General features: G+C 39.0%; 10 protein-coding genes across 25 annotated transcripts in view; 2 read left to right on the forward strand and 8 right to left on the reverse strand.

Annotated features, from left to right (window-relative positions):
• Positions 1-9838: 9838 nt before the first annotated feature.
• Positions 9839-25630, reverse strand: gpt (glutamic--pyruvic transaminase). 4 transcript variants are annotated; one of them, XM_020635189.3, is made up of 12 exons: positions 25481-25630; positions 21726-21912; positions 17429-17518; positions 17111-17219; positions 16812-16945; positions 16135-16378; positions 15384-15463; positions 15151-15287; positions 14882-15056; positions 13936-14091; positions 12474-12586; positions 9839-10829 (listed from the first exon to the last, which is right to left on the reverse strand). In XM_020635189.3, the coding sequence occupies exons 1-12, from the start codon at positions 25513-25515 to the stop codon at positions 10739-10741; spliced, it is 1551 nt and encodes a 516-aa protein (XP_020490845.1). In that variant the 5' UTR covers positions 25516-25630; the 3' UTR covers positions 9839-10738. The 4 variants fall into 4 exon arrangements, with proteins under 4 accessions (XP_020490845.1, XP_020490847.1, XP_020490844.1 ...); XM_020635191.3 differs by lacking the exon at positions 25481-25630 and adding an exon at positions 25292-25459; XM_020635188.3 differs by lacking the exon at positions 25481-25630 and having other exon boundaries at positions 21726-22961.
• A 610-nt stretch (positions 25631-26240) lies between these two features.
• Positions 26241-28638, reverse strand: gng5 (guanine nucleotide binding protein (G protein), gamma 5). Its single transcript, XM_020635238.3, has 3 exons — positions 28481-28638; positions 27340-27483; positions 26241-26519 (listed from the first exon to the last, which is right to left on the reverse strand). The coding sequence occupies exons 1-2, from the start codon at positions 28559-28561 to the stop codon at positions 27358-27360; spliced, it is 207 nt and encodes a 68-aa protein (XP_020490894.1). The 5' UTR covers positions 28562-28638; the 3' UTR covers positions 26241-26519; positions 27340-27357.
• Positions 28639-28742: 104 nt separating this feature from the next.
• Positions 28743-35715, reverse strand: ssx2ipa (synovial sarcoma, X breakpoint 2 interacting protein a). Of its 4 annotated transcripts, none has more exons than XM_020635236.3 (14): positions 35593-35715; positions 34296-34452; positions 33956-34125; positions 33556-33765; positions 32910-33020; positions 32657-32792; positions 32472-32547; positions 32213-32393; positions 31285-31438; positions 30928-31064; positions 30653-30826; positions 30428-30542; positions 29548-29701; positions 28743-29292 (listed from the first exon to the last, which is right to left on the reverse strand). In XM_020635236.3, exons 2-14 carry the CDS (start codon positions 34336-34338, stop codon positions 29148-29150), a joined length of 1806 nt encoding a protein of 601 aa, XP_020490892.1. In that variant the 5' UTR covers positions 34339-34452; positions 35593-35715; the 3' UTR covers positions 28743-29147. The 4 variants fall into 4 exon arrangements, with proteins under 4 accessions (XP_020490892.1, XP_029133448.1, XP_020490891.1 ...); XM_029277615.2 differs by having other exon boundaries at positions 34296-34378; positions 35436-35695; XM_020635235.3 differs by having other exon boundaries at positions 35436-35695.
• A 592-nt stretch (positions 35716-36307) lies between these two features.
• Positions 36308-41045, reverse strand: mcoln3a (mucolipin TRP cation channel 3a). Of its 2 annotated transcripts, none has more exons than XM_020635153.3 (13): positions 40917-41045; positions 40171-40406; positions 39922-40089; positions 39664-39817; positions 39329-39410; positions 39155-39251; positions 38956-39055; positions 38461-38573; positions 37737-37886; positions 37509-37610; positions 37287-37409; positions 36946-37152; positions 36308-36817 (listed from the first exon to the last, which is right to left on the reverse strand). In XM_020635153.3, the coding sequence occupies exons 2-13, from the start codon at positions 40390-40392 to the stop codon at positions 36686-36688; spliced, it is 1650 nt and encodes a 549-aa protein (XP_020490809.2). In that variant the 5' UTR covers positions 40393-40406; positions 40917-41045; the 3' UTR covers positions 36308-36685. The 2 variants fall into 2 exon arrangements, with proteins under 2 accessions (XP_020490809.2, XP_065810283.1); XM_065954211.1 differs by lacking the exon at positions 38461-38573 and adding an exon at positions 38629-38744.
• bcl10 (BCL10 immune signaling adaptor) lies at positions 40804-44982 on the reverse strand. Of its 2 annotated transcripts, none has more exons than XM_065954212.1 (3): positions 44498-44982; positions 43003-43291; positions 40804-42906 (listed from the first exon to the last, which is right to left on the reverse strand). In XM_065954212.1, the coding sequence occupies exons 1-3, from the start codon at positions 44546-44548 to the stop codon at positions 42494-42496; spliced, it is 753 nt and encodes a 250-aa protein (XP_065810284.1). In that variant the 5' UTR covers positions 44549-44982; the 3' UTR covers positions 40804-42493. The 2 variants fall into 2 exon arrangements, with proteins under 2 accessions (XP_065810284.1, XP_020490810.1); XM_020635154.3 differs by having other exon boundaries at positions 40804-42909; positions 44498-44975.
• A 4184-nt stretch (positions 44983-49166) lies between these two features.
• On the forward strand, positions 49167-52407 carry LOC109985043 (CCN family member 1-like). The gene is made up of 5 exons (XM_020635271.3): positions 49167-49415; positions 49522-49735; positions 49833-50183; positions 50363-50568; positions 50708-52407. Exons 1-5 carry the CDS (start codon positions 49341-49343, stop codon positions 50978-50980), a joined length of 1119 nt encoding a protein of 372 aa, XP_020490927.2. The 5' UTR covers positions 49167-49340; the 3' UTR covers positions 50981-52407.
• Positions 52408-52755: 348 nt separating this feature from the next.
• Positions 52756-61392, reverse strand: LOC109984997 (outer dense fiber protein 2-like). 8 transcript variants are annotated; one of them, XM_065954214.1, is made up of 18 exons: positions 61321-61392; positions 60799-60974; positions 60554-60680; positions 60261-60392; positions 59998-60072; positions 59626-59697; positions 59422-59538; positions 58165-58350; positions 57968-58077; positions 57735-57870; positions 57118-57228; positions 56591-56695; positions 55953-56111; positions 55452-55552; positions 55192-55354; positions 54429-54554; positions 54151-54320; positions 52756-53047 (listed from the first exon to the last, which is right to left on the reverse strand). In XM_065954214.1, the coding sequence occupies exons 2-18, from the start codon at positions 60960-60962 to the stop codon at positions 52987-52989; spliced, it is 2115 nt and encodes a 704-aa protein (XP_065810286.1). In that variant the 5' UTR covers positions 60963-60974; positions 61321-61392; the 3' UTR covers positions 52756-52986. The 8 variants fall into 8 exon arrangements, with proteins under 8 accessions (XP_065810286.1, XP_065810289.1, XP_065810290.1 ...); XM_065954217.1 differs by having other exon boundaries at positions 60799-60977; positions 61321-61371; XM_065954218.1 differs by lacking the exon at positions 61321-61392 and adding an exon at positions 61123-61293.
• Positions 61393-61523: 131 nt separating this feature from the next.
• ift22 (intraflagellar transport 22 homolog (Chlamydomonas)) lies at positions 61524-64543 on the forward strand. Its single transcript, XM_065954221.1, has 5 exons — positions 61524-61780; positions 63303-63385; positions 63573-63659; positions 63815-64017; positions 64107-64543. The coding sequence occupies exons 1-5, from the start codon at positions 61742-61744 to the stop codon at positions 64253-64255; spliced, it is 561 nt and encodes a 186-aa protein (XP_065810293.1). The 5' UTR covers positions 61524-61741; the 3' UTR covers positions 64256-64543.
• Positions 64544-64563: 20 nt separating this feature from the next.
• Positions 64564-66372, reverse strand: LOC109984990 (ATP synthase subunit g, mitochondrial). The gene is made up of 3 exons (XM_020635179.3): positions 66213-66372; positions 65733-65893; positions 64564-64763 (listed from the first exon to the last, which is right to left on the reverse strand). Exons 1-3 carry the CDS (start codon positions 66262-66264, stop codon positions 64665-64667), a joined length of 312 nt encoding a protein of 103 aa, XP_020490835.1. The 5' UTR covers positions 66265-66372; the 3' UTR covers positions 64564-64664.
• Positions 66373-136013: 69641 nt separating this feature from the next.
• kiss1ra (KISS1 receptor a) overlaps positions 136014-142646 on the reverse strand; it is an 18114-nt gene continuing 11481 nt past the window's right edge. The window contains exons 3-5 of the mRNA XM_020635277.2: positions 140169-140304; positions 139845-140083; positions 136014-138487 (exon numbers count right to left, since the gene is read on the reverse strand). Coding sequence (XP_020490933.1) covers positions 138110-138487; positions 139845-140083; positions 140169-140304 — 753 coding nt within the window. The 3' untranslated portion in view covers positions 136014-138109. The remainder of the gene's footprint in view (positions 138488-139844; positions 140084-140168; positions 140305-142646) is intronic.

Below are 142646 nucleotides of genomic sequence, written 5' to 3' on the forward strand. Positions count from 1 at the left end.
TCTTCCAAGCCGAGGACACAACATGGCCTCTTACATAAGAGGGAGGACAGGAAGCTTTTCAAGCTAAAAAATTCAGATTATATAAAGCAATGTGAAATGCTTTTGAAGGTACATCGCCAAATATAACGATGAATTGATTCAAGTCTGTTTGTTTATAGTGAACGCAGATGAAGACACCCGCTCATTAGCTCAAACATATCAATAAAATATACTGCGCTTGATTTTCACTCAGCACAGAATTCTTGAAAGGTCTGTTTTTTCTGTAAACTACACAGCAAGTTATATTATTTCTCTTATATTTACACAACAAAAAACCTCCAAAAGGCACCGATAAACAAACATGTAGGAGATGTTAAGTTCAGTGACTGAATGAGCTGAGGTGACACTTAACGGACATTCTGCAGCGTCAACCTGTAACCCAAAGCGACCAAATCCCTCATTTTGCAAAACGTTAAGCCTTAATTTTATTTATTCGTAAAAAATACATCGTCCAAACAGTTGTCAGAACTATTAGAAAACTAGCTTTAATGACCAGAATCATTTTTATACCAGGCATTTAAATGTGTTAACATATTTCTACTGTAAAGTTTGGCGTTGTAATACTGGGCTTAATGGGAATTTACTCATTTCTGGAGCCAGACTCAAGAGGCCACCTAGGGAACTGCTGGGTTTTTTTCTGGGCAGTTAAAGCTCCTGTAATGAGGTACAGAATATCACAGAGATTTTTGATTATTCCTATAATATGTTGTAACCACAGCCAGGGTATTTGCCAAACAAACTGAGATACAGCACACCGCAGAAACCGCCTGTGATTAGATTTCTTAAGTAAACATTCACCATGACTGATACGAGACTGACCGTGCATATTTCAGCAGAAATTATATTTTAAATTATTGTACAGCACTTTGAATGAAAGCGCTTTATAAATAAATGTATTATTATTAAGAGATATTATGATGTAAGTGTACTGCTTTGGCTGGTTGGTTGGTTGGTTGGTTGGTTGGTTGGTTGGCAGGTTAAGCATCAAGCTGAAAGCATTGCTGTGTCTTTGTATTGTCTTACAGAAATGCTGGCATGGCAGTATGAGTTTTGAGGCTAATAAACTCAAGAGACTGTTACAGACTCAATGGTTATTCAGAGAAAAGAACAGCTAGAATTTGAAAATCCTTAAAAGCAGAATAATAGAGATCTTAATAGATTTACAATGACATTCTGACAGATTTTAACATGACTTGAAATAATGTTTGCCCATAATTGAGACATGATTTTTTCAGGGTAATATTTCTCTTACAATTACCTCTATGGAGGAAAAGACTAAATGGTTAATTTTCTTTAACGTTGACTGTTGGTTTATTTCATTCATGCTTCTCTGTAACTGATGACAGTTGCTTGGGTGGGCAATGTGTATGATCTAAAATACATGATCTTTTCTAAAAGATCACACATTTTCTGTGGGATGGGTGCAAAGTGGTAAATAGACCAGTATATAATAGATAGTATATTAAGACACACATAGACACTCACACTCACACACAGTAACAGTGGGACATACTGTGGCGGCTATGAGTCAGTGAGCACTTGTTAGCGGTCAGGCTCTTTCCCTCCAGTTGGCACGAGCCTCCGGTGACTCAGGGAGACTTGTCGACCGGGAGCCAGAGTGAACAGCCGTGTCAAAATCCACCAAAAGCTGTGAGAAGAAGAAACAACTTGTAATAGAAAGACTCTCACAGTATTACACCGACTGAATCAAAAATGCACCTTCTTTTCTGTTCTGATTTAAACCACCTCACACGTGTCAAAAGTTGACTTTCATCACTCTTTTTCAAGCACAGGATCTTAGCTACACAGCTCACCTCCGCGGCCATACTGAAAGATTCTTCCGGTGGTGCCGAGAGCTGACAGGTTGTTTTGAGTCTGGACTGTTGGAGTTCATTTACAAGCAGTCAGGCAGGAGTCCTGGGGGAGCCTGATGATTTTTGACACCCGGACAAGCAGATGTTCAGAGGACATGAATAAAACATCCCTCCCATCTGACCGCAGACTGCAAGCTTTTGCAAGTATCTAATGAAAATATGAGGCGTGATATCAATTCGCAAAGACAAAAAAAAAAAACGGTCTTTGTCAGATATCTGAGATGCAACATGAAATATGTATGACACCTAAGTAGCCTGAGCTGATTGGCTAAGCAGGATTCAGCTGTGGTTATGACAATCAAAGCTGAGACAGGTTCATCAAAGAATCCATGAGGTGAATGGACAGGAAGCTGAATGGATCTCTCATTATCAGCCAGGAATATTTAAACAGAAATATTATATGACCATTGACACTCAAGTGTTTATCCACTGATTGAAGAGCTCGGCAGCCATGAGATGCATGTACCTCAGTGCTTTTCATGCCTTCTGCTCTTTTAGAATTTGAGTGCTTATTTCTTGCTTCCAGCGAAAAGGCTGGGCTAAACAGTTCAGCTCAGCAGGGGGGCAGAGGGAGGGATAACAGAATGCGTGACCACACCACCCACGCAAAGCTGCTCCAGTGGGCCTACTGCATTTAAGACGGAGAAGCAATCACAATCACGCAGGGTGGGGACTTTGGTTTCATGCTGGAGAACATTTCTTTTCATTCAAGTGGAACTCAAGGTGTGATTAGGGATTGTTTTGTTTGATTTCATCTTTTACTTCCAGTTTATGAGGAACCAATTTTTGAAAAGCTTCGTTTTTAGTTTGTGTGCAAGTCCTTGTGTCAGTGTTGCGGTTCTTTTCAAGAGTTCTCAATGTTTATTGTATACGTGAAGCTCTGAAAGAAGACTTTTAAAAAAAAAAAATAAACTTAAAGCAATGAGTAAGAGGCTCTTAAAATACAATTATGATTCGCACTTCTTCCCACATAAAGGGAAAGAATAGGATAAGAGAAATTCAACGTTAACACAGATTATTCAGAGCTACTAACATATTCTTGGTTATTGAAATAAAAAAATCCCAGTTCCTGGATTTAAATTCAAAAACTCTAAGCATATGGAGCAGAAACACTTCAGTCTGCAGATATTGTAGACTAGCACTGCTAACATGGGAGACTATGAAATCCCTTAAAATAGACCATAAACTATCCCAAACAAGGCACAGCCTGATCAACTGCCTCACACAAAGGAGTGACAACAATATATTTTCTTGGATGCTCTAATCACATTACCTGAAAAATGTCCTTCTGTCAAATCATTAACATCTGTAAAATGTGCCGTCATACTCTCATTTCCTTGGAACAAAAGCGGAAGCCACCCAAATGTAAAAAATGTATTTTACAGAATCAAAGTTCACATTTTGTGCATCATCAACCTTACTGTTTATTTCATGTTTCAGCAGACACTTCAGGAAACAATCTGACTGCAGTTTCTGTTTGCAGCACCTTTAAATACACTTCAATTTTGTTTCAAATATTAAGCTTTAAGTATTCAGTTAAATGCAAAGTATGGGTTATACTTTATACTTTTGGAAGTAAGACAAATAAAGGTTTTTTTTATTTGTACCTCAATCCAGCCAAATCACACAATAAAACTTTAAATCACTTTAACCACCATTTATATCACCGTTGATCTAGCTTTTGTGCACAACCTTTATGTTTTCCTGTAGCACACACACATCCAACACGCAGTGAAAGAACAAATCATTTAAAATTCTACCTTTTTCAATAAGCTGTTTTTCACTTGCTACTAGGCTGTGGTTTGAACAATGCTGCCATTCCCGGTACTTATCATATCAGCATGTATAACCAGAAGCACAGCGCGTTACCAATTCAGTTAAAATATCACGTGTACCTCTCTGCGGCCTCCTCCTGTCCTCCAGCAGAAGCTGAGAGCCGAACGTGTCATCGCTGCACATACAGCCTGTTATTAAGACATTGAGTCATGAGTAACATCCTGTGAAAGGTTCAGGAACAATATAGAAGGTCGTACAGATAGAAGGAGTATGAGGATATGCAACGCACATTATTAAAATGATGCTCATATTCAAACAGTTAGGGTGCTATTATGATTGTATGTATTCATTATATTATCATGATTCTCATCAACATATCACCAGAGAGGGTTCATTCAGCATACTGAGATGAAAAGCCTTGGAAGAGGAGAGCTTCTTACTTGTAATTATTCAAAAAGCATGGTGCTGTTTGGTGGAGGGCATGAGCAAGTCTTGAAAAAAGACAGAGAGAAACCCTCGGAAGGCTGTCGTCTTTAGAAGAAAGGTAAACATACCTTTAATAAACTGGTGAGTTGTGCTTCCTAAAGAAGGCTGGACGCTGAAACACGTCGGAGAAACTTGTTTTTTGTTTCTACTAGATCTTGCCAATTTAATATAAGCATTTGAACCTTTCTTCTAAAGACGAGTGTCTTTGTTTTTTGACTGTCTTTTTTTTGAGTCCCACCAGCTGTACTGTTGTCTGAGTCGTGTTTACATCATGTTTACATGGACGGGACGGTCTTGCGTATAAAGCTGTTTCAGTCAAGGACTAGAGAAAAGAAGAATAACATACTCACTGCTTATTTGGAGGTCACATAGGTGTGTTTAGAGCTTTGTCATTCTTTGTCAATTTCTGTGCAATATGTAGTTTATGAGTTAACCAAAGTGTGCTAACATTAGCCTGCTAACACAACAATGCAGGCCACATGCAACTGCAGCTCGAGCAAAGGACAGTTTTGTCCGCCACTTGGGCTTAATGGTTCTTCATTATGGTGCGTTCTAATTCTTAACTCCTTCGTGCAACCATGACTGGAGAGGAGTTTTCGGGTTATGGGTTTAAGAAATCTGTATATTTGCATGTTTATGTTGGTATCTTTTTCCTCTCACTCTTGTAGTCATACTGGTGTAGATTTTAAGTTAAACAACTGACTGAAATTAAAAGATGATGTACACCTGCAACCTAAAATACAGCCAAAATAATTTAAAAGTTGCTACCAAAGAATTATTACTTGTATAATTTGTTGCTTCAACTTCAAAGTCTTAACACAATAAAGTGTCTCTTTAATGTATGTAACATTTTAGTGAGAAACTTATAAGGGAAACTATGTTAGTAACACAGTTTCAGGAAATGCATTCTAGGACTGTTTTGATTGCAAGTGTACACTGGATATTGCAACCAAGAATTAGGATTACAGCAAAGGATTATGACAAAACCAAATCCCCTATGCACCAACAAAATAAATAAATAAACATATAAGTAGATTGATTTTCAACAAGATGTCAATCGATGCAGCGTTTCGTTGATGGCATCAGAGGGTGGAGTGTCACATTTTCTGCCGATGAGATTGAGCGGCAGCAAGAGGCTTAGTGGCAAATACAATCGAGGAGTGTAAACATACCAAGGGTCGCGGAAGGCCGATCAATTCCCCCAGTCTGGGATTGATTAATTACCTCAAGAAAGAGACTGAGGTGTGAGGGCACAAGAGAAACCTGATCAGAACAAGATTTATCACCCAATCTCTGTATCATCACTCCCCCCCTCCTTCTGTTTTCTCTTGTCTTATTTTTCTTTTTCAACAAATCTGCCCCTCTCCATTTACTGACTATAGTGTCATGTAAGTGAGTGAATGACCTCTGAACATGTTGTATGTAAGAAGAAAATGCACAAATGGGAACCTTAACCTTCATATTAGAAGGAAAAAAGCCTCTTCAAAACCCCAGTGATTGAATTGAATTAGAAATTGAACTGGTAATATACTGTTTTCAACATCAAGGTATATTCTTTGTGCCTCGTTGTGTTCTGTCAGAGAGTGAGAATGGATGATTACCACCAATTATTTTTGTCCTTTTGATACAAGTAAATTATGTAATGGCCAAAATTACACACATTTCGGCTAATGTATTCAAAAATAGCTGACTTCCTGTCAGGTTCCATTATGGTGGTAAGACACTTTTTTTTAAAGTCGTTGGAGTGTTTAATGGGTTCATCAAATTGAGGAAATTTGATGAGCATGGCTGTATTATTTAAACCTGTAGCTATGAAAATTACCTTGAGGAAGAAATACTGGTAACAATGGGAAACACAGCCTGACGGTAACTAGCAAACCATCAACTCTAATCACAAATTTATCTTGTGTATGTGTAATGTCATTTTTTAGCTTAATCATGTGCCAGACGACTACTTTTTTTTGGAACCTTTTTGGAGTTAGCTTGACATGTAGCCTACATTGTTTGCTCCATGTGGGATTGTGTCTCAATATGAAGTAATCTTAAGAGGTCGTGTCTTTGCAGACTGTGTCTGAGGTCTGAGAGTCTGGTCTTCAAAGGATTTAGTATTCATTAGCTGTTCCTACCTTTACCCTAGCATCACAATTGTAGTAGATAAGGGTCAGCTAAAGGTAGCTGGAGGAATCCCCACTGGTGCCAACGATATGTTTCTCAAGAGGGCAACATCGGCGGGCAAAGTCAATTTGTTCAAGCTCTGTTCTTTAAGCCAACAGTTATGTTTAAGTAAGCTAGCTAACAATATATTTAGTACATATGGCAAATTTCAAATGGAGATTGCACACGGGCCTTGTTTGCTTTACCTTAAAGCTATGCTGGCTGACATTTTGCTCCAATGAAGAGCTGCTTGTTCCCCTCTCAGTTTCATTAAACAAGTAGTAGCCTATGCTGCTTGCACCCTAAAACAAAAGAAAATGTTAAAGAGTCAGTTTTGCTTCACAAACACCAAACAAAGCAGTTTTAGCACCAAGTTTAGGTTGGTAATCAAAATTATATTTAAAAAAGAAATATTTATCTCTCAAAAAATAAGCATTGTTACAAACTTACATGTGTTACCCCTTAAATTTGGTCATGAAGTACATCGTCTATAACTCAGTTAATTAAGTAATACAACCTCTGAATGTGAGAACATAAACTTCTAGTAAGCTAATGTTAGCTTACTCCTCTCCCAGTGTCCAGTTAGCTTGCTAGAAACAGAATACAGTTACACTTAGTTTATCTGGCCTATTATTTTAGATAGAAATTAAGGTGTATTGACCCCTTTATTGTGAATAATTGTATTGATAGAAACGCAGTTAAGTTGATACCCAAAATGTACATTTAAAAGTGCACTGGTTGCCTGCTGGTCTGTTTGCTTGCCTGCTCTGTTGTAGTTTCACCTGGAAAAAATCATAATGAAACAAACGTATCTTTGCTAAATGGTAAATGGACTTGAGCTTGTACAGCGCTTTTCTCATCTTCTGACTGCTCAAAGCGCTTTTACACCACAGTGCACCCATTCACACCCTGGTGGCAGAGGCTGCTATATAAAGTGTCCATCAGTATTAACTTATCCCATTCATACACATTTATACGCCACCGCCAAAGCAGCGGGAGTAAGTTGGGGTTAAGTGTCTTGCCAAGGGACACATCAGATAATGTGGCCACAGGAGCTGGGAATCGAACGCCCAACCTTCCAACTGAGAGACCACCACTGATCCACAGCGTTTTGATTAGCAATATGACCCACCCACTAGTCGTTTGGCTCCTATATTTCCAAACACTGAGGTGACCGTAGTTTTCAAGGTTTTCACTGCGTTTCAAACATTAAACACACAGAGAAAGAAATTAGGATGATGTGGTAAGATCTAATCTTACATGAACACAAATCAGGCTCACATTCAGGAACAACAAATCAACTGATCGGGGTAGCAGATTTCTTCTTCTTTTCACTGATCTACACACAACAACTGACTTCAAATTGCTGAGGTGAACTCAGAGTGACTACAACAATGGCAGAACGCTCTACCTGAAGTATAATCATATGTCACCCTCGGGAAAACAATACAGCTGATGATTGGGAATGCTTGGGGGGTTTCGTCTGACTCATGTCCCCTTCCCTTAATGCATCAGTTCCATTTACAACACTGTTGTGTTGCAGAATTATGATAACATGTGGGACAAAGTAAGGAACAGAGCATGTTTTTGTACACTTTCATGTTGCCAAATCCATGAGGTTGTCCTTTCAGACAACAGTGTGAGTATCATAAGACACTAAAAGAATATTTTACAATGATGTGATGATTGTGATGCATTTTGGTTATCATTTCCTGTTTTCATTTAGATAATGCAGAAAAGAGTAAGCTATCTACACCTTTGGTGAGTCTTTTGTGACATTGATCTGTGGAGCCAGCTTTTATTCTCAAGCTAAATGCTAGCCAAAGTCTAGGCGTGTACCTGATAAAACACATAAATGGTCAACTCTCTCCACATTGGCAGATCAAAAACATGGGAATGTTGTAAATTCATGGAATCCACAGTATAAAAGTAAACTGTTCTGGTCAGTCGTAAGAATGTCCTCATATAAGACTGCACACAGAGAATAAACTGGTCACTGTCAGAACCAGAACAGCCACATGACAGCACAGCTGTCTGATGCATGACTGTCTCTCTGTCGCCCTACACCCTCACCCAAACTAATGATGACCTTTGATTCCCAAAAGATGTCACAAGATGAGTGAAAAAAATGCAAACGCACCCAATTAATTTGGGGTGAGTAGGACTGGAACGTGTGAGCCCGTCATGCCGCCAGAGTGAACGGTGAGGGGCTCCAGGAAAGACAGAGCTCGGAATAATTAGGATTCAAGAGGCCCATTGTCGAAGATAATTAAAGCTGACAGCCACAGTGGAGAGGAGAGGAAGAGAACAGAAAACACCTTCAGACTACATGCTTCACTTTAACACACTTCCTTACAGTCTTTCAATCTATATAGCTCACACACACACCTCAGCCTGATGTACAATCCATCACCCAAGCGTGGCCCTGAACTGCACACGAGGCAATAAAGAAGATGACAGATTAATAGAGATAAAAAGGAAGTTATAGCGTCTACAGTGCACGGCACTTTGAGCCTGAAATCAAGCTAAACCAAATCATTATTAGAGGTGACGGATTAAGCAGTCTGAAGACAACCGTCAGTCTCAATGTTAATGTGAGATCAGAAGAGAAAGTTATCTACTAACTACTATACAGGTGAAAAAATAGCTCTTTACAGGTTTAACGTCTCTACAAATGAATTCTCAAAATATTTTTGGAAATCCTAACGCTTTTCTTAGATAAGTTATTGTCTTTTTTTCCCCCTGTGAAATTGTAACTACACTGCAGCAATGGATGTCAAAAGTCATCTCAAAAGGATAAAAGCACCTTCAAATGCATTACTTTCTCTAGTCAGTTTCTTTTAAACTGTTGCTGCTGTGTCGTTTGAAACAAGCCCTTTCACAGTACACACAGCACTATCTAAGAACTGGTTTTGGTTAAACAACTTGCAGCTGAAGTGTTCAGATGCACTTTAACACCTCTATTCGACCTTGCGTAAAAAAAAAAAAAATTAAAAAAAAAAAAAAAAGAGAAATAAAATAGTAATAGAAACACTTGGTAGTTGCAGGAGACCAAAACAGGAAAAAGATGGGGGAAAAAATATTTATAGTCATCAAAAGAAAATTCCACATGGGTGGAATTGCTTTGCCGTATCTATCTATCTTCTGGAAAAGTAAATACACAATATTTTGCTATATGTTTGCTAAAACCATATGATGATTAGAGGAATACGAGAGTTTTTTTTTTACACTGTTTTTTTAAAGGTTCATTTCTGGGCCTTAATGACCCTTTTCAGAGACAGGACAGTGGATAGAGCCAGAAATCGGGGCGAGAGAGCGAGGAACACATTCAGGAAAGGAGCCACAGGTAGGACTTGAACCAGGTCCGCCAATCAGGAGAACTATAATCTCCGCCCACACCAACCACAAGGTGCCCCCAATTTTTTTGCATAATCTTTAATATTTTCAAGAAGTACTCAAGTATAAAACTATGTCATGGTTTGAAGTCAATAACGAGAGGGAAACATTCCTTGTTTTTAAACAGTTTAATGATTACAGTGATGTAAATGACTGACCACTGTCTGAGTATGTTGCTATTTAGAATGAAAACTGAGGTTAAAGAAAATTGACTAAATATCAGTTTCTATACAAAATCAGAAAAAAAAACAACTAATGACTTTTTACTTCCTTTATAAAAGTATGGCAGCTCAAGAAATGATGTTAATGACTTTGTACCTTCACTAGAAGAATTAAGTATAAAGAAGAAGAATCATAATAGTTTCCCATTAATACTTACGGTCAAAGGAGGCTGACCTTTTAAGTCTTAATATGAACTCTAAGTCCAACTGACAGCTCGTTCCAAAATAACGAGACATAACAAACACCGTTACATTTATTTTGATTCTACCAGATCACGTCTGAATCATCATGCAGATGCCTGCCCTGTATATTCTCCCTGTCGAGGACTGCCTGCAGGAATGGAATATTTTAACTGTTGTACAAGTATGCAAGATTTTAAGCAGCATCAATTTTCTTCAGTCTTTACCTTCTTTCACATCATATTATTCACATTAGCTATTTTTCATATTCACAAAAACACACACCTAGAGTACATACTATACATCCTTCATAAAATGACTGTATGAAACCAGATTTTTCTTACCAAACCGATATGTTTATGAGTGACTTCCTTCTTCCATTTCTTCCTTTTCCAGTTTTGTTTTGTCTTCTGACAGAAGACAGTGCCTTGTATCCAGTCTCTGAATGTCAAAATGAGACAGCTGTAGAGGCCAGAGTGTGTCGTCATAGAGACCACCAGAGCCACCGTAGAAAAGGCACTTATTCGTGACAGACAAATTGTGTGATCGGCTAAGTTCTTTTGGTTATGGTTGATGAGCTCCTCCCTTTATGTATGGAGGAGAAATGGGAAATTAGGAGTACTGCTGTGTGAATTTCTGGTGGAACTCCTTGACTTTGCTCAGCAGGATCTTCAGCTTGTCTGTCGGTGGCAAAATGGTCATTCTGAAGGGGGAATAAATCACATAAGAATGCATTTAGGAAGGTCACCAGGCAAAGTACAAAATACACAAACTTACATATTTACAGTACAATGAAGAACCTTTCAGACATGAAACACAACATATGGTGTCATCTCTCTGAGATGGATTTTTGACACTCAAACCAGACTTGATAAAACATAGTTTTCACCCATTGGTTTCTGAGAAAGTGTTATGAAGCCCTATGTAGTAAAAGGCAAAGAAGACGGGCCTTTAACCTCCTAGCAAGCAGCTACAACATGCCCATCTGTAAGTCAAATCAGCTACAACCCTAACTATGCTAAACGCTAAGCCTGAATATAATGAAAAGAGATAACCCTGCTTTTTGAACCAGGTAGTAAACATGTGTCTACTGTAAAAAGGGACAAATGACACTCACAAGAACTGTAGTTTTTTGCACTTCCACCCACATTGGTTTCATTTTAAACACTGGAAGTTTCAGCTTCACTCCAATGTGATAACAACATCACAAAACACTCTGTGAACATTATGGGTATTGAGGAGACCAGTTTCTGTCATCTTGAAAGTGGAATGTTTTACCATCTTTTCAGGATTTCAGCTATTGAACAGTTCAGGGTCTCCTTGTTCTAATTGTATGCTTCATAACACTGAAAATATGTTAAATGAAATGAGACTGCATCATCCAGACTGTTTTAAAATAGAGCCATGCTGATGTAATACATGCAGAATGTGGTTTAGCATGGTCTTGCTTTGTCCACTACAAATCGTCTGTTTTTAATGCAGCGCCCGAAGAGCAACAGCTTTTCATGGTTTTTGGCCTTGTCCTCTGTTTACAGAGATTTCTTCAGTTTCTCTGAATCTTTTGATGGTATTAAGCATATGCAGTGTAGATGATGTCATCTCAAATTATTTGCAATTTTATGTTAAAAAAAACACAATTCTCAATGTGTTGTACTATTTTCCAGTGCAGTCTTTCAGAGAATGGGGAACCCCTCCCCATCCTCACTTCATGAACACTCCCGCCTGGGTTGTTCTTTTTATACCCAGTCATGCTGTTAACCTGTTGACCTTATTAACTGTGAGATGTTCCATCAGGTGTCGTTTAACTGTTTTTTTGTGTTTTGTAGCCACCTTCCCCAACTCTTTTGAACCATGGTGTCGGTATGAAATTCAAAATGGGCTTATCATTTTCTGAAAAATAACAACATTTATCAGCTTAAACATTTGATACGTTTTCTTTCATGTGTTTTTAATTAAATGTGGGGTTTCAAGGTTTTTCAAATCATCACATTAACATCCCAATTGTTTTGAATTTGAGGTTGTCTTTATGAAGCAGCCTTTAATGTCAAAGTAACAATTATTATAATTTACTGAAAGTAATCATCAAAAATCATTAAAAAAATATTAAGAAAAATGTTAAGAAGAAAAGCCCCATTCTTCTGAATATTGTTTTGGTTTTTGACTGTTGATCATCTTCAACACAAGAAAAATGAATGAAGCAGTTTTGACAAGCTCGTCAAGTATAAGCTCATCAGATAATAAAATGTTCTGATAAAAAAAACTTTTACTGATTAAAGCAGACAACAATGGTTAGTTGCCGCTCTAAACCCCGAGATCTACTACCGTCTTTATCACTAAGTGTTTGTACCTGAAGTGGTAGGTTCCAGCCTTCTGGCCAAAGCCACTACCAGGCACGAGACAGATCCCCGTCTCCTCCAGCATCTTCATGCAGTAGAACATATCCGGCTGCTGACCCATGTCCTATCAGAGAGAGGAAAGAAACATCAAAGACTTGAGTCTGATACTTAAAGGTATTTCCCTTTTTTTGTGTTTTGATGAGTGCAAGCACTCGTTGTAGCCTATTAGATGTACTAGATCTCCTTTTTAGCTGCACCCCCACTGGGCTGCTGCCCAGGAACATTTGAGTTTTTTGTCTTGTATTAAACTATAACGATTTTTAATTTGTAAGATATCAAATCCAAGATAAGCACAGAATTGGAATAACAATGAGCAGGAACAGCTTATCATACATCCGTTCTTGTAATTCTTAAGAAGAAAATGCTCAATCAAAGTAAATTATTAAGTTTTATATTTCTGGAGAAACTCCTCAAAGCTCTTCAAGATATTTGATTTTTTTCTTACTGTATTAATAATTGTTATCTACAATTTTAAGGCCTACATTATTTGCATTCCATTATTGTGTGATTCATGAGTCATTTGAGTCCACCAGAGTTGTACATGGCGTGGATCAAGCACAATATATTTCTTTAAGCAAAATAAAGATAACTCAAAGAATTACACTTTTGTACGCTTTTGAAGTAATATCTTACTTCCTGGGAATGAAAAAAGCTAGATTAGATTAGAAGAATCTGTCATTCTTAGAAGTGGCTGAGCTAAAAATTGTTCAGTGGGGTTGTTTGGCAGCTCTTCATAAACTGTAAAAGGTGATATTAACTTGTTTGTTTGTACATTTTATTTAATTCAAACAAACAATAAAGTTAAGAAAACTAGAAAGTTAACTAGAGTGTCGTTGCAGAGGCTCCGTCTTTGCGTCCTGTTTATGGTTGTGAAGAGTCACTGGGATTGATCAGGTGTCAGTGGGTCAGCTTTCCTCTGACCTTATCCTCTGTAAGGCTAATCAGATTCTCAGTTCTGCTCATCGGCCCTCCCTGAAATTACTACTGAGCAGTCAACCTTGGGGGACACAAATGAATCAGCCAGCTATTGGAAATCATTTGTTCCCTTAAGCAGATAGAGAGGTGGATGTAGAGTGAACTGAACCAGGTTAGAGACGAGTGTGCAGTGTTGCTCTTGCTCTTACACTATATGTTTTTCGGCTAATGTAATGCCAGCTATTAAGAGATAACTATTGTGGATGAAGGTCTGTTAAGTAGGGGGAAAAAAATGAGTGAAATAATAAAATGCAGTTGTTCAATGAGAGTAATGCAGGAAAAGGTCTTGCACAACTGTATCACTCCCCCCCCCCCCTCCTCCCCCCCCCCCCCCCCCCCACCGCTTCCATTCTGTTCCTGATTAACGCCATTTACCTGAAGGTACAAAAGAGCCACTTGAATGACTGAAACGTTTATGAGAAAGCGGGAAGCACTGACCGTGGCCTCTTTGACGGCCTTTTCAGGGATGGTTATGGAGGGGAAGGAGTACATGGCACCCTGCACAGGATTGCAGCTGATTCCTCGCACTGTGTTGAGCACCTGCTCTGTGAGCTTGGCCTTATCCGCTAAGGCACTCAAAGTGGCTGTGCGCTCCTTGATTTGGGAGAGAGGAGACAAAAATATAAGACAAGAGATAAAGAAGTAAGTCATTGAGATAGATTACTAGTTTCAGGAAACACACCACAACAGTTTTCATGCCTGTGATTGACTTTATGAGAATAATTATCTCTTGATGTGGCAATCTCCTGTTTTGTCAAGTTCAAGGAGGTCTGAAGAAAATCCACATGAAACAGTCTTTGTTTATCCCTTTAAAATGTTTTAGCACCTTTAAGGCGTCCCCTGTCTTATCTTTTTTTTTTTTTTTAAGTGAAACAGAGGACCGCCGTCTCTCTGGACCTTGAATTTCTGCAGACTTTTGTGGGCTCCGTGGGACAGACGGAGATCATGTCAGGCAGTGTAAGGAAAGCAAGCAATAACTGTAAGGTTTTCAAATTAAATCTTTTAAAATGAAGTGCAGGAATTATACTTTTTTATCGTACAGAAGGAGCTGTTCTGAACTTGTCTTTATTTCATTAAGTATGATTTCTAGAGGGAATAAAGTTCTGGCTATTCTTCCACAGCAACATGTAGCCTTTATGTATCGAACATTATTCCTAGAAAATCAATCAGCTATGAGTTAGCAACAGAGTTCTACAGCTCTTAAGTCTTACCTTGGGTATATTCAATAGCACAACATATATATAGGCTCAGTGAATGGTACATCTTTCATTGTGTTGATAAGTATAACAATGGATCATGTCATAGTATAGTGATGTATTGATTGATTCGTCCTATCCCTCCTATAAATACAGTCACTGAGAGCTGTGTGGCACAGGCGATGTACCTTGATGAAATTGACATATGAAGGCTCTCCAGGCTGCGGAGGGTTGACCACCAGGTCCATCAGAGCCTGTCCAGGAACAGGAGGACACAGACGGACAGACACCAGCTTGGTCAGCTGTGCCTTGACTTCGTCATCCATGTTGATGATCTCCATGTAGCCTCCACGGAAGCCACACCTAAGAGGGTGAAGTAGCACACAGAAATAATGTGAGGTAGAAATCAAAAATAAAGACAGAAAGGCAGCAAGCGGTGACGGTAAACACAACTCACTCTCCCATGTAACATTTGGAAGTGGAGTGGAAAGATGCCAGCTCCACTGTATTTGAGTACTCCGGCCCCATGTCAAAGAGAACCTTCTTAAAGGAGTGGAACTGGCAACCATCAGCATACACGTTATCCTGGTACACCTTGGAGATAAAAAAACAAAACAACATATTGACAGGTTACAGATTTACAGAACACAGACGAGCGGCTGGATGTTAAAAGTGATGCAGAAACAGTACCTCATCAGCCATGAGGAAGAGACGTTCCTTTGCTGCAAATCGGATAACATCTTCGATGCAGTCTCGGTTCTGAACCTGACCTGTGAATGAGAGGGAGGCTCATTATAGAGACAGGTACTGAGAGAAGGCAGCTATGACTTTTTGCTGCCATCTAGTGGCTCTTCTTTTCTTTTTCTTTTTGGAAGTAAGTGCATGGAATGAAATACTTAAGGGAGACAAAATGATGTGGACATCTCAAGTAGAAAGGAATTTCATTGGATCACGTAGATTCCTGGGGATGCTTGAGGGGGGCCTATTAGATTTGATTGTGTACCATACAGCCTTTTCCAAATAGATTCCAGCCAATGAAATTCTTGGATTTTTTGTTTGATTTATCCATCCAAAAACAGCAAGAAACACATTGCATGTTAACTTGGTTTTTCTGGGGCTTTCAACTGTCTGTCTTGTAGTCTACCTCAGCAGATAGAGGTAGCTATATATTCTCATGTAATAACAACTATCCATCCGTTTTAAGGTCCCCTGATGAAAACATAGTTTCCTCCATGGCATCTGAGCAAACTTTACACAGTGAGGAAGTCAACGAGATGCCGGAACAAAGTTAGGAAGTTGACCCTGAGATAAGACTATTAGAAACTTCTGTTTTTAAAGGGAAATGGAAAAGCTGACATATATCAACTAGAGTGCTGAACAAGAGCATTTCATTTGTGAAAACACACGTTCACTTCTACCAAAACCCAAAAGGAAACTATACCGGTTGGGTTTCCAGGGTTAATGATGCACAGGGCTCGGGGGTTGCAGTGTTGCCGGGCCTCATCCAGGGCGCGCTGCAGCTCGCTGATGTCCATACTCCAGCATTTTTCCTCGTTAAGGTAATAGTTGATCTGCACAGCGCCCAGTTCAGCCAGTGCAGCAGAGTAAAGGGGATACTGAGGTATTGAGATCATTACGCCTGTGCGGTCGGCACCCTCGCCGCACACAAGTAGCTTCAGCATTGTCTGTAAGAGCAGGGTGGAGAGGTCAAGAGAAAGGTCTGTCCACTCAGCAGTTTTATCTTCATACAAGTAACCACATTTCAGAATTCTGCATTCTAACAGTAGGAGTGAAGGGAATTTAACTTGGGCACTTTTTTACACTTTGCAAAAACAAGAACTAGGAAAGATTAAAGATCAAACATTCATTTCCCTGCAAGTTTCAGCTTTGATTTTCTCATTTATGTCTTCAAAAGAGAACTCACTGATGAATACCCATTTTTTTTGTCAGTTCAATTTTCTACATAAATACATCGTCAAAGATGACAACATCAAGTCATTTTAAACTTGTGACTACAGAAGTGTTGCATTGTATCTCAGTTTTGTGGGAGTACAAACACACACGTTCAAAAGAGGAGCAGAGACAAAGTCAGTGTAACAAATGAGAGGTGATTTGTACCACAATGCCGTCGCTGGCCCCTGTAGTGAGGTAAATGTTGTCTGGGTCGCAGGGCACCCCGCCATCCCTTCGCTCAATGTAGCGGGCAACATCCTGACGCACGGAGTCGATGCCCTGACTGGCACTGTAGGAACCTGAGGGAGGATCATGTGGAGAGAAACTGTAACACAAGCTGCTATGACAACTTAAAGCAAGAGTTACCATGAGAAAGCAAACTGTAACAGACATAATGAATCTTAACGTTATTATTAGAAACTTTGGTTACACAAGGCATATTGTGTTAGCACAGAAATACACACCCATACTGTACCCTCCACAGGACTGCAGAATGCGGCGTGCTCTACTTTTAGCATCCTCCGGGAACGTGCTGTCATTCAGCAGTTCAGGGTAGGAGCAGAGCGCCAAGACCTTGAGACAAAGAGAGGTGTGAGTATAATAAAGAGAGCGAGGGAAATTATGCAAACCCCTGCACGGATTACGGCACAGGGCAGGAAGGACATGATTGACACCAATTTAATTAAGGAGGAAGAAATCGGTACCATGGACATTGACAGGTCAGAGGGGAGGTGTTAAATTTAGATGAGAAGTGAGGGGGGGAGGGTGTTTTAGGAGCAGACCTGTCTGAAGAAAGTGATTGGCTGCTGGCCCATAGCATGCGCATCACCAATGTTGGCCTTGATGACCTCAGCAAAGGGCTTCTTCATTCCCTGCAGGACAGAGGAACAAGATATAGAAATGTTAAAGGAATGTGTGAGACCATTGAGCTTATAAACAAGAAATAAACGAGATATTTTTCTAAAATGTACAGTCCAATTACAAGTGTGACTGACATGATAAAAGAGAATCCGGGATGAGAATGACTACTGCATGTACAGTATACACCCTTGACACTGTGCCTACACACATTCATAACTTACTGCCATAAATATGCATGCCAAGAGGCTGAGAGAGCAACACCTGCTAATATCACAGCGGCTTCAGAGGGTCACACACAACCACATCCAGGAATGAGTTATATCGGTTGTTTGTTTGACTGAACGTGTGACTTTCCTGCACTAAGATGCACATTAGTGCCGTCACGATATCAAGTTTTTCAATTTTGATAACATTTTAGCTTAATGATATTGATACTTGTCTCGATACTACGGCAAGAACAATACAACTTGAAGTTTTTTTGTATTCATTTGTGGGTTAGGGGTTAAGACAGTGCTCTCTCTCCCTCTTTCGCTCGCTGAAGCTTTTGGTTAAAAATATGACAGACGATCCGAAGTCAAAATCTCAACGCTTTGATACTGCTCCATACTTTAGACATAAAACAGAAATAATAGAGACAGGATCATTTAAGACATTAGGTATAAAAAGATTTGAAGTGTTAGAAAATTGTTGACATACTGCACTGCGGTAGAAAATAAAGCTGCATTACTCGACTATAAGCTCTAACCCTTCTGCACTTGTCCAGATTTAGAGCCTTTCTGGACTTAATTTAGCAGAACAATATAAGGACTGTAAATCCAGGACTACATAAAACCCTTATGTTAAGTTGCTCCCAACAGGCAGGTTTGTTATTGGATGTTACCGATGAAAACAGCTAGACTCTACACAGCTCAATCAACCAACCATGAACCTACACAGAAAAAACAAATCACTGCAGAGGTAGATTAAAAAATATACTACTCTGGTTTACTTTATATCTGTGTTAAATTTAGTCAGGCAGTACTTGTAACTTTCTTTATAAGAAGTGTGATACGCCTCTATCACAGTGATAAGAGCAATTTAGATACAAGGACACATGGACCAATGCATTAGCAATGAAAGAAACAACAAGACTACAAAAAAAAAGAAGCAAGTAAGTGAAAACTATTGGGTGTGTTTGCAAAAGCCTTAATACACAGTTCATGCAAACATCTGAAGTTTCATCTTGTGCAAACTACCTCATAGTGCTGATATGATTAACCTCCTGACACAGAAACATACATCACACAAAGGTTTTTCACTGCCTTGGTGGAGCCTGGATGAGAACTGGATATGTAAGCAAAGCTGCAGGAAACTCGCTTCTCACTACGACATTGGTTTACCAAAATGAAAAGGTATCCACTGTCATGTAAAAATGAACATTTCTGAGAGAAAACTCTTTCAGCAGATGAGTCCACTGGCAGAGGACAAATAGTGATGCAGGCAGACACAAGCACGCACACACACACGCTGTTAACACCAGATGTTAGAACAGCGTGACACCGCAGAGAGGCCGCAACTTGAACCTCACACTGCCATCCTGCTGTAATCACAACAGCCTGCTTGTTTGAATTTTCCAATCCAGTTCACTTTTTAAGAAGCTCTCTCTGGCGCTCTCATTGGTCACATATAAGAGGCGTATCTCGGTCTGGACCAATAGCGTGACAATGGGGCAATAACACCCCCAGGTCAAAGTAACTGCCCATTTATGATGAGGGGTCTTTTAGAAACAAACTGACCTCTGCTCCAGAGAACCAACTGGAAAGGTCTGTGCCGTTTTGTCCTTCATCGCTGATAAACAACAGCAAACAATGCTGACGTTCTGAGAAGATAAAACTAACACAACGTCCCTTCATATTATTGGTTTCTCTCCCAAGGCTTGCAAAGGGAACATTTCAGTCATGATCAGCTTGATGTTGTGTCTGAAGCAGTAACAGGGTAAGAGCTCAGTGTAAAGTTCACACATTAAAAGGAGATAAAAAAAAAAAGTTTCATAAATCCACTTGAAACACAAACATCTTAATAGGTTGGCGTGTTGTTTCCAGGCAGACTATGCTGAAAGAATGTCAAAAACTGACTTTGATTGCCTCTTGTCTGTCCCCATAGCGACACTAAAAAATGCCACCCATTCACCATCAGCTAGCTGCTCATTAGGACAAACAAAGACCAGAGTAACAGCGTGGAAAGCCTTTTCATCTGTGCGCTTGTTGACTGGTACAGCCAGTTGGCTTAATGTGAGTCTTGTTTCTATTCCCTGTTTGCAAAAGTTATGAACTCACAACTTCAGCATATGGGGAGAATAAAAGGAACAAGGCTTTTCTTACACTTCATTAAAGTGCAAAGATATCAGTTCCAAAATGACATGGTGTGTAGGAAACTGAAGTCTCTGTGTGCGCTCAGGTTGTTTTGTTTTATTAATGGAGTAAAGTGAGAACACCACTGTGACCCGTTTCCCAAAGTAATCCAACCCTGATTCGAAAGGCAGCTTCAAAAGGGCGGTGTACAAAAAATAAAGGGGAGTGTGTTTTGAGAAAGAAACAAAGTTTGGAGAACGACACATGATTGCTCGGGTACATTTTTGCTTTCTTGGCAAACTGCAGCGTTTCCCCTGCAGACAGCGAAAATGTGCTGAATTAAGAGTTCATTAGCAGTTGGAAAATGTTGGGCAATTGTCTTTTTTCTCAATAGGAAACATTCATATTCCTCAATATCTTGATTGGGTTTAACCAGCTGAGTTTAAGTGCAATTTCTTCTGCTTGAACACCTAAATATAAATTTGACTACACCTGATAAACTCTTCACAGTCAGTAAGAAAATACCTTTCTTGTAGAGAGAGGGGGGGGGGGGGGGGGGGTTCAGCATTAGAGAAGCAACACAAACAGTGCATAAAATCTATGATGCCAGTTAGCCATCTGGTTAAAAAGGTCACCACTGTCATTACAGTCCCTGCAGGCCTGTGTTGCCTTGCTTTTCACCTGTGTAAGAACCTTTTCACAAACTCATCTCCCTTCCTGAGCAAAGCACTCAAGAGAGGACACTTTTCACACCAGACTGCACTTGTTACACTAACAGCTGGTTGCCACATCATCATAAACTGTTCAAGAGGAAGGGATTAAACAGAACTCTATAAAAAAGAATTAGAGGGAAATACACAACTACTTTGTTTTTATAATGCAATAGGCTGAAGATGATTGTATTCATCGTTTTTGTAAAAACATTGTATTCTATGGGTTAAAAGAGAGGAATGATACAGGCATTTAAAGACCAGTAGTTATTCTCACATAGATAACAGTCTGTGCTTATCAGCTGCCAAAAAGAATGGTATGAGAAGTTGGACATTGGGGAGCAATGAAGATAAAGACACGTGCATCGATACTAGGTCAGACAGTGAGAAACAGGTATGAACAGCCTAGGACCGAATAGTGCAGTCTCAGGTTTACACTTTCACCCCTCGCTGAGGATCTTTCATTCATTCAGTGAAGGCCTTCAAAACAGGTTAGACATTAACAATAATGACAAAGATATCTTGATCATAAGAGACGACAGACTTTCTAGCATGATAAACAACCTCCGGATTTACTGTTTAACTGATGGACTTTGATAGGAGGGTGTGTATACAGCACGGAGAGTGATAATAATAACCCACTTTTCTTTTGGGATAATCTTTACATGATGTTAGTGAGGCTATAACCCGGACCAGAGGATTGCTGATTGGCATAGTGTAAAATGAAAGACACTGACTGAGGAACTCCTTTGGCCAAAAAGCTCACAAGTATTAAACAGCTGCAGCTGCAGCATGCAGAATAATTTATATGCCGATTAAATTCAAAGTTTAAGAGATTGGAATGAGTGGAACTGATCTTCCATGGCAAAATGTGACTTTCTTTCTTCCTTTTTTTTTTTTTTTTAAAAGAGTTTTGTGTTTTTAAATCAAGGGACCATTAAATGGCTCCACGGTGGAGTATTAAATGTGTCTGATATCAGGTTTGTTGTCTTATCAAAGATGCACAGCCATTAGCCAAAGTCTGGCCAATAAAACAAACACATGTAATAAAAGACTTAACATGCACAGATGAGAAGTATGGGGCTTTCATGTAATGCAAAGCAGACACATAGTATGGTCCATGGAGGATGCAGGGGATGGGAAACACAGTGCAGAGATCATACAGCCTGTCGTTGTACCTCTAAGAGCTCCCTCTCCAGCTCCACAGCCCGCGCCACGATGGGCCCCCGCACAGCGTACTCCACCTTCTTCACCGTGGGGTTCATGGTGTCGATGGTCAATATCTTGGCCCGGGACGTCACTCCATTCTCGGACATTTTCTCTTGGGGCAGCCCACGCCGCGTCGCACTCACACTTGATAAAGCTCTGTCGGGAGAGGAGGAGGAGGAGGACAGAGGGGGAGAAGAGGTCAGTGAGCGGACCCTGGTAGCGGCACCGGCGCCGGGCCGCTGCGCTCCACTGCAGCCGGCGAACAACTCGCTTCGCCCCCGGCTGAAAAGTCTGGGTGACAGCAGCTGCATCCGAGTGGCTGACATTTTTTTACACGGCCTTGTCTCTCTCGCTCGCTCTCTCTGAACAAGTTAACTTTGAAAGCCTCCGCGGGGCACTGCGACCTGCAATACACCGGTTGCTTCAGTCGTCGGGAGTCAAATTGAAGTTGTGCAAGTGGAGCAACCTAAATATGACTAAGCACTCAGACCTTTGGACCTTATAAGGTTGAAGTACAAAACTTGGCTTCGACTAAATTGTGATCCAATCCCAGGATGTTTCTTTTAGATCCTGGCGGCATCAACATGCACTGATTCCGCTTCTCACTCTGGCATTAGTTGAGGGTTTGATCCCTGCACACATGGCAACGCTACAGCAAGAGAGCGTATCCCACCCCCTTTGTGTGGCTTCATTTATCCCACCCCCCACTATCCTCAGTTACTCCCAACGCACCGTGGGGGCTGTCAGTCCAGCTCGGTTCTCCGGTTACTATCTGAGTCCAAACAGCCTTGGGGAGAGTGACGTGGCTCGGACGTGGATAATGTAACCGAACCGCAAAGCAAGCTGAGCACTGAGTCCCACTTTCTGATTTGAATACTCCATGCTGTTAGGCAGGAGAGTTTGAATTCTTCATGGTGAACACAACAATAACTGACTGCTCCTCCTATCTTAACGTGAGCCCAGATTAAAATTCTTCTGACAAAAATCTGTATTTAGATTCAGTACATATCTGAAAATTATTTGGAAAATGTCTCATATAGCTTTTTGGGTCCTTTCTCAGGAGTGTTAAGTCATCTTAAGAAGACTGAGGTAGTCCTTAAATGTGTGTATGTGTTTTCAACATTCACTGTCACTGTTATTATAGTAATGTGCAGTGTGAAATACAGTTTTGTTAACTCACCAAAAGCCATGGTTGTTTTTGGCTTATGTAAGTGATAGTTATGGAAGAGAACTCAAGATGCTTTCAGTTGTTCTTCTTCTGAAAGTTAAAAACATTTTAGTATCAACTGTTTGTGCCTCACAGCTGTCAACAACTGTCCAAGACACAACAAAAATATTAATTTGTTACTAGCTTTCATTAGCAATGAGTTTAATGTCATTTATTAAGAATAAAACTAGTGAGCACTTTATTCGCCTTTTGTCGTATTTGTGAAGTGGTTGATAGGTTTTTCATTAACTGTAACAATGCGCAATCGACGTATATACTGCAATCACAGAGGAGAACGTAAACTTGTAAACATCACAATCAATGACACAAACACACACAGCCAGCTATATTTAGAATTTAAATAAATGAAACAGTATATAGTTTTGAAACCAAATGATTCAACATGTCATGTCAACAAACAGCAGGCACTCATTTTCACAGTGTAACAAAATTTCACATGATTCTCAGTGAAACACAGTGATAAGGTTAGTGTTCAGTAAGTCCAACCTACATTACTGCTACATGGACAGCCTTGAAGCCTGTGAAGTTAGACACAACGGAGACTTCTCTATTAAATGCAAACAAAAGCTCATGTAGTTCACTTTGGAAGGACATTTTCTGATGTTTTCCTCTCATCATCACTGTTAGATTCCCTACTGATGTTTAATGCCTCTAAATCTCTTAATAGAGAGGTTTGTTTGCAGTCCTCAATAAGGATATGAGGAAATGTAAATATCAGCAGCTAATTCAGTGTGCAGGTTTATATTTATTGACCTGTTATTATAAATGATTAGGTCAAGAAAATGACTTCACTGGAAATTTAATTCTTATAACAAAGTAAATAATTTCATTAAAGCCCAGTGGCTGAAACAATAGCAGAGAGTGTCTGTGTGGCCACCGTACGTATTGCAAAGGTGGGCACTGACAGAGGGACAAGTAGGAAGAGCTGGTGTTGCGGGGTCTGAAGTCCAAAGCTTTTGCACTCTTCTGTAACTAGAAAACACTGTTGTGGTTGATGAGTGAAACCAAGGACAAAGTCCTCAGTGTTGTCCCTCTGAGCTTTCGCCTCTGGGGGGACAATTAAAGTCTCCTCCTGGGTGAAGTAGCGTGTGGTGCTGAAAATGTAGAAGACTTTCAAAAGCTCCCAGCAGCGGGACTTTGAGGGTAATTGTGGGTCCCCAGGTGGTAGATTAGTGGGAGTACGAACACAGCAGACTGAACGGCGTGTTTCGCGGTTGATGAGAAGAAGTGCCAGCACATCTGGGCGCAGGGACACTGATCCTGGTAAGCAGCGCTCTCCAACAGCAAGGCAATCTCTCAAGGTCTCCACCAGGGGTGTCCAGAAACGACCCACAAGTCCACTCTCGGCTCTGTGCAGAGAAGGGGTTGGACCGCACAAAACGCACACGTCCACCCCGTGGAGCAGCTGGAAGCGAAGCAGACGGTGAGCCACCGTGGGGCTGCCCTGAGGAAGGAAAACTGGGTAATCACAAGAGGCTGAACCAGAGGCCGAGAGGGAGCGCATCAAAGCAGACAGGAGCACAACCTCCTGCGGTGCTAGGCGCCACCACTTCTCAGTTGCCGCAGCTATCCTCCCGTGAACAATTAGGCAGCCAAATTCGCTGTCTGCAGCCTGGGCGAAGCCGTCCACTGCCTCTTGAAGAAGAGCTGGGTTTGGGGGCAGCAGTGAATCAGCACAGTGTGTTAGATTACCTAGGATGCCCTCTTGCTTCTCCTCCAACAGCTGATCGATGAGGCAAAAGCAGGATCGCAAATCCCTCTTCAGCCTCTCAACATTCCTGACATTGACCAACTCGTCCTGCCCCAACACCAGCACCAAGCAGTTCCAGACATTCTCCAGGAGGCGGTGAAGACGGACCTCCTCCACTTTGCTGCCCCCTCGTCCACCTGCATTCACAGCAATGAGCATCACACTGTCCCTGAAGACCCTCCACACCACCATAGCCCCTCCTTCAGTCTCACAGCTGGACAGGGTAACTCCCTGGCCGCCGCCGAACATGTGGACGCCGTTCAGCGAGCCAATGACGGAAAACGGGAGTTGTTTGGAGGCTCCTCTAGTAAACAGAGGAACCCCACTGCTGGCTGTGAGGCAGAGGAGCTGCGTTGAACCATCCTGAAGCATCATCGTGGAGTTCAGCTAGCGCTAGCCTCCTGTGGGCACAGTCAACACACTCGCTTTTTTTTTTTCAGCTGCAGGAGTCTATTCTCGGGAACTATTTCTACAACTACAACCATTATAGTTTCCACTGACTAGCTAACGGTGAACGTAATCACTAGTGTTGCATCAGTGACGGCGTGCAGCGTTACCTTAGTGAGCTGTTAGCATCACGTAGCGTCAACCCGTGTTCTTGCAGGCGGATAAACCGGGCTCGAACAACCACAAGACAAGATGTACCATGCAGCAAACCTTTCCTTTAAAGTAAGACTTAGCACACATAAACGCGTCTAACTTAAGCTTACAGTATTTAACGTGCTAGGTTAAACAAGATAGGTTACCGTCGTTTCCACAGTAACGATGTCCCATGGTTCATTCTTCAAACTAGTGGCATTCAGCTGGTCGAGCAGCAGTTGTGATTTACGAGCTCCGCGGAAAGCGCTGAAGTAGCGGAGCAACAAAACCGACCTGAGGTCAGTTCCCGGAGTACCACGGAGGCGCTGTTCGCTAGGTTCTCGCGAGAGCTGATCCCAATAGCTTTACGGTGATCACGCTCACGTGGGCCCCCCCCCCCCCAACCCCCACTTCTGGCGTGGGCGCCGTTTCTATGGCATTTTTCGGTGTGATTTACTTATCAGTGAGCCATTATATATTTGTATTACTACTTTCCTCACCTAAGTGCTGTGAAAATCAGTTCCCTGTTCAATTGTAAATCAATAAAACAGAACATAATTCCAATAGAAAACGGGCATAAAACATAAAAGTTTAAACGCATTTGTCTATTTTATTAGACGTTTTTCAATTCCCCTTCCCAAATCTTTTAAATTAATGTCATTTTCTAATTAAATCCGTATACAATTTCATGTCCCATTTGAACTGAGATCAACTATTTTCTACTTATTCTATTATATGCTTCAGCACTTCACAGTACAGCTCAGTCTAGACTTTATAAATTGTGGTTTTTCTATTTATACTCCCAAGTAGAAGTACTTACTTCCCTCATTGCTGGTTTTGATCTCTGACAACCCCATATATTAAGTTATGTTAGTCTAGTTGTTATACTGAATAGTAAGAAAAATATACATCAATTAGACACTGAGGTAGTAAAGAATGCTGTTTATTTATTAAATACAAAAAAGTCCAGAATAGTGATGGCTAAAATACAACAATAGAAAAGGCACAATAATTCCTGCGAAAATCATACTGTGCCATGAAAAATAAAACTGTCTCCTTTCTTCTACTGTGGCTGAAAATAGATGGTCATCTTCCTGACATGTTTGACAATGTGTTCTACACTCAAGAGATCCCGTGGCAGTATAATGGCTTGGCATGAGGAGCAGTGTTGAGGTCATCTTTTCCCTGTAGCATCAAAATGAAGGCCTGGGAAAAAGAAATCACAGATTGAAATTAAGGCACCGAACCTAATTTCACCAAATTAAAGTGGTTTTTGTTGTAAAACAAAATCTTATTAGGTTTCAGATCAGTTGTAACATTTATAATTCAACTTTGTACAATTTTTGCATCATTTAACTGAACATTTTAATCAATTAATAGTAGTGTATCTGTATTTTACCTGTATAATTTGATATCATTATTAGTATAAGTACCATTACAGAGCACTAGGACACATCCTTATTGTTGAAAAATGATAGCAACTAACAGTGTATGTGGATTCTTAAGGGAACATACTAATCAACTAAGAGTTTAGTACATACTGTGCATTCATCTAGATAGTATCAAACAAGTGAACTAGTCAGGGACCTCTCTAGGGGCTTTTAGATAGGATTAGGTGGGCGCTGTGTGCCGCTTTCAAACCCACTGGTTGTCTATGTGTAGCACGAAAGAGCACTGAAACTCAGAGCGAGGTCCCACTTGCTGTCTGTGCACACTGCGCAGAAGTTGAGCATTTTTCAACTTGGGCGCAGCGCTCTGTGATGACAACTCAACATGTTGCATAGAAGGGAAGATCAGATCCCAACAATCCACTACTTGACCTCTTTATTAACAGACATCGCCAAGAAAGCTCTAGCCCCTTAAGAAGCTTCATTACATGTATTTTGCCCCTTAAACCTTGGATACCTTTTAACAGCAAAAAATTAGGCAACTAGAGTCGCTGGTTTACAGAAATACCACCTGTTGCTTCTGTGTATATACAGTAGTTGTGCGTGTGTAAAAGTGTCAACCGGGGTGGTGGACTGACCAATAAACACAGTGGTTTTCACAAGAAGGAGCAGACTTTCTGCGGTCTGAAAGGGTTGGTGCTGGAGGATACACCAGTGAGCAGAGGGTCCTGCAAGGCATTCTGCATACAAAACTGTTGAAGGTCTGCCGCTGCCTGGGAGACCTAGTGAGAGAAGAGAAACCAAAATGTAAATTACGACACGGGGATATATGGAGATATCTGAAACAATGAGTCAACTCAGTATTTTTTTAAACAGCTGGCTCGCATGAAAAGAGATGCATGACACTTAATGAGGCTCTGCAGCAAGTGACTGTAAATAAATGTAAGCCTTAAAATGTGACTAGTGATATAACAAAGAGGGTATTCATTTGCAGAATAATACATGTAGGGGCCAGTTCTTTTTAAAGCTGGAACAGTCATATCTTCTAACTGAATTATGACAATATTGAGTCATTTATGAGCGTAGCCATGATATCTGACATCAGATCATCTAATTCCTAATAGACAAGCAGTAACAGAGTGAATAGTGCACATTTTAAACAAAATACTGGGCGTCTATATTCACAAATAACTTGGACAGCAAGAGATAACACTCATTTCACTGGGAAGCAATTTGTTTTGTTTTATAATAAATCAAGATCCCATTGATTCATACAGTTTTGAATACACACACATTAAATAAAAACACATAAAAAAAATTTTCCACTGGCCAGATAATGCAACACGTTTCATTTAGCTCTAAAACTACTTTACACGGTACAAATGTTAACAACAGTCTCTATAACGTAAAAAAAAGTAGTGATTTAAGATTTAAAAAAAAAAACAAGATTATAAATGGAGGTTAATTTGTAGTTGGTAAATGTACTTTTAGATCGATACAAAATGCCTCAACCGGGTCTGATAATCTTTACTATACCGTTAAATGTTCACAGCCACAAAGTCAGCTTTGCCAGATGTGAATACAGTCGAAAGTGTAGGTTTCAGACTTTTATTAAAACTTCCCCTTAGACCAAACAACGCCCTATTCTGCAAGCCTGTTGACCATCGGCTAATGCTAACTACAGTTAGCATTGTTAGCGGCTCGGGGTATCGGTAGAGCTTCCCCCCCTTCGCTGTTTAACATAAAAAATAAAAAAAAACGCAACAAACACATAATTACCTTCACTCTGTTTATGCTCGCTTCAAACCGGAGCTGCTGTACGACCTTTTTCATAGCTACGAGATTAGAAGAACCCGACATTGTCGATGTATTTTTCTGTGGAAAACAGTCGCAGGGCGGTGGGTGGGATCGAGGGCTGGATGCAGAAACAAAGCACAGATGATGACATCCGGATTCCGGTTGTTCACATTTTGTGACTGCAGATCTCAAATAATGACACTAGAGGGCGCCAGATTAAGACCAAATAAAACATTTCATTAAAAAAAAAAAAATAACTTTATTGTGGAGTTACCTTAGCAGAGCATATTATAAATCGAATGTCATTATTTACTTTCATTAAAATTATACTTATAATTTATTCATGTAGAATATGTAAACAAGTTCATCTTAAACTAACATATCACTACTTGGTACATACCCTCCACTGAACAGTTTAAAATCTGAGTTGTCAGTGTTGATTTGTTGGTAAAGAAAATAATGGCAGGGTCATTAAAGTGCTTTCTTGTTTGTTCAGCTTTCGATGAATGATCTGTGCATATCCGTGACAAAGCAACATAAGAGCAATGCTGAAAAAAAAAAATTAAGTGTTCATTTGTAGTGTTGGAATTCCGTCAGGGATAGATGGATAGTCCGTTCACAAGAAGAAGAAAAAAAAGGCACTGGAAGTTCAAGTGAGGCTGTTCTCATCTTCACCCAGAGAGAAGATACTCAAGTCTCCACATCGAACTCTGTTTTTAATCTTGAACCGAGTATCGCCATCGTCAATGGTGCTGGATTCTTGCCAGCTTCCTCGATTTGAATGTCTGGATGAACTGAAATGGAGAAGAAATATTTGTTAAAGACGGTCCGAGTCCAAAAAATACAGAAACAGGGTCTGAACCTAAAAAAAAAAAAAATGTTTTTTGTTTTTAACTAAAGGCAACTCAGATTTGTTTCTTAGATGTTAAAAGACCCCTTAGAGAAATAATACTTCAGAAATGAAATCACATCACTGAGAGGAAGGTGGGAAACACAAATTTCACATTTAGTTAATTACATACAACAGAAATGGATTGTTTGATTAATACCTGCTGTCTGGTATCAGGCGGAGTGTGCGGTACAGTTCAGTTGTGGATGGCACAGTGGCACTTTGTGTTGCTTTAGGTGTGGAGAAGGTCGCATAGGTCGAGGATTTGGCCAGCCGAGCTTTTGCGGAAGACATCCTCACCTCTGGTTCACTTCCTATGTTCAACAGATATTAAAGAAAAGACAACAATAAGTTTGCTGGTATTTACCTGCAGTATAAATAGAAAGCTACCACTATTAGGCCCTGTGTCCACCTAGCGTTTTTTCAGGCAGTAAAGCGCTGACTGTGCGGGATTGTGCACTGAGAATAATAGCCCTGCACCTCCATCCTGTCTCTTTGACAATAGTCTGTTGATAATGGCCGCTGTATGACCGGCACTACTGTCCCGATCAGACATGGAGCAAAGAGGATGTGGGTACAAGATGTGAATATTTTGAAAAGAGCACCGGTGACGTTAACGGCGCCTTTTTGAAAAGTTGAACGGTTTTAAACTCGAAGCACTTCACAGAAAAGGCGGAGCACCCAGAAAAAAAGAAACTGGGCACTGCACTTTGTCTCTGGGTGGCTGACTGCTGCTGCTGCAATTGCTCTCTCCTCATTGAAAACAACTTTAAAAAAGATGCTGGAGCTGAAAAAACCACTAGGTGGACACGGGGCCTTTTTCCTTATCCTTTCTAGATCATAAAGTAGTGTTTGATATTCATCAGTCATTTATGAAACACACCTTTAACTCAGCATGTATCAGTCACTCTTGCTGATTGTAGCATACTCTTTTAGCATACTTGTATTCTTGTAGTTGTTATGGAAAATGTTCCTAATAATAAAAAAGGAAACTAGCCAAATCAAAAAGTTAATTTTGTGATCAAAGTGTAACCACTTACTGATTGATAAGGCACTTTGACCGTCAGACGAGGAACATCTACGGTCTGTGAAAGGAGTCATGTTCAAAAACTGATTCTTGAGCCAAGCAGCACGGTCCTCCTGAAAGGCCTTTTTCTTTGGAGTAAAAAAAAAAAAAAAAAAGGGAGGAAAGATTAAAATACATTTGTCATTTGTTAGACCTTCAACGCCCACATTTAGTGGAAAATAAATGTGTACTTCCATACCTCTCGCCCCAGGCGAATAGCAGCCTCTGTGAAATTCTTCCTCTCCCTTTCAAAGTTCCTCTTTTGTTCTTCAAACAGCCTCCATTCCTCCTTGAGCCGTTCCTTCTCCTCCAAAGTGTAGCAGTCGTTTAGAAGGACTGCTGTCTCCTCATCAAATGATGTGTTGAGCTGTTGCTGCAGTGGCAGAAAAAGACAAACTTTACATTTTAGAATTTTCTAATCATATCAGACGATGTACCAACGTATTCTGCTCATGTAAACAATCGGAAACAGACCTGAAGGAGCTGTTGCTGTGCATGAATGAACTCTTTGCACTGCTGCACTTCACGCCTCATCCGCTCCATCTCGTCCTCGTGGGTCTCTCTTGGTATCACCTCTTGATTGGACTCCACCTGATTCTGGAGCTGTGAGGCTTTGAAAATGAATGCATTTACCAGCTGATCATTTCTTCCCAGGCACACTGCATGTCTGTCAAAGACTAGGACAGGATTTATTTTGAAAGAATACATCTTTCTTTTAAACTCTCCCTGTATCGTGTGTCAAAGAAAACATTTGCTACAGATTAAGACATTTCATTTATAGAACTAGCACAGCAAGGCGTATTTCAGGGTTAGTGACGGTGCTGCACATACCTTGGCTGTCTAACTTCTCCATGTGGTTTCTCAGTTTCCTCCACTGCTGCCGGATACTGTTGGTGAGCTGTTCTCTTGCCTGCTCACATGATTGGTCCAGAGTTTCCCTGCTCGAGTCACCAGTCTTCTCCTCAACATCTGAATCCAACAGAGACTGAAGAAGAAAAAGGAACATTTTCAAAATGCAAACATCAAATCGAGTTTAATGTGACACATGCACCCTCACAGCTTAAGGTTTCAATGTCTGACAGGGGGGCAATGTGTAACAGTGTAATGGTTATATAATGGCAAGGTGGCAGGTGTAACAGAGCCTATATTAATGCTACATGTAACTGGATTCACAGTTTCAATGACGGAGAGGAAAAAAAGTAATGGCAACTAGAGTAAGAGTATGAAGCAGCCTCTTTATACCAGTTTCTGAATGTTAGTCATCACTTCTGTCTATTTGCTTGAAGTGAATGCTCCTGAATACCTGCTGCTTTTACCCATCTGCTCACCCCAACTTCTTGCAGAAATGTTACTAGTAGGCAGGCTGGCAAACAATCTGGATACAGTCTAGGTGATCGTTTGTGTTCACCCGACCAGAAAACGAGGGGAAATTTGATGTTCACAAGTTAAAGTTAATTTCTTAAATGATTTAGGCCCTGTGTCTAGCAAAGCGTTTTTTCCCCCCCGAGCTGACATGGACAATTTCAGTACGACTTATACAAGTAGGATGTGACAGTGTAAGTATTTAGTACAGCGTTTCCATTGACTCAAGAAAAAAAGAACATGCCTTTGGACACAAAGCCTAATATTGATAGTCGATTATTCATCACAAAAAAAAAACACCCTGAATGTCACTTAAAGACCTTTGTCCATTTACCAAAATGCATTTATTGTGCTCGATAATTATAAGAAGAAAAAAAAAAAAAAAGACTATGAATACCTGCTCCTGAGTGTCCTCAGCAGAGGCTCCCCTGGTAGAAGGCTGACATGGACTCAGGATGTGGATCATCTCCTTCTTCATCTGCTGAAGAACCTTCTTGAGCTCAGCGTTCTCCATCATCAAGGACTTCTGAGTGGCCTCGTAGTCGTTGAGTAAGGACTTGTACATTTCACCTTCGTGGCTGCAGAGCGACATTTACAGATCAGCCAGATGATTGCACAGGCTACAAATAACTTCAACAAGGCACAAGAAGGCGTACCTGGCTGTGGCTTTTGCGTTCTTCCAGTGGCTCCTTTTTCCATCCGACCGTCCCAAGCTATTCAGTACATCAATAGCTAGTGAGGAGAAACAAGAGGCCAGAATTTAATGAACTTATTCAGCAATTACCAGTGTAACAGAGAAACAAATATTCCTTCTATGAAGACTGACGACCTGCATGCATACCTAGTTTCTTGTCCTTTCTGTCGACCAGGAGCTGGCCGAGGCGTTCCTTGAGCTTGGCAGCTTCTCGTTCTTTCCGTTTGGCATCGTGACTGTACTGCGAGGCCCGACTGGCTATGATACTCTGGAGCTTCTGAACCTGGACCAGAAGGGTTGAATTATTTGTCGGGAGGATTGGTGCATACTGAACGTAGATGCAAATTTGACTAAAAACAATACATTGGATTACTCATTTGAGAACAAGGTAATATCAGACCTCGTCTTTTTCTGTTTTCAAGCAGCTCTGTAAAGTCTTCATTTTGAGCTGTAGCTGCCTCTCTGTCTCATGTAGACCCGATTTCTCCCTAATAGACAGTTCCAATTGATCCTAGAGGGGGAGGGAAAATGAAACGTATTAAAACTGTGACACGGTAATGTTTTACACAAGCCATAGGTCCAGGGTTAAAGCTTCAAGGTAGGATTCCTGAGCAAATTCTTTTGTGCTTTTTGTAGGTTTAAAAAAAAAAAAAAAAGGCAGACAAGGAATACACTAACATTTTCAGAGTATGTTATTCAAGTGTTTTTAGTTTTTGTTAAGAGGTTGAAAAGTTTGTGAACAATGGTACATCCTAAATCAATCCATATGACAGAGCAAGTCTAGATTGCAGAGAAATGTTCAGCCTTGCAATCACAAGCAACTGTTGAGATAAGAGGACATTTACAGACGGAACTTTGGACTGTAGATCTTTTATGGTTTGACCTTGTTTTTGTGTCTTCGGTAGTCATATTCATTTATTATTGGAAGGAAATGTACTGTTTTAGAGTATGCTTCCTTTCTGCCCTCTAGCGGTCAGCAGACTATTACTGCACCTTCCAGATACAAACACATTATAATCCGAGGATATACAGTGCGTCACACGTGCCTTGAGTCTGGAATTGTTCATCTGCATGTGTTCCAGGGAATTTGATTTCTTCAGCTGTTCGTTCTCGAGCTCCTCTAAAGAGCACATGTTGCGTTTGTGAATCTGGAGCAGCTCATACATGGCATTCAGGGCTGACACTGTGTTCAGGGCGGCTCCCCCTGGTGAGCTGGCCTCAATACATGCCGAGGAGAGGCCCAGTGAGGCGAGCTCCTGTGAAAGAAAGAGGATATTGGATAGTATATTAGTGAATGATTGCTACAGACAATAAATCAATAAATAAAAGATGCTAATAAACCATCAGAATAATGAACATTTAAAGGGGCACATTTGCAAACATTAAGCTTCACATATTTAGCATTGTAATATCATTAACATCAGCTTACCCAGGATATTTCCATACCTGATTGATGTATGAAATGCAGTGAGGAATGTTATCCTCGGTACAAAAGGCACTTATCACATTGTAGGAGCTTCTCAACAGAGAAGGCAAAGAGGAGTACATTGACACGAGATTGTTCTGCCTCGAGGGAGACATTGTCACATGTGATATGCTGGAGATCTCATAGTTTCCTGAAGAAAAAGAAACACAAAGAGGAAAGTCATGGCAAATACTTTCTCATGTGGAGCAGCTTGAAATAGGCTACTGCTCTAAAATGAGAACAAAAAAAAAAAAAATGGGTCAGCTCTAACAGATTCCAAAAAAAGAATAGCTTCATGAGTCTTTAAAATTAGAAATTTACCCATAGATGTTCCTAATGGCACTGTTGTCCACCACTCTCCCATATCACCAACACATCAGGGCAGGATGATGAGAGGTCATGAGCTATCCACAGGGGGGGGGGGGGGTTTAGATTAGCAGTCAGGCAGGGAATCCAAAACTCCCACTGGTACAGAGCCCTGCAATCGAGCATCAAGCGATAAGCAAAACCAGCAAGATATAATCTGGGTCTGCTGATTCTGCTGCTGCTGCTGCTGCTGCTTCACCCACACGGGATTAACTGTAAAATGTGTGCCAGTGGGACTGGGATTGGGGCTTTAAAAAAAAAAGGGCTCTCCTATTGGCCAAATCGCAGAGCAGTAAGATGATCTCAGCCCCAAGCCAAAAGCTTTATCCAGATACATTTAGAGAAAACTCAGAGAGGCTAAATCTGAGAGTGTATTTTAGACTTTGTGCCCTCGGGACAACATTATGATCCAACATGTGTTTGACTGTGGGGAAACAAGCTGAACCAGATATATTCATGTGCCACTCCCCCCCCTCCACTACTTCACAACGTAGAAATGTCCCAACTTGTGTGCAAGAGCTCGTCAAGCACAAAGTGTTGAAGGACAAACATGGCATTTATGTTTTCTAATGAAATAGCACAAGCTTGAGAGCACTCGGGTGGAGAGAGCACATAACTACAAAACCAGTCAACATGAAGTACTGGTCCCAGTAAACTCTCCATTAAGCTCTTATCTAGCAAACCAGAAAACATACACAACTTTTATCGCAAGTTACATATTGGCCAAGACTGACACGAAGCTATTTATTCTTCGGTTTCATTCTGTAGACTTACTATGACGCGTGTAAGGCAGTGTTGTCTTCATGCATATACAGAAATGTTTATTTAGCGTCACATAAATAATCTGCTAAGTAACATTCATAACAAGTTTGAAATAATCGAACAACTTTAGAGTCAAGTAGTTGATTAATAAACTTCACAACTTCACTTACGACACTCAAACAAATTCCACAAACTAAGTCAGACGCGTTTGTTTGAGGAATAAACGCCGAATTTAAATATTTAAACCTTCATTTCACTACGTTACTAAGGCGAAGTTTGGGGACCTTATTTAGCACTGGTTGCTAACCTGTGTGCTAAGTAAAACATACTCACGGGGAGCAACTCAATCCTGTAGTTGTCAAGTTCGGTCGGTTGTTGTTGTTGTCGGTCAATATGAAGCCACGAAGTTGTCAGTAAAACATCAGCAGCTCTAGTCTCGCGCTCAGTTGTCACCTTGTCGGCAGCTCAAAAGAAACAGTGAAATCCTCACCCAGCTTTGAAGTGCAGCAAAGATGTCTCGACAGTCAGCAGGTAGGTAGGCTGGCTCAGGCTGCTGCTGCTGGTGCTGCTGCAGCTGATTGTGTTTTTTTTGAAGCCTTTTCCTCCATCGGCTTAAAACTAAACGTCTTTTTTATTGGAGGCCGCGTTGTTAGGTAACCAGCACGCGAGTCGCACATTGGATGAAAACATGTGCAAGTGGGCGATTATGCAAAAATCCTGTCAGGTGTCAGAAACAGCACCGCAATGGACTCCTGTGGCAGCGAGAGGTATAAGGGTTACCTCTCAGCTCGGTATTTCCCATATCATATGTTATATATACACTCAAAATCTCGCCCACATTTACGGTATTTGGATTATGAATGCCATACTTCTCACTGGTCGCCCACAATATGTTAAAAATAAGTGTCGCCTTTGGAAATACTTTCAAGAAACTGGAGGATCAATGCATAAAAAATATAGCTTATTTGTAGGACCTATGTTGATCTATTGTCTTAGCATATAAGAATAAGTATATAATAAAGATGGATTAATATATAAATATCCACAGTACCAGAGTTGAAACAACAACAACAATAACAACAACAACAACAACAAAAAACACATTACAATGTAACCAAGAATGACGTCCGGGTAAGTAAGAATTTTAAATGAACAAAGTTTGATTTTTAAGTTTACAATGACCCAAGAGCTTGTGAAAAGAAACACACCTGCTCACAGTTTTTTTATTTTTGCTGCAAGGAGAGACTTTAATAATCAAGTTGCCGGCTAATTGAAAACATCACTGAATTTAGGAGTATTTTGAAATTATTTAAAAAAACAGGTAATAACAATTCAAACACTTAAAACATTTAAACTGACTTGTCCACTGAGTGGTCTTTAAATGAGGAGGTTTTGCATTTAACTTCCGGAAGTCTAGTAAAAATAAAAAGTTTAAAGGATTTCTACTAAATTCAAACATTCTCTTCACACATTATCATTAATCATAATATCCTTAGTGCAGACACAGTTGGGGCTCTTCCCAGTCTTTCACACTTGATATGCCAGTCTTGTGGAGAAAGTCACATTTTCCAACTTCATCAAAATCAGCAGCATGGGGAGAGGCAGCAGGAAGCTGGCTCTTCATCAGTCTGGTATCTTCCAGACTCAGGCTGGTCCCTACACTCTGCTATGAAGGCCTGAAGCTGGGACACCGGCACTTTGTCCTGCTGGTGATGCTGGAAAACAACAATTGTTCAGTAGAATGGATATTAAGTGACATGTTAAACAAATACTTTTACCTGAAGAACATCTCTCTACAGCAAGATGATTTCTCAGTGTGTCATTTCAGATGACTGGGACTAACCTTGATGGTCTCGTAAGTGTCTGTAATGAGGGCGATGAAGAGGCTGAGCACCATGTAGATGAAGAGGGAGATGAAGGAGTAGAGGTAAAGTCTGCTGAAAAGCCACACCATGTAGCTCTTATCTCTCATGTTTAGGAAGGTGGCGTACATATCGTCCCCGTTGATGAGAGAGAAGAGGCACTCTGATACCTTATCAAGTGTTCGGAACTGGAAATAAATGTTTCTTATTATGAATTTCGTAATATTTCAATGTTACCAAAATGATATGTCTTGGTTTGTGGAGATTCATTATACATTTTAAGGCTGGCACTTGAAGTAGATTAGAACTTCAGATTTCATACCTTGTCATGGTAAGGCCCAAGGACGATCCAACCACAGAAACAGTACCCGAGGTAGATCATGGCTGCACAACAGCAGAATCGAATCACATTTGGGAATGCTTTCCTGAGGGTCAAGATCAATATCTATAGACAGGGAAGAAAGTTTTTTCAGTTCCTGTGGTTGTGCATTATTGAAAACAGGCTGGCTGGAAACAAAGAAAGCCGTGTCATTTAAATTCTTACGTTATATTTCTTAAAGAATCCGAGGTAACGTATCACACCGACCCAGACGAGCATCGTGGCTGTTCCAAGCAAGATACTGCAGACATCATAGTTTGTCAGGTACTGCAAATGGGAAAGAAATTACAAATAGATACATGGAATACGTTTTTTTTTTTTGTATATCATGCTCTGAAGACAAGGTCCTATCTGTTTACAATTAAAGCAAATGAAGCTCTACACTTAACAAACCTTTGTTTGTATTCCAATTTTGAGCGCAGAGCCGGCAATGGTCAGTGTGTCACTCACAATGATAAGGATGTACCAGCCATTCACAAACTCCATGCGGTCAGACCAACTGACCTTTTTGTTGAAGTAGGCGTGAAAGAATATGTTGAACTCCTGCATGAGAGACACTCAGATATTGTAAAAAGGATTTATTACAAATGATTGCAGAGGGATCGCTCAATTTTCACAAGTAGCTATTACATCAGTTCTCTCATCATTAAAATTATGAGAAGTGTAAGTATGAAATACAGATAACAATTAATTAAGTATTTTAAGCTACTAAGTTAAAAATATATATTTTTTAATTTTTTGTAACATAGATGTTGTTATAATGGTTTTCTATCTTGATTTTCAAGCCATTTTTATATGAATACAATGAAAAGATGTAACTTATAACAGGCTAATACTAGCCCTAAAGTGCTATACGAGTCTAAAATATAATATTGGTCTTGTCGAAACTGTTTCAAATGTGTTAAAACAACAACCTAGGACCAGACCCCATGTGTCTTGTGCGTCTGTTTGTTCTTTATTTGAATATTTCCCACTGACTGAATGACCTCACATAACAGCTTAACCATGAAAGACAGATCATATTCAATAAATTCATCGGTGCTGACACTAGTACGCGTTAAACTAAAAGCATTAATGTTTACAGTATATTCGTCAAACTTCATTCTTGTATACATACAAACTGCAGCTGGATGCCGTTGATGACAGAGCGCATGCAGAGGATGAGAGAGGTGAAACAGGCGAGGATGACCACAGAATCAAAGGACAGGAGAAGGTAATCATTCTTATCAGCTGCAAACCAGAGACACACACTCCAGGTAAGTTGTTAGAATAACAGTTGTATTACTTTTACACAGAGGTGCTGCTCGACAACAGGCAAGGCAGGCAACTGGGGCCCCAGGCCAGTAGGGGGCCCCAGTAGGCGACATAATGGTGGATGGAGGGACTCCCAGTTTATTTTACCTAGGGCCCCAACAGACCTTTGAATCGCCACTGCTTTTACACATTCAATGCATACATTCAATGTCTTTCTCTCAGCTCATACAGGTGGAACAAAAATGTCAGCGTGCCCCCTGCTGGCCCTTGAAGCGATAACCACTATGAGTAGTTTTTATTTGTTCAGGTCATAATGTGTCATCGGTCAGGATTAATGTGAGTTTTGGTTCAAACTTACAAGTCCCTTCCACATTCCAGTTTCTGCATTCATAAATTCTGACATCATTTTTAACATCCACCTTTATCTTTCCGCTGTGGGCTCGGTTATCAAACATGATCTGTATGAAAAGAAAGAATTGAGAAAAACAAAACATTAATTGTTAGTGAGCATTCAGCTGTTGTACAGACTGGGGCTTTTTGCAGATGTTGTCACTAACCACAATATGGAAGTCGTAGCAGTCTGGTAGCTCATGGTGGCGCACAGTCTGCAGGTTGATGGTTTTCAGAGTGAGGTACATGCTCACTGATAGCAGACTGGAAACACACAAGCATGCATTAGCAGGTAGCCCACTTATTGCCTGGTATGAAACCAGTCTTTTCAGTTTAGTCACCTTTTGAAATCTAACGAGAAGTTCACGTGTGATGCCAAACTAGTGTTGTCAAGCAACTGCCGGGGGAAAATGGAAAAACAATCTGTAAGGAGGAAATACAGACAATAAGTTCAAAGGCAGTTAGATCAGTTAGTCATTCGATATATAGCTCATTCCTCTGGCTACAATAACGCAAGCTTCCTCTTTTCATGCTGTCACATGCAAACCCACATTGGTAATGTTTTCCATTCATGCCATGAATCAGCTTCCACAAATACAGCCTGCACAAACTGGCTCTTTTAAAGAATATATTTAAAATAATCAGGGCTCATGTCGAGAAATGTTTGGCTTTTTACCTTTATCAATACGTGGGTCAATGTGAAAGGTCTCATTGCCAGGATCAATGCTGCTGTTTCTGTAAAACTCTTGACACACAGACAGAGGAGTGTACTTTCCATCCGCCCTCTCATATGCAAGGTTACCTACTGTCAGGTTTGGGAGATTCAAGTACTGGGGAAAATAAAAATCATAGAGTTAAACACCTTTTCCATGCTGTAAATGGATTTTTTTTTTTTTTTTTGATGAAATCCCCATGAGACTAAGATTTGAAGTACCCTGTTGATAATGTAGTACATGTGATCATACACATCTGCTTTGGTGTACAGTGCGTAGCTTCCCAGGCGGTGATCCTTGTATCCTTTCAGGAACAGGTGTCTGAATGTCATCAGGTTTTCTTCTTTAAAGGTGACCATCATTTCATTGCTCAGGCCAAAAGAGACTAACTATAGTAGAGAGGGAGTTAAAAAACAGACATCTATACACACTCTGTTATAAAATAGAAACCAGAGACTTGTGTACACTACCTGCACTGTGATGATTACAATTTTTAATATCTGTAACATCAGTTTCCATGGCTTGCGACCCCTGGCTCTGTATTTCTCACAGGGGTTCATGAAGAAGTACTTGAGCCTCCGTCTGAAGTCCTCCACCATCTTGGACTCCTTGGTGTGTGTGCTCCATCGACAGTGACCGTTTCGCCTCCTCTCCTCTGGCCTTGCAGCCAGCAGAGGCTCAGAGTCCTCCATTATACAGAATTCTACTGTTTTTGAAAACAGTTTTTTTCCACCAGTTATTTCTTTATGTTGTTAGAGATTGAATGTATGTCAGAAATGTGTTGAAGTAAGGTAGAGTTCAACCATTCCAGTTATTCTGATGTTTATCTAACTGGTTCTCCTGCATGTGCTCACAGCCATCGTTCTCTCAACTTTTTTTAAATGTATTTATAAGAGCTACAAAGCCCCTTAAAAGATATCAATAAAGTGTTTGCAGCATCATTTAGCCACTGTTAGCTCACTGAGAAGTTAATGTAGCAGACTTGCATGCAGCAGTGACAATATAACTGGCAAGAAATGCTTGTAGCAAATTACTGACATTATGTGTTACCTTTAAATCTTTGCAGGAAAATGGCTACAGAAAAGAATGACAGTTTGATACAATTCAATATCTAAATGTTTAGGTTGGTTTTGGTTCAAGCAAAAATATGACAGACAAAATCAACACACTGTACATAATATTTCAACACAGATTACAATAATAATATATAAATTACCTGTTGTGCACCAGTCAGCCACAGAGTGACGCGTCTGACACCCAGAACTCCTCCTATGTATGAAGAGCAGGCAGTGCAGTCATCAGGCCAGCCTTCACCACGATGACTGTCACTCCTCTGCGTCACTTTCAGCTTTTCCAGTTTTTCCACAACACATATCAGACCTCCCAAGTGACAGAGGCGGCACATACAGTGCACACATTATTAACATCAAACCTGCCATATACATTGGACTTTATGAATCAATATTGTATCTTTAGGAACTATTTCTGGAATTTTTGCAAAATTTCAAACAATGTCAAACAAAATAAAACTACACCGTTCTGTGTCTAAACAACCACACAGGTACCAACAAACACAGAAAACACCATTTTAAGTTCATAATAAACCTTTAGTATGCAATAGACAATCGTACACGACAAGCTGATGCAGTGATAAGTAGAACAGGGTTTTTATGCCGCTCTGCAGTAGGTTTCATGTCTCATTCATGACTGCTGTAGTGATAAAAACATCAAAGCAACTTCTTGTTGGTTTAAAGCTGCAGAGGAATGAAGCAGAAATCATCACTTAGAGCTACGTACATGACTCAGGCACACAGAGGCAGCATCTTAAACACATAAAAAGGCATAAGTAGACATTCCAGTGTAGAAGACTTTATCACAGCACCTGTAACAGTAGCTGCCATGTTTTCCTGACACAGGTCATCAAGAAATCACACCAACTAGAAAAGAATAAGAGTAGATAAGTCAAATCTGTGTACTGTTGATATCAAACCTTGAATACTTGAGACACAAACTTATATGCTTGTACTGCCATGGAATGCATGCCAGATTATGAATTCTTCTTCATATATGAGACTGTTTCTTTTTCAATTTAAACTTTAAAAAAAAGCTCTTGTGAAGCTCATGAACATCTGCTTTTTCATAATTCAATATTTCACATTTGAGAATTGTGGCTTCTTTTGTTCAATAGAAAAATAAAGGTTGATAGAAAATTATAATTGTTGAGATTGACATACATTTGTAAAGCTAATTAAGGTTTTATTTTGACTTCAATTGTAATCTGAGGCTACACATTGGCATCTGACTTTAATAAAATATGTGTCAAACAGCTGATTCTAAGATAGCATCAAATGCTCATTTTCATTCGGGACAAATTGTTTATTTATTTATGGAGAATAGTCTGGTCTATAGGACAGAAAAAATGTACTCTCTCTAACCAACCCCCAAAGTCTCTTAATTTACTACCATAAATGACAAAGAAAAGCAGAAAATCTTCATATGTAAGATACTGGAAAAAGCTATTGTTTGTTTTTTTGTGCTAAAAAATGAGTGAAACAATATATCGTTACAAAGTTAGTTTGCTAATTTAAAATCTATTTTTCTTTTTTATCAAATAATTAAATTAATGGTTTCAACTCCAAGAGTAACAGAACATTACATGTGCAGCAAACTTTTTGCCAACTTAAAGGCACCAAACACAGTAAATAATAGAGCTAATGGTATAGGCTTTAGTTGAGTGGATGGTGCTTGTTTGACTCCGTAACTGGATGTGAACTGTCTCATTGAGATGTGGAATTAAAAGATGCTTGTATGTGACGTTGGAGTGAGCGAGCGTGATCGGAGGGGCTGGAAGTTTGGGTCCCCTCCTGTGCTGGTGCATCCTGGCGCTCCTGCGTCGATGTTGGAGGGGGATTCAACCATAACGTCATCGGGCAGCGGGGGAGCTCCTGGGTCTCCGGGTCTGGGGAGGCTGGAAGAAGTGGAAGAAGCGGAGACAGCAATGGCGACGCTAGCGCAAGATCCGGGAGACAAGTCGCAGCTTCTCTGTAATGATGGCAGGTTGAGTGAGGCTGCCACGCCCGAAGTGGAACAGCTCTGTTCTCCGTCTGGGTGGAAGAGCATGGTGGAGTTGTTTGAAAACGACATGAGGAGGTCACTGGTTTTGCTCGGGCTGCTGAGGCCGCTGTCAGATGAGGAACTGATAGCTCCTGCTGTGGAGTGAAAGGAACGTTGAATTAAAGCATCAGGAGCACATCATAGATTTGAAATAAACAACAGGTTTCACAAACACTCTGCATACTAACCTTTGAGAGACTCAATCTTCTCATTTTTGGCCTTTTGCACCTCATCTGTGATTTTGGCAATGATGAAGTTTTGTGAACGCATCTCCCTTATGGAGTCAGTCAAGGCGTCCAAGCCTCGAGGGTTTTCTGCCAGTATGTCCAACATCATGGCCGTCCTCTTCGTCTGAGTTGTCCTGCAGCTAATTTCCTCTGCATCATCTCGTGTGAGAATCCTGCGGGCGCGCAGGTAGTCGAGGTGGCGTTCGGCTCTGATCTTGTCGCAGAGGTAGTGCCGCAGCCTGGTCAGCACCTTTAAACCCACAGCAGCCGCACAGGACAGGAAAAAAGAGAACAACTGGAGGTGTCAAGGCCCTGAACATGAGGGGACTCATTAACAGTTTCAACTATATGTCTTATTTTTTCCTCTTTGCTGTGATATTCTGTAGGTGGCACTGTTGCCATTTGTCTCAATCCTTGTCATACATTCTGTCTCTCACTCTATCCCTCTTTCTCAGCCCATGTGGTCATGGCAGATGGCTGTTGACCAATGAGCCGGTTCTGCTTGAGGTTTCTGGCTGTTAAGAGGAAGCTTTCCTTGCCACTGTAGGCAACTGCTTGCTCATTGGTGGCTCAATAAGATTTAAGATTTACTTTTATTGATTTCAATTTTTACACTCTGTCATGCACTAATGGAGAGGAGCCAGAGTGACAGTGGGCGCTCCTGAGATGGTGGTGGGGAGGGGATTCGGTGCCTTGCTCAAGGGCACCTCAGCAGTGCTCAGGAGGTGATCTTGCACTTCTCCAGCTACCAGACCAACTTCCATATTTGGTCTGCACCAGGACTTGAACCAGCGACACTCCAATTCCCAACCCAAGTCCCAACAGACTGAGCTACTAATGGGTATTATTACAGAGCACAGCCTGGAGCTGCCCTATGGGTCAGTATAAATGGTCATGGTGTAACTTTTGTTGTAATTTGGTTCCATTAATAAAAACATGATAGCCTGATTAATATCGGGGATGGGAAGGCTAAACATGACCCATAAACTAATAACAAATGATACAAAATCTGAAGCTGGTGGTCTGAAATCACTTGAAACCCTGGACTGGTTCAGATCTCCAGATTTCTGTTTTACTTCTTAGTATTGCTGTTGATAATAAAGGATGACCCTACCCCTTTATACACTATAAAACGTGCAAGCCTGCGTGTTCAAAATGATGTCGTAATGTAATATAATGTAATGTAATGTAATATAATGAAATGAAATGAAATGAAATGGTGTTCAGTCATGCAGAGAGTGCTGATGTGGGAACAGAAGATGGGGTCGGGTATTTCCTACTTGAACAGGCCTTTATTGTCAAACAAACGCAACCTACAAAACATGTTTTAATAGAGAAAAGAAGAGCAGAGCTTTAAGTCTGTCTATGTTTTATTAAAGTCCTACACCTTACCTGGTCAAATAAGGTGTAACTATAGGCCTACGTTGGCAAGTTTACACTGAATGTTTATACTCACGTCTTTTTTTATCTCTGCCATTTCTTCCTCAGTGAGATGAGGAACATCCATCCCTCTCACCCAAAAAGTGAATAATCCAGGTGTTCCGGGTAACAAATGACGGATAAAATAGGTTCTAAGACAGTAATCATAAAACGAAAGACATCAATAACTTAGTTGAACGCGTCAGTCGGTGAAGATAATCGGAATATGTCGTATACCGTCGTTAAAAAGTCAACATATCTACTCTATCCATTCAAGTTTCTGCCTCAGAAAATCCCCGGACTTCCTGATTCTGTCGATGTTTACGTCGACACGAGAACAAGAGAAGAAGAAGAAAAAGAAGAAGAAGTGAACGCACCGTCCTACTCGGACCTGATTTATTTGGTTGGCTAAATAATCTGTTACAAACTGTAAATATTTGAGATTATTATTTTCTTTAGACGACAGACTAAGCAAAGGTTGTCAAACTTTCGCCCCTGTTGAGCTCAACTTTTACTGTTTTCATGAACAATATTTCTTCCACAGGTGTAGTTCTGTTACAAAAACCTTCCACTGGGTGGCGCTGTTGAATGTTTTTACGCAGCACACAGTAGATTGGCACAGTAGACCCAGTGACCTACAGTATAAAAAGAGGCTCTGAGTAGCCCTAAAGTCATTCATTAGACGTATTTCACGCATGTGACTTAGTACTTTTGAATTGAGTAATAGAAGAATAACCCTACATACTTACACAACCCGTATCACACGGGTTTTTCACTTTCATTAAGATTGCCTTCAAAGACTTAATAGCATTTACAGAACAAGCTCATTTGGCACATTAAAAAACTTAGGCCTATTGTTATCAGGGTATTGATATTGGTAGGTTATGCTGTCTCTCAGCATTCAGTAGTTTCTCTCTCTTAAACCTTAGCAGAGATCTTAATCAGTCAGATTGAGTGAAAACACCTGTGTGATATATGCACGGTCTTCAAATAGAAGAAATGGCCTCATTGCAGTCCTGCCCTCAAAATCAGATACTTAAAAGGTAAAGAAAGTTTTTTATCTACATTTTTAGCAACAGTTTCAGTTTTGCCATGAGCATTTGAAATTGTCGCTGATCAAGGGGGATCTGATTTTCTACTTTCTGTAAGGTCCCGTTTGCACCATATTACATTGTCATATCTGAATCTGTAGCCATATATGATTAAGTAAAAAATGACCATGTGTACCTCAAACTTTTATTTGATATAGCCTACTTAGTTGCTTTCAATCAATGGCCGAATGTCACTTCTTCACAGCTATGCTATTTGTCAACTAATACATTGAAACACCCCAAATGTGGTTCTAGAAGTTTAAATCTGTTGTACAATAAGAAGAACTCTTATTGGATAACAGTGGGGAAAGTGTGAACTAAAGGGCCAGGAACAAATTGTCCTCATAATTGTATACTGCAGAGCATGAGAAGAATGAGAATAACACCCCAGTAAACATCAAATAAATAGTGAAGTGGCATAACACATGCAGTGAAAATCTAACTTCCCTGTAATCACGATTTCCCACAACTCATTTGAGCACGGATGCTCCCTGAGGACGTTGTTGTCAAACTTGTTTTGTCATGTTCTGTAATGTAATGTGTACTTTGTAGATGAAAATATTAAGCAGTAGCCTACACTGTGTTAACTATAAAAAACAGGTTTACAACTTTCTGTCGCTTGCTTGAAGGTTTTTGCCTGCAATAATAATGATTTGAAATAGAGAGAAAGAAACAGGCTCCAGAAACTATGTGGCTGCTGTTGCATCCCAGCAATTTCTGGAGGGGAAGTGCAGCAGAAAGATGGCCTTTAAATGTCAGGTGTTATAAAGGTCAAACTGTAGGTGGGTCAGCCCCTTCTCTTAGCTCAAGAAACGGATACCTGTCCAAAATCACAGAAGCTGCCCTCTATGAGCTATGCCCTTTTTTTTTGTCTAGAAAAGCTAATTATGGTTCACATAAAAGAACAGAGAGCAGTCCCTAGAATAAAAGAGACAAAGAAAATAAGATGTTTATAGAAGTAATTTAATGTACCGGGTTTGTGATCATATCTGTACAGCTTCACATATTCTTCAGTCTATGGTCCAGTAATAAACCTGTTCTTACATAAACGCCAAAACAAATTGTCCCAGACCGGGTGTGGTTTTACACTGGGAAGCACTAGGGAGTTATTTCTGCTTTTCCATTCCTGCTAGCCAATCTTTCTGCCACACACGTTTTTCTCCTCTTATTTTGGATGTGCACTTAAGCATCAATGTATATAGATAGTCATAAAACCACTGTCTAAACTTTTTCTGCTTTCTGCCCACCCACCTTTCCCATTCATTGACTTCCACATCCCGTTTAATTGGGATCCTGAAGGGAAAACTATACATTAGTGGGATAATGTACAGTATCAAGTATTATATAGGAATAAATAAAGAGGGTAACATGGGTAAAAACAGGTGGCTGTGTGACTCATAAAGCAATTAGCTTGGCTTGTCAAAAGACTCAAAGCAGGGGAAAGACCGACTCTGTCCAGAAAACCGCTCAACAGAAATCTCTTCTTTTTTAAAAATCTGTACACAAACAGAAATGCAAACTAACAGTGTGGTTTTACAGGAAGTGCTGATAAATAAAGGAGCAGAAAGTTACAGAGTGAACACTTAAGAGTTAATGAGGTAACTGGTTACATTTCAGGTTTGCTACTAAGAGTATATCAAAATATATTAGCCCACTCCTATGACCTCTGACTTTGAGGAAGGCACAAGAGATTAAGTCACTTCAATTTGGAAATCATTTGTGACAGTTTTATGCTTGCATAGTAGGCGGGCCTATAGCCTATATAATTTGCACACTTTAAGATACATTCACATGCTGCTCTGTAAAACATGGGTGTTTCCAGAAACAAACAAAAAATGCTTGTTGAGCGTAACATTGTTAAACTGGTCAGTTTAACATGCAACTGTAATCCCTCCAAGTTCTACAGCTGCCGCCTGGTATTTATATTTATGTTAGGTTTCTCTTACCCAACATGGTTCTGCAAATTCTTTATGTTACACCTTTAGAGGGAAAAGTTTCCACTCTGTACCATAGTAGTCCTTTTCCAGACATTGGATAATGCACGGAGCACACGCTCGTCCTCACCCTTCATCTGCCTGAGCTGGCACTGATTCAAACTGGCCCTTGTAACCTCAGTTAGATAAGGAGGCTGTGCTCTGCCATCTGTCCCGCTCAGCCTCTTGTTCTCACAGGTTATAATGAAAGGAAAGGCATGTCTTCCCTGATATCTTGCATTGTCCTTTGATGTGGATTGAAGAGGATGCTTTTTATCCTGGCAGCTATTTCAAAGAACCCCTCAATGTTCATCCTGAGAGGAATGCTGCTTCAGGCGTTGCTCAAGTTTGAGTCTTTCTTTTCTTCTTTTTCTGTGAGTGTTTCTCATTCTGGACTCTCTCGCTCAGACCAAACAAAGGATTTTTAGGGTTCAAGCATTCCAAGAGGCTCTCATCTCCTTTTTGAAATATTGAAGTCAAACAAACTCTAATCCATCCACACCCTGATAGGTGACAGATGGGAATTTCACCTGTGACTTTAAACACCGGCGAGGTTACAGAGTACAAACAACGATCTCAGCAGTTTGCAGCAGTCTAAACACCGCTTCATTTCAGATAGAAATTCAGTTTCTCAGAGAAATATGTAGCTTCACTTCAATATTTATGTCAGGACTTGTGGCGCACCAATGTTGAATTGCTTTGCAGCGCTGCTCTCACATGCAAAGGGCTGATGAAGAAATATCTCTGGTATCAAGTCTAAATGTGCCCCCTTTATGTAACATTACTTTGAGCTTTACATAACCACATTTACACAGTAGTCTAGAAGGAAGAATGTGACGTAAAAAAAACAGTGTTACAACAATAAATACCAAGAGCAAAGTTAATATATTTTAAATCAGGAAACCAAAATACCTTTAACAGAAGACGTTTTAATTACCCATGCAGAAACTGTTTTTAAACCACTTCAGAATTTTGTATGTTTAATGATTTATAATAAGTTAATAATAATTTAAAGGTCACAAATTATGACAAATTCATTTTACCTGGTTTTCTAACACTAGCATGTCTGCAAACCCCCAAATATCAGAATAGTCCATCCTCTCTTTTGCCTGCTCCACTTTTCAGAAAATGTGTGCTCAAACAGGCTGTTTGGAGATTTTCCCCTTATGACATCACAAAGGGCAGTAACCCCTCCCCCAGGTGAGTGGCACTCTCACAGCTGGCTGTTTGTTCTGCCCTCTGAATCTGCCTTCTCATTGTAAACAATAGAGCATCAAGCGATAAAGCCTAAGCCCTTCCAGAGGGGCGTGGTTGAACACAGCTCCCTTGCATTTAAAGCTACAGACACAGAAACAGCCTGTTCTGAGCAGGGCTGAAATAGAGGGGTTTATAGGCATGATTAAATACAGGAACAGAGTGGATTTTTGGCAATAACATTTCACAGACATGTTTCCGGGAGCTCTGAGACTTATTTAAACTTGTTAAAAAGGACGATAATATGTGACCTTTAATCAACTTGTTAAATTCATAGAAAACTATTTGTCTAGTTCCAGTTAATTACTATTAAACAGAAAGCCCTGAAAGAATGGAAGTAAGACAGAGTGGGTGGTTCTTGGCTCAGAATGAGAGAGGAGGGAGGGGGGCTTCTAATGGGCTTATGGGAGGATGCGTGTAGAAGCATTCCTCTCATAGTTTTGGGACACCTCTTCAGCCTGCATACGTCAGATTTGCCTCGAGTGTATAAAAGGAGATGGGGACTCCAAAAAGAAAGAAGAGCAACTACCTGTGAACTCACTGCTAGATCTAAGGGTCTTTTATGCACCGGGAGAGATTACTACAACTTCTGAAGATGTGGAAAGTTTTTGTAGTCTTGATCCTGCACCTTTTACAAGTAAAAAAAAAAAAACAAGTTCATTTATAGATTGCATGTTTGGCTATTGTTATTTTTTTAAAGTAAACTTGGCAGTAGAAATGTGTAACATCATGTTGTGTCTTAGGTGTCAGCCTCATGTCCAAAGGACTGCCGCTGTCCCTCTCACACCCCCAGATGTGCAGCAGGAGTCAGTCTCATGCTGGACGGCTGTGGATGCTGTGAAGTCTGTGCACGGCAGCTCTTTGAAGACTGCAGCAGGACTCAGCCGTGTGATCACACAAAGGGACTGGAGTGCAACTTCGGAGGAAAACACGGCTCTGCAAAGGGCATTTGTCGAGGTACAATAAAATCTGCTCAAACGCATTCTATCTTTCCACTTTGTTGTCAAAATCCACCATTGCCAATGCTTTCTATTTTTTTTTTTTCCTGAAACAGCTAAATCAGATGGAAGAACATGCGACTACAACAATAGGATTTACCAGAACGGTGAAATCTTCCGTCCAAACTGCAAACACCAGTGCACTTGCATGGACGGTGCTGTTGGATGTGTCTCCCTCTGCTCACATGAGCTCGTGTTGCCCAAAGAGGGCTGTGCCGAGCCCAGACGGGTTAAAGTCCCGGGACGGTGCTGCGAACAACTCATCTGCCCTGAGGATGCAAAGACTGAGAGCTCTGTGGGAAGGAAACACGTGAAAAAGCACAGCAAAGACAGACTGTCTGAAGATGAGCTGACCAAACACAATGAGTTGGCTGCTGTGTGGAGAGGAGAATCAAAGTCTTTACCCGGTGAGTACACCTACACTTGGTTGTTTCAGATAAAACTATTCAAGTTTCCAAGAATAGCAGAAGTTTAAGTACATGTATGTCAAAGTAGAAAGGTAGAGATATCTGCATGAAATGATCTTGTTGTGTCAGCGTTCTGCTTTGACCTGAACTCTTTTGAACCTCCTTTTTTCTCTTTGTAGCTTTCAGGGGTCATCCACTGCACCACATGTTGGTCAGAGGATTCAATTGTGTGTCTCAAACCACAGCTTGGTCACCCTGCTCCAAATCCTGTGGCACAGGACTGTCCACCCGAGTGACCAACAACAACCTCCAGTGTAAACTGGTTAAAGAGACACGGATCTGTGAAGTACGCCCATGCAACCAAATCACTTTTAAGACATTAAAGGTACATAACAAACTGAAATGTCCTCAGTGTTAACACCTGAAAAACCTTCTGTCTGTAATCTTACCATTATTATGTTAAGATATTAGGCATGAATTAGACGTTGTGTGTAATAGAGGGTTTCGGTGTCTTTTCTCTACAGAAAGGTCAGACATGTAACCACACTGAAAAGTCGAGACGTCCGACTAGATTGTTCTTTGCAGGCTGCCGTAGCCTGAAAAAATTCCGGCCGAAGTACTGTGGGTCCTGCTCAGATTGGCGATGCTGCATGCCCCACCGAACCCAGACATCGCCTGTAAGCTTCCGGTGCAAAAACGGAAAGATCATCAGCAGGATGATGATGATGATCGAGTCCTGCAAGTGTGACCTCAACTGCTCTGCCAACAACAGAGGAGCAGCCAACAAAATACTTTAAATGATATTCACAAACTGCAAATATTAAGGAGAAAAGAAGTCCTGAAGAGTGCAGACTGATAGAAACTGTGCACTTAGTTGGTGGCAGACGTCTGCAGGATTGATCTCCTGAAGTATTTAGTTCATAATTTTGCTTCATAGAATTGGAGCTTTGTGGTTTTCTTCTTATTGAAGCAGATTTTTTTTACTGTGAAAATCCTTATTTTTGTACTTTAAAACTTTAAAATACACTTTGGATACATTAAAGGTGCACTTTTGTCAGATCAATTTGAAAGTTGGAGAAGTGTACAGATTATGTGGTGACTGTCCTCAGAGGAAAATCTGGTCCCTGTAACACTTTTTGAAGATAAAATGCTATGTCATGGTGACTGAAGGTAACTCTCCTGGTAGCTTTTAAGCTCCAAACAGTGTTCCAGGGACCCATTTTTGTCTTAGAGTAAAGTTACTGTATTCAATTCAGAAAATATAGCATAGAATTGTTTCACTTCTCCAACTTTCAAATTTCACTAGTACCAAAACTCCATAGTGCACCTTTAATGTTTTCTCTGATTTTATTCCAAACTGTTACTTTACATATTTAAGCCTCTTTTGACAAGACATCATGGAAATGGCTATGGCAGCTTCCAAATCAGCCATTCCAAAATATTGCAAAGTTCCTGTTGATTTAATGTATACTCTTTAATTTTATTTATGGTTTAGGTTTCATATCCTATTTGTCTCTTCATGTATTAAAATAGTCATTCATGAGATACTGTACAATAGTACATGTTTGACTTGTTTTTTAAATGTTATAATATAACTGATGGCTGCAAAATAAACTTTACCTTCGGTTGTAACTTCCAAAACATCCAATCTATGCCTTTTTATTTTTTTTAAATAAAGTCATTTGACTATGGAGTTTTTCCAGGAGTTCCACATAAGAAGAAATGCTTTGGTTTAATGTTAGCAATAATGTGAACAAATTTCAGCTCTTATGGGGTCTGTTGTAACAGTTTTCAGGAGGAAATGAGATATATGGTTAGAACTGCATCTGGCTGACCCACTTCTGAGAGGACCTACATGTCACTGAATAGTTTAGGGACTGGGTGTAATGTAAACCTCGGAGGGGTTTTCCTGCTGTTGGACAGATGCCGGTTGCAAGTTACTGGGTAAGATATTCTAAACTCCCCATGGAGAAATGTTACATTGAGTATGGAAGACATTCTTTGCTCCTGACAATGCAGCACAGTGAGTGTTAGCTGAATACTATGTCAATAAAGTTTTTTTAAACAAATAATTGCATGAAGAATGCAAATTCATGTTACACTGCTGATTCTCATAAGTATGGCTTAGTCTGAATGCTATTATCACATGCATTTCAGATTTTGTTTTTTATATGTGCATCTGATTGTGGTAGCTGTCCTGCAAGAAAAACAATAAATACTTGTGTCATCCAACTTGATTAATAATTTGACCCTAAAACATTTGGATCTCCATCATGGTTGTGATTCATGACACTATCTAAGTTGACATGTAAGCTTTGTTCCCAGCAAACAGCAGAGACAACTCATTTCCCAAAGCTTGATCAGCAAAATTATGTAAACGTGCAAGAGCAAAGAGAGAGAACAAGAAAAAAAAAAAAGGAAAAACAAAGGGTACTGACGCACGCAGAGATGAAATGCTTCCATCCCCTGACAGAGAGCACAATAGAGCTTTGTGTCTGAGAATTTGAGAGAAGCCCGGCTCCCCCAAAGGGAGTCTGTTCACAATGACACCACATAAGAGTCTGGACGCAGGTCGGGACTCACAAGGGAAGTTTATTACCATAGATACAGAGAGGGACCACAAGAAACAACAGAGCAAAACAAAAAAAGTACAGCACAAGTTCAGCTTTTCAAGTCGTGCTGCAGCAGATACCTGCAGTCTTCACGTTCATTATAAAAGTACAAGAACAAACTAACAGCGGCGTCTAAAGTGGTTTGGAAATATCCCAGAGGTTCGTGTGTTTCAGTTATTATGTTTGCAGCCCTACAGGCATGAAGCTTCTCGTCTGACATCTGAGCAATTGATCTGCAGCATCTCAGTCCAGCTGGGATTCAGAACATAAACACATTAAATATAATCATCACACATTTTCTATTATCTATACAGACATGGACACGTTTGATTTCAGTAAAAATGAGATCATCTCATGATCATTTTTATTCCTAATTTCCCATCATCAGCGTCAATCACGGTAGAGGAATTATCATTATGTGATGGGAGTCAAGTCGCAGCATATTTCATTTTTAGGAGGGATGAATAAGTCATTTATCATACCAGTTAAAAGTAATATGGACATGTGCAACATATACCAGCACTCATTGTGTTGGATAACAATTGCGTTCATTACTCTCTGTATGTAAAGAATGGAGGGAAACACCTAGTCTGATTTGGAGCCTGATGCACACAGATCAGAATGCCCACCATGCATTGTGAGTCAAATGAGACACTCAACGAGGAACAAGATGGGTAACAAAATAGTTCCACCTAGTGGTACATTATTTTTCTCCAGCTGGAAGACAGAAATTTAATTTAATGGCTGTTACTTTGACCAAGAGCCCAGCAAAACATCTTCAGATGTCCTTTTTTCTAATCTGATAACAGACTTAAAAAACCCAACATTTTTTAATTTAAATGGATTAAAAAAAATGCAAATTGAAGCATCACAAGCACAAAATCACATTCACGCCTAAATCCATTTACTGTATCTATCTACAATGTTGATTTTCTTTTGAAGGCTCTTACAACAAGCGGACACTTGTACACAGTGTTTAAGGTGTTGTACAAATTATTCAAGTGAAACAAAGTAGGTCTTAAATTAAGACATTTTATGGCTTCTTTTAGTCACTCAGTAATGTTCCACAGATTGTCTTAGTCAGTGTCAGTCTTACCCAGAAGCCTCAGATTAGGTTTATACATTCACGACAGCACCAATTACTTCTTGTACATAAGGTTAAAAAAAACAGTCATCAAACCTCTCTAACTACAGTCAATTTTCCTGATACCTGGAAAATCAAAGTCCCACATTTCCAGCAAACTGTAGAAGTATCAAAAGACAGCCCAAAACTATCAAACTCACAATAGGTTCTCAAAAAATGATTTTCACCCACACACACACACATGAAATGAAAGACATCAATCTTTACTCACTTTAGAAAATACGACGATCCAAAAGTTGTCGTCTGCAGTCCCTCATCAAACATTGTGGTGTACGAGTTTTTCAGAAAATCCACATAGTTCTGAATGCTTTGTTTGTGGCTCTCTGATTGGTCAAGGCTGATCTGCAGGTCCTTCAGACGCACCTCAAACTGTTTCTCTGCCTGAAGATTAAGATGCAGAGAAAAAAAACGACAGTTTCGCTCGATATCAATATCTGAGCCATGACAAAACATTTGGCTTTCTCTGACAGAGACAAGCAGGACACTCACAGTGATCTTTTTCTGACGAAGAAGCCGCAGCTCGTTATCTCTTCGGCTCTTCTCGGCTTCCAGCTCCAGGATTCTAGTCTGAAGGGCCTCCTCTCTTGAAACAGCTCGGCCTTTGACCTTGTTGACCTGGACAAGTGGATAAATGAAACACATCATGTCCTGTGTGCAACATCGTTATCTGAAAACACTTCAAAGTATCAAAGACGTTGATGTTAAGGTGCTTTAATTGTTTATATCAAATAGTGAAAGGACAAATGTTTTTATGAAATGTCAAGATTTATCACTTTAACTCTGAAAAAACATTGGAATATGGGTGCAAGTAGCCTAACGGTTACTGAGTGCACCCCATGTACAGAGGCATATTCCTCCAAACAGGCGGTCTGGGTTCAAATCCGACCAGGGGCTCTTTTCCTGCATGTCATTGCCCACTATCTCTCCCTGATTTCTGACTCTATCCACTGTCCTATCGCTACAATAAAGGCACAAAACACCCCCAAAAACCCCATTAAAAAAACCATTGGAATATTTGCAATGTTATTTATTGATGTTGCTTCAAATTCTGAAAAATACAAAATGTAAAATTGGTTGTAGTGTTCTTAAGACAATGTGACCAAGTTGCATTCATCTTGATAGCCTGATGATGTAGACTGTAGCAATCAAAGCTTACCAAAAGATACAAAAGAGATATATTTATTGGACAAATACTTAGTGCATTGTTTTCTATGTGCGTCTCATTTGTCACCGAACTGTCTTTTAGCTGTACCTGCTGTTTGACGTCTGATAAAGCCGCCTCCAGCTGCCGGCTGAGGGCCTGACACTCCGACGAGCGCTGATCCAGCTGTCGGTTGCTGTAGCTGAGAGCTTCCTCCTGACCTGCAAGTCTCCGAACCAGCTCCAGGTTTTCCTGCTGCAGATTCTCCATCTGTCTACAATCACATGTTAAATTCATTCAAATACATTTATTCATCTGTACAAAAAATACAAACATGCTCACCAGAGCACAAACACAAGAGGACTTCTTACTTTTGGACAGAATTCACCCTCTCTTGTATTTGTAAATTGGCCTCACGGATGGAGTCCTTCATTTCCACAGAGGACGACAGCAGTTTAGTCTGACTCTCCATCTGAAGGAGTCAAAAGTAGAATTTATAACCTCCTGCATTCGTCTCAACTGAATGAAGAAAACAAGAAGCTTCATGATCACACAGAAAACGGTGCAGAATAAAAGATCATTCAATGCTATTTGCTATTCAATGCCACAATCTAGCCGACACAAAAAGGGGAAGTTTTCAAGGTAGCAGTTCATCAACATTCATAGAAAGATGTTGATGGATGAAAAGGACGCACACTGCACAACAATGACTGGGTCCATATGTTAGTATGGCTGTAAAGGAACTCATCCCACTGCAATCAGACAATCTCACTGCAGGACCAAAAACACAAGATGCGTCGACAGACACATGGGGTTGGTACTATCGCCTACATTTTTACATTCTCTGAGCTCAACGGCTCACTTTTCCACACCTTAACCTGCAGTTGCCTAACGGACTCTGACTGTTCTGAGCACTTCCTCTCTGAGCGCCGCAGGTTCTCCTGGCACTCGGAGAGACTCTGCTCAGCTGAGCTCAGTAACTCTGGTAACGATTTCAGCTCCTCCACACGCCTCTGCAGCTCCTGCCTCACCTGGGCACCAGAGGATGGCAGAAGGAGTTGGATATGGGAGAATAGAAAAAAAACATAAGCCATAACATGTGACACTCCTCTGAAAGTGACGCTCAAAGCTGGGTGTTATCCTTAAGGTGTGCAGAACGTGCCAAGATTGATCTTTACAATGAGTCCCAGCAGTTGTTAGCTGAAGTGCTTTGCTCCCAAGAATTAACGTCAGAGGTTTTGTAGTTTGCAGAACCAGGTGAAAAAACTTTTTTAATGCTTCTCTTGCTTTTCGGCTACAAAAACAGTCGGAGTAGCCATTCAGCAGCAGGAGATAGAGGTGAACATACTGAGAAAACACAACAGTATTGTACAAGTGCAATAACAAAGAAATGAAGAGAAAGAACATCATTCAAATATAGTCAAATGTACATGATGGTATTCATTATGTTAGGGAAATCAATTATTTAATGAAAAAGGAACAGTCTTCATACAGAGGGGCAGGTGCTTACCTTCTCAACTTCTGACTCTTTCTCATCTCTTGTCGCCTCTGTCTCTCTTAAAATATTTGCATATTTCATCCTCAGATCCTCTAGCTCGAATTGAAGCTCTGCAGCCTGGAAATCAAAAACAGGGACGTAAAACCTTCTATGATTGAAACAGTTTGAGAAAAGCACAAAATTAGATTTTTGTTTATGGCAAAAAAAAGAGACAAAAACAATGATTTAAAGTTAACTTGTCACTACTATGCTTTGTATTTTCTCATAATATGACTCTAGCTTACTTCCCCACAGTGGTTTTTTTTTCCACCTAATCGGAAAACAAACTCTAAAACATCGAATTTACTTATAAAATAATGGCAATAAATTTGCAATGTTAGGTTTTTAGGCCGTACAAAGTTAGCTTTCAATAAAAACTGGTGCGTTTAAAAATCTTGCTTCCTGTAAAATGTGTGTCCGACCTAATCTTCCCCTTCGAACTCTTAATAACAAATCACGAGAAAAAAAAAAGCTAAAAAGCTAAATGAGCAGATGTCAACCTGAAACTGGCACTTTTCAGTTTGATGTTTCCTCTCCTGGGACACGATCTTCTCTTCTATCAGGGCCGACTCAGAATCTGCCAGCTGCTGCTCCAACTCCGCCACTGACGCCTGGAAACACACAAACACCAAAACATGATCGAAAAAGAGAGAGAAAATGCTTGTTTCCAGCTTCCTCATAAATAAGATCTTCATTTTACTGTTTGTTCTTATTTAGTCTATTATTTGTATTGTGTTCATAAAGTCTACATTTGTATAGTTTCACTATGTATGTATTTCTTTAAGTCTAATGATTCTGTTTTAATCCTAAAAGCCTCAAAGCCAGGATACAAACTCAACCCCAGCTAGAAACCTGTACGCATGGCTTCTTCCCTGTTTTACATATGAAGCAATTTATTGCATGTGTCAGTGTTAAATAAACGGACAAAATAAAATAAAAGATGCGCATTTACATTAAGGCGAAACAGAATTGCCAAATGAGAAAGACTGACAGATGATAATCTCTTTGCAGGTAAGCAATAAGAGGTGTGAGTAATTAAAGGAAACATATTTACAACAGGGTTTTCAAGCTGTTTACAGTAATGATACATGCATGCAAGCTGTTCGGCAAGCTGTACCTTCAGTGTTGCATTATTGACGCTGAGCTCTCCATTTTCAGCGCTGAGTTTTTTAACTCGTTGCATCACAATTTCGTTGGCTGCGTTGAGCTCGTCCTTCTCTTTCTGCAGCCTCCCTGACACGTCTGCAATTTGGCTTTATTGATCACACACATTAAAAATTCATTAGTGAAAATTGATTTCCGCAATCAAAAGGGGGCGGTGTGTGGGAAAGAAGACAAAAAATTACCAACCTTTTCAGCATCTCTAAATGAGCTAAAAGTTGGTTGTTCTCATCTGTCATCTGCTCCTTTTGTTTACTCCTCGAGTCTCTTTCTGAGCGGGCGTTTGCCAGCTGAGCATCCTAAATGCCAAACAAGTTAAAAAGTTAAAGCATAATCTTTAACAGACACTTTGAACAGAACCACAAAAAAAAAATCAGACTTTATACCTTTTCCCTCAATTGTTCATAGCATTTCTCAATGGCGACCTCGAACCTCTCAGCTCTCAGTTTCTGTGCTCGCGTGGCTTTTTTGAGGGATAGTTTGTCTTGTGCTGCCTTTTCAGTCAAAGACGTGATGGACACTTTCAGATCGTCGACCTCCAACTTTTGCTCCGTTAAGGTTCTCTCTAAAGTCTGGGGGGCAAAAAAAACATCATTTTAAAAAGATACGTTTGATTATTGCGCTTTTACTTCATAGTATCTCAAAGATATCCATGTTGTTGACTTCAGTAGCACCTGTGGAGAGATAATCAATTATCATAGATTATTAGAGTTGTCTTTCCTCTACTGGCTCCCTGTCAGTTTAAGATTTTACTGATCACTCTTAAAGCTTGTTTTATTGGGTGCTGCATGGATTACATCTTTGAAATGCTGATCGCTGATGAGTCATCTTGCAACCTGACATCCTCAGGTTGTTCTCTCCAGGTCATTCCAAAGTTGAGACTCAAATCTAAATGTGACCGTGCTTTTGCCACTTTGGAACGGCCTGCCTGAGGAGAGAATTTGAAACTTCTTTTAAATCACTTCATAAAACTCACTTTTATAGACTTATTTTTTTATGTGATCTCACTTGTTAAATGTCATTTTCTTTTCTCTCTTTTTTTTTTTTTTATCCTTTAACTGCTCTAAATACATTTTGACATTCCTTGTCCGTATTCTGATGCCCTCTGATTACGGACCTTCACGGCTTCGTTTACTTATTTATCAATCTTTTGTTCTTCATGTGTTTTTATTTCCTGTGTGTGTTATAAACTTTTCATCATTTTGTTGAGATTTTATTCTTTAATTATATTTCTTTATCATTTTAACTGCCTTTTGAGACCTGCTTGTTGTATCAATTTCATTCCTTCATTTGCATTTATTCTTGTTGATCTTTTGCGTTTGCATTTCGTTCTGGCCTTTTTGTCTCAATTGTTTAGACTACTCTCTGTGTAGCCCGACTCTGAATGTTTATCATGCTCTTTTCATGAGTTCCCGCGCTTGCTTCGCCTGTCATGCACTTTGTAAACCTCTGTTTTTAAAGGTGCAATTTTAAAGTTATTATAATTATTATGAACAGAAGAGACTGGTTTTCAAATCAGCAGACATTAGTAAAAACAGTATGCCTCAACACACACACTGCCATGAAATGACATCCAAGTGAATGTAAATTCTTTAGATCAGTTTACAGAGTGGTGGCGGATAGAGGCGTTTTTTTTTTTTTACCCGTAGCTGCACAGTCAGGCGATTGTTTTCCGCCTCCTTGTTGCGTAGCTGCCCCTGCAGGTGAGCACGAGTTGCCTCCAAAGACTTGCTGATGTGGACGGTACCTTTAATGTTCTCCTGCAAAGATAATGATAGAGAGGTGCTTTCCAATGAGGTTTTCAAGGTCTATCAGAAACTGTAAATGAAAACGTCTTCTGTGCCTACCTGCTCTTCTCTCCGCTCAGCCATCAGGTCCTCAACTCTCCTCTCCGTCTCGCTCAAGTCTCTTTTTAAACGCTTAAGGAAAAAAATGACAGCAATCAATACATGATACGAGACTATAATTTAGAATTATATTTATAAAGTACAAAACATGAATTCTCACAGAGTAGATGTTTGTATGTAATATAATTCAGATCATAATAATTAAGAACATAACGTGGCTTTGTCGGATCACTCAGTCTTTGCATTAGCTTTACCAGTATCCAGTCAATAGAATTGACCCAGATTAACCCTTTCAGTCTCCACAATTCATATCTACCAATTTAAGCAAAAAGCTTAAATATCTTACACGTAATTACGTAATTAAACATTCACCTCATTTTCACTCTCGGCCTGTGAGAGCTTCTTCAATAAAATGTAAATTCGGTGGTCTGCATCAATTCGTTGAGCCTGTATGCAAAGACACAAGTTATAAAATACACGTTAAAAGGGAGTGGGAAAAAAATCCAAGACACCTTTGGATAAGGTGTTTGTTATGATCATATAATGGCCACAATAATTCTACTGCTAGTTCTGACAGACCTATGGCTAGTTATCCTGAGCATACATGTATACAAGGCAAATATATTCTAACCAACCTCTTTATCTTGGAGCTGTTTCAGTTTCTGTCGGACAGACTTATTTATTCTTCTGAAGTCCTCCAACTTCTCCAGCAAAAGTCCTCTCTGCCTTGTAATTCTGCGTTTGTCTGTGGCACACTGCCTTGAATCCTTAATAAAGAGAAAAACAAAGTAAGAATAGTGTGACATGAATTAAATTTAGAATAATTCTTAATAGGGGTACATTTCTTTGGTGTTTTACGGTTGTTGTTTTTTTTTTTGTTAACCTTATTTGGTGTTTGCAAAGTAAGTAAACAAAAGAAAAAACATACAGTGAATCCATCCTCCATGGCATCTTTAAAAGACACGAGCTGTATGGCAGCAGAGTTTGCAGCTGCTTCTGCATCTGTCAATATTTTCAGGAAATTCCTTTTTCCATCCACAGCAAAGTTTCCACAGCTAAATGACAAGCAGGAAGGAAATGGTTGAAATAAATTAGGCTTGGCTGCAGTGAGGATATCTATATCCTCTCATATTAGGCAGTATGATCAAATGTTTATGCATTATAGGACCTCACCAATTGATGTCAGCCTCTGGGGTTCTTGTTTGGAGACTGCTGCGGGCTCTGTTTCTTCTCCATGGCTCCTGAGAGGTAGCGAGATCAGCACAGCTGAGAATAACATCCTCCCTGGTAGAGCTGAAACCAAGAGGGGGACTCTGGAGTTCATCCTCTGGAGACATAGGCTGCTATTCCTACTGACAAAACAAAATACAATCTTAATAAATGACAACATACAGTTTGAGGGGAGGGAGTTAGTTAACACTAGATGTTTTAAATTACCTTAGTATCCTCGTATTCTCAACTATTAAATTAAAAAAGCAAATTTGACATGCAAGCTACCTGAGCTTACTCCATGGCAACTGGCAGTCCACAATATCAGGATAAGTGGCTGCTAAGCTTTACGTTGTATGACAGACAGAGAGCATGTTGTTAATTCTACGAGACAAAAAATCATTGACCTTAAACTATGAATGTTCGAGCTTAAAAATTGCACTCCGTAAACAAGTAATACAACTGAAAACACAAAATATTACTTACAAAAAAAAAGAGTCAGTTACGAACAACGCTACTCCAAACTGAAGAGCCTCCTCCTGTTTGGCCAATCGGATTGGTTAGCTCTGAGGCAACGTGATGACGCAGGACTATTTTTCTCTCTACTGATTCGTTCCGAGATGAAAAAGTGGGCGGGACGATATTTGATTAAACCAGAGAAGAACCAATGAACAGGAGGAAGCTAATAGTGTTGTTGATACCATAGAAACAAAACGGAAGTGTACTGCTAAGGTATCCGTAGCTCTTCTCAATAAAGCAAGTTAATAAGATTGTAAACATTTTGTGCACAGACGATTGCGCGAACCCAAAAAGCCTAGAATAGCATTGTTAAGTAATATAGTTAGTTGTCATATAATTGTTTTGGTTGCGTGGCTTGTAGGTGAGCTGGTTCTTCTGCAGAGTGGAAATGTTCAAAGCAAAAATCCTGTTCGTTGGTCCAAATGAGGTAAGTCGAAGCAAAGATGAACATGCATAACCTTTGTTGTAGATGGATAACAACTAACGGTGGCAGCTGAGCAGCTTTTAGCGTCTTAGGAGATTAAAAAAAATAGTAATTATTCCTGCAACGTTATTGTTACTTTACGTTATTTGACCCATACGTAAGCTTACGTTTCTCTATGTGTGTCTATCGTGGCTATACGTTGTTCAGCAATCTGGCAATAACTTTAACCTCAAAAAAGTAATAGATTATATTTTTCACAGCGTACATACTGACTGGTCAATGATAGGACAGCATAGATGATAAAACTCATTATATGATGGTTCAGTTACTTCTAATTCTACTAGAAAGCCAAAAACAATAAAGATCAGCCCCATGTCACTGTACTCCACTAAAAGAAGAAAAAGTTTTAAGTACCTTCAACAGAATAATGCTGGCCTACAAAGGCAAAAGACCTGAACTGAGATAAATGACTTTAAAGTCTTTTTGTTGTCCAGCCAAATGAGTGGCAGGCACAATATTAGAAATGTGGCAATTCTTTGTCTTGTTAATCAGGTTATTAATGTTCATCAAAATATTTAGCTCAAACATGACCTTTGACCCTTATTTGGAAGTTAAGGTACTCTGCCTTTGCGTTGCCTGTACAATTATAACGGGGTCATGCCAAGGCAAAAGGCATAAACTTCCATTTGATACTGTATTTCACTTGGTTGCATGGTTAAAATAACACAACCAACACTATTTATTTGCTACACTTTAGTCAAGCAACTGTGTGTGTCAGAAGTGCTCGATGACAGATATTAAAACAAAGGCATAACACTTTAACTCCACTGCAGTAAAACAGTAACTTCACTTTCATCCACAGCAAAACAAAGACCCTGATGAGTGAAGTTACTGGACTCTGCCTTGGTTTCTTGAGGGCTTTTGGAAGTTAAGGCAAATACAACCTACTATTTTCTCAAAAAAAACAACACAATTGACTCAAGATATCTTTCCACATAATAAAGCACATCTGTAATGTTCCAAAAATGACCAAAACTCATTTTTGAAAAAAATGAAGTTACTGCCTTTTGCCTTTGCAGGGCAGAATAATGCAGGGTGAGCGTGGACCAGTGGTGTGGTGCTTCTAAATCTGCCCTGATTCACACTATTGATTGATTGACAGTATTTGGTAGGATGCGGCAACTTCTAGTATGGTGAAGGGATGACCCTCCCTACTCGGTCTCTACTTGGCTAGTACACACTAACTCAATATGCAAGAGGAGTCTTATGTCACTGTTATTAACAGCTCTCTGCTGGACGGGACACTTGGGGAAAAATTGAGAGTATGCCCACTTCTTCAGGCACCTCTACACCACTGGCGAGGACCCTATATTAATAAGGCTTCACCAACCAGAGCCCTAACATGTAGAGAGAGTTCACCCTTCAAATGTTATTGGAAACAAATATGTGTTACTTTCTATGACAAAAGAGGCCTTTTCAAAAAATTAACTGATGTGACTAAGATCATGATTTTCTTTTTTTTCAGAGTGGGAAAACAGTTCTTGCTAATTTTCTCTCCGACACCACAGAGTTTGTCGGAGGTGAATACAGTCCTACCCAAGGAGTAAGGTATAACAAAACCTGTGTCCCAATTCACTTTGTCTTCAGTATTGCACTGAAACTTTTCTCATTGAGTAAAGTCCCAGATAAGATGGAAATACATTAAACAAAATATTTGGAAACTCATTTTAAATTTAGAGTCAAATCAAGTGAATAAGTAAACAGCTCTCAATGTCCACTGATTTATTTTTTTAAGGATACTCGAATTTGAATCACAATGTGAAAACATCAGAGACAACAGGGTTTACGAGGTGGAGCTTTGGGATTGTTCCGGAAATTTCAAGTAAGATAAATTACTTCTTTTTTTTTTAAACAGAGGTTGAGCTCTTACCCTGTTGATTATTTTCACAGTAGGAAAATAATTGTCTGTACATAATTGACTTTCTTTTAAGACTCTTGTCCAAAGATACAGATATATGGTATATATTCTCTTTATAGATTTGAGTCCTGCTGGCCAGCACTGATGAAGGATGCCAGCGGTGTTGTGATCATTTTTAATCCAGATGTTTCCACTCACCTAGATGAATTAGAGTCGTGGCATTCGATGTTCATTTACACTCAAGGTTTGCAAGCTGAACAGTGTCTACTCATCGCTCACCACAAGCCTGGCAGCGAAGTGAGCGACAAACGGCTGTCTTTAGGTATTTGTACTGCAGGCTTCACAAAGTTGTTGCATGAGTTGTTTATATTTTATATTAACAGCCTAACATGTTTATTGTTTCTGATGCAGGCTCAAAATTGAGCGGGCTGCCGCTTATTCACTGGAACCTGGAGGATGAACCACAGCACGTGAAGCCAGCTTTCCACAGATACTTGGAAAATGTTTTAAAAACAATGTCGGAAAGTCGAGAACGAGAGGAGATGTCTATCATTACATAACGGCAAAATCTACAACACATGCCGCTCAATGAAGAAAAACTCTCACCATTGGCAGTCTCTTTGTAAATGTGATACTCGTAAACAATTCCCATTTTTTAATTATTGATAAGTCCTTGCAGTCATACAACGGTCAATGTTATCTTCATCAACCCTTTGCAAACCTTCCTTTCCTACAATAAGCTAGGTATTTTCTACAAGACCCTAAAGTAGTCTTCATTTGTTGTGCTTTTGTATTTTTTCCATTGCATCTCTGTTTTAAATAAAAGATTTACTCAAGCTGGAAATAAATACTCATGGGACAATATATATATTCTTCTGACTATAGACATCGGTTTATTTAGAAATTTAAGTGCAGGTTGTTGAGAATGTGACATTTTGAAGTGCAGAGGGAAAGAAACAAGTACAACTTTCAGACATCATATCCGATAATGCCTCCTTTGCCGATACACTCTCCAATGTAGAACCACATCAGTACTTCGGTGGCCACAAGTCCATTCCTCAAAGCATCCTACAAAAAGGACAAACAACGTTTCAAGTTTAGCTCAAGAGAATGGCTTTTGTAACAGACTCATCAATTAGAACATGTTAACAGTCACAGACTACACACACACACACACACACACTCGCCATACCTTCATGTTTCCAGGACAGCTTCATGCAACACAGTACATCTGATGTGTACAAAGTCTGTTATTGTTAATATATTTTAAATCCTCCCCAACAACCCCTGATTTCTGTGAGTCATTGTCAATTGAATTAATTGAGATGGCACAAAATCACTTTGGTTATACGTGCTGCTAGAAAAAACTATTTTGAACAAGTAACATCTTTTGTATATGCAGGTCAACTTGATTTTAACCATGTACTGTTGCACAAAATAACCACAGAATTCTATAAACCAACATCATGTACATAATAATAATAATTTATACTTTCTTGATCCCGTGAGGGGAAATTCGTTTTTACACTGTCTAGTAAACATGCGACACACACATGCACAAACAGGATCCTATGGACATGCACTAATGGAGAGGTCTCAGAGTGAGGGGGCTGCCCACAGCGAGCACTCCTGAGCTGGGGGTGGGGGGGTTAGGTGCCTTACTCAAGGGCACCTCGGCAGTGCTCAGGAAGTGGACTGGCACCTCTCCAGCTACCAGGCAAATTTCCGGACTTGGTCCGTGCCGGGACTCGAACCAGCGACCCTCCGATTCCCTACCCAACCCATACATAGTATGTGTGTGTACAGCACATTTTAACCATGCATTTTAGCTCTGCTATCTGAAATGTTATATTTAAAGTCAATAAAATATAACATGTTAACGTAAATTTAGGACTAGATTATGTATTTTTCCAAATTGTGTAGGACCACTTTTTTATGAATTGGAACTAAAAATGTAACTACATTCAAACTGTTGACTTTTCACCAGAGGCTTCACAAACACAACAGCGTCTCTAACTCAAAGTTGTTAGGACTCACCCTTATTGTTGTTTGTCTCAAGCGTCCTGCCTGATAGCTTTTGATGAGGCCCTTCGCGGCCTCTATAGCCTTTGGGATTTCAGCAGGTGAAGGTGGGACGAGCTCCACGCGGGCATAGTGCCAGAAGGTCGTCAGTCGGGGTTTGGAGTATGTGACAGCGGCTGCAAGAGAGACAAACAAACTTAGTGTTATATACGAACAGCTGTAGCTGAGTAGCATAGTTAAACGCTAATGTGCCAGTCTACTTCTCCAAAGACAAAATGCACTTCGAAAAAGACCAAAATATTGCTAGTCTATTTTGTAAACAACACCTGCAGGCTACGTAGTTTGAAGTATTGACACCTGAGCTTGGTTAACCGTACTAGAGGTCACACTAAACATGTGCAGAAATATGAAACAACTTGGCCTGCCTAGATAGTGTTGTATACTTTAGTCATCTAAGTTTTCAATTGTTTAAAACACGATATCGAGTGAACTTACAACCCACTAAAGTAGGAACTTTAGCGACGAGTTTCTGAACAGCTTGAGCCATGATGCAAAGCGTCCTGCGGATCCTGCGGAGCAGAATACCAAAGAAAAGGGAAGAAGATAAACTGTCGTGACTGTATTTCCGGGTCGTTGATTTCAAATTAATAAGCGTCAAGTGACATTTATAAGTCGCCTACAGTTGTGCTCTTCAAAATAAAAGGTAGTAGAAGTGTAGAAGAGTAAGTGAAGACATAATCAAATTCAGTTCGTGTCCTATAAGATAAACCAAGAGGTTGATGTTTCTTCAATGAAATCTTTAAATTAAGCCATTCAGCAGTTGAAAGACAAACTGGACTATCATTATTTTATTAAAGAAAAATAGCCTAACAGTAAAACAGTCTTCAGTTAAACTGCAGCACAAAAGTTTATAGAAGAATTAAACTATAACTAAGATTCTTAATCAGGTTTATCAGCCTACAAACATCTAAAAAAACAGTTTGACCAAATCGTTTTTTATCTGCATTTGTGCACGGTCTAAAAAGGAGGAAAAGAAAGGATTTAAAGGTGTTCGTCATGACATGGATGACTATATCATTACTCACTCTCCTCTGAGTCACCCTGCAGCCTGTGTTAAAAGCTGATGCAGTACTGAATAAAGTACAAATGCAGGACATAGGGCTTACAATAATTTCACAGGCAAAATGTATCTAGGTTGTCTGTTTGATTTAAAGTTACAAAGATTCTTCTACATTATACTTTTATTTTGAGACTTTTTCAGCAAAACCTACTACAAGGATATCTCAAAATCTAACACCTTCCCCATATAGCTGTGATTGTGAAAAAGTGGTTTGAAAAGATCTCCAAAGATGATCTCAGCCCATGTTCCTCTACCCTGCAGAGCACAAAGCACAAACAGGACTAAGAGGAGGTTTCATGCAGTGGTGGACGTGTGTAATTAGATTTTCAAAGGATTAATCACTAGAGGGTGCTCTCCAATAAGTTTCTGTACCATGTAGAGCTACAGCGCAGGAAACTTTGTTTGATAAAATCTAATGGTTAAACAATGATTTTACATGCTCACTGCTGTTATATGTTTGTTTTGCCAAAATCTTCTGGAGAATACATTTTCAGTTTGTTTGTTTTATGTGGTATTCTTTAATCATACCTGTGTCTGTACTATCTAAGATAATGATGTTTTGATGTGCAATGTAAATCACATCAATTTAATTTGAATTGTTGAGTAAATAGAAAATGTCTCACAGTGGAGTCCTTCATCTCCGAAGGTCATACAGGCTTAATGCTCCTAACCCATTTTGCACCCAAACACAGCAAGTGCTCCGATAACTTTATTTTGAGTTTGACTCAATTTGCCAAGGTTTCCAAAAGTACCAAAAATGTCATTCTGAATGATGTGCAAATGTCAACAAAAGAGGCATCAAAGGGCATTAGGAATTTTCCATTTCAAGTAGCCATGAAAATGTCTCCTTGGATTTCAGTCAGGCCGAGTGTGACAGCTGTTCAAAGCACCCGCTTCACGATCAGAAACAAAATACAATCATTAGATACTGTCATAATCAAAATATGTGAAACTAACTGTGAGGCTGGTGAGTTGTCACATTATGTGACATACTGATAATGATAATCTATGATTTGCTGCAGGAGACAAGACAAATCAATCATTACCATAATAATATTTTTTTTTCCGTCAATATTAAGTTAGAAGACAGTTAGCTTACCTTAGAATTGAGACTTGAAGCAAGAACTTTACAGCATTTGTTTTTATGATGTAGCCTAATGAAGATCCCACTTGCTTGTCAGACGCAATCGCACAAGTACAGACTTCTGATGTCCAGATTCTGGACATGCAATATACTGTATATTTCAGCCAATTGTTTCACACTGTTTCACGGCTTACATGTATTAATGCCCCTATAAATGTAGCAATGCACCACCTGTGAAGAAACATACTGCGACCAAGAGGTAAAAAAATTAAGAATTGTACATTTTCACAGAGTAAGAAAATGATTTCTACATGTTAAACCTCAGAGAAACAAAATGTGTGTGCTGAGAATAATTGGACAACTTAAGTTTGTTTACCAGAAAACTCCACCTAGACAGAAAGAGGTATCGATCACTACATCTCACTTTTGGCAAGAAAGCAAATCAGCATGATTCCCCAAATGTTCATCGATTTCTTTTGGCTGAGAACAGAATATATTTGTAGTTTTAGCCATCACAATTAATCAGTAACCTCCTTAAAATAACTGAAGGGGAATTAACTCAATTTCTTTAGTGACAAAATATGATACTTTTTTGGAAGCGTGAAAGTCAAAAGCTCTGTGCCCTTCACATTTCTTTGTGTCCCTCCAGCACACTGTTCATTTTATAATGATGTATTAGTTCCACAGAGTGAGGAAGACAGACTGTGTGAGTTAGAAGAAGACTGACAATATAGAAAAGAACATAGACAGACAGGAAGACATAAACAGAGCGCTTCAACAAAGGAGTAAATCCTTCCTTTTCATGCATGGTTTTAATATGCAGATGAGATTAAAACAAATGACAATACCTCAGCTTTGGCAATCAGCACAGACTCACATTTGTTGATAGAGCAGTAATCTGTTTTAGAACTTCAGGGTATGCAGACTGATAAGGACTTCCTCCAGCTTGTTGTGTAGATTTGTGGGGAAGTGTCCAGCTGTTTCCAAGACGGAGGCCATAAAGTCATTTGATTTAATTCTACATAAAAACCACCTCAGCATGAGACGCCACACAGAGTTGTTTCATTGCTGCCTTCTTTCTAATTCTCCGCTTTATCCTTATCAGTCTTTCCTCTCTTTGGCTCTATTCAGGTCTTTCAAACACATATCTAGGCGGTTTCTATATAATCCATCAGAAACTGCCTGCATGCAGATTACAAATTTAATTTATCGCCATCCCGCTGTGATTAGATTGTGTTCCCTGCTTTGTAAATGTTATCTGTTGGAATCTGTTCCCATACAACTGGTAAAGAAAGTTGTTGTGTGTATTTGTATCGTGGACACTGCCATGAAACTTACAATGAGGAAAAGTTGAAAACATTGCTTGATGAGAGCGAAAACACAGGACCTTATCTTAAGTAAGCTTTGTTTAGCCAATACCTGTTCAAATTATTTTTTGAATAAAAACGGTCACATGCTCAAGTGGAGAAATCTGTACACATAAATAGCTAGCTACTTCTGTCTGTGTGCTGTGTGTTTCGCAAATGTTAGCTACAGCTGGCAGTTAGCTGCTAACTAGCTTGAGTTGTTTGCTGTTGTTTCCGTAGCACTGTAAAATACATTTTCACACATATTTTCTTTATAGTATCATTTGTGTGGTGGATTTCTTTGGATTTGGAGTGTTTTCAGGTGTCTTGCCCTTTGTAAGCATTTCATTTGTTAGTTCACAGCTTACAGAATAGATTGTGCTTGTGTTGCACATTTAGTAACTTTTTACTGTTATCAGGCCATTTTTGCCTTTAGAGAAACAGGTGAAGAGAGACAGGAAACATTCGGAGGAGAGAGAGGGAGAGAGGGGGGTCTGACATGCAGCACAGGGCCGGAATTATTCAAGCCCACGGCTGCTGCGACGAGGACTAACCCATATGGGGCGTGCGACATAACCGCTATCTATCTGACGCTCCACATTTAGCAACTTTAATTCCAATCGCTTACCTGAAATGAGTTCATCTTGTTTTATGTTGTAATCCTCGTCGTTCTGGTCTCTAGTTAGATTCCCAATCAGCAATCAATCTTTTATCTGTTTTTGCTTTTAATATGTTTTGAAGAAACTGAATGCCACTGTCTTTCTGCTCACTTTAAAACAGCGAGCTTTGAGGGATATCAATGTTCTTAAATGCGCAGGTCCTGAATATGCAGAATGTCTCCCACTGAGCTGCAAATGACCTCAGTAACACATTTGTGATACTGTCAAGTCAAGTCAAGTCATATTTATTTATAAAGCACATTTAAAAACAGCTACAGCTGACCAAAGTGCTGTACAATACATTAAAAAAGAAAAAACAACTTCAGATCACAACGTCCACAAGAGAGTAATATATATATGTATACATATATACATATATAAAGAAAGAATATATAAAGAAAGCAACAAAATAAAGAAAGCAACAAAGGAACCTGAAAGAAACGATCTATTCAGGACCAGGGGACTCAAATGCTAAAATATAAAAGTATGTCTTGAGACGGGACTTAAAAGAGTCAACAGAGGGTGCAGACCTGATTGAATGAGGGAGGCTGTTCCACAGTTTAGGGGCTTTTACTGAAAAGGCCCTATCTCCCTTTAGCTTGAGCCATGTGCGGGGAACAGCCAGGAGGCCCATGTCTGATGATCTTATGCGCATAGATGAGGTGTACGGCCTGAGGAGGTCGGTAATATAAACGGGGGCCAGGCCATTCAGGGCTTTAAAAACAAACAACACAATCTTAAAATCGATTCTGAATCTTATTGGGAGCCAATGAAGGGACGCTAGGACAGGACTGATATGCTCCCTCTTCTTGGTTCCAGTCAGCAGCTTTGCTGCAGCATTTTGGACCAGCTGCAGATAGGACAGGGACGACTGGCTTATCCCGGTATATAAAGAATTGCAGTAGTCAAGCCGGGATGAAATGAGTGCATGGGTTACTGTCTGTAAGTCACTGAATGAGAGGATAGGTTTTAGCTTGGAAATTGTACGGAGCTGAAAGAAACTGATTTGACAACTGAATTTACCTGCCGATCAAATGTAAAGCCTGAGTCGAAGATAAAGCCAAGGTTCCTGGCGTGGGGCCTAATGTGGCTGTATAAGTGACCTAAGCTGTTGGAGACCTGTTTGATGATGTCGGGGGGGGGGGGGGGGGGGGGGGGGGGGGTCATTTAATTGTAGGAAGTTATGGGCCATCCAGTGTTTTATGTCTTCAAGGTAATGTGTAACTGTGTGATGATGATGCCAAAAGCACCAGCAGATATCAGCCAGACATTTCTAAAATCTAAACTCAAATCTAGCTTGCCAGTGATATCAGAGGTAACACAGAGACAACAATTATTTCTTGTTAAATCGTGTTGAGGGCATTTTAGGGAAGATTTTGGCAGTTATATCTCTGTGGATGTTTAAATGTGTTAGCAGCAGTTATGTGACCATTATGTCAGACCAGCGAGGTATTAAGAGAAAGGAACATCACAACAGTAGGCCTTTATTAACTGACTGATCTTTGTTCTGACACTTCATTGTAGCTAGAGGCATGCAGGTGAAATTCAAGTCCCTCCACAGGGTAGCTGTTTATTTTCTGTGGAGCTCAGTCGTGCAGAGGGCCATCGGAAGGAAATCGTTACTGAAGAGCCAGGTAATGAGATTTGAGACGGTTGTAAGAATATTGCATCCCCTGAATGAAGGGACCAAGGGTAGAAGCGCTAATTGGACTGATGTCACTGTGATATCTAATAAGAGGATAATTGTGTTGAATTACCAGCAGTGCTACCAAGAGATAGAAACATACAGCTGGTGATAAAAGCTAAGGGGCACAATGACTCAGGGGCACCTCTAGGTATTTTGGGCCCAATTAAAACATTTTAACATTTAAAAAAATAACTAATGTAACCCCACAAACGTAAACTTCTATAAATAACATAAAAATCAAAATGTGTACCTTATAATCAGAATCTAATCTAAGTGTTTTCTAGTCTTAAAAAGAATACATGTGTTTGTTTGACTGTTTTATGACTTACAAAAACAAAGTTTTGCCTATCTGAAACACATGCAGTTTGAAACATTAAAGGGATACTTCACCTGTTGAAACATGAATCTGTATTGACATTGGGTCATATATGTAGTAGAAATGTAAAATAAATGTTGAAGTTGGTGCCTTCTTGGCTGAGAAAATGCAGAAAGTGTCTTTTTGGCTCATGTGAATGAAAGACACCAAATCCCAGAATGCACAGCACCGCAGGCCACTCCCACTAAGGTCCTCTATTTCAGAATCAGAATCAGGAATACTTTATTAATCCCAGAGGGAAATTCGATCGTTACAGTTTCTCCAAAATATACAATATCGCAGTAGAAATATAGTAATAAAAACATTTACAGACATATTTATTTCAACACATACGGCCATTTCCTCAATTGATTCCGAGATTTCTTCCAGAATTGATCTTGGAAATTCCTGGCAGAAAACAGAGTCTATGTCTGTGTCCATAGACAAACAGTGAGAGCACCGACACTACCAGTTTGCTCCAGCTCGAGCCGGCCCAGGCTCCTCGTCCTCACCGCCGCCAACAGGCAGACCTTATGTCTCGGTTGCTGAGCTGGCAGCGGTCGGCGGATACAACAATATAGCCGCGAGACGGTTGCTGCCGACAGGCCAGTCTCATGTTGCGGTGGCCAGCTGCGACCCCGGCAGCCAGCAGCCGCAGCAGCCAAAACATAAGACCGGCCTATCGGCAGCAGCCATCTCGCCGCTATATTTATATTTTTTCGCCATTATCAGCTTTCTCCATAGAGTCTGTTAGCATAGCTTCCAAGCAATATGGCAGACGTTAAGTTTTGATTCTGGGAGTGAGTTCCCACCCACTGATCTGTGATTGGTCTGTAGCATTGTAGTTTCACCCTGCTAACCGCAACAGCTTCCAGTGACGCTCATTCGTCATTTTGCGTCACTGGAAGCTCCTTTTCAGACTTAGAAATACAAAGATTTCCCATCTCAGGGGAAAATGAGGGCAGGATGCACGACCATTCAAAAATACTACCAGGTTTGTAATGATACAGAGCTTAATGCAAATAGTGAAGTATCCCTTTAAGATGTTTAACAAAATGGTTCAGCAAGGATGGTTTTTCGACAGAACATCTTTGCTTTGTCCCATTCAGCAAGATTACCTAATTTTTATGCCATTGAAAATCAAATGTGCAACATCCAGTATGACTGAAATTCTTATGATCCTTTATGTACATACCAAGAATTTCTTCTTTTTCACACTGCAGAATGAAACAATATCTGACGGTGTAACAGGGGCATTATTATTTTACAAACTTTAGTCATGAGACTTCTTTAGAAAAACAGGATGACATATAAGTAGATTGTGGCTAATATGCTATGATAGCATGATGTTTGAACTCTCTGGTGCTCCAATCCCATAAAGGTCAGCTCTGTCATTTGACCCAGAACTGATGTGTATAGGCTACCAATTAATAATTCATGAAAAATGTAGAAAGTATCGTTTTCCATTGTGTGGATGAAGGTGTTGTATTGTTACAGTAATATATTGAACCTGTAGACAAGTTACTCAAGTCTCACTACTGCTACAGACAGTCCATTCCTTTAGACACTGATATAAGATAGCCTATAACTTTTTCAAACACCTTGTGATGAATATTAAGACAATCTGTTGAGACGGGTTATCCAAAATGTTAGTTCATGACTCTTCCGTTCTAAAAGTGAAGCATAAATAAGTGCAGTTACATGTCATTAATTATGAAAATTAACACTCACCTGTCCCTCTATGGAAGAGGTCCAAAATATGTATTTGAGTTGCTCACATCACTGGCATAATTGTCTTCTTGAGTTAAAGACATCGATGGCCTTGCAAGACAAAATAGCTTAAAATAACTTATTCTTCAGTGGCCCTTTCTTCCACATTTTTCAATTAAATCCCAAATTATCTTTTTGCATGTCAAAGCCCACTCTGCAAATATGACTATTTGACATTGAAAGCCTCAAACATGCTTTCAAAGCTTTCGATGCATGCTTTAGTTGCTTTGAATTCGTTGGCTGCTGCTGCTCCTAAAGGACTTGTTCTTTAGTGCTCCATGCTTCACCTCAATCGTCAATGCTCAAGCAAGTGTTTGCTGTTTGTGCTAGCGTGCATACACACAAGTGTTTGTGTGCTTGGTAATACCAGTGAGTTACGAGGTTGCTGATCACACTGTCTGTTTCTGTTTCTGTTTTATGGCTCTCGCACTGATCTGCTTATGGGTGATGTCATGGCGTCTGTCTGCCTGCTTATTTACTGTGTTGTGCTGCGAATCAACAAACCTGTGTGCAGTATAGTGCATGCAAGCAATGAAATATATTGTTTTCATGCTTTTGATTTTGATACTAATGAAATGTTAACACTCATGTGGAATATTTGTCTATTGTCGATCTTGCTGTAAATTTTCCCAATGGTGGTTGCTGGTATTTTTTGTAAGAGCATTGGTAAAAGGGAGCAATAGCATGAATGTTATGACGCATGTATGGTAAAGCCATTTTTTACAATCACTGGTAAAATGTATATTGTTTCATTGTGTGATTCAGATTTAAACCATTATTAGAAATCTGCACCTCTGTAATAATAAAACCAAAGAAGCGCTTGTTTAACTATAGTGGCTAAAGTGCAAGCCTCATGTACAAAGGCTGCAGACCTTGACGCACACCTCAGCCCTCAAGCCCCTTATTATACCCACTCTCTCTTCCAATGTTAATGACTCGCTTTCCTGTCTGAAAAAGGTAAAAAAAAATACAAAAAAAAAAATACAAAAAGAACCAACATTTGTAGGGCTAGCACAGAGGGCCCTTAGCCAATGGAAGGGCATCTAAAGTACATGTAGTCATATTCTGTCACAGTAAAGACTCCTTATGGATAATTCATCACATGTTCTCACACATCGGGCCACTAGATAGGGCACTCATCATATTTGATCTTCCATAGAGGCATCTAAGAAGGTTATTTTGCAGCATTATGTATTGGTTTTAGGACTGTTTACAATACAAATAACTGGAGAGTTTTTTTCATTTGATACTACACAGTTGCTCTGTAGTAAGTGGCAGTAATACATAAACCCAATGTTTACCCATCGCACCTGTAGGCTGAGTTTAGTTGCCTTGAGGGTAAAAATTGTTTTGCTAAACTGATGTGCAGAGAGTAATGGAATCAAAGCTGAAAGCAAGATTTCTGTTAACAATCTCCTGCTAAATAAGCTTTAGCTCTAATATTTCAGCTTTACCAATTAAAGAGTAAAACACTAAGGTCAAAGCCACTGAACCCGCGGCTGAGGAAGGTTCATAGTGGAAACTTAGGTCAGAGAGCACAACAGATTAATGCTGCTCTGAGTTTTTGTGAAGTGTGCACTGGAACCAATTAAAGAGCCTCAAGCTGCCTCAGACTGCATTTGTTTATCTCAATCTCATCTGCGCTGACTAAGAGAACATGCATAATAGGATTTCAAAATGTGACCAATGCCAAAATCTCAACTCTGAATCTGACTTGTTTCAAAACTTTTCATGGAATACTGAATGAGAAACTTTCTGACACAGCATAACATTTTAGATGTAATCTAAAAGATGGTTTGCTGAGACTCAGATTGCATGTATTTATTAAAAGTATGTAGCATGCAGATTTGTGCTATGACTTGCACCACATCCTTTAGCCTAAGCTGAACTGCATTGCTCATCCCTTTGATGGCCCTTTGAAATATCAAACTTGAAAAAAACGACATGAATGAAAATGTAAATCTTATAGCAATGGTTTAATATGCACATTTAGCAAAGAAGACCCATAAGAAAAGAGGAACATGCAGACAGACAATAACATTTAATACGAAACACCTGTGTTGAAAAAGATTCACTCTCGTTATTTTTACCATTCATATTTGTTAAAAAGCAGTCGGAAACTGTTTTATGTTTGTTGGTCCAGTTTAATTACAGAGGAGAAATTGTCTTTGAATCGAACCAAACCAAACCAAGTGTTTTGCATTGAAATGTGAGCGTGTTGTCTCTAATTACCCAAATTTGAGACCTCGTGCTGGGTTTGGCTTTGAGGCTGTCACAAACAAGCCTGACACACACTTAGTGATGATGAATGTTCATATTGAACACAGATTGCAATCCACTCACTCACACACACACACACACAAACACACACACACACACACACACACACACACACACACACACACACACACACACACACACACACACACACACACACACACACACACACACACACACACACACACACACACACACACACACACACACATACAGCTGCTGCAGTGGTTTCTCTGAGCTATGGAAGATGATCTGTAGTCACGCTAACTGGCTTCTGCTTGAGTATAATATTACAGCTGTGTTTTTACTTTCTCAATCTGATGCTGCATTCATGTTTCTATTTTACACTGTCAGAGGGAAAACTGTGTGCCCACTATATGACGCAGGCATGAAATCACACTGTATGTACCTACAAGAAAATGAGGGTTATGTAAGAGCTTTAGTTTGTGTGGATAGGTGCGTGTTTAAAAATGTCCGTGAGTGCATATTATTGTGGAGACGTTTGTGTATTGATACAGCATGCCAGAGGACAAACACAAATAGGTACATGACTCACAGCTACAGAATCCAGACAGTAAAACTAAATGAGGAGGAGGTGCTAAAATTGTCTTGTATCATTTTTTCTTTTGCAGGAAAGAAGTAACAACCATAGAAATGTGGCTAAAATCACAAACCATATATATATTTTCCTGTTGGTGTGTTTTACACTCAAAATCCTACAGTAAAAATCACAAAACTCACAGGTCATGCACATACTTATTTCATCTAAAATAGGGAATCTTTTTTTTTGTGAGTAAAAGTCATCACAGTAAACTATAAAAATATTGTCTTTTCTGTAGGAGATGCACTTTTCATTTCATTTCATTCATGCAAAACGACCAATAGTTTAAAGATAATTAGTTTCAAGATAATGCTAGGGTTGGAGCTTTTGGGTTGTAATTCGAAACCTGGACGTGGTAGATCATAACTGTTTGAGTAAGAGAGGCAAATCAGTGTCATATGCAGCATGCAATGCAGTTGCCACGTATTAAAGACAATAATCATCCTTTGCGCTATCATGTGATGAGAATGCTGAAACAAACAACCAATCACTGAACATTCAACCAGGTGTGTTTTTCTGAACCGCTCTGAGACTAAAGCTTGTGCTCCTGCAAGAAGCTACATATTAAAAAAAAATGCAACAAGGCTTAAAGAAACCCTCCAGTGTTATACCTTTGCCGTTTTGTAATGCCTTTTTGGTGCAGAATTAAATGTACTAAAGTCACGAGTATTGGGGTATCGGCTTGTGTTGGTTCCAGGTGGCAATTTTTAAGGATTTTGTGAGAAATCAAGGGAGGATTTGAATGGGGAAATTTACCTCCGGAACCAAAGCCACCGAAAAAGTGGGCGGTCACTGTTGAGCTCTATATACCCCATATTTGAAACCGGGCGTGTTTTTAAAACAAACGTGCAGCAGAGACTCATAGAGGGGCAGCACTGGTGCATTTTTCATTCAAGACTTACCTTTTCTCTGTCCAGTTGCTAATAACGTAGATAACAAGATATATATGTATTTTTATACAAGGTAAATTAAACTTTATAGATCAAAATAAGTTAAATAAATACTCATAAACGTAAATAATACTTAATTTAAACCCCCCATCACCCAAAATGTTTCATTTCCTATTGGTGTGACTTAGTCTCTATTTCTTTACTTCTAAATCAATTTTTATTTCTACCCTGTTTAGTCACTATTTTATGTTTCTTCTTGTTTTTCAGTCGCTGTAAAGCACTTTGAATTGCATTTGATTTGTATGAAAGGTGCTATATAAATAAAGCTGATTGAGTGATTGTTCTATAGTCACAATTTAAGGCCAGCATATTATCAACAATAAAATATAAAACACACACTGCATCATGGTTTCATTAAGACTTCTCTAAGTTTTTTGGGCTATTGTCCTCAATTTTAACTTCTCTTACAAACCCCAGTAAAACTGTGTATTTACATTATCATAAAAAATAAAACCCTAACCCTGAAATGCAGCTGTCAGCAGTTGTTAAGGTGTACAATTAGTGAATAACTATTCAGAAATCAAGCGCACGTCTCATAAAGTTGCCTTTATTGAAACAACGGTTACAATGTGTACCTGTTTTTTTTCGTCTGTAAAAACATGAACATCACAAATCATATTAAAATATGATTATTAAATTATTAAATATGACATATTAAAATCATATCATGTTTATAACACAATCAGTTGATACTTCCAGCTACCGTGAGTGGAAAAACAAAGACGAGAAAATCCACGATAGGAGAAAACGGCTTCAAAGTAATAGAGTCATTTTACTCTGTGGTGTGTGAACTTAAGTCTCCATTCGTTGTCATGACACCGGAAAATGCTTAAGAATGTTTTAGTGACTCAGGGCATCCAACACTTGGTTTGACATCATCGTATATTCCAGTTAATTTTGTATATTCCAGTAATCATTTCACAAGCCTTCCCGTCATTACTTTCCTCCAGAGGAATCCCAAACACCGTCTTCAGTGGTGTTTGGATTCTCAGAAGAGATCTGGTTGACTTTAGGAAGGGGTTGACGAGTTGAAGGGCCGATGAAGAATTGGAAAGTTATGTACACAGACGAGACAACTTTAATGAGCATTGCATTTGAACTTTTTTCACTTTTCATTATTATATACCTAAACAGACATTGTGCGGAATGATTATGAGCTGTGTTGAATAAGTGTTCAGACCGTGTTATTCATAAGAAGTACCAATCATGCACAATGTCATGCATTCAATATCTTACAGAAGTATTTACAGCCAAATGAATTGTTCTGAACAGAAAGTTTGTGTGTGTGAGTTAAATTATTGTATATGCATCATTAGTTATTATTATTATTGTAAAAAAATATTTATACATATAACTGAGGTAGCATCTGGTGCATCTTGGACTCATGAATCAGTTATGAGAAAAAATAAAAACAAATTCTGTTGCAACAATTTGCATATAACAATTTTATATATCTTTAATTTCTCATTTAAGTTTTTGTATATTGCCTATGTACTTTTTTTTTTTTTTTTTTAAAACACTGTGCATTCAGTATTTAGGTTAGTATTTAGATTAGCATGGAGATTTTAGACAACTTCCTTCCAAGTGTCTACATGGCCAAGGGTCCTTTACTAGAGCCAGACCTTGGGTTTCCCATTTCAGTCTTCTGTAGAAACATGGACGTATAACACAGCAGACTCTTTAGAAGAGGACCGACCCTCTGCAGTTATAGAGTTCATACCAAGGTAACAAAAACACAACAACTATTATTTTCAGCTTTTAATGAAAACAGCCTCATGAAAACGTTATTCCATGCCAGTAGACACAGGGGTCCTTTAAATGCTGGGAGGGTTCCCAAAATTTTTAGCACTCAACCCCTCAAATAAGGGTTACAGAGACTGGGAACCCCCATTATGACGGTGATTAACAGTTCTTGTACTTCAGAAGATCATTAACTAAAGATTTCAGATAAATTCATGAAGATACAAGTTACAACAGCTCCCTTTTGTATTGGTGAAAGATTGAAGAATCGGAAAAAGTCTTATCAAAATTTTCCTGAAATACATTTTTGTTCAAATCTAGTTAATTTCCACCACTGGTTAGAAATCTACCTACAGATACAATAAAGTCAACCACCTGGCCTGGTTATTAGAAAGAAAAAAAGACTTGTTTTTTTTCTAATGGATTCAGTAATTATCTGCTGTTCCCAATTTAAGGGGTTTGTTGCGATACATGAGAAGAAACAATATTAAAAGTGTCAACAATTTTTCAAATGCACCACATGACTTAATGGTTAAAGGAGTCTTCCTGGAATCATGGCGAGTATAGCTGGAAAAACTCTGCTCCTGTGATCTTTTAGTCACACCAAACCATCAGAAGCAGATTTCCTCCATCAGAAACTTTGACACCAGAGGTTTGCATTCAGAGAGGATGTGTGGGTGCATTTAAAGGACTTCTGTGCTTCTGCCGCTCTGACTGAAAGATGATTACACTCTTGAATGAAATGGCTTTGTGGGAAAAGTCTAAAAGCCTTTCAGAGCAGTCAAGAAATAACACGCTTCTGTAGAAAACACAGCCATAGGCTACACATACAAGTACAGAAATTCATTTGCAGCATTATGGCAAACGCTGAGATTGCATAAATCTTTATAGTTGAGTGAATATCCAATCGACTGTTGAATGCTGGTAATGGTAATTCAATTCGTCGTTGTTTCTAGAGGGCCTAACTCCGGTTCCTGCTGAACTGAGCCAGTGCTCATTGAAAATCAAACTGTTATCAGCTCAGTAGGCACTGGAGGTTGAGCCCAGCCACCTGCATCTCCTCACCCCCACCACTAGGGGAAGAAGAGAACAAGTGTACTACAAAGTCAGAAAATGAAGTCAGACAACAAACACACGAGCTGATTTGTGTTAAACAGACTTTTTTTCTAACCCATCTATTTTATCACTCAGCTACAGTTTTAGTTCAAATTAAGAAAAGAAAAAAAGAGTAATGGTGCCTTTCAAATGTATTCAAAGTGCCCATTTACCCCATTCTGGGAAGTCAACGTGTTTTATGTTTAAACATATAGAAGTATATGCCTTCACAACATTTAATTGAAATAATTTAACTGCTAAATTTATCTCCAGAAAAGTAAATACAAAGTGCATGCAAATCTAAGACAGCCAAACAACAGTTTACAAATATTGCCTTCCTCAATATGGTAGCTTGACTAAAATCAGGTCAGATCAGCACATTTTTTGTAAAGATTTCTGGTGCGTAAAAAATACAACATTTCCATGTAAAAAGCCCTTTTTTGTAAAATTCTGTTTGCGTAAAATAAAGATTGCAGAAAAGCTACCAATGGGGACATTTTGGTGGCTGGGAAATGCAAAAAATGCACTTTCACAAAACTTTAGACAAATTTACATTTTGGAAAATATTTATTTACATTTTATTTAATCAAATTACATCAATAAAATGTATTAGTCTCAAGCTTTATAAAAGTTTTTCACAATTTGTAATTTTGATTTGCACTTCCCAGCAACTGTAGCAAAAGGGCAAACCTAAAATAAATTATCTTCAAAGCTACTTAACACTGTAGCCTTTACCCTCTGTATGTTTGTTTTACTTAGTGTGCACATTTCATTGCCAATGAGTCAGACTGTTGTTTGTCTTATTTCAAGTGACATTTTTGCCAGAATCACTGAACGAAAGTTAAGTTTCTCTCAGTATTTAGTTAAAAAAACTGAGGACAAGCTACACAGTAACACTAAAAAAAACGTACAAAAATAGTACAAATAAAGCAAATAAACAATACAAATGAGAATGGAAGGAAAGGAAAGAGAAATTGAAATATAAAACAGAGACAAAATACCTCAGCTGTATCTACATCCTTGAGACTGTCAGGAAGGGGATTCTACTTTTTGGGCCGATGTCTCTTAGAGCCCACCCCTCTTTAGATCAAATTGGAGGGATAGGTAATATTTCAAAATTTAATAATAATCTTTGAATATTTGTTTTAGTTCAGTGTCAAAATATTCCCCACATATAGTAATTTCTATGTCTTGCTTTGTTTGGACCACACAGTATGCTTCTTTTAACCAGTGATAGAGATGCTGTTGCTTGTGTGCACATTAAACATAGCTGAACAACATAAAGTCTGGCATTACTGATACTTCTTGTTAATGTTGTGTTGCCATCTAAATCAAGTACATGTTGTGTTTTTATGAATTGGCGCCATACAAATAATGATTGATTGATTGATAATGTGGAAACACTTAAAAATCTAACAAAACAGAACATGTCTTTTCGCACTGAGGGGTCAAGCACAATTTACAGGAGTCTCTTTTTCACTGTGGGTAACAACATGTTTACTCAATCACATGTACATGAATACACACAATCAGTGCTGCTTTCGTGACCACCCAGACAGTAAATGAGCTCAGGAATCACAATTACATCGCTACTTGTTCTCCCTGATGGGACATTTCCTGTACTTCCTTCCTGTATGAGTAAGCTCACCCCTTCCTGCCTCCAGCCGTCCTCTCTTGCCCATCCCTCTTGTTTCAGGGTCCTTGACTTAAAAGGCAAGGCCAGAGACGAGTGACATAGCAGTTCTTAAAACCTTGGAACCTATATGCTTTTTAGCCTTTTACTGTAGCTTGACATTTTTCGGTTGCCAGGGCGCATAGTGTGTTTTTATAATTTATGTCAGTTACAGAACCAATAGACCATATTCACAAGGAGGCTGTTTTTCGGTGATGTCAAGTTTGAATAGTCTCTGTGCTTAAGTGGCTTCATAGACAAGAATAGCTTTCCTTCGAACAAATCAACAAATTGACTGATACATTTCCATTGATCAAAAACACGTTTAAATATATAAGTTAAAAGATACAGAAACTTGATTGAGGCTTAAATCAACAATGTTTAAGGTATAAGACCAGAGTCTGTTCACACTGGGCTATTGTAAAGGTTGTGATGATAAAGTTAGCCTACATGAAAATAAAATTGGAGCTAGAAGAGACAGCTTGACGGTTGTAAGCTTAATATACATCCAGAGTACCTCAGACGTAAAGAAATGTGTTCAAGATGAGCGTTCTTAGAAATAATAGGCTATACGCCAAAGCTTATCTGTGATTCTCAAAAGTGTAAATGTTAGTAAGGAAGCGTCTAAATGCTAGTGTAAGCATAATTCTGATGGTGACTAAAGAAATATATGAGTTTTTTCTTTATCTTAAATGTGGTCCGATGTCTCTCTTTATCAGTATTGTCTTTGTATTTTTTTCTTCAAGTTGGTGGAGGGGAAATATGTTAACCACTTGTAAGATCATCAACACTTACAACCTGGAACCAAGCAGTAGCCTAAGAGATAAAAACATTGAACTCAACACCAAAAAGCATATGAAAATGGTTGCCATGTGAAAATGGTCCTTTATTTAGCCAGTGTTTATAGCTAGCATTCTCATAACTGGGAGTGGGAAGTGAAAAGATATTCTTAAATCTCTGTGTCGTGGATTGTGGCTACACTTAAAGCAAAACACTGGATTCCATGTTTCTTACAGCTGATGTAATGAAGGGCGTTGAAAGATGAAAAGGTTTGTGAGGAGCGGAACTTAGCCACTGTGAACACAGGCTTTCACTGAACTGTTCACGGAGCGAGCTAAGCCCTGCCTCTCTGGACAAACACATAATGAAGACATGAATAGAATTTTTGAGTTTCAGGAAATATGTGCCAGTTCTGTTTTGTTGAGAAGATTATGCACTCTCTAATGCTCTGAAATAGCTAGCAAGAGTAACTTGTAGCTTTGTGAAGCTTTACAGCTAAGCAAAAACAGTTAGACTGGCTCTATCCACAGCTATCCACCTACTTTCACATCTTGAGCTTACTGATTATCACATTATTTTTTGTTTATGACATACAAAAGCAAGATGTTAGAACCCAGAGTCAGTTTATTTCCAGTTCTTACGCTAAAGCTAGGCTAGCAGCCTCTTGCGTTAGTTTTGTTTACTCAAGAATCTAAATAAGAAAGCATAAACTTAGTTCTAAAAGTTATAAACTGTTCTTGTCAAACTCAATCAAGGGATTTCTAGTTAAGCTAATTTAGGTTTTCAAAGATAATTTGTGAAGTGTTGAAGACTGGGGCGAGTTTCAGCTGTAGCTAGTTGGAAATCCCTGGCAATGTGATTTACAATATATCACAATCAAATCACTCTGCCAGGAATCCCTCCAGCTAAACCAACAAGTGTGGATCCTGTTAGGGGAGAAAGAAAAATTAGGTGTTGAGGGAGGAGGGCATTGAGAGAATGACAAGAAGATACTGTATACTGAAAAATATTTAGTAGAAAGGCTTGTACGTTGTGGTGGGACAAGGTTGCAGGTGAGGACAGAGAGAGAAAGAGTGCAGACTGCAGGTGTCTATCCGAGCACACATCAGCTGGGTAGAACACATTTACTCCCTCATCACTTTGTAATTATGGGAAATACAAACACACCCTCTCACACACTCTTTTAAATGTTAACACATGCACATCCACTGCTGCACCTGCACAAACAGATGCATGTTTTAAATCGGCTGTCAATGATTTTTGGCATGTGTGCAGATGTGTTTGTAAGATTGTGGGTGATTGATCAAGCCCATTTGTCTGTCTAGGAGCTTCACAGGACTGTGTTGGTTACTGGATTTGGTTGTTAGGGAGTTGAGGCCAGGACTGTATAACATGGACGTATTGTCTCAGTGACATCACTCAATCATTGGTTTCTGAAGAGGTGTTATGAAGCCAAATGATGGCAGTTGCCATTTTGGAAATACTGACTAACTTTTTTTCAACCATACAGGCAAACAGGTTGAGCTGAGGTATAGGCCCTAAGACTCCTGGAAAATGGTTACATGGCAACCAACTGTCAAACAACATCCCCTTCCCCGAATAACGCAAGTTATTAATAACTTTTATGCAAAATAGATGGGTTTAAAAGTCTGTCTCCTGTACAGTGTGAACCAACAGCAAAGTAAAGTTGTCTAGTAACTCACACTAAAAATGTATCTAACATTATTTCTTTTCAGCTTTCCTTTCCTGTTAATCATCTGGCCGTCCCTTAGATTTGTGGTGTGATACTTTGCACATATTCTTAGTTACATGTTGGGATTGTCATTGACTTTTTGCATTCTCTTGATCTGTTCTTTAGGAAGTGTTTTTATAAAATCACCTCAAATCCGTTTTTGAAAGCTTCATTCTCGTGATTCCTTTTAATATGCTAAGAATCTATATTTAATATAGGACAATTGAAACCTGTTGCTACATAGGACAGCAGAGGTTTATCATACAGTGTAGAATAATTTACTCAGGTGCCTCCTTGTCATAATGCTTTCAAGTGAGCTGGTAGAGAGAAAAAAGAAAAAAAAGTGCCACGGAAGAGCCCAAACAGTTGAACAGAAACAATAATTAGGCAAGAAGGTATCCATTATTCAGAATTGATTTCAAATAATTACACACATTAAATCAAGCAGTTCTTTGTCCTTTCAAATACAACTTAAGACAGACAGGCAAAAACTTACAGAAAACAATGACTCCCTTCCTTTGTTTTGTCCCTGAAAGTTCTGAGGTTCATGTTTCTTGCCTTTGCAAACATTTTTCAGAACACAGCATTTGATACATCAGAAACTATGTGTGACCCATCCAGAGTAAACAGCTGCATTCCTCTGCCCCAGAGACTGATATTCCCATTTAAAGGTTTCAGCTTCTGGACATGAATTTCAGAATTGTAAATGCAGATTTATTTATCCCACGTGGATCATGCAATGAGCGCTACCGCAGGTGTTTGGGAAGTGATCTTTCCGCTGAAGGCTCAGCTCACACACACACTATCCAGACAACCTGAGAAACAATGCAGCACATAACAATTTCAATAGAGGATTTATTGCATCATTATTATTATTGGCTGGGCACACTGATGCCTTGGAAATCCCTCAGTACTCAATATTTAGGTTACAGCAATGCTACTGATTTCATCCTGCTGCGGACTTAATCTTTTTTTCATTTTAATTTAAAAAAAAATTATTGTTTGTTAAGATGTACCAAAATTACTTATTTAAGAAAACTGAAAAATAGCAAGTACAAAAAGTATAAAAACTTTACACAACTATAATCAATAATGATGTATCAAGAACTCAAATGATGCAGCTGCAGGTGAAAAAAAAGTGAAAACAGTAAAATGGTGTGTCACACCCCTGAATTCTCCTTTCACAGCTTACCTTTGGCATCTTTTAGCTCTTGTTTTGGTTGAAGCTTGCTTTTGATGCTCTCAGAAATTATTTTCCAAAACAAGCAAGCAGTCATTTTCTGCTCAAATAAGGTCTTCAAATTTACACTTAAGCATATACACCTAGTGGCCATTTTGAAACATTTAGCAGCCTGAATGATGTAAAAATATTTCACATTTTATATTCATACCCTGAATGTGTATAATAAGCATCTGTATGTATACATGCTAACCATAAAACTTTATGATTTATGCTAACATTGTGTTTTTTGCAGCTTTTTTCTGCTGCCCCCAAGTGGCCAACATAGTTTGCTTTTTTTCTTGATAACTAAACAACTGTTGAATAGGATATAAATATATTTTTCTCTTCCCTTTTCAGATGTGCAGAAGCTCTCTCCTCTATCTCAAACTTCCTTGTTCTCTGTCAGATTTGCACTCACAGCTGGCTGGAAAGAATCGCCCCAAGCTAGTGTGTCTGTGGGCTCCACTTTGACAGCCTGTCACGGTAACTTAATAGCTCGGTGCTGTCTGCCTGCCTCCATCTATGTTTCCATCTCCCTCACACTCTCACCCTCTGTTAACCACAAACCTGGTGGTATATTTGGACAGTGATAGGCACTAATGCAACGCTACTTTACAGCATTAAATCTGCTAAGTGTTACAAACCTGCACATGAGGGCTTGTTGAGGCTGAATTCCCATTTGCAGGACTCCAAAAAAACAACAGAGAGTCCTAAAGTGAAACAAGGCATTATTGAAAACTGGAATTAAAACAAAAATCCAGGTTATCTTGTATACTTTAAACCTCAGAGGGTTAATCATATGTCTCAAAATCCCATGCCAGCACTGAAATAAAAGTCTTGTATTTCTACTTGTTCACTCCAGGCCCCAGGCTGCCTTATGGCTTTGCCTGTTTGACAGCTAAATGAGCAACAATTGGCCTGGCGGAGCTCCAGCGTGCCTGAGCTTCTCAATAACAGCAGGAAGTACGTACATACATGACTAATGCATGCACACACTTTTTATACCTTCTCTCTCTCTCTCTCTCTCTCTCTCTCTCTCTCTTATTTTCCATCTTTGATTCGTCAATGTAACATGGACTGGACACTGGAAGGGAAATTGCCGTCTAACCAAAAATGTGAAAAATTAAACATAATGTAAGGACAGAAAAATGAGCCATTCTGTTTTTAACCTTTTGCCTCATGACAGATTTGACTGCTCTTGACTTTTTCAGAGGAAAATGCTCAGTTAATGAATCACCCATCAGCTCCTGAAGGGTGGCATCTTGTGACAATTACAAGCTATATAACACACTGTGCAGCAGCAAACCAGCCTGTTGATTCTGCACAATAATGGCTTTTACTAAAGTTCCTCTAAAATGATATCAAGAAGGCTTGATGCTCACCCCCTAGGCTTTCTCAGCAGCTAATTATAATGAAATCCCCCACATCAGCAAGAAGAGGCTTGTTCTTTAGACTGCATGCTTTAGGCCGCATGAAGAGGCAGCCTCAGACTCATATGGTATACTTAAATCAGACAGAAAGGTATGTTTGACACAGAGTGCTGCATTGGTTGGACTTAAAGCTCCTCCATTTTTGAGGCATTTATCTGACACTTCACATACAGATTGTTCTGATGTTTAGGGACCTTCAAACATTCCCTGCTCCTCCTCAGCTTACCTTCTCACTGTCTGCCGAGCCGCCAACCCGGGGCCCTTCTCTTGTGATCACCCCGTGATTTTAACAGCCTCAGCTGGGCTGTATTTTGGCTAGACACTTTTTCTTTTTGGGGCCAGGCCAAGGGCACACATGATTGGTCGGGGTCTGTCTGGGGCGTGCACATGGTTGGTTTATCCTAGTTTGACCTGCACTGTTCAGCAACCTGCACAAAAAGGGCTGCATCTACTGAACGCTGGGGTCAGTGTGAGTACTTGCCTATAATGTTCAAAGGTTTGGATCAGGACTCGGTAAGTTGATCTCTTGACCTGCGGGAGGGTTTCCTCAAACTGACGTCAGAGTCAGATGTTGTGCAGGCCGCATGAAGAGGCAGTGACAGGCAGGAAGGAGGGAAGAGGGAGACACAGAAGGAAGTAAGAGAGGCAACACAGTGAGTGAGGAGGGAGGCGGATAATGATAATGATAACAAAGGAGCTTCAGAAGGACATTTTCCTCAGAGAGCCCGTTGTTACTTATCTGCAGCAGATTTCTATAAATAAGGGATTTTTAAGGACAATCGAGGACTTAGATCTTTCTGGATTCAGCATAAAAGGGAGACCTGTCAACTATTACAGCTATTTTAACTGTCTATTTATCATCTCTTTTTTTTTTTTTTTTTTACTTTTTGGTAATTTTGAGCTGTGTGTTTTAACTATTTGCACAGCAATTTTAACTAACTATTCTAACCTTTTACAAAGTACTTTCAGCATCCATTTCACGGCTTAAATATGGGCTAAGCTACATTAGTTTTGTAGCTGATTCAACTGGTTTCCAATCCCTTTTAGAAGTCTTTATAAACACTACTTCAAGTTAACTGTTACAACCCCTAATCGATACATTTACACTAATCTTTTGAGAAACATTCATTCACTCTATCTTAAAAGGAGTTTGAATGTTTTTGTCGACTATCATCCACATCTTTCATTAACATTTCCATTTTTCAAGCTGTTTCAAATTTTTTTCCAATGAATTCTTTCTTTTTCAACAGCCATCCATGAGATTTATATAATCATCCCCTCTCTCCCCATGTTTTCCTTGTTAAATATTGATTTGTATCAGATCAAATGAGTGGTGCCACTTCACAATCTTTCACAGCGTAGCAACTAAAGATTTACTGTGCAGCACAAGCAGTACTAAGACAAGAAATAACAGACGGTCAAAGATGGCTTCTGTCATCAAAATGAAGATGATTAATAATACTTCATGTTCTGTTATTTTCACACTAGTTTGAAACAGTTAACCATATGATGTAATAGACTCCTTTTCCCAGTAGTGCATTTATATAATTTATCTGACACACTTTGACAAAACAGAAACAATTACTGACTATTTCAGTCAGATAAGCTGCTTTGAAATGTTCTTTGATCTTCTATATTCTCCAGGGAACATTTTTATACCCATGTGATTATTATCAGTGATTTAATTCAGCATTTGAGAGACTTTATTCCATGACGCTTCAACTGCAAATAGAACAAAATGGTTTCACTTATAACAGCTCTACTTGCACTCTTCTGAAGATTTTTCAACGTACAAAGCAGCCAAATATAACCTGAAACATTCATCTATATCCAGATAAAGTCTCAATCAACAACACGTGTGTAAAACTTAATGAAAAATCCTCCAAATTCGCCTAATTACAAACCCTGGGGATGGTTTACATTTGCCTGTGAAATAAATCAACAAAATCATTTGGTTTGAGGTTTGGCCACAGCAGCCAAATCACTTCTGCAGAAACTCCTATCCCACTAAATCTGTAACAGGCCGACGTTGCAGCAAATCAGCAGATGGAACAGCCAAAGGAGCTCTTTAGCTTTATTTACCTCTCAACATGGTACCAGGCAATGTAAGCTGCTGCTGCTGCGGCTCTTTAAATGGCTCTCTGTGGACTCGTAGTCCTGGATCAGGCCTGGACTGGAAGACCAAATTAATGCTTCGCCTGCTTGGAAGCAACAGACCCTTTAACTATAAAGTAGTTAATGTCAGGAAAGAGGGGGCATTCAAAAATTCAAAGCAGCAGGGATGGTTTTAAACCCCCCATTTGTACTGCATAAAGTCAAAGTATACCTTCAAACAAAGGGTGCAACTTATTCTCATTTCTATTATTGTCAAATCTGGGGTTGTTCCTTGTTTATTTTTTTTTGTTGGTTGGTTAAAACAGAAGAAGTAAAACATGTATATAGAACTGGATGTTACAACATGAATATTACATATATAATCTTATCAAAGCAAAAAGAGCAGCAAAGATTATTTTTTAGGAGATTTAACTGAAACATGTTATTCTCAGGTTTCCTGCCATTAATGATTGTTTTCTGTCAGTCACCTTGATTACACTCAACAGAGTTAGTGGTTATTCCCAAAAAAGGACAAAGGTCACAAGATTTAAAAAAAACACTTTAAAATAAAATATATATTTATTAAAACTGAACATTTTTAATTAAGTTAATTAATATATATATAAAAATGAATATAATATTTTATTTCACTGTACATAAAGGCTACATTTTGGCTTCACATTGCCGAATATTTCAAACACGACTTCTTTAAAATATTTGGACATGTTAGATTTGTGTGCAGGATTATTTCCATGACGACAGCCCAGCCATTGTTTTGTTTAAAGTCTTGTTGTTTGTTGTTACAGTGTGTTAGTCGGACAGAGGAAATCATTTTTAGTTTTTCTAGTTGTGTGTTTTCAAAAACACACACACACTCACACTGATCCAGACGTATCCAAACACACCATTAACTCTCCACACAGGTTTGGAGTCTGCCGGCTGTCAATCTGCAGCAACCCTCCTCTAGGAAAACGTAGACCTCAGAAGCCAAGCAGCAGCAATCGTAGTTTCCCACACATAAATGAAGGTAGGGGCAGTTTATGGGGCTCGGAAAAATGCAATAAAAAGCCTTTCTGTGAATGCAGCCATCTGTGGGACTTTAGAAGAACTTCCTGTAAACAAGACTGAGGAGAACAAATCCTCTCACATTTTTCCAACACTCCACCGCCGCCTAGAAATACACTTTCATCTTTGTTTTCCTCCATTTTTCCCCCTTTTGCTTTCCGCCTTAGATCTTCGACTCTCAGTTTTCTCTGTTTGTCTTCTCCGGGCCTGTATCAGTGTCGCTCTGTCTTCCTCTTCACTACTGCTACCCTGACGTAGTTCTTATCCTGATTTTTTTGGTTCTAAATCCAATTTCTTAAAACCCCGGAGTATCTTTTTTGTCTTTATAATTGCAAAGTCTAGGAGAGACACACTTTATTTACAGTATTTTTGGAATGAAGTAGAAATTGTAACAAAAAAAACATTAATGTTTAAAATTGTTAGAGAGAAAAACATTGGATGACTTTTCCTCTAAATATAACACAATTTACAAAATGTTTTCAAGTTTTTAATTAGAAAGAACATGTTTCTTAAAAGAGCCTCATGACATATTTAATTTGGAAGAGATTTTCCTGCTTTCCGTTGTGCACATTAATATGAGACCTAATAAAATTAAATCAGCCAGGCCTGGAGAGTGTTTCAGTCCACCTCTGCTGATGTATCTGATCATATTAGACCACAGCTGATGTAAAGCAGTTTTACAGACAAACAAGCTGCAGACAAACTGCATGAAATCCAATTCAGATCATTTTCCTGCTATATTTCCAACTTTCTTCACCACTGTTTGTCACAGATTAAAGAAACTTATTAAAGCTGAATGCCATTAAAAGTTTGAAACTTTGTATATCCAACATTCAGTAATAATAAACCAGACAGAGACAAATTAAAGACACTTAATGTATTCAAAAGTCAATCCTACATATTGCCAAATGAAAAAGTCGCTTAAAGACCACCGCATTAAATTTTCGGTACAGACATATCTCACAACTTATCTTCACACCTACACTAATTTGTCACAATGAAATGCTACAGCTCCATCCAGTCCTTTGTTCAGCACTCAAGTCTGTTAACTCTGGCCTGTCTTAACACTCTGTGTTCTGCCAAACAGACAGGCAGGTGTGTGTTTTCAGTCAGTGGTCAATGTGTTTGACTCCAGTCTTCTGCTCAGTATCAGTCTGATTTTTTTTCCCCACTTGCTGAGAAAACCCAGCTATACGTATAGTGAGGCCAACTGGGCTCCAGTACATTGGGGGAGACCATTGTGTGTGTGTGTGTGTGTGTGTGTGTGTGTGTGTGTGTGTGTGTGTGTGCGAATGTGTATATGTGAATAGTGACTAAGTCATGTCGAGTGGAAAACACGGCTACTTCCTCTGTCTGTGCCAAGGTTTTAATGTACAGAAAGAGGAAGGAGGATTTGCCTGAGGCGGAAAAAATAGAAAAAAGTCAGACAAGAGAAGCTGCATGGTGGGGGTTTCATATTTGGTTTACTTCTTCGTCTTCATCATTATTATTATTATTATTATTATTATAGATAATTATGCTCGACCCTGAGTGACCATGAGCGCAGAGAAATTCTGATTAAAGCTACCCTTGGAAAAAATGAAGGCTGCAATAATGAGGAAAGCTTTGCCAAAGAAATAATGAATGGAGAAGCCATTTATATTCCCATCAGTCCAGACAATGGAAAGTATTTCAATCTTTGGCAAAAGACAAGTAACAGGCTCAAAACTACGAGCAGATTCAGACTTTAAGAGCTCTGTTTTGGAAGACTTTGCTAAGACATTCCCCAGCCTCATCAAGGTGAGAGAAGTACAATATGAAGTCGCCACGTAAACCAAGGACGCAAGTAAAATGCTCTTATAGGTGCAAAATTGGCTTCAACCATTATTAGCTTTCCTGCCTGAGTCAGTATCAGTTCACAAACTACTGAATTACCAAGCATGCAGACAAATTAATTTGCAAAAACATAAAATTACAAATTTCAGTTATTTTGCAATTTCGCATTGCTAGTTTTAGCCTGAACGTCAATATTGTTGCATAAAATCCAACATCTTATCCCTCACTGATAGTGATGCACTCGTATAGAAAAAAAGTAACAGACAACAAGAAAAAAAGAAGACAAATAATCATAAAGGCAGACTTTGTTGGAATACTAAAAGTCACATTAGCAGGTAGGAATACATTATTAGGAGTAACTAGATAAAAAGTTTCTAATTTGATCTCTAATTCTAAAGAAAACTGAAACTGTGGCACAAATTAAAGTACATATAACTTAGACATTTTAAACCAGCTCAGCTCTCCATAAAGCATCATGGATCTCCCTCAATTCTTTCATTTTCAGCTGCCCATTAGCCGTCACATTCAAACTTTACTCACCTCTGAAAGTTTAAATATGATCACAATCTTCAGGGAAGCTTTGCACACTTCTCATGGCAGAGACAAAAAAAAACCTGTAGCCCTTACACGCTCAAACTGAAGAGATCCCAGAGTCACAGAGTGCAGCACAAAGACAGCACAGGTCACAGCCGTATGAACATGTTGCCTGAAAAAGCCTCCAAGCTCAAGTCCAACCCCAAACTGTGCTCCAAGTGTTGCTCCACCTCCTCCAAAATGCTCTCCAAGTTCAAGGGTGTGGACAGAGTCAAAGCTACGGAGTCCCACATCATTCACACAAGTTTGCCTCTTGAAAAGCCACACCCAGAGAGAGAGAGAGAGAGAGAGAGAGAGAGGGCGAGAGAGAGAGGGAAACACTGAAGTTTTCCTTAAATAACAGCAGAGTAGGAGTGAGGAAACTTCTGGTTTCAGGGTCACCCAGAGCCTTGAAATAACCTGCCAGTGGGCTCTGCTTTGAGAAGAAAAATTATGACGCAGAGCAGCGGTCATTTCCAGGATGTTTATGTTATCTGGCAGACGCTCTGTACTGTTTTAAGATGGCGGTAGGCGTTCGGTGGGCCCTGACGTTAAACATCGGATTACAGAGATGAAAGAGATTAGTTTGTTGAGTTTGTCTGTGTGTGCTTCATGCCTCCACACGTCTACACATCCGTCTGAGTAGCGTGTACATTTGCAAACATGTGCATAGGTTTGAGTGTGTTTGAGTGGGCATGGCTGCGGCCTATAGTTTGGGGCTGCTGATGGCTAACAGCTGCCATCTCTTTCCTGTCTGAGTGGGTACACAATCCATGCTATAACACAGTAATCATAAAGTATGCCTACATCTGTTTGACGTTACGCAAACACGTGTGATCCCAGAGCAATTCTTCTGCCCCCGCCGTTTATTTGATCTCACTTTATTATAACATAAAGAACTCTGGTGGCTGCTTTCATCAGAAGAGTTTTTTTTTATAATGCTGTGGGTTAGAGAGTAAAGGGCTAGGAGGGAATCAAACTCCTATTCCTGGCAGTGTTTGTGCCACGTCCTACCTTATAAATAGATTTGACATCACAGCCAGTTCCACACAAATGTGGATTCAAGTAGTCAAAACTCACACGGAACAAAACATACTGGAAAAACAGGAAAGTTGAAGTTTGCCATGCTGTTCTAAAAGACTCTTAATCATTTTCTCCTAAAATAATGAAGTCGTTCAAGCTCAATTTTTTTGGTTATTGTCGTCAAATCCCACGGAAAGACCATAACCACCAATGAATACCAATTTAAGATTCCCTTGGGTACTGAATGAAACATTATTTTTTAAAGCGATTTTTATAAAAGCCCTAAAGCCTCCTACAGACTGTCAGATTTTTGCAATCTTAAAAGTTTATTGCAAGCCACACTGTGTGACACAAATGTAATGATGTTGGGTATGATATGCATGTAAATGATGAAATTAGGTACTTAGTGATTCAGACTGCAAGTAAGTCAACATGGAGCGTCATTAGTGTCATCATCGAGCTGAGGTGGCCATCTGCAGAAATCAAGCTCTTGCTATAGCGACGTTCATAAAGCTGTTTGGCCGCACTAATTAGTGAGGTAGTTCATACTGCATTTCTAATGGCTTGTAGTTGACATAGATCTCAGAAGCATTCACATTGTGAGACGATCATCCTAAATTTCTGACACTGTCAGATGCTTGTCGAAGGCTATCTTTGATCACAAGACCGTGTGATCAGTCATCTTAGATCCTCTCTCACAGAGCCACGTAGGACCACCGTTTGGGAGTCATGACCACAGATGTTGAACGATTGATCGTCTTTCATCGTGTCAGCCCAAAATTGTCTGTACCCGGCTCTAAACAGCTTCACACTGTAGGCTTTAACAAACATCTCTCAGACAGACAATCCAGTACACATACATTGACTTGTTTGAGACTATTTACTGCGGCGGATTAATACACGTTTTGGCGAGTGCATGTATCTGAAACAGAACCATGCAGCTTAAAACCACTCATCATTTGACCCTTAAAGGATAAAGTTAGAAGCTCAATATTTTTGCTTCCATCTTAAAACCCAATGGACAGACCAAAACCAACAATGTTTCTTAATCATGAAATGTTTATTATGACGTGTGCTGCTGTCCTCTTGGCCAGGTCATCCTTGTGAAAGAGATCTTGATCACAATGGTTAAATTAAAACATTAAAGAAATGATCTCCGATACTTATATATAGCACACATCCCTCAGACAGATAATTCAGTTTATGTACAATTTATTTGTTGTGTTTGTTGACTAGTTCCAACAGTGGATAGACTTTAAGAGCGTAAATGAATATTTTCTAAAATGTTGGATTGACTTACAGTACTGTTACAGTACCCTTATCTATAACTTTGAAGGAACACGTTCAGCAGAGGCTGTCTGATTCATTTCTAATAGTTTGTATTCATTGCTTAATCTGACAGGGACATTATGTATTAATAACACGTCTGTAAATATGCCAGAGTTAGCAAGAAATGTTATTTTTTTTACTTTAGGTCCCTGAAGAGCAACAGTTGACAGCACAAACATTCATAATGAAAGTATTTTATACACAATCAATGATTAAAGCATTGATGATGATGGTACAAACACAGGATGCACTTTAAACTAAAGACTTTTGTCAGACAGTGCATGAGCCATATTTTTATTGTGTTTCCCTTTTCTTTTTGGTAGTATTTTAGTAGCATGTGATGTTCTCTTACACACTCATAACGTTGAAAAACAAGCGATTGCATAAAGTGTATTCAATCATTGCGAAAAATAGAAATATACAAAGAATTCCTGTCCTCACTTAGCAAAGAAAAAGGAGGCTTTCTTCAGACCAAACAATGAAGACTCATGACAGATGACTTTGCAGCTAATGTGTTAAAACAAACAGCTCCTTTCCTCCAATGTTTAATATTTCCCTTCCAGGGACTTCCTCTGGCTTGTATTAACTACACAATCAAGGCAGAGTTCATACTTGTTGCATTTCAGCAGCAATCATTCATAAAAATGACCATCAAAACCAGAGTTGTTGTTTGGCGGGTCGCCAGTCCGGGTGATGTTTGTCCATTAGTTTCTATTTATGGCCAAATATTATGTTGCTAGGGAACAGCCGGCTCTGTCAAAGTTATCAAATTAACATTAAGAGCTCGGCAAGCGGCAGCAACGTATACGCCAAATCTCATCATTTCCCTTGTTCAGACCCTGTGACGCATCGGGAGACGCAGAGAAAGGTTCCAGGCAAAGATGCACTAAGCTTCTGCTGGAAGTGAAGCCGAAAACCAACAGCGCTAACAAAGACACACAAGCTCCAGTAAAGAGTGTTTATTTGTCTGGTCGGCGTTATTCACTGTGACTAAATGGATGCTGAAATGTTGACAGAGCCAAGTCCAGGAAGCCTTATAAAGTGCTATCTCACAAAGAAACAAACTATAAAAAAGTCTTATTTGGTCTGGCAGGTTGCCTAGATGGCAAGTGAAAACAAAGGCAGCCTACGCACAAACTATCAGGGACAAAAAAGAAAAAGAGGGCTAGAGCAGCAATCCCAACAGGAGGAACACTTTCACCTGTATTGAGGACAAAAAAAAAAAAAAAGAAATGTGTGAATGTAAGAACAAGATTTGTATTCCTTTTGATGTCTCCATTAAACCTCTCCCTGAAGATTTGCACGATTGCACATGTTGTACGGAACAGACAATTATAAGGAAGTTTTCAGTATTACCAGTGTTCACTTTGTGTGTGTGTGTGTGTGTGTGTGTGTGTGTGTTCCTGTTTCTCTGTGTGTGTATGAATGAGTCATCCCGGGGTGACCCCGCCCTACGTGGGCGGTTGATTTGGCGGGCTGGGAATATTTGGCCTCTGTCAGTCTGCCGGTCCCAGACAGAGCTGCTCCCATAACTGGCCTCTTTGTTCCAAATGTCACTCCTCTCAAAGGAAGAGACGCGATCCCGTCGCCGCCTCTCGTGATCCTTCCTGCCATCTTTTCTTTGTTTCTCTGAGAGCCCGACCCACAAAACACTAAAGTCTGCCGCCATAATAGTCATTAAACTTCAACTCCTCTGTTTCATTTCAAATAAAGCAGCTCCAGGGCTTGAAGAGGGAATGTATTCATCTTACAGAAATATCTTTCTTTTTTTTTTTAAATCAAATGCATCATTTTGATCGCCTGAGAAAAAATAAAAAGATTGTCTCGGGTTAAAATGCAGAAACATCACTGATGGTCCCCTTTTACTCATAATCTGTACTACTGTTAGAGTATACTTCTCAGTCTTTTTCTGCATTAGTTCCTTGTTCACATTACCAGCCGACCAGGCAAAGCTTTGCTTTTGTGAGAAAGTTTAAAGTTGTTTTGCAGCAAATTTGCAACTCCAAGTACGTGTACAAAAATGTCATTCAGGCCCTCCAAATCTCCACAATCAAACATTCATGTTATCTACTGGCACACTTGTGTGGTGTCAAACCGGTTCAAAACTACTTTAATGGATACTTGATTAACGCTTTACATAACCAACTCTGTGTTAAGTGTCACGTTCAAAAATGTTCTAATTTATTCCCTCTCAGTTACAAAGCAACTACTGCTAAAACTGGGCTCCTTGACCTTCTTGCTCCTTGTTGGATCACTTTTGGGTTTACACTCTACAGGAGTTTGGAGGGTATTTAAATGAACCAAATCAAGGTTAGACTATAGGTGGGTTAACTACTTGGGCGTTATTATTACACACATGTTAAGCCTTTCATTTCTGCTACCTCCTCTTCAAAATCTGTCAGGCAGCATGTCTGTTTTTTCTTTATCATTATTTTAAAGAAAAGTGTAGGAGAAAACAAAAGCTAACCAATCAAAAACTAGCACACATCTGACTTGGCCATCAGCATCATTTTCCAAATGTGCTGTTGTGATAATATAGCAGATATTTCCAAAATACATCGTTGAGTAATGACTTTCTAAAAGAAAAGTGAGGCTTGTGTCTTAGATGAATTTGAATTTTAAATAAAGTTGGTCTTAACCTAATAATGAAAGCTATGGCAAATCCCTGCTATCTGTGTGTTGTGCAACCAATTTGTATTTGAAATACAATTTAACCCAAAATGATGCCTTCTATATGTAAGAGTTGACTTTAGGCTAGCATCAGGTTACCTGTATTGTGGTAGTCTTACCCCCAATTCACATATAATCTGTGCGCGCCGCGGTCCATCAGTGCCGCGGTTTTGCTCCATTGGACAGCTCGCGCCCATATCCGTTTCTGGGACGTCAGCGCAGCGGAGCGCACCCATAACACATCACATGAGAACTACAAGATCCCGCGGGAATAAAGAGAAAAACATGCAAACAACATGTTGCTTTGTCTTTCTGAGGATGCATTGTTGTTAATTCGGAGCCTGTTTTGACGTAATGTTGATAAAGTGATGAAAAATATGATCGCGAGTCCGTATATTTAGTTTTATTTTGAAACTGACCGGATGCTCTGTGCGTTTCCTTGTCTGATTTCCTGTCCAGGCTGTCATATTCTGTCCAGCTTGATGCGTGCCTGCAGCGTACTCCGGCGCGTTGGTGGCACGTGCCGGAGACGGACCGCAGCGCGCCCTGTGTGAACACAATGATTGACTAGCGGACCGCGGCGTGCACAGAGTATGTGTGAATTGGGGGTAAGGCTATGGACATAGTTTTAAGTTTTTGCTTTCATGTGTTTTTTTATTCCAGTGCCTGAGTTTCACACATTTGGTCTAATTTGACTTTTCTCGACGCCAGTCTTCACACCTGAACCTTAAAACAAACAACACTTTTAAAAGCTTAAAGGCAGGGTTGGTAATTTTCTCCAGCTATACTTTTAAAAAAAAGATTTTGGTTGAAATTGTCTTTGGGTCCTGACAGAAATCAATAATTCATGTGCTCTGAAAAAGGAATCCATCATCTGTAGCAGTTGTAAGCAGGTAGAAACTTCGACTTTGAGGGTGGATGTAGACAAAGCACTGAGGGAATACTACTTTCAGCATGCTCGTTTTTAAAAAAAAATTACCAACCCTGCCTTTAATGCTATTAAGAGCAGTCTTTTTAATCAGCCCTTCACAACATTTGCTACTCTACTGCTACTGGTGACCAGTAACTTCTTCCCCATACAAAACATTCAGTTTGACTAAAGATTCTTTGGCTTGCCTAATTCAAATGGATTCCTTTGCGCCAATTGCATGAAGAGGACCTGTTGCTGTGTCACTTTTGAACCTTTTCATAAACACACCCTTGTAATGGCGGTAATCATAGAGTTATAGTTATGTGGTGAAAATAATCTCTCACACGTTTTGTTCAAGACCTTCAAAGGTGAAGAGTTGGAACAAAGACAGCACAAGAGGATCAATAAGGCAGACGCATAGGTGTCGGTATAAATACTTCTATAATGATCTAATGAAAATAATTTTTATGATTATGTCTTCACTTGTGTTTAATTAATTTAATTAAGGTATCTAACGACTGTTACAAGTGGGTGAAATCATCAGTTCAGAGATGAGGTCTTTTAAAGGAACATTCACATAAAAATACATTTCCACTTACAGTCATTTTTTCTTTTTTGATTGTAAAACATAAAAATGACTTGTGAAATCAACGAGTCCATTTTCACTTTTTCAAAGACACCATTATAGCCTCAGGACATGGATTCCTTTGCACCAGTGTCTCACCGTGGAGACACTGGTGAGGGCTTATTCTGAACTTTTGTCACATGCCCTGTATTCCATCAAATATGAGCAATTTGTCACATTCAGTTACAAACAATCCAGGGAAAAAGATGAAAGTTGAAATGCAACAATCGAGAAATGAGCGCATGATGAGGGCAATCCCATTTGTAGTTGTACTAAAAAGAAATCAAACCGATTGTAATAGTACATTTCTTCTCCTCTCCACTACAATCATTCGTTGTTTTTTTGACGTTTTTTTTCTCATGTACTGAGTTACATATTGTCTGTCAAGCAGCACCTTAATTTCACTTCTGCTCATGTCATATCATGCCCTTTAATTAAGTGTAACAGTGAATACAGCAACACATGTCAGCATCAGGTCATTAGTCGGTGTACTGTTACACTGACTTTGAATGAGGCAGGTGTTAACCCTTTAATATCTAAATAACCTTCACAGAATCTGACTTAGTAAACTCTATTAAATATTGTTCGATGCTTAGGGTAAACTTTATTGGAACATTCTATTCTTGAAAGTATTATTTTAAGTAAAAAGTATTTTCTCTTACATATATCTGAGATTCCACTGATGTATAGTTTTAAAGGATAAAAGTATTTATCTCCTCCTGCTGCTACTTTTTCAGCTCTGGGCTAGTGCTGCAGCTGCTATACTAAATATGGATCTTTTGTTGTGAAAACTTCAAGCTTCAGCTCAGCAGCATCTGCTTCTGGCAAAGACTTTTAACACTTCTAATGCATCAATTCATCAACTAAACTCCAGCATGGTGAGGTAAAACAAAAAAGAAAACATGGGGGGAAAATTAACACAGTCAACGAGCAGCTGTGGCTCCAGTTTGTTCTGTTCCATGTTATGAATCTGTGCTGGCCGTGCTCTGACGTCCTCGTCTTTGAACTTTTCATCAGAGCAGAGAGGCTAAAGAGCAGAGTCGCTGCTAAGTGTGGGCCTCTTAATGTTTCTTTAATGCCCACCATTAGGCTACAATCCTGCCCACAGCCATCCTGCGGCAAACATGATTTAAATGAAATGTTTACGACCGCGGCTTCCAGTTCAAGTTGCAAGACATTTTTAAAAACATGTTTGCTGATTTCTTCTAATTGTCACCCATGTGTCCATCTCTGTATCGCTCAGACTAATTGGTAAGCTTGTTAGTTATCTGGTTTGATAGGATGTCAGTGTATGTTATGGATACTGCAACAATATGTATGAGAGAAATCCCCAGAAGAGTAGATAATAAACACTGCTGGAAGCACAGAAAAGTCAAGTAATCATTCAGACAAGAACTGGGCATTGACATTCATAAGCATGCTGATATTCTGGCTGCAAGCTCACAAAAAATGGCTCTGTTTTGTTTTATGTGTGTTCCAGTGCCAGAGAACATTAAGCTGTCCCAGCGTTTAATGGCACGTGAACAGGCAGACCAGAAAGGTCAATTGTCTGAATGTATGACTTAAAGGCAATCTGGCAGTATGGAAACACTTAAACAGAGGCGTGTGCGCTCCATCAGACCTGCGTTGTGTGTGCAACCACTGAGCTGAGACAGCAACGTTTTGCGGATCAGATTTTAAGCAGGCAAATTACCTTTGTCACCTGAATAGGATTACCTCTTAAAGAAATAAAACATGTCAAAATATTTTACATTATGGCAGTGCACTGACTGAATGTAAACAGTCTGGAGTCTGCTCATATTTACCAGTAGACCATGAAACAAGGGCTAAGTTTCATGTACCTTCCTTCATGTGTAATTGTATATAGGCCTACTGCTTTTTGGTAGCCATTAATAATTCTTCTGAATCCTGAGAAAACACATTTTGCCTTTTACTCTGCTCGTTGTTAGCAAATTTACTGATTCAGAATCAGACTGTTCACTGTGTAAATGTGCGCATGGAACTTGTTTTGCCATTTGCAAAGGAAAGAATCAAAAAGTAATAATTAATGGGCACAATTAGATTGGCTAAAGAAAATAGAAAACAGTAAGTACAGTTAAACAAAAGCAATATATTAATTTACAGAGGAAGAAAAGTTATTTTGGATTGCCTACTCCTTTCTACTGTTCTGCTGTGATTCAAAAACCTCATGTAATGTCAGCCTCAATGTCATCTTTTGTGATTTTATTTTGGCGCTGGATTCTACACACTGTGCCTTTAACTTTGTGATCTACTATAACCCACATAGAAGTTGTCATGATATAGTCAAACATTTTTAAATTCAAAACAATGCCAAGTGAATCAGTGAGACAAGTTCCAACAATATGCTGACGACTCTCTGCTATGAACCAGATCTAATTGACCTCAGCCACACCCGGCACCCACTATGACTGAGTCCTTTCACTGTGTGCAGCACTGAAGAGAAGAATGTGGTGGAAAAGGTAAACATCATGAGTCACATCAGGCTACACGTCAAACTAAAACTGCATTACACTAACAAGCTACAGCAAATATCTGTCACAAACTAACAAATTGGAACCATTTACCTTCTCGGTTTGTTTATAATACCCTCATTGTAACACTCGCTGACAGATGACTATCAGGTTGCAAAAGTCCAGGTGCCTTTTTCTCTTGCAGATGCAAGTCTTTAAGTCACTGAATTATGGATTTTTCTTTCTGTTACTTGTCATTGTTTGTTGAAGAAATGCCATCCTTCCTGTCATGTCTGGATACATCCTTCAAGGACAATTACCTTTATGAAGTTGTGAAAACATGCTTTCAGCTTTTTTCCTCACAACATACATCATGCACATAAAAAACAAACCTCCTGCAGCCATTTCTAACATCTTAACACCACAATTTCTAATTACATCTTCCACCCTTTGTACACACTGTGATTATGTGTCACGCATCGAAAGATGGATTTGAAATAACCTCCTTAAACCATGATGGATCACTTCCCTGCTCTGATTAATAACAAATGACGGCTCGCTCTGCGGCACATGCATATTTTGGATTATTTCTTCCCCATGTCCATGTTCTCCAGATGTACAGAACAGTCTTTGATTTTTAATACAGCCAGCTGAGACGTGAAGCTTCACTTGCAGATAATGCACTTGGGAAATGGCTTTGCCAGATAGAAATTTTCATTGTGGTACATTGCTCACTGCAGAGGCCTCATTAAAAAGATGTTTTTTTCAAGGGAGCATCTTTTTCCTGTTTAATAATTTGCAGTCCTCGATGATAAAACCTCATGTTTAGTTTACATGTGCTGTATAATCATGCAGAATTAAACAGCTTAGGCTTCGTCCTGATCACATGTTCGATGTCCGTTGTGTAACTTTGTATAGTGATGATGCTGTGAAAGAATATTTCTGTCAGGGATGAACATCCAGTACAGTAAACAAAGTTCAACAAACCTGCTCAGACTCCTTTGCTGCAAAATAAGGATACAAATAATGTTAATTTGGAAAATGACCGTACTTCTCAATATTTAAAATAAACTCTTGTAAGCAGCAACAAACTCCATAACCCCATGCAAATAAAGCTGCCCATTCCAACTCTTTCACAAATAAATAAAAAAGTGCAAGATATTTGACTTTTACTTAAAGCGTGCATTCAGCTGCTAAAATCCAACTGCATGCACATTTTTTGTGTTATTGTTGTTAATCAATATAAAAGTGTTTTTATGTATTAATTGTTTTTGGAGAATGACAGACAAAGTAAATGAATGTGATTACAAGCCATGGGTACACGGCAGCAGTAGTATTTCCTAGTTATACATGCTTGTCATTTAGCATCCATGTTGACAGGTTAGAGACGCCAAACAGCCTGTGCGAGCCGCACGCCTCGGGCAAGGCTGCAGCAATCCATCAGTTAACAGTACAGGCATCTTAACTTTTACTCCTTCTTTTATGGAATTGGGGGCAAAAAGAGTTTTTTCTTTACATTTTTTTTATCCCGTTTTTCCCGTATAAGTCCTCCCTCTTCCTCACACAATAATGAAACTACACTGGAGAGTGGGCCCTTCTCCATTCCCTCCTCCCAGTCCATGCTAATCTACAACAGTTTAAACCTGCAGCACACTAATTGTTTTTCTTTAGTACTTGTAAGTACGGATTGTCAACTTTGTTGAATGACCCCCAGTGTTCAGTTCTGCCTTGTTCACATGCATGTTAAGATTTTCTAACAAAAAAAGGAACACAGATTCTACACATATAGCAATTGAAAAACTAAATATGCACTTGGAGTTTTTGCATCAGTTGAAAAGGCTACACAACAAGTATATTAAAATGAAAACCAGATTCAGATATCTATCAAAACTATTCTAAAACATTATATATTTACCTTGATTTAGCTGAGACATTTTCAACCTGGCTTAAAAATTAAAATAAAAAAACATCATAAAAGCGGTAAAAACCCATCCTCCGTCCTACTGTACATGCATCCTGGCATCATTGTCTGTGTGTTTGTTTTGATTTTGTTTTGGTTTGTACAGAGAATTCTGAGAAGTGTTAACATCTTGCCAGGACTTTGACGTAAAAATCACCACTGGAAAATCACCTGAGTCCTTTGTGTACGACTGCTGGGAATACACACACAAACACACACCCCCACACACAAAGAACGAGGTCTGTCGTGTGAGCCATGTGCTGGTGGATATCTGTTGGCATCTGGCTCTTATTTCCTTTCTCCATGTCGCAAAGGCTTTAAGCATGAGTCACAGCCCTCAGACCTCCCGGGCATCCAGGCTCGCCTCTAAAGACACAATACATGATCACTGAAAATGTCATAAGCATTTAGCCGCATTACAGTAACACACAGTCAGACACAACATTTTTAAAAAGTTGTGTATTAACACGACCCGGGGCTCAAATATCCATGCCAGACGTCAGCAATTAACAGCATTCAACTTTTTCAACTTCTACACATCGTCTTGTCCCGTTGGCTCCTGTTCTAGGCCTTTCGTCCGATACTCTTCCGGTACTCCTCTTTAAGCAACCAAAACCAGACTTTTGTCCTCTACAGTAGGTCAAGCTTACGTATTGAATCCTTCCTCAAAGTTGTAACGATTTTTTTTTTCTGTGGCTGATGGGTTATGCTCTGATTGCTCAAGATATCAGTGTACAATTACACAGAAAAATAAACCGACACATTGTGATTTATATAAAATAAAATCAAAAAACTTAACCACTTAGAACATGCATGACATGTCTGAAACCAAAGAAACAGATCTTTAAATGAACTCAGCGTGGTCTCCACGTTTGCTCTTATTCTCGATAACATGGCCAACTGTTTCATGCAAAAATATGGTTTGGATGCAAATGCCAACACGGTCATGTTAGCCTGTTTTTGTCCTGTGTTTTGGACTCTGTGTGATTAGCAGTGAAAGTGTGATAACAACACTGCGGCCCAGAGGCTATGCTTTGTTCTCTTTCTGCTGCGGTCTGGTCTGGTCTGGTCTTTTGGGGCCGTTTTTAAGGAAGGTGGCCTTAACAATGATGCACTGACTCACCATTCAGTTGAACAGGCGGCTTGGCAATTTCCACAGTGCTTTCAAATCTGCGTCATCATGCCTGTAAACATTGTGGTGGATGACACAATGAGCAGACTGAGGCACTGAGCCTGCTCCAAAGCAGATATCAGAGAGAGGATACAAAGGCTCAGAGCTGGCAGGCAGGCAGGATGTTTCACTGCTGCTGCTAGTGTGTCGACTTTGGCCTCTACTCTTATCTCGTTTATGGATGAAAATTGAGTAAATACAGAAGGCCTCCACTTCCAGGTCTGGTAGCTGTCAAAGTCTAACAGACATAAAGACAAGTATGTTTTCTAACATGTCGTGTATGCCTGGAAATAGAGCAGTTATTGACAGAAGTATTCAGTTCTTCACTTAAAGCTCCTGAGAGATGTTTTTAGCTGTTAAAGAAACACACTGAAATTAATAGTGATGCCTACCTACAAAAGCAGAAGAGAGCATCAGCAAAAGGATGGATTGTTTCTTATTAGTTACTTAAATGATTGTAAGTGCTGCTGCGGGGTAGGTGTCAGACGACCCTTTGTTAAAAACAATTTCCGCAGCAGTCACGTTGAGTGTTGAGTGAGGGTTATTTTTGACTGTTGAATTAAAGAAGCATTACATTTTTTTAGAAAACCCAACATACCAAGTCCATGGCTTATCATTTCATGTCTTCCTGCAAAATGTATCTGCTAAATGTTCCTTTCTTACTTACTTGGATGTGGGATTTAACAGTCCAGTGAGGACCTTTCAGTTTGTTTTGATTGTGGCGCCCCCAGTGGACAAAGCAGTACCATCTATCTCCTTATTCCTCCTAATTTTGTCTTATACATAGGTAACACACTGTTGTTTCATTTGTTTCCCACTCTTTAAGATAATATCATTGTTCTCCTTTAAATACAAAAACTGGTGCATTTTACATCCTTTACACTCTGATGGACAACATGTTGCACAACTATTCAGTGCTTTAGTTAACATACACAATACAGAAGTAGGCCTATAGCTTTTAGTGTCATGGACTCAGTTTGAGCCAGTTTTAACTATCTTTTGTTGTTAGATGTCGTCCTGATTTTATCGGTAAAGGTCACTGATTGTTCTGAAAACTTTTTTCTAACTTAAGCTTTTAATTCAATGTTTCAAGATTCATGTTAAGGAGAAGCATCTTTTAAAGAAGCCTCTTTTAAAGTTGGGTGGCGGCTGTGGCTCAGTTGGTAGAGTCGTTGTCTCTCAGTCTGGATGACGAGGGTTCAATCCCCAGTAGCAACATGTTCCGATGTGTACTTGGGCAAAACACTTAACCATGACTTGTTCCCGCACTTCGCAGGCAGTGTGGAATTAGTTACTTCTGATGGTCTCACGATAGCAACCACTGCCATCAATGTGTGAATGGGTAGGTGTGACATAAGTGCTTTGAGTAGTCACAAGACTAGAAAAGTGCTATACAAGCTCAAGCTTCCCAACGTTTGAGTACAGATTCTGATGAAGCTCTGATACATAATGGAAGTAATGACTACAGCACTACAAAGAAGTGATTTTCTGGACCATTGCTCACAGAGGAAATATGGACCAGCTGCATGTGTGTATGTTGTAATGAATACAGTATTATTACATTTCAGTTTCCACAAAGTCAAACCCCTTCAGACCCTCAATGAGACCCTTTCTGATCAATTAGGGAATTTACAAGTATTCTTTATGCAACCTTTAATTAAATGTCATTAATGGATTTTTGACAATAATCTTTTACAAATCAGAGTACCTTCATATATAAAAGAGTTTCATTTACCTTGAACATCAGTAAAACATGAATGCAATTAAGCACATAACACAAAAATGGTACACCAAAATGTACTTAATCAAAAACTTTCATGTTATTATGTGACTCTTTCTTTCCCTTTTTGCTTTCAGAAAAATAATCATGCCATTTTGAAATGTTTATTAAAGCAATAAATTATACTTAAAGGGCAGCAAGAAAAAACTCTAGTGTAAAAGTAGTAGGATTACTGTTTGGTTGATTTTACATTTGACTTGTATGTTAATGTCCTTCATTTCAGGATGAAGGTCAAACACTTTGACCCCCTCAGCACTAACCTGCCTCTGTCTGCTCCGCTCTGCTACAATTGTTCTGTTGTTCGGTCACCAGCTGGCCTTACTGTCAGCAGGACCTCCACACAGGCAGCTGATGGCAGCCAGATGGTGAGGCAGACACACACACACACACACACACACACACACACACACACACAGTTTACATGCGTGAGTAGAACATCCTCCGCTGGAAAGAGAAGGAGTGAAGCTACCTCAGTCAACCTCTGCATGCTGCTTTTATTCAGAGGCAGAGCTCCGAGGGAGAAAGATGAGTTGTGTTTCAGGAGTGAGTTCACTGAAACGTGTAACATCAGCTAAACAAAATGTTACAGATTACAGACTCTTCGTAACAACGCTAATACATTTAGTAGTTACACAGAGCATCATGTCAGCACAGAAAAAAACAGACAAAGTTATTTCTAAAATTCCTCAAACTTTAATAGTACATCCACATTTTTATTTCTGAATTTTTGACACGTTTCTGGTTTGCTTGATCACATATAAAAAAAAATTTATAAGTTGCATCTTTCCCAATTTGTTCAAAACTAATTCAAATAATATTCATTGAATATATAGTATGTACAAAAAAAACATTTACTGAGATGAGCAATGAGCCTCTGATTTTTTTTGTCAATGTCTTTCAAATTAAACTGATTATAATTTTTTAGAGAGTTTTACATATTTAAATATATTGTTCTCAGGCAGACATAACTGTGCCACCAACAACAGTAAAATATTAAAAGAAATAAATCAGTGGATGTATGTTGACTTCAATTAGAAGTTTTTTCCCCCCATAAGAGTTAGTTTCATTGATTGTATTTCATCAAGACTTTTTCTTCCTGACATTATTTATACGCTGAATGTTGTGTTCTTTAAAGGCTTAAAAGATCTGATGTTATTGAAGACATTAACCAATATAAAAAGACATAGTGAGCTTTGTTAAACAGACCTATGATTCAGCACACACATCTGTTGTGTTGTCTCATTTGTAACCCCAAAAGGCTGAGAGACGTGTCAGTCTGAACTCTGCTATCATCGCCTCATATGAACTCTCACTACTTGTGTTGATGAACGATTAACCGATGTTTGACCAGCTGAAATGTACAGCTTGTTCCCAAAGGATGGGTTTAACCTCAAAGGAACTGTGGCAGACATGAGAAAAGAAAAGCTCAATGATTAAGAGTTTAATTTTGTGTTCAAGAAGAAAACAAGGAGAACAGTTTGTTTCACAGCACCATGCTGCGTTCATGAAACGATCCATGATGAGCGATAGATTGCTGAAAGAAAATAAACTCAGTCAGTATAAGACCAGTTTTCTTCAATTAGAGTCGCCTTGGCTTCATTTGTTTCCTCTCTGTTCGACTGGTGTTTATCTGAGAAACAGAAGTGTTTTACTCCCCCCCACCACCACCACCACACACACTTGGACACTCACCAGCAGAGAGGATTCTGCTCGGGATGGTAGTGCCTCTGGTAAAGTGGGCTGGCAGACTGCCGGGTTTCAACTACAACCATCTGGGGACGCTTGAATATTTTGTAGTCAAAAACAACTCGAACTGCTCTGTTCTCCGTACTCCCTTAAAGTCACTCTAATCTTTTTAAAGTGTTGTTCTTCACTTGTTTTCTCTTCTTAAAAACATTTGATAAAAAAGTGCGTCAGTTTCAGGTATTGGTCGTTTTCTTTTTTGAGATCATGTTTTGTGTGTGTGTCTTTGCTAAAGTGTAGACATGTATTTATAAGTATTAGTATTGGTAATTTTTCTGGGGAAGAGCAGATTTTTCTTCCCAGAGGAATGATTATGCAGCTCTGTTTTGTGCAGTTTTGTACAGTAACATTTGTGGCAATTACAGTACGTCAGTTAATAGCGTTGTTTTAAGATCGATGGGGGAATTTAGAATTTAAAAAATGCTTTAGTGTATCTACATAGACAGCTCTACTTTCCGAGGCACTCAAACACTTAATTATAATTAGTTTTTTTTATCAGTCAATCATTTGTTCTATAGCACCAATTTATAACAAGTGTTATCTCAAGATGCTTTACAAACGAGCAGGTAAAAGACCTTAGTCAGTGTTAAGATCAAATGGGATAGGGGGAGATAGGATAATATGCAGGAAGTAGTTCTCCTTTGTATTCCTCACTTTTTTTGTTGTCCACACTTTCTTGCTGCTAAGTTGGGGGGTGGAGTAGGCTGTGCATTAATGAGGACGGTGGTGGTTGTGCGGTAACAGATGATGATGGCTGGGCGTCAGGGACGTCGGGTGGTAGTAGTAGCGCCAGATCACCTCACTGAAGCTTTCAGCTGTGGATTGATACACTTGATCCACTGGTGACCTGAATTGTTTTTTGGCCTTTCAATGAGTCGAGATGCCTCAAAGCATAATTCAGTGTCAGCTGACAAATCACACAAAAACCCCAAACAACAATGAGTCTGTCGCTCTAAATACTTTCTGATTACCCCGGCCTGTCAGCGGTGAATCAACCCAAAGCCATAATTTGATTATGTGACTCTTAAAAATGGTTTACAAGTGTACGTTTTTACTTTTGTCTACATTTTTTGTGATCTATTGGAACATATGAGCATTGTAGTTTTTTTTGCAGATGTTAATCAAATAATAGCCCATTTTGCAAAATGACCGCCTTGGTAGTTCTAGTATTGATACACACTCGAGCACAAGTGAATACTCACACCAGCACAACAGTGTAAGTTGGAATCGGTTAAACAGCACATAAAATAACCCTAAAATGTCCTAGTTACTCCTAATGACAGAATTTGTCACTCAGTGCAACATTCGGCCTTTTAGATGTTTTAAAACAGATGAACCAAAAACGAAAATCAGAAGTAAATGTCTCGTTCTGTACTGCCTTCGGCTACACAGACAGTTCTTGTATTGGAGGTTTGTATGTTGCTTCTTTTGATCTTTTCTTGGAATTTAACAATAAGTAACAATTTCAGAATTAGGTTGCATTCTTAATGTTAAAAAAACGTTTTTTCAGGGAAAAGCAGAGAAATACACATGATAGTTCTTCTGATAAATATGAATGAAAGAAATGTTTTATATTGTCCTCTGGTATTCATCACACACTCTTTAACGATCCTCAGTGGACACATGCTGGATGACTTCCCTGAAACCTTTAGTGAATAAAAATGAAATAAATCTTTTTTCCATTTTCTCTGAAGAAGAATCTACTACAACAGGCTTAACAGTAGAGACCACCATCTATGCTCGTCACACTGACAGTTTCTGTTTGTTATTCCAGGCAACTGCTCTGCCTGATAGGTCTCCAGCACCCTCAAGCAGTCTCATTCAAACTGTGTCTCTCTGATTCCCCGCCACAAACCATTCTCTGAGACTTAATCTGTCCGTTCTCTGTCCTTTCCTCCCCTCACGCTCCTCTTTCAGCTCATTTACCCATGAGTCATCGCTGTGGTTTGGACTGGGGATCAAGAAAGTGCGGATGGATGAATGCGTCTTGAAGCAGGGATGGAGTAAAACCTGAGGGTTAAGAGGGAGGCCTGCATGAAAACCACTAAAAGAATGCCTTGACTTAATGATGTGCCAAAGTTGCCGTCCAGCCATATTTTTCGTTGGTGGTAAAGGAGAAAGTGAAAAACCAGGATGCAGTTTTTTTTTCATGTTAAAAGGGTGGAGATTATGGGTCTGAATATGGGTCTGAATCCATCAGCAATGAGCACCAACCCTAAAAAAATAAGTAGGGCTCAGGATTAATAATATAAACTGTATCTCGATTGAGGGTTTTACCTATTTTAAATGTATAGTGTGGATTTAATCAGATATTCAGTCAGACTACATTAGAGGAGCAGACGTCCTTTTTCATGTACCAAAATAAACAATGACTTTATTTACAACATTTAACAACATTTAACATGTCAAGCTCAATGACTAAATACTGGGATCCACAACTATGCAAGAAAAGAAAAGGTAAGGGCAAAAGAAATCCAAGGCGCCAATATTGTATGTGTTGAAAAAGACACATTGAACATTACAGAGACCAAGTCCCAAACAGTAAAAAAGAAAATATATCTTTTGTGCACAAGTTAATATCTTGACTTCAGGGGCTCCGTAGAATATTAACCAAACTACCATCTTTACACATCCACACACTGACCTAAGGACACTTTGAGCTTATTATTACATAATCTGTATACTTCCTGTAGTTCTGTGCTTGTTTTTCTTTAAACAAACGATAATGTCCGGTGTGCACTTCAATGCCCCTTTGTTTTTATTTTTCTCCTTTTTTGGTCAAGGATCAACCAGTATCTAAATATTCCAGGACTGTTCATTATCTTACATCACAGTGTATATAGTTTAATCTGCTGAACCCTTTTTATGTTGTTTCATATCATGTGGCTTTGTACTCTGTTTTCTGTTTTCATCTTTGAGTTGTGGGTTATTTGCTTTGACCGCAGTATCCCTCAGGGAAAAAATGAAGCACTGTAAAGAGTTATAACTGAATTTCATAGCAAAAAGATAAGAGCAATGTTCATGCATCACAACCAAAACACAAGACACAAAGCAACACAAGCAGTCAACCAGTAAACACGCACACAGTTTAACCATTATTCCTTGACAGAGAAAGAAAAGCATTACCTAAACTGTGTGCTGTAAAAAATGAATTACCGTAGATTTAAACCTACTATTTGCAGGTTTTCAACCTTTTCAGTTGCAGTCACAGATTCTTACCTGAAATACCTTAAAATAACAATGTTAACTCAATAACATGTTTTGATTATTCCTGAATGATCCAGCAATTAACCTTTAGGTAATGGGAATTTATGAGCCTAAACACCTGCAACCAATCTCACAATGTGGAGATGTTTTTTTTCTAAAGGCAGCATGTCAGTGTGTAAACAAGTATCATTGAAGCCAATTTGTGTCATTGAAATGTCTAGGTAAAATACTGAAAAAGCAGTTGAGATGCTTGTTGAGATGCAGCCTGAGTGTTTGGGAGGTCTGCCGATCCTGATGTTGGTACGCTTCGGTGAGTTGGCAGCCATAATTATGAGCCTCTTGCTTCACGTCTTATTGAGCTTAGTAGTAGAAAGCGAATATAAAAGTTTGGTTTACAACTCAAAAGTGGCAAGATGCTTCCCATTATGCCTTATTAGGCGTTGTGTTTAACTCTGCTCGCTTTTTTCCCATTGTAACCTCAAACACTACCTTTGGTGACTCTTCAGCGAACTAGAGGTTAAATCAGTATCTCCTTCACCGATCGTGGTTGGACTTTCAATTATTTGACACTAAGAAGGTTTCAATCCTGAAGATGTCCATGCAGTTTTTATAAGTGTGTGTTTTCATGGCCGTTCATTCAATCCAGTTTAACGAGGTGTGTTTTAGTTGAACAGACCTGATGAATTGGGCGATTGAAGGAGCCACCCACATTATATTCCCATGTTAAAATATTCAGTCTTTATCCGAAGCTCGTGAAGTTGTGCGGGGGGGGTTAAACGTAAACCAGATTGCAGTTAATCTCTGCTCTCGTCAGCCTTCATTATAAAGCAACAGGGGAGAGATGCAGCAGACCCGAGCCCCAGATTGCAGCCCTGTCGTCTACATGCGCTTGATGTGGGAACATTGGTACTGACAGGGACATATATTCTTACTGCTGAAATTACCAAATTGCACAGACTTGCTTTGTTTTGGTGTTATTTTTTCTTCTGAAAGCAGACTTGGCTGAAAAAAGTTAAAAAAAAAAGAAAAGCTTTCAGGAATATCTACTCTCGCTCATTTTATTATCAACTTTCCTTTTTTATTCATATTTTATCCCAAAACCCCACAACAAAAAAACATTATTTTATTTTATTTTATGTCAAATTGTGAAATCAGATGTTTATGCTGGTGTATTCATTACACCTACTGTTTGACATATAAACTGTTTTTTGTATTTGTTTGTTTTTATTTTGTGATTTACGTATTACTTTGGCAGCAAATGTATGCTAGCTTGTTTTGCTAGCTTGCGCAACAGACAGAACAAATAAATGTATTTACTTCTGACTTGATTAGCTTCAACATGGACTTCTGCCATCCTGTGGGGAAATAATTAGAAGATCTTTGCCAAAGTAAACTACTATAGCTTGCTTATGAATCATCATTTTGCGGCTACCTGGAGTAAAAAATGTATTCACTTATTCACACAGTAAGTGGTCATATGGTCCCTGGTAAGTTTGTTTTACATTTTAAATAGGAATAAAACAGAATGAACATTAGTTTGAATGATACAAACTTTTAAGCTTAAGTCTAAAGTAAAAAAAAAAAAAATTCTTGTCAAATGATTTAGATTTTAAGAAGCTGTAGAATTAGGCTAATAGGCTACAAGCTTAAAGTGAGTGATTTCAACTTATTTTACAAATTGAACAAACATACAATGAACAATAAAACACTTTGAACAAACCCCTTATATGACCTATAAAGATAATATTGAGCATGGAAACTAAGAACCCTCAAAACATAGGCTTTAACATTGAAATTAATACGATTCTGAACTTTTTTAAGATGACAGCATTGTCATCTCTCTAATGTGTCTTTGCAGTGCGAGCTACAGCTAGTAGTCCGTTAGCTTTGATTTTCACTGAATGGAAACAGGGAGAAACCAGCATTGTCCTATCTGTATCATTTTAACCCTTTGGTGGAAAAAAATACATAACATGATGTTTGGAAGTGCTTGAATAAGGGTTTTGTCTGTTTATCATGCTGAGCATTTACTCCACGTAAACTGAGGTAGCCTACCTTAGCTCAAGCTGAGTATACACTGTTGATTATATACAAGTTGTGGCTAAATGTTAGCTGTACAGTTCGATTGACCTGAGTGCTCACTCAGAAAATTCACTAGACCCAGATATATGTTCAGGGTTGTTAGTTTAAGAAAACAAAAGACAAATTAATCTTTTTTTAACTGCCAGTGTGGCATCAGATGTGTCGTTTTAAATCTTCCACACCCTTCTCCCCCTCCTCAGAAGAGAGGGAAGTGTGCCATCCGGTTACTGGAAGAGCCAGCCGACCTTGTGGAAAGTCTGCTTCAGAGTGGCACGCTTTCAAAAACTCGGGCAGGGTCATTCCCGAGCATATGGGTGTGTGTTTTGAAAAATTTTGGGAGGAAACCATTCCTTCTTGAGGCATGTTTTTGACTCTGCACAGGGCCCCCACTCATCCCCAATAGCAGGTACAAAAAAACATAACTTTAAATTTAATTTAATTTTAAACCAAACAAGATTTAAAGCACTTGAGCATGAGGGCTTTAAGGAAAGTAATAAGAGCTCAATGATGCGGCACATTGTTTTTTTTTAATTTTTTTTTTAATTTGCAGTTTTCAAAGGCTTTGTGTAGAAAATTGTAACGCCAAGGGAATCCTGTTAATGGAAGTTACATTAGGAAATGAATGGAGGTAGCATTTTAATAATTCATTGAACTTGAGGCTGTTGTTTTTACTTGAATGCTACTATTGTCTCAAGGGGAAAACAAGACGGCCAATAACGATACCATTTCATAAAATGTATTAAATCCTAGGAGTCCTTCTTCATTGGATTACCCTGAAGAAGGGTATAACTGGAGGACACTGAAAACAATTTGGAGTGTTTGGTTGATTTATTTATGATTAAACCTTCAAGATAGTGTGCACTGAGTGCTCACACTTTTTAAATTTAAAACTGAAATATTAGAATATTTCTTTATAATTTGGAAATAAATAAGAAAAAATAAGAATAAGAAAATTCCCAGATGCTGCTAATTGCTAGTTCATTTGTCTTCAGTGTTTTTGGTCCATCAGCAACATTCAAACATGACACAAAGTACACGCAATGGATCCAAATGCACAACTCCAAAGGGGCAGAGTAAAATCAGGCAGGTTGTCTGGTACACAGACAGTCCAATCACACAGGCAAACAAATTGAGATGAGCAGGAAAAGGAAGGGTATAAAAATCATGCACATACAAGGTAAACGCTAGGACGAGGTAACATGAGGGAAGACACAAGGATTAAAGGTCCCATATTATACTCCTTTTCAACCAGTTTAAATAATCTTAGAGCTCCCCAAAACATGTCTGTGAACTTTCTTGCCAAAAATCCACTCTGATCCTGTATTTAATCATGCCTATAAACCCCTCTATTTCAGCCCTGCTCAGAACAGGCTGTTTCTGTTTCTGTGTCTAACTTTAAATGTAAGTGAGCTGTGTCTGACCACGCTTTCACTGGAAGGGTTGACACCACACCTAATTGTGGTGAGAAGGCAGACTCTATAGAGACACAACAAACACCTAGCTTTGGGATCGTACCCATCTGGGGGAGGGGTTACTGCCCTTTGTGACGTAATGTAGGGAAAATCTCCAATCGGCATGTTTGAGCACACATTTTCTGAAAAGTCGGAGAGGATGGACTTTTCTCATAATTCGGGGGTTTGTAGACAGGCTACGGACACATACTGTATCAGTGTTCAAAAACCATGGTAATGTGTATTTCACATAATATGTGACCTTTATATCCACAGATAATCAGGGGATAACGAGACACAGGTGGGCTCAATCAGAGTGGGGCTTACACACATTTTTTATATAAAAAATGGCACTGCCTAAAAATTAGCAAACCATCAGAGGTCAATGTGACTCATACTCAACATGCTGATATTTTTTTGTATTTTGTATTTTCGAGCCTCCAGAGAATCTTTTCACATTGATCATGAGCAGTATGGGGCAGTATGTGTTGAGTTGTTAATACATGTAGATGAAAGCTGCTAAAATGACAAATGTGCAAGATTACATGATGAACTGTACTTTATAATCTGTGTTCAGTCTAGTACTGTGCAATGTTTAGCTACAGTGACCCTTTATGTCTGATGTTATCCAAAACTATACATCAAAAGCATATCAGCTGTATGGATTATACACACTTTTATAACATACAGATGTAGGTGGATAAAAGACTTCATGTACAACATTATATTTAACATATCCTTTTAGTGATGCTTGTAAAGTGGCTTTAAAAGCATTGAGCCCACACCACTCACTGTGATGCCATATATGACACTGCTCAAAGAAGATCTAAATCTTGATGAATCAGGGATGAGAAATGATCTACGTATTGGTTAATAAATACTTTGTGTCTGTAATGTTTTATAGACTCAGTAGGAGAAGTATTTTCTTGAATGATTCACTGAAAAGTGTGATGTGGTTTCAAATACGGAAAAACGCCAAACTCATAAAACTTGACTGAATTGAATTGTTTTTCTCTTTTCTCTATATAACACCTGCACCAGGTCACACAAAAAGGACAAATTAAATATTAAAATCAAATTTGGCCATTGCCCTTTTGTTCATAACCCTTTTTTTTGACCCGAGCATAAAATGGAAAATGTGAAAAAATAAACGGTTCTCTGTTTTTTGGTATCCCATTTAAAAACAAATGCTACATAAATTAAAAAAAAATATATATTTTTTTTCAATTTCAATGTTTGATTGGAAATTGAATTTGAAATAACAAATGATACAATGTCAAAGACTTTGATGTGTTCAATCTTAGAGACATATAACATTAGCTCATCTAGCTTATCTCCACTAAATCAGAGGTAGAACAATACAAATATAAACTTTATTGTAACAGCCAGTTCCACTCTGGACAAATGATCTCCTGAAATAGACTTTCCACTTCATACATCTACATGCCCACTTTAGAACTTGACATTTACAGATGTATCAACCACTCTCCTCTTACACTGGACTGACTGTAGGCTGAAGGACGTTTGTCTCTATTTCTTTCCAAAACCATTATGAGAGTACGGATGAACATGGGTGGTTACCGTGTTGAAAAACATTTATTTTTATTATCTTCAACCATTTAAGCCAACTGAAATGATATAAAACATAATAAATATAATATATCATGAATATAAATTATATTGAGAACAACGGGTTGAGTAAATAGAACGTGAAGTGAGTACACCACGTTCCTGTTTTGTTAAATGCTCAGTGTTCCTAAACTACACATGCTATTAATCCCATCCAAAACCAGCAGGGAGTGAGACACAATAGTAATCTTTAAACATTTTAAGACATTTAGGGCACCATACCTACTTGATTAGGTTCAATAAAAGATTATGGATTCGTTTGAAATTAGTGAAATGTGAATTTGGGTTTCACACGGACCAGAAGCCCCAGTCTGCTGGAATACAACTTCTGACCTAACCTCCTCCATATGCAGACTCTCATAGTTTTTATATCTTATCACTTCACTGTGTACACGCTATATGGCCAGGGCATCTGATATTACCTAGGATGGGTTAACTTTGGATGTAGTGGATTGCAGCAGATATGACATGGCATCAATATTTGATGTCCTGGGAATGAGAAAAGTCTAGAGTAAACCATCAGGTCAATGGGGCTTTAACCTCACAGGAGCCTGGCTTTAGCGTCTACCACCTTTTCAAGTCAAGACTTTGTTTGGCTTCTTCATAAAGTATAGGCATCTCTCATTCATCTACAAAACTGATTTTATTTTGTGGTGGTTGTGGACACACTCCAGTGAAGTGAGATTAATCATCTCAAGTCCAATATTAGAATTCCCATACAGATTAAAAGATTTTTCTCTTTGGAAATGCCTTGCAAATAGTTTACCTGATGGATCTTACTGCTTGTAGTATCTAAAGTATTTTCTGTTTCCTAGCCAATGCATTCTCAACAACACTCATGTTGAGTGTGTTGAATTTAGCCTGTTTTGATCAAATGGTGAAGGACTCGCCACATCTGTCAGCTTTTCAAGAGATCAAGACTGAGAAGTATCAGAGACAGTTTATTTTCCAATGAACAATAAATTGGATTCCCAAATGGAGACGAAAGCGTTCTTTAGATAGAAGACTGAGTAGAAAATGTGTGATTAAAGGTTCTCTCGACTCCACTTTTCAGCTGTTACACTTCCATTCTTTTTTCCCCGTAAGGTTATGAAAAGTTAAATCTTGATAATTATTTCAAAATGCTGCTGGGGCTGTTAGTGGACGTCTGCACGCTAAACAAAGAAAAGCAAATGATGTTTCACGCCTTGCAGGAGCACACCATGCATGTGTTCCTGCAAGGCATGGGCTATGTGAATTTTCTTTGTGTGTATGTGTGTGCATGTGTGCCTGAAAGACAAAGAGTGGTAGGGAACCGGTTGAATAACTGCTGGGTGTGTAAGTGTGTGTAGGGGTGTGACCCCGATGACTCAGCCACCAGCTATTTTCTTCTTCAAGGTGAATGAGTCACAACCTCCATCCATGGGGAGATTTCTCTTTCCAACGGATATTTGCTCCTCCAATAAATGTATGCCTCGCCTTCAGTCCAGAAGCTGAACCTTGACGATTTCGAAACACCTATAAGAATAAAAAAAATGTAAAAAGAATGTGACAGCTGAAAATTATTAAAATGAATTAAATTCATAATAGGGAGATGTTATTATGCATTTTGAAGGTCATAAAAAGATTATGCAAAGACTAAAATCAAGCTTCATCCTCACTCAAGCATTATGCTTTTAAAAGATGGTGAGCAAATAAATCCATTAGTACGAACAAGCTATGAATATGCTTTACTTTCACATCCAACAGAATGGGCGTGAACTCACTTTTGTGTCTGTTTAGCATCATCCGCATTCCTGCCCAGCTCTCTGACTCATATTGTTTTTTTCTCTGGAGTGTAATGAACGCTTTGTCTAGCCACATATTTATCCATTTCTTCTGCTTCTCCCTCCCCATCTTCCCTCTCCTGTGTCAGCCACTCTTCCTCCTCATCTTAATTTTTGCTTCCATTCGAATCTCATCTCCTCTCCTCTCCTGTTTTCCACCTCGTCCTCTTCCTGTTGCTTTCATAAGTATTGTGCTGCTGTAAAATCGCCCAAATGCTCTTCCTCTTGAGCTCAGCCTGGCTTTTCAGAAAGTCAAATTTATTTGTCATATGAGAGTGTCCATCATAGTTGAAAAGATTTCATCTGGTCTAAATAAACTCTGCCCTGGAGGGAAGAGATGAGAGAGACAGGTATTGAATTCTAAGCATACAATTTGATATCCGGACAGCATACAAAACTCTCTATTCGTATTTGTTTGCGACCAAACCTCCATTTAGAGCAGGACGTGTGTTTCAACACATCGGACGCTGTTGATGCAGCGGCTAAATGAGCCACTTGTTGAGAGCACCACAATACTGCTCTGGGAAACACAGGAAGAGTGCAAACAAAGAACAGCAATGAGCAGACCTGGTGTTCAGGGGGATGTCATTTGGAAAAAGGTCACCCAACAGGTTAGTGTGATCGATGGGATGATCCTTTGTGTCGAATTGGGTGAAGAAGGAGAGCGAAAAGAGGAAGAAGAGCTGGTGAAAGGGGGGAGGAATTCAGAGGGAGGAGGAGGGAGGAGGAGAATGAGGACAGGATATTTTTCATTTTCTTATTAAAGATTTTGGCCAATTCTTTGCAAACAGATTCCCAAATTAAAGTTTCTTGCCCAGTGTCAAACTGTTTGGAGAATCCATTCCCCACATTGTTCATTTTCCCATAAATGTAACACACATAGCGGATTTCAGTATCAGATGCGTCAGACATTTTCTCAACAGCTGGAAAGTATTCAGAAGGAGAGGGACTTGCATATAACAGTGACTATAAATACACTGTTATTAACATGTGCATGGATGTATCTGTAGTGTAAACAAACGGTGAAAAGCAATGTACCAGCAATCAGGAGAGATTTGAAGCAGCAATTGTTTCAACAATGTCATTAACCACCACAATGGCCCCCAAGATTGATGGACCATAACATGCCCCCTTCATGCACATCTTAATCAAATGCTATTCAGACCTTGTACTGGGTATATATGACAGCAACTGATTCAGACATTTGCATTTTCTCATCTAGTTCTAGTCAGTATATGGAGGTCAATATGTCACAAAAAAGAAAAAAAGAGGACCCAGATGCAGATTACAAAACAAAATAATTTATTTTAAAAAAGACCAAAAGGCAAAAAAAGCCTACTTTTCCAGTTCAAAAACAAAATCCATCAAAAAAAACAAATCCTACAGAAGACAACACTTGAGCCAAGAGGAAAATCAACACAGGAACACAGATAAAAGTCTGACAATGAACTGACACAGAAGAAAAGGAACAAAAGACAGGGGGCTTATCAGACACAGGTGAGACTATCAACACAGGTTATGACAATCAGGGCGATCTAAATGGAGGGAAACCAGACAAAGGGAGGAAGTAAGACAAGACAAGAAACACGGGGGACAACAACTACAAAATAAAACAGGAAACACTACAGACTGGTCTCAGAAATAAAGCAGTAAAAGGGCAAGGCCAACAGGTTAAACAAGAGGTGACACAAAAGGCAATAATTACTGAACAAGACAGGAAACACTAAAGACTGAGGAAATGTACGCACAAGGAAATGAGAAACTCGAGGATATAGATGACAGAATTAAACAGGAAACAGAAACTTCAACCAGGAATATGAACAGTAAAATACACAGGGATACAAGCAACATGAGGGAAGAGCAATACAAATTAAAACAGGAAACATACAGAACAACCAAAAATACATTCTAAATACAACTTAAAAAGAGAAAACCACGACACTATTAAACATCAACTTTCCCTCTTTCGTGACTGCAAATGACTGGATTGTCATCACATACTGCAAAGGATAGTTCTTCAAGAACAAATAAAACGGTAATAATTGGTGTACAGTGTAGAGTCTCAAGCTCCTTTTACATTGCCAATTCGAGGTGGGACGTTTAACGCCCTTGTAGCATCTCATCTTCAATGTAAATGTCACAGAGGTGTGTGATGGTGCGACCATCCGTCCCACCACTGAGCCAGCACCAGAAGTAGAAACAGCAAAATGCAGAAAATCCTCCTCTTCCTTTTCATAATTTATCCCTTCATTAATTCTCAATCAGATATCAGGGAGGTGTCTAATGCAATGAATATGTCCTTTTAAGTAATCCATATGACATTGATTGTGTATTAAATAACAACATAGAAACTCTTCCATGATTAAAACATCAATTAGAACAGTAATCATCTCAAGTGAACTCTGATATCTAATTAGTTTGGGAGTTGTTGTATAACCTTGTATAGAAGCCTTTTACATGTTTCACCACAAACACACACGCTTTAATATTTTCTTTATCTGACCTGTATTTATATTCATGTGTGTGAAATAAACTAACATCTTCATCTTTCAAGTTTTACCAAGAAACTAATTCAACAAAAACAAGAACAGTTATGTATTGTGTTCAAGACTGCGTCTATCACCCAACTATTTTTTTATCAGAAGCATAGAGCATTTAAAAAATCATAATTTAAGAAAAACCTAGAAAGGTAAAAAATAGAAACTATCACATAAGTTCTAAGATAAGTGAGGATACACAACGATCAAATAAATATACAAAAAGATAAATCAGGGTGAGTTATTCGGTCAACAAAACGGGGCGAGGGAGTACACACCATTAGCCCTCCAGCTTTATACCATCTCATGTAATTCCCTTATCTTTTGGTACTGCTCCCTGAACAAGATTCTTTTTGGCAATCAATGTTAGAGTCTCTGGAACACTTCTTTATGCAGGAATTTGACTCCATCCATGTTTTTGGCACCTGAAACAATAGCAGAAACATTCACTTGAAACAAATAATAACAGTGCTTGTGGTTCTGCATGAACAGGCCTCTGATCGGCCAATGGCGTCAGAGTGGAAAAAATAGGTCTTAGTTTTTAGATGCTCAGGAATTCAGTCAGTCGAGAGGGGTAATTATGGGCTTTGATTTAAGGTCTTAGCAAACATGTTTGATGAAAAATGTCAGCGAAAGGATATGGTTTTCTTTGCTGTTAATTGAACAACTCCCAGCACAGTTTATGAGGAACAGAAGGTAGGTTATACTCAAAGTGAACAAAAGTATACATTTTTTTATTTTACGGATTTCACTCTTTGTTTTAATCTTTGAAAATTTGAAAAATAAAATCCAATATTTCATAGTGATAAAGCTAAATATCGCCCCGTAACAAAGTCCCACCATCATTACACCTTTGTTCTTGCTCATTGCATCCTCAACGGTTTAATATTGGCTTCCCAGTGTATGGTTTGATATTGAGTTACATTGTAGTGAAAGTACAAGATGAACACACACACACACACACACACACACACACACCTACATACACACACACACACACACACACACACACCTCTACACCTACACCTACATACACACACACACAGGTGCGCATGTTAAGGCATGCACACAAACTGCACTGTTTGGCCCTATCGTCTTCACCATAACACATTGCCATCATCTCACCTCTGCTACTACGTCTCATGGCGGATCAGGGACATAACACCTTTGCCCGACCATTCCACCTCTGTGCATTGTACACGTTGCACACAAGGCGTAACAGGGGCGGACATATCCGGCCTTTAACTGGCGATGTGTAAGCGCCACTTGTCATGGAGCTGGCCTTTTGTAAACGTTTCTGCAGGCCCTTCAGCACAATAAAGAGTAAGTGTTTATAAGCTGACTCGCTGTTAACACTCTCTCACACATACTTCACCAGTGCTTTGTTTGAATCAGTTGGAAGAGAAGCTTTTTATTGTTGTGAGACTCTTTTCATAAATTATTTAATTAACTATGATTGTCATATATTTGATAAATAATTATGTAATATTGAATAATGTTGTAGGGGTTGAACAACAGCTTGGTGGTGTTCTTTTGTCTCTCACTTGTTTGGTTGAGGTTGTAATTGGTATGTTCTTCTCTGTTGACACATTGATTGTTGTTTGCTTTTATTTGTTAATACTACCGTGAATGCACCTTAATGTGCAGAATTTGAGTTCTCCCGTCATCCCTCCTGTGTCAGATTTAGTCAGTCATCTGAATTGTGCCTTATCTTCGTATGGTTTTATTTCCCATTGCAATGTGTTTGTCTCTCTTACAATTGCCTGAAAATATTTTACAGCTTTTTGGTTGATGAATGTTTTTTTTTTTTTTCTTCCAACAGCAAAAATTCAAAAAGGGAAAAGTCATTTCAGGACATTCAGTGCAACTCGAACCGAGCGACTGTATGTGAACTGCTGAGTAAAAACAGAACTGAACCACACACACACACACACACACACACACACACACACACACACACACACACACACACACACACACACACACACACTCCTTCTACCTCACAACATGCCTAACTTGTTCCATTCATGTAATTGTGTGGGTAGTATTAAGCATCGCTGCTGTCTCCTTGGATTTTGTTATTTTGCTTCAGGTTACAACTTTGCAGAGGCTGTTTAAAGGGCAATTTCACCCAAATTCATCTTGTTTTCTGCACATTTATCTCGTGGTGATTAAAGAATCTGTTAAACTTCGTGTTGTTTAGAGATAGTGCCTGCTGATATAAGTTACATTTTGTTTGTGGTGCTTAAAGCACTGAAGGACAAGGACTGATGAGTGCAAATCTGGAGACCTTTTTTATTTACATTACTATTTATTATGATAATCTGCTCTAATGTCTGAGTACCAAAACTGTCCTCAGAGTGTGTTTATGACTTTATATGACTGTATTTATAGCCATCACCTGAGATCTATGGCTTAAAGAAAGCTCAATACAGTCCGTCTCTAAAGACACACAATCTGTCATAAAATGTCCTTACCAAATAATCAATACTGAAACTATCAGAGACCTCTGGGCTGTTTTCACACTGTCCTACAGAGAGAGAAATAAATCAAACTAATGTTCTGTCACTTAGGAGTTCAAATATCAAACACTTTGATGACAAATGCTGTAAAACTGAGGTCACCTTGAAAATACTGGATCAGATGATGCCTGGCTAGTGTCTTCACGTATTCAATTCGGAGACGATTAACATTCAAAGTTCACACAGATTCTGACTTTCTCCAAATGTTGAGTTAAAGATCCTATATCAAGCTCATTTTCAACTTTAATGTTGTCAGTTTGTGAAAGTAGCTTTGCATGATTTGCAGCTCAAAAAAACGTGGTTTGATCAGAACCTTTGCCCACTATGTGACTTTTAGAATGGGGTAACAGCATAATAGGTCAACTTTAATAATCAGAGAGAACCCAACCGCTACGCAAACAATTATTTTCTAAAAGAACCTCTGAACAATTATTATTCATTCCATCTGAGGAAAAATAATTGGCACTCAGTATGTTCTGGTCACAGTGATCATGCCCTAAACTACATTTGGAATTTGACACGTTAATCATTTGTTTTTTTCCATTTATTTTTTTTCCAATAGCTTTTTTTGCAGCTTCTTGGTTTTGTCCACTCTTACCCATATAACCTCAATTCAAGAGCCAATGAAAAATGTATCATCACGTATAATTATTGACATAATGATGAATTCTAATAGACACTGAAAACCATGAAAACTGTTAGATGAAACTATACATACTCTATGTATATATATGTGTATTAACACTTCCAATCAATTAACAATCAATACATTAAAATGTATTCCTATCAAAATAATGCAAAATTACTGTTTTTTCACATCCAGCTATCTCTCCATTCATCCATCCATCCATCCATCTATAAATCCATCCATCATCCATCCATCTATAAATCCATCCATCATCCATCCATCTATAAATCCATCCCTCCATCCAAAAATAAATAAATCCATCCATCTATAAATCATCCCTCCAGCCATCGTTCTATAAATCCATCCATCCATCCATCTATCCAAAAATCCATAAATGCATCCATCCATTCATCAAACCATCAATCCATCCATTAGTCACATAAATAAAATGTAGAAAAAGTTCACAATTACACATCTTAAAATTAACAGAATTGATGATTCTAATTTGATGACATTTCACAGCAGATAATTACTCACAAGTGGCATCATCTAAAATCATCTAAAATCTTAACAATAACAATAAGTTATTTTCATGAAAAAGCTTTGTAATGACCTAACTTTCCCTAATAATGAAGGTTTAAACATTAACTCGATTTGTGGGGAAATAAAATCTTAAAAAGTTAGAACCAACAAGGTACTGATAATTCAACTGCGACAGACAAACAAACAGTCACAATTGTATCCGACACTTGATACTCATTGGCGATCATCAGTGTTGTCAGTGTCAGTTTAACCTGACAGCTGACACCATGACCTGCTGCACTGAGGGCACGACGCATTCAGGACATTGTGTGATGAAAAATAAAACCCTGTATCAAATTGATGGACACAACACGAGGCAATTATCAAGACCACCCTGTATAGTATTGGAGATGGAAAACACAGTCTCACATGCAAAAAAAACACACATTCCTGCAACTAAAATTCAAGCACATCCGAGACCAACAAGGTGCAATTATTGAAGTACATTACTACACAGGTATGTTTGTTCTGTTGGTGCACAGTAATAAAAATAACAGGAAGCTCAGGTTTGTCCCGGAAAGTTACGACAGCTGAACTGTGTCATGATGTTTTATCACCATCAGCACATTTTTAACTCTTACGCTGCTGCTAAGTAAATATGTTGTGTTGGAAAAACATCAGGACAGTTGTGGAAAGGGACAGTGGAGTGAAATATTCCAGCATCTCAGGTAATTCATACGCTCCTGGCCAAATCAGTTTAATCTGTCGGCCCTCTAAACCCTCTGATAAAAAAAAATACTGCAGGTGACCTGACTGGAAGCTCTGTGTGCTTTTCAAATTCAAGATATTAGATTAAACACACAAACTTGGGTGAACCCCAGTAGGTTAATAGTACTTGGGCTTTGTCAGGTACAATAACACACACGCACAGATACAAACACTGATCTATGCTCAGACAGGCATGTTATCATACTAGACAGGGAGGCTGCATTTTAAGTGTCTCTTGGCACCATCACTAATAAAACCTGCTCTGCTCCAGGTGGTGTGGCGTGCTCTCATACACACATGTATTCATACACAGACAATGTGCACACAGCGTGCACGTCTTGTTGGCAGCACTGCGTGACAGTTTGACAGCAGCTATAGGAGTCAGCTGGAGGGTAACGCCTCCTTCAAGGACATCCAGCAGCGTTCTGTTGTTGTGATCGGATTGTTGTAATTGACATTGAGCTACTTTATCTTTTGAGGTCGGTGTGATAAACGTCTCGAGCCATGAATGTTCCTTCCACGTATGCATTTGTGTGAACATAATATATCTTGAGGGCTTATAATGAATGCAAGTCATGTCTACTCATGCCTACTGTACCTTCACCTTTTTTTAAACGTACAGAAGCTTAGCGGAACACAAAAGGTTGCATGCTTTATTTTTATTTTTATTAAGTAGTGGCATGTGGTTGGTGAGGAGAAGGAGGAGTTCACAAGTACTGAGGGACGTTTTGCAGGTGACGTGGCGGGCAGGTTAAACACTCTTTGACAACATCCAAGACGTATTTTCAGCAAGTGTGATTTATGCAACAAAGTGCTCGGAGAAAAAGTGGACAAAAACATAGTTTTTTAATTAAAAAGGAAAATTTAAAAAAATTACGCACTTGATTTTGTTCATTGGAAAAATTATTCAGTATGTCTTTTATATACATTTAGAAAGGGGAAAAGAAGAAATGGAATCTGGTTAAAAAAAATCTGCTGGATAGTAAGTTATGTCATATTTTTAGAAAACAAACATGTAAAAACACAAAATGTAAAAACACCAACTTTGTTGTATTTCAAATTGAATAAAATACATTGTATTAGGTTTTTAAATAAAGATTAAACATTTCTTGTTGAGTGATACTTGTTTATTTAAACTTTGGCATAGAAAAAAAATTACAAAATCCTACTTTTCCATAGGTAATTACTGTGTTTCTGACATACATGCTCACGCACTCTTAGAATTGAGGAAAATATGCAGCTATCAAGTTTCAGTTTAAAAATTAATTGCTTGAGCCCAGTCTACCATTTAATTACCTTTACAGCAGAGAGCCCAGTCTGTGTAGTCTCTGTAATCGAACTGACATTAGCTGTGCACCACCTGATGTTACCTCACCTCACTCACAGGGTTTATGTTTATGTATGTGTGTGCGTGTGCGTGTGTGTGTGTGTGTGTGTGTGTGTGTGTGTGTGTGTGTGTGTGTGTGTGTGTGTGTGTGTGTGTGTGTGTGTGTGTGTGAGAGAGAGAGAGAGAGAGAGAGTAGAGGCAACACAGGGATACAATTTTCATTTTCAGCTCAAATAAACCTGAGAAATGAATACAGCTCACTTACACCTCTTCTCTACACCAATTAGTCTATACGTCATACTCACACTGACACACACACACACACATGCCATGTTTATGTGCTCAATCTCAATTTATTTTTAGACCAGAGGCAGGATATTGGGTTTCTTTTAATGTCCCAGACCCCTTTCTTTCCTCCCCGACTAGCTCTCCACCTCTGTGTCCCTTCTCTCTCTTTCTCATACACTCATACTCACTCACACACACACACACACTCAGTCCCAGGGGCAAGTTGGTGATGGTGGTGTTGGTGTGGTTTCCTGCTTGTGTTGTGACGTGGTGCAGTTCTGCTCGCTGGTTGAAAGACTTCTTTGTGTCTGACCGTCTTTGCCTCTTTCCCCCCTCCTCCCCTCTTTTCCACCGCTGACAATTATTTTCCCCTCCAAGCCTCAGCTGACAGTTTGGTGTGTTAAGCCTCTGTCGTCATCCTTCATCGTGATATTTGAGAAAAAAGAAAAACGGCGGAGAAGAACAGAATGAAAGAACAGAGCAGCAACTGCAGGTTTAGATTTCAGCAGCTGCATCTTTCATTTTTAAAATGTTAAAGTGTGACGGCGGCTTACGGGGAATCACGGACTGGAAAAGGCCTCAATCTGTTTGGTCTGAGGCTATTTTTTTTCCTGTTTTATATTTATCACATACTACTCGCCAAAACCAAGCCACCCAGAATTACAGAACTTTCATTTTAATTTTTGTTATTTCACATTTATTGCATTGCCATGAAGGCAAAGACCACAAGGCAATTTCCATTTCCACACGACAAGGAAAACATTTTGCATATTTTTAACGCCCAAATTTGAATCACCAGCCGCTTTTTTTTTTTTTTTTTTACAACATGCAACAATCATCCCAGCCAAGAAATCTGTCAGCACAGTCCAGTTGCTCCATTACACACTACTGGACCCTGCACATGGGGCCCCCACAAATCATCTGATGTGGCTTTCTGGGGGCCGGAGCAGCAGAAGCCATGTCAACCGTCATACTGGTGTAGTTTGAGCAAAGGACAACTTTTTCTGTCTTCACAAACATGCGCCACAGTTTTCTTCCATAGAACAAGCACCATCGCCAAGAAAACCTACCACAGATCATTAGTTCTCAGTGCCAGACGTCTCTCAAGTTTTTTTTTTTTAGTTTTTCTCACAGTGTTTCGCTGCTTTGCAAAGAAGGATTTTTGTTTCCCCCAAGTGACTCTGGCTCTCTGTCTCCCTCTTCAGGATCAACAGCTTGTTACCCCTTAGGAGATCTTCCCACTAACATTGCATCACGCCTTCATATCTGTGCAATACCTTGAAACTACCCTTTGTTCTGATTCACAGCAGTATTCCTTTCACGTGCTGCGGAGCTCAGGAGAAACTTCTCAATTCAAGCCTGTGCTTTAAATGAGCTCGACCATGAAGCAGCCAGACTTATCATGTTAGCAGGAATGGGACTAAAGATCAATGGGTCCAGCAGCACATGCAGCATCCCATAGTGAAAAAGGTGTTTGAGTGATTGTGTGTGACTTTTCATTCAGCAACACATTTTGTCTCACGCGAAAGGACAGAAAAGGAAACAGCAGCTTGAGTTGTGATGTCCATGTTCCTAGCTCTGGTTTGTCCCAAGAAAGTCTTGACATTTCATTCATTTAGCAGCATTTAACAAAGCTGGAAAAACACTTAGAAAGGTTCAATTTAATGTGCATTTCATTTCACTCATGATGTATACCGATATTATAGATGGCATATCCAGGTAGCCAGAAAACAGTCATGCTAGAACAACTAAAACAAAAGAAGCAGATGGATCTAAGACACACAAACTCAACAGGCCTGTTTGCACAAAGTAGGAAGCCTTGCAACAAGGAACAAGAAAAATGAACTAATAGACATGTGCCTTTACTGAGAGAGGCTGATGAATGTGGTGGACGCATTAAAGAAGGAAAGCTGAAGAATGTCACCCATCCTTCTTTCTTCCTTCCCACATGATTGAATGGCGGATTATAATATGGAGCAGGTGTTTAGTTGGCTTGAGGAGTCAAAGTCTGAGGGCATCTAGTTGAGAGGTGGAGTTTTGCTTTGTGACTGTTGAGAAACAGGATGACAAAATTGCTTTTGTTACCTTTTTGTTCAGTGTGGTTGGATTTCCACACACTCATTTTCATTTACTAGAAAATGTGCACCAAAATGTATTTTTTGGGAAGCAAGATTTTAGGTAAATGGATCCCTAGACATAACAAACCCAGTAGGAACGCTCAGTAATGAATTGAGTGATGTTTTAAAGTCGTTGTGAGATGAATGGCCATGAGGGGAAAGCTATTATTGGTCAATCCAAGAGCTCAAACCACTTTTGGCAGTCATTTCAGGTAGTAGCTTTGCACTGAGGCCACTGAAGAAAACACTTGAGTGGTAAAAAGGAGAGCCATCTTTCACCTTTTTTCTTCTGAAAGGCATATAATGAGATGTCGAGTCGGTCAGAGTCAGACAGAGTCAGACAGAGTGAGAGTTTGAACTTAAATTGATTGTCTGTGTCTGCTTTAGTGAGTGATTTATTGCATCTGTTGAACAGGTCACAAAATCAGCCCTCAAACTCATTTAGCTTAAAAACAACTCTATTTACCAGCAGGCGGTGACAGGGGAAAATGATGGCTGTGTCAATGTGACATTAAAATTCATTTTTACACTCTATTACACCTTCAGCATACTGTCAAGTGGCAAGTCTTTAAACAGGATGGCAAATAGCAGCCCACGCTACTCTCCCGGCATTTCTCCACACCATTTTTCATCATCATTGTTACATTTTCTAATCTGAAGATTAATTTCCTGTGGGAGCTTCACATTCAGCCAGGTGAAAAATAATCATGTAGAAATGCTCATGTTATATTGAGAGGCGGATGAATGGTTTGATAAAGTCTTGAAAGTGTGTAAGGTTACAAAACAATAACACGAACGCCTTACAGACGGATTAACATTTTAATAGGCAGTTGATATGCTTCAGACTGAACATATTATCCGTCCGACAGCTCTGCTGCGATGACAGGTGAGATATCTCACATGAAATGAAGCCCAGAGAAAAAGAGAGGTTGCTATTTGTCTGTCAGAACCTGAGATGTCCCGACAATAAGTGTTTGCAGTAAGAGGAAGAACAGCAGGAAGGTTGACGAGTGATGATCTAAAGTTGTGTGTTAACAGTTGGTGTCATGACCTGAATACAAGGATAATGACCTCATACCTCTACCTCTGCACATTTAAGCACCAGTGAAACAGCTTTAGCCAACACTGTTTGTCGGACTCTAAAGGAGAATTTACACATAATAGATTTTATAATTTTAGTTTTAAAATAATCTGTTACCCTCTGAGCTCAGTCTTTTTAGAGACATTCAGCTCACTGTTGCAAAAAAAACACCTCACTTTCATTACTCTTATTATTTTGGTTTTGTGTGGCCCTTGTATTCACCAAAAAATACTTGTATGCTTTCTGATGTCAATCTTCAAGCAGAAGGAGAAAACATGAACTTGCTGTTGAAGCGGAGCATTAAGAAGATTACAGATGGCAAATGAGATACTGCACTTTTTTTAATGATTAAACCCAATAGCCAAATGTGAATACATGCACCATAGACTGTAAATATTAATGGATGAAGCCTGAGTGACGTCAACCAATGTTTACTGCAGGGGCTTTAGAAGCCCATTCTGGAAATGCTGTTTTAACCTAACTTTCAGTCAACCTAACGACAGGCTAAGAGATTAAGCTGAGGCAGGTTTTAAGCCTCCTGACAAACTGTTTCGTCATGCCATCAAAACGAATCACATATATGAAAAAAATGTACGGCCCATATAAGTGTGTGCCGATTAACAATAATCAGACCAAATTCATTTTTGAACCTGGCAGATGCATGTTAATTTCTGCTGTAAAAACAGGCATTTTTGGATGTGGTGTGTATAATTACTTCCAGATCTCTTGGATCCTGCCTCAAGTGAACAATCAAGGAACTGCAGTTTTTTGCATTTGCGCGTTGGCTTCCTCTTTCAACACCGGATGTTGCCGCTTGGATTACACCCCTCATTACTATATTACAACCAACGTTACCCAGCGTTAATCCATCATAAGCACAATTCATGGAGATGAACTCCCAAGTGGCCAATTTTATCAACAAACTACAATCAATGTGGTGAAATCAGGAGTGACTTAATGAAAGGTCATTTTTCATCTCTGCTGTGGTTTACCTCCTTTTCTTAAAAGGCATGATTGAGAGTTGAGAGTTTCATTTTATAACCCTGGGCAATTAATCAAAACCCTCAAAATGTTCAAAGATTTCAGAAAGATTTGAAAATTGGACTGATGTTGGGTATATGGTCTTTGTTTAAGCAAAACATGTTGTATGCGGGTGAAGTCAACAAAACCATTGATGGGCTAAAACTTGGCAGTGTGCTTTGGGTCACTGTAAGAGGGAAAGTGTATCTTGCACAAATATCATTGTAGTTCAACTCTTAAGGGGTTATAGCCCACAGCGTTAAGGAGTCCAGGACCAAAAGTACATTAATGCACATTTCAAACATAAAATGTTATTTATCAAATGTAAAGACTATTAAAAGTTTCTGCTGGAGCCTTCATGCGGTACTGTTCTTTAGATAGATAAATATATAGATACTTTATTGATCCCGAGGGAAATTCAAATCATCCAGTAGCAGGTTACAGGACGTACATGAAATGAAACATTTGTTACAAATTAAACTGCAAAACCGACTCCCCCCCTCCCATACATATATATTAACCTGAAAAAAAGATTTAAAGAACACCCCTAGATGAAACAAACTTAAACTGTGCAATTAAAAATAGACTTATAATAGTTTGTTATAGTTTGAGTAATAGTTTGAGTAAGGGTTTGTTATAGTTTGAGTAAGGGACCTTTGATTCAAACTTATCACAGATTTTGAGTTTAATTTAAAAACTTAAATTAGGCAAACTAGGAACATTGTTAAAAACTTTTTAGATGCGGTAAAAAGCTGTGAAGGAGGCAACTTGAATCTCTATTCCAAGCACATAAAACCTTCTCCAGCATTGTATACATGGCTGTGGAGATATTATATCATCACTGTGAGAACTGGTTCATTTTTTGTGTGGCTGTCTATTGGTTTAATTCACAAGGCTTGGTCTCATCTTACTCAGTGTGCTTCATTTTCTTTCCACAGCACAAAGGGAAATGGTTCAACCAACATAGATCAGCATGAGTCTTAAATGAACGGTAAGAAAAGAGAGATGGTGTAACCACTGAATAAAAAGCTTCAACCATTCAAACTGCCAGCACAATGTGTTGAGAAGCCTTTGATGAAGGAGGCCAAAGAAAGCAGGCGTGATTAACGCAGGAGAAGAAAACCTCAATGAACCTCAACTAAGAATCCACGATTTGATTACATTTCTGTTTTGTCCTATTCAACAAGAGTGTAATACACTCAACAAGTTTAGATTAAGACTGTCAGATGGCAAATAGCAAAATGAGAAAGTGTTGTTAATTAAACATCTTGTGTAGCTTTCACCTTGATAGGTAATATCAGGACAATAGGCATTTGTTGGTGAGGAAATACTTTGCAGGAGTCTGCACTAAGAAGATTAGGTACATCAAGAACATAACTCTCATAACATATTTTACATGTACACAGGACAAAATGCCCTTTTTGCAATGAATTTAAGGTAAAACCCTTATTGACGTCAGCTTAAGACTGCATGACTGTAGAAACTTGAAATATGTCGTGCAGCTTCAGATTCAATTTTTTCTACATCATTCATTATAAGTGTCATTTCTTACAGCTGCTGTGAGAAAATGTCTTTCTTTGTTATTCTTAGTAAATGTCATTCCTCCAGATGAAAGAATGCTGTTGTAGGTCATAGAGGCATCCCTTTGTTATTTATCAGATAGGACAGCTGAAGAAAGGCAGCGAATGTTTGGAGGAGAGAGTGGGGAATGGCATACAGCAAAAGGGACAAGTTCTGATTACAATTCACCCCTGATGCTTAAAAAAATACTGAAAAGGAACATGTATTGGTTATTTGTGATGTGGTTATTTCAGGGGGGAAAAAAAAGTAAACTGAAAGGCCATTTTAAATGATAATATTCACGGCACGGCCGGACAGAAGTCAGTGCTGCTAGGGAAAAAAAACACAATTTCCAGGAACAAATCAAAGGTAAAATGAAACCAAAGCAAAGAGCAATAACAGGCAAACACAACTGCAACACACAAAATAAATCAGTGTTTGAAAAGCTTTGGAGCCGGAGAAACACAAATAAACATTTTTATTCTGGTTATTTAAGGGAAGTCTTTTTTATACCACAGCCTTTTTTTTAATCAGCTATCTCATTCACCTCGTAAAAATTTTCACACAGGATGTTGTGAGAGTTCGAGGCAACTTGGGCGTCTCCGGCTACAAATTGTTTTCTTATTTATTACAGCCCTCGCATATTTGTTTTCCCCAAGCTTGTGAACGACCAAAAAGCATGGCTTAGGTTTGCTTTAAAGAAACTTTTTAATACAATATGTTCTTTGGCTCTCAATGGTACAAACAAAATGTGATGTAAGTATTCATATTCAGATGAAAAACTGAGCTTGAAAGACAGTTTCAAATTCATCCCCAAATTCCCCCCCACATATTTTTGTTATTTAAAAAAGAAGAGATGGTACACGGGTAAGCTTTGGCTGAAGGCATTCGATCGGCAGGATTTATTTGAGCAAAGCATTGCTAATGAATATCAAATCTAAGTTCTGATTGTTAGTTTTAGAGAAGTTTCATGAATTCAGGGACTGAACACTGATGCCAGAGGACACAGAGATGGATTTAGTTGCTCTTTCATTTCCGCTCAAAAGGATTACCAGAACATTGTTATACAGTTGGCCCTTCTGAAAGTTAAAGTGGGGCGCAGTGCTGATAGAAATAAACCTTGAATGTGGTTTTATTACAATGAAAAAGAGACTGAAGAAAGGCAAATATAAGACTGTGCAACCTTACTATAACAGCTCAGGACAAAATAATTGTGATTGCTTTTATGACTTTTTAACATCAGTGCATTAGTAACGGTTTTTAAAGAACTACAGAACAACTTTGCACCAAGGCTTAATACACCGTTAGAGAGCACGATGTCTTTTTTCTTAATGCGTGCATGTGTTTCACCCTGACATTTGAAGATAAAGCTTTCCATTTTATCCTGCAGAGTTCTCAACTTAACAGTAGATGGTCAAATGACTGAACAGCCGTTGACCTTTTAGAAAAGCATGTAATCGATCGTGATCTGTTTAAAGTTGTGTGCTTGGTGTCATCTTCTCATTGGATGACATATGTCAGGTTTGGGGACCAACAAAACCAGCCATGTCTCTTGGGTAAGTCACAAAAATCGACAATTAAAATGGACTCAATGGATATCTGGAAAATGTTATCAGCTTGAAAATCTCAAAGTCAAAAGGTTTTGTAATATTCGGCAGATAAAATAAACTGCACTGTTACACCTTGTGCTTTTATCGTCGTTCTTGTAGTTATTAGCTTTTATTCTCAGATTCTTAAGTTGCTGGTGTGTCTTCATACAAATGTAACCAAAATACATGAAACAAATATATATTATGAGAAATATTTTCAGGAAAGTGTATTATCACAGACTTTTAATCATGTTTGATTATGTTTACAAAGTAGAACCAAATCCAATTTCTGTAAGTGAGATGATGAAACAGGCCGTTAGCAAACAAGACCTCCTTATGCGTTACTGTCAACAAGATGAAAACAGAAAATTCCAGGTGTATTCTAATGCAGATGTTGAGCATCTGTTAATGTACAATGAAGTTAAACAAAATAGCCATATTAGCAGAAATATGTATGACAGGCAACAGCTATATGGGATACCGTTTAAAACTGTACATTTACATTATGACCTATGTGCAAAAGTTATCAGAGACCTTACTGGAGACATGATTCCATATACCCTGAGACTTGTTCAAATCATCACCGCTGGTCAAGTGAGTCATCATATTTCCCACAATGACGGACAAATGAACGGCTAGAATTGTAATGGCTTTATTCTAGCGGTGCAACGGATCACAAATGTCACAGTTCGGATTGGATTCTAGATTTTTTATAATATATCTGATAAAATCTGTTTTTAAGATCGGCCAGTAAATAAAGGTACTTATAAAATAACTAATTTAACCGTGGGTTATTAAACTACTTGAACACTACCTTTTCTTCACTGAGAATCTGCACAGGGATTTAGCAGCAGTACATTAACAGTAACGTTAAAACATGTTGATACATTTTCTATGATTCCCAGATCACATGTGGCCACAAAACAGTTTGGGGGGGAGGGGGGGGGATTCATGAACGGATCATGCATCAACAGTGATCTGTTGCACCGTTACTATTTTCTTTGAAGCTGCATTGAATTGCTGAACAATCAGAACATACAATTAAAAGACTAACTAACATTGTCACACTCAGAATACAGGGAATACTTAAAGCTCAAACTATACATGTTATTGACAACCTTGGTTTAACGGATGTACATTATGCTCTGTGGAAAAAGTTGCAGCACATTGAACATACAATGCAAAAAAAAGCAGATATTAGCATTGAAATAAAACATGTTCAGACATGTTTTGCTGTGGCACTCCGATGAGAATAAATGGCTTTGTGGTGCACTTGATGAATAAAAGTCAAGAATGATTTTTCAGTAAACTAATAACTATATATTTTGCATTGAGGTATACTTATAAGTTGTTCATGTTTATACTTAAACATTTTTCACATTTATCAACATCAAGTTGATCGTTGCTGAAGTTCTTTCCCACTTCTGTTAGCAAAATGTGCCTAAAGGTTGTTTCAATTAATGGCAACCTATGGCAACCAAAAGCACTCAGGTTTTCCTTTCAAGACACTTTGGTCTTAACTGAATGAAGCCCTGATGATGGCCAGTCCCACAGGATTTACAATTCAAATAAGCATTGCATTAGCAGATTTTCTATGGGCCATAATTGTGGCTCTGATTCTGAATGCCACTGTGTGGGATGGACAGAAAATGACTGCAACTACAAAGTGGAGAGCTGGCTTCAGCTCTTTACATTTACGAACAATGCAGGCTGTATGTCCATTGCCTGAAAGCTGCTCCATGAACAAGCTCTCCATCAAAGTGCTCGCTCAAACAGGGAACATTAAAGGCCGCACAGGTTCTCTCCACATTTTTGCAATCTTATCCCCCTGACAGGGTCACAGAAAGGTGTTTCTCAGAGAGGTGGCAGCTGATCTAGAAAACAACACCTGGTTGCATCTTTTGAAAGTCCATGTCAAGTCAAAGTCATAGTCAACTTTATTGTCAATTTCAAAATATGCCAGACATACAGTGGAATCGAATCATGTGCACGTGTATGCATGTTTCCACAGCTTTTGTGAGTGCTAATGTACTGATGGAAGGTGTTATTGTGAAAGTGTGAATGTTTATGGCTTTGACAAAAAAGAAAGGTAAACAGTGTTCATGTTTCACCAGAGGTGAACCCTCTTACAGCCAGCTCCTCTCGTCACACCTGGGATAATCACAACTCTGTGGTATCCTAAACTCACTCTTTTTTTCACAGCTGGTTAAATGTGTGGAAACAAAAATCAACAAATAACATCCTGTTCTTTATTCAGGTGGATGTTTTTAACAAGCCTCCAATGTAAAACTAGGGCACCAGAGATGAATGAACAAATTCTCCCAATTGTCAGGAATGGAAACATTAAAGATTAAAAGAGAACAGTAAACGGACACTGTAACGTCACATTAGTTAAATCCCACTTAAATTATATACAGCTATGTACTTTGGCTAATATGAGACATCCACATTATGTATGAACACTATTTACAAATTGAGATCTCATAATTTAAATAAATCAAGTCTATTTATTAAATTAGCACAACAAAACTGCAACCATGGGTTGATTGGCTTACCTCAGCTTTATTCTACAACAGGTCTTAGATTAGAAATGATCAAGTGGAGCTCTGTGAAAAGTCAAAACAAAACCCTGTAAATACAAGTTTCTGTGTTTTTATGCGTTAGCCACCTTTATGTGTTTTAGAGTTGCTGGTCCTACTGCTTCTAGTCTTTTTGCTAAGTTAAGATAACAATTACCTGTTTTAGTTTTACATTGAGCACTCAAACATGAGACTGCAGGAGAGAGAAAAAAAACATACTTTCTGAAATGTCACACTCCCTCTTTAAAAACTGAACAGAGCTTGCTGTTTCAGATACAGAATGTGTCTCTACTGTAGTTGAGAAATGAAACATTTTAGTTCTCTTTCTCTTGTGATTGGACGACAATAATGTGTACCACATAAATTAACATGTCAAGGGCATCTTTTCAGAGGTATCAATAGTCCATTAAAAATGTAACATTCAGTTTTACATTCTTGTGTGTCTTTGTATACAAATGATGAATCGCTTACATCAAATCAGACCTTGTCAACCATGATCTCACAGGGGTGAGGATTCTCGCCAGCAGTTTTCAGGTTAAATTTCCATTTTTGTCATCAGATGTGAACAACTGTCCTATGTTATTTGGCATTGGCGTTTGGCAGCTCAATAAATGATGTTATGTGCCAAGTCTTTGGCATTGAAACAGATCGAAACAGACTGTGCCAAGCACTGTTAGTGTCCTTCCATGTTATGACTCTGTGTTTCTCCACATCAATACTTGAATTAGTTGTATTTATTAACACAACTCAAATACGTCTGCCCAACACACAGTCTTTCATTCTGTTAGAGATCAGCCGGATATATTAAGACTTCGACAAAGTAAGCTCATTGGTTTAAAAAAAAAAAACCTTCAGTATTTATATTTCTTCTTGGAGCGATTTCCCTTGGTACAAACAAGAATCTCATTCTTCTCATTTTGAATTGTCAGATTCAGTTCAGTGCATTGTTGTTGCCTTCCTCTGCAGCAACAAACTTGATCTCAGCGTTGGCAGTCCTTGAAGCCATGCTGCTGTCTCTCACTTTGTGCTTGAACAGAAAAGGAAACGTTTTCCTGAAGGACTTTTGGAAGGTGGCCCCCATGAAACCGTACACTATGGGGTTGACTGAAGAGTTGGCGTAGGACATGCAATTGGCCCACGTCTTGATCTTGTATGTGGCGTAGTTTGGCCGGTAGTTTGGATAAAACGACTGGAAGAGGACAAAGATCTGTATTGGACCCCAGCAGATGGTGAAGAGGAGGACAATTACAACCACCATTTTGGACACTTTGCTCCTGATACTGATGGTTCTCTCAGACAATAGGTTGACCTGCGAAGGACGAGATGAGAGGAGAAGAAATATTTTGTGTTCAGATAGAAAGTAAAGCAAACTATTACCTTGCAACATTTCTTTAGCGTTGACCACTGAACCTTGTGTCTTTTTTTGCTGTTGCAACAAACAGCTAATGTTCAAACTTTGCCAGTTCACACTTTAGCCATTTGTTGCAAGCTAGCAGAAGCTTGTAGAGCTGAGAGCCAGCTGGAGAAAAACAATGAAGAGTACTTCTTGTGGCTACTGTGGGGCAGTGTATGATTAAAAACACTGACATAGCATCAGGGTCAAAGTTTATATGATGAGCGCATTAGAAATACAGATGTTCATACATAGTCTCACTACATAGCAGCCTCTACCATCAGTGTGTGAATGGGTGGGTGTGACATGCGTTGTAAAAGCACTTTGAGTAGTCAGAAGACTAGAAAAGCGCTACATAAGCTCAAGTCCATTTACCATTGCTCAGGTTGTATGCCAGTTTAACCTGCTCCTTTGAGATACCATCCGTTCACTGTGATGACTTACATCAGGGCAGTAGAGCAGTGGTTTGGAAATATTTACACATCAAGCAAATATGGAGAAACATTATGCTCTAATGGCAGTCAGTATTTTTGTCCCCCAGATTACAGTCCATTATTCAGTCCCCTTTAAGCAATGGTGGAAGAAGTATATTACTCAAGTACAGTTTGGTATGTCAATGCTTGAATGAACCTTAAAACTAGCAATAGCTTAATAGCCATGACAACTTCAAGCCAACTAATCTCTGGGTTTACAGTAATGCTAGCTTGGAATTGGTAGGATGCTTAGCTGTAGTGACTTGTCTCTTAGCTAACTAGTCATTAACATGTGTTTTCTCTTTAACTATGGCCCATTTCCCCTCCTGATTTGAACTATAATTTTTTTTTGTTTAATTATCTAAAAGGAATGGTTGAAATGCTAACAATTTGTCAAGTTCTTTAGACTATTTGGATTTGTAAAACAGGAACACAGCTCTACAATGTTGATGACAATGCTGGGAAATGGCAGTCACAAGAGTTCTTAGAGCTTAATGTAACATCTGAGTGTTACGTGAGTAATTTCTTATTATGAGCATTCCTTTGACGGAGAATTATTATAATTAAACGATAGATGAAAGCTGCTTAAAAGACAGGTGCTTCGAAAGACATTTTCAAAGCCAGTGAACATTGAAAGAATGAAAAAAAGCTTTATAAAAGGACAGATGACTCCACCATGTAGAAAATACCTTTTTAACTTTTTAATAGGACGTCATTTAGTTTCAAGAGCATGAAGACAAATCTTTATACAAAGTCAAGGGACTTAAATTAAGCAAAAGCAAAACAAGCCCTGTCCATACCTGATAGTTGTTGTCTACAGGTTCAACTGTCGGCTGGCCAACCCGCTTCACCATCAGGGTGTAACAGAAGGAGATTGTGAGGACAGGAAGCAGGTAGGCAGCAATAAACTGGTAGAGGATGAAAGCCCTCTCATGTGTTTTAGAAGGAAATCTCTCCATGCAGTACTGCCTGGGGCCATACCAGTAACCCTCCTCTATACGCTGGTACATTAGAATAGGTGTGGACAGGATGAAGGACCCTGGGAAAGAAAAAGACTGCGTTGTTTTACATCATATTTTTCTTATGAAAGTCAAAATGACAAGTTCAAAAGTGCAAGGTTATACCAATCCAAATGCAGACACTGACGATCATGGCTACTCTTGGAGTTCGGTGTCGGAGAGATTTCAGAGGGTAGACTGTGACGTAACAGCGATCTCCGCTCATAGCTGTCAGGGTGATACAAGTGGCTTGGACTGTCACCTGGGAAAGACAGTTATACACATATGATGAACACACTAAATATGTAACAAGCACCACACATGAGTGTTAGGGAACTAGACTATGGATCTATTGTCTTGCTGCAGTTAAAGTTTGAAATATGTCTTTAAAGCCAGTTTTTTAAACCAATTGTATTCTTTGTTAACATCTAGGTCACAAAGACAGATGTGACATGAAAGACTTAAGATGTTACCCTGATACAAGGGAGAAGGAAAGCGTAGTCTGAATCAAATATACAGAAAAAACAAGTGTTACTTTGATAAGCTGTTTCCAACTGTTCCGACTGACACAGATCCATTAGTTTGGTGTTTTGTATACAGCATCTCTGTTATTATATGCAGTTTGTTCTTTTGTGAAGCCCTTTGGGTTGCATGTTTTTTTACTTGTAGTGAATCCAGAATCTCCTTTGGACAATCAGTATTTTAAAAAGACTCCTGTGGCATATCTAAGTGTTCTGGATGTAAAATGTCAGGGATTATTTTCAGCAACACACAGACTTAAAGCTACGAAATAATGCTCTCTTCTAAGCTTTTAGAGCCATTTGGAGTCAAAGAGAGCCTTACAGTACCGTATGATTTTATTTCAAATTGTGAATGTTTTAATCAACCCTAATCACAAAGCAAAGTATGAATTTAAGCTCCTTCTTCGCCCTCAGGAAACCAGTTTTTAAGTTTCTCCAGTCAGAGAACACATCCAAGATTTTGCCAATACGCTCTCATGCTCTTAGAATAAGGAAGAGAGAGGGATGAACATTCAGGAAACAGAAAGATGGTAGGAAGCAGATGGGAGTGTCACAAACTGTAAGCACACAGGGAAACTTGACCCAAATGAAGGTGCATAAATACAGACAGGCTAATGCAGCAAACAAAAAATATGTAATGACAAAAGAAGAGCAGTTTACAAAAACCAAGAATGATAGGCAGGCAAACCAAAAGCTGCAGGTACAAAAAAAAAACAGCGCAAACAGATAAACCAACAGCAAAAACTCACACAATGACTTGACCAACTAAAAGGGAAAAGCGGCTGGCTTTATGCTGCTGAGCTGACAAAGAAAATGAAAATTAAATGTGAGAAACAAGACATAGGTGAAACTGGTAAGGGCAAGGGAGTAAAGCAGATATGTAACACTGAGGAAAATAACCACAAAATGAAGCAGGAAACACTAAAAACTAAACCCATGAATTTGTCAGTAAAGATACACAGGGAAGCAGGAACTCGAGGGCAGTAATTGATCAAACAGGAAATGATATATGAACAACTATATAAATACCATTCTAAGCAACTCATGACATGGAGGTGGCATCTGTGATGAGTTTTTTTATTAGAATATGAGAAAATGTTAAATCTATTTTTAATAGGGTTCAATGGTGCTTGATTGAGTTTTACTCTGACTCATCAGTGAAATCCATTTCCATATATATTCAGATACAGTACTTGAATGGTAAATGGACATGAGCTTGTATAACGCTTTGTTAGTCTTGGGACTACTCAAAGTGCTCAAAGCACTGGCAAAGAATATCACATTCATCCATGCAGACCACATGCACCACATGACAGCAGAGCTGTTATGTAAAGTGTCCATCAGTATTAACTAATCCAATTCATGCACACAGCCGATGAAGCAGCAGGAGCCATTTGAGATTAGTATCTTGCCAAAGGACACCTCGACATCAGACCCCCGACCCGCTGAGAAACTAACTGAATCTGCAACTTTGCCACAGCCATTGAAGGTCATGACTTAGACAATCCACTTCAAAATTCTCATTATCAGACCTATTTTATCTTTTCTCTGCAGATAAAAACAATATTACTCAGCTCTCACAGTCATCATGTTTTACTGTTGAGGATGTACTGTTTTCTTTCATCACACACCTGTACATTGGTTTTCAAAAGAGTAGGAATACAATAAGCCATTTGATAAGCCAGGATAATAAAATAAGCCATATTCTTATCCTCTAAAAATAAATATATTTTTAACTTCAAATGCAATGCCCGCTGCGGATCATATTACTTAATTATCTGTAGGTAAACTAATCTGTATTACTTTTAAAGTATGTGCAGCAGGGTGAGAAATGAGAGGTCATAAGTTTTCTCTCTGGTCTTTTTCAAATAGGATCTAATTTTGTCCCTCTCTTGTCTCTTTCTCTGTATCTCTTTTTCTCTCTGCAGCTCTTCTGTGCCACTGTGAAGCCAGGAACCATTACGCTCCCGAGGTTTGAAGCACCACATCAGTGTCTCAAATGAAAGAGAAAGAGAGGGGTTGAGATGGGTTCAGTATCGAGTTCACAGGAGATGTGGTTACCATAATCTTTCAAAGACGCCCA

Source organism: Labrus bergylta, chromosome 4 (genome assembly GCF_963930695.1).
Source record: "Labrus bergylta chromosome 4, fLabBer1.1, whole genome shotgun sequence".
NCBI lineage: Eukaryota > Metazoa > Chordata > Actinopteri > Labriformes > Labridae > Labrus > Labrus bergylta.

Bases quoted from the DNA above. Each gene is read 5' to 3' on its own strand.
- LOC109984990 (XM_020635179.3), bottom strand. From the start codon at position 66,264: ATGGCTCAAGCTGTTCAGAAACTCGTCGCTAAAGTTCCTACTTTAGTG. The intron at 65,894-66,212 runs GTAAGTTCACTC...TCTCTCTTGCAG, and splicing joins AGTTCCTACTTTAGTGGGTT to CCGCTGTCACATACTCCAAA. The intron at 64,764-65,732 runs GTGAGTCCTAAC...TCCTTTTTGTAG, and splicing joins TGAGACAAACAACAATAAGG to GATGCTTTGAGGAATGGACT.
- LOC109984997 (XM_065954214.1), bottom strand. From the start codon at position 60,962: ATGTCTCCAGAGGATGAACTCCAGAGTCCCCCTCTTGGTTTCAGCTCT. The intron at 60,393-60,553 runs GTATGTTTTTTC...CTCTTTATTAAG, and splicing joins CCATGGAGGATGGATTCACT to GATTCAAGGCAGTGTGCCAC. The intron at 55,355-55,451 runs GTAAGAAGTCCT...ATGTGATTGTAG, and splicing joins AGGGTGAATTCTGTCCAAAA to ACAGATGGAGAATCTGCAGC.
- mcoln3a (XM_065954211.1), bottom strand. From the start codon at position 40,392: ATGGAGGACTCTGAGCCTCTGCTGGCTGCAAGGCCAGAGGAGAGGAGG. The intron at 39,818-39,921 runs GTACTTCAAATC...TATTTTCCCCAG, and splicing joins TGTACTACATTATCAACAGG to TACTTGAATCTCCCAAACCT. The intron at 38,745-38,955 runs GTAAGTTTGAAC...TTGGGGCCCTAG, and splicing joins CTGGAATGTGGAAGGGACTT to GTAAAATAAACTGGGAGTCC.
- gng5 (XM_020635238.3), bottom strand. From the start codon at position 28,561: ATGTCGGGTTCTTCTAATCTCGTAGCTATGAAAAAGGTCGTACAGCAG. The intron at 27,484-28,480 runs GTAATTATGTGT...TTCTCTCACTAG, and splicing joins CGAGCATAAACAGAGTGAAG to GTCTCCCAGGCAGCGGCAGA.
- ssx2ipa (XM_020635236.3), bottom strand. From the start codon at position 34,338: ATGGGAGAGTGGTGGACAACAGTGCCATTAGGAACATCTATGG. The intron at 31,439-32,212 runs GTATTCATAGTC...TTTCTTCTTCAG, and splicing joins CTGAGGACACTCAGGAGCAG to TCTCTGTTGGATTCAGATGT. The intron at 29,293-29,547 runs GTATTAATCAAA...TCTCCATTTCAG, and splicing joins CGCCTGATACCAGACAGCAG to TTCATCCAGACATTCAAATC.
- bcl10 (XM_020635154.3), bottom strand. From the start codon at position 44,548: ATGGATGTTCCTCATCTCACTGAGGAAGAAATGGCAGAGATAAAAAAA. The intron at 43,292-44,497 runs GTGAGTATAAAC...GTGGGTTTAAAG, and splicing joins TGGCAGAGATAAAAAAAGAC to GTGCTGACCAGGCTGCGGCA. The intron at 42,910-43,002 runs GTTAGTATGCAG...TTCACTCCACAG, and splicing joins GAAGATTGAGTCTCTCAAAG to CAGGAGCTATCAGTTCCTCA.
- gpt (XM_020635188.3), bottom strand. From the start codon at position 22,082: ATGTCAGCCACTCGGATGCAGCTGCTGTCACCCAGACTTTTCAGCCGG. The intron at 16,946-17,110 runs GTGTGTATTTCT...ATCCTCCCTCAG, and splicing joins CTGTGGAGGGTACAGTATGG to GTTCCTACAGTGCCAGTCAG. The intron at 14,092-14,881 runs GTACATCGCCTG...TCCCAAATCAAG, and splicing joins CATATGTCAATTTCATCAAG to GAGCGCACAGCCACTTTGAG.
- ift22 (XM_065954221.1), top strand. From the start codon at position 61,742: ATGTTCAAAGCAAAAATCCTGTTCGTTGGTCCAAATGAG. The intron at 61,781-63,302 runs GTAAGTCGAAGC...CTTTTTTTTCAG, and splicing joins TGTTCGTTGGTCCAAATGAG to AGTGGGAAAACAGTTCTTGC. The intron at 64,018-64,106 runs GTATTTGTACTG...TTTCTGATGCAG, and splicing joins CGACAAACGGCTGTCTTTAG to GCTCAAAATTGAGCGGGCTG.
- LOC109985043 (XM_020635271.3), top strand. From the start codon at position 49,341: ATGCACCGGGAGAGATTACTACAACTTCTGAAGATGTGGAAAGTTTTT. The intron at 49,416-49,521 runs GTAAAAAAAAAA...GTTGTGTCTTAG, and splicing joins TGATCCTGCACCTTTTACAA to GTGTCAGCCTCATGTCCAAA. The intron at 50,569-50,707 runs GTACATAACAAA...TTTTCTCTACAG, and splicing joins TCACTTTTAAGACATTAAAG to AAAGGTCAGACATGTAACCA.